The sequence below is a fragment of the Mercenaria mercenaria genome, chromosome 9, assembly GCF_021730395.1.
Source record: "Mercenaria mercenaria strain notata chromosome 9, MADL_Memer_1, whole genome shotgun sequence".
In the NCBI taxonomy this organism is placed as follows: domain Eukaryota; kingdom Metazoa; phylum Mollusca; class Bivalvia; order Venerida; family Veneridae; genus Mercenaria; species Mercenaria mercenaria.
The window spans coordinates 79,504,340-79,626,259 of NC_069369.1; the positions used below are offsets into that span (position 1 = coordinate 79,504,340).

The 121,920-nt window shown below is 36.7% G+C and overlaps 1 protein-coding gene across 1 annotated transcript; it reads right to left on the bottom strand.

Annotated features, from left to right (window-relative positions):
* Positions 1-12,286: 12,286 nt before the first annotated feature.
* On the bottom strand, positions 12,287-109,947 carry LOC123547551 (protein mono-ADP-ribosyltransferase PARP14-like). The gene is made up of 12 exons (XM_053551820.1): positions 109,846-109,947; positions 78,222-78,428; positions 72,414-72,479; positions 69,433-69,612; positions 54,648-54,851; positions 50,972-51,195; positions 47,694-47,818; positions 46,471-46,653; positions 26,662-26,765; positions 18,181-18,323; positions 17,313-17,490; positions 12,287-16,477 (listed from the first exon to the last, which is right to left on the bottom strand). The coding sequence occupies exons 3-12, from the start codon at positions 72,457-72,459 to the stop codon at positions 16,185-16,187; spliced, it is 1,680 nt and encodes a 559-aa protein (XP_053407795.1). The 5' UTR covers positions 72,460-72,479; positions 78,222-78,428; positions 109,846-109,947; the 3' UTR covers positions 12,287-16,184.
* Between the last annotated feature and the right edge of the window lie 11,973 nt (positions 109,948-121,920).

Below are 121,920 nucleotides of genomic sequence, written 5' to 3' on the forward strand. Positions count from 1 at the left end.
TTTTGGAATGGTCATTTCTTTCATTCTACATTTCCAACCCAGGTTTTGAATAAACAGTTGCACATAGGTGCTCTTGAAGTGTTGTCCCTGGTTGTGTGTTTACACTTGTGGGGAAAATACTTAAAGCACAAAAGAATTTTAGTTTTGTGTGATAACATAACCGTTTGTATCACACTTAATACAGGAAAATCTCGTTGTTCCTTTTTACAGTCATGTCTGAGGGAACTTTGTTTCATTGCTGCAGTTAATGAATTTGAAATCAAAGCTCAGCATTTAACTTCTAGTGAAAACAGAAAAGCTGATCATTTGTCAAGGTGGCACTTAAGTTCCATTCATGAATATGAATTTCGACAAATGAGGAAAGATTACATTCTTAAAGAATGTACAGTTGAGGAGTCAGACTTTAGTTTTATAAATAACTGGTAATACTGAAATACCCTGGGCTGCAGTTAATGAATTTCAACTCAATTGTAGGTCATATCACTTGTTAGTTGGTGACGTTTAATTTCTTATCTGGTTGTATATAGATTGTTATTTCTGTAGGTGTTTTTGATCTTATTTGTTATTGTATTTCAGAATCTCAACTTGGAGAGTTGAGAAGGTGTTATAGGGATTCCAACAGGAGGGCTTATGCAGAAGGTTCAAGAAAGAACCTTAGGTTACAATGGGAGTCCTTTACATTGTTTTGTCTTTATTTTAATTTAGGCAGTTTACCAACATCAACTGAAACATTGCAGTTATACGCACAATTTTTAAGTAGATCATTAAAATCTACTGATTCTATCAAGAATTATATCAGTGGTGTTAGAACAAGGCATTTGTTATTGGGCTTCAGTTTAGAACATATTAACACCTTTTTAATAAACCTGTCCTTAAAGGGTATAGCTAAACAACATATGCATTTGGTTCACCGTGCTGAACCCATTACTCCAGAAATTCTACTGAAAATCCATGATATTTTAGATTTTGCAGCATCAGACAGTTATACCTTTTGGTGTTTATTTCTTTTTGCCTTTTTTTCTCATGTCAAGAAAATCAAACTTAGTGCCTACTTCCAAAAAAGATTTGTTAGACCCCAAATTCTTGTTACGGAAAGATGTAAGCATTTCTGGAGGAGATCTGTTAGTTTCAATGAAATGGACCAAAACCATACACGCAGGAGAAAGAATTCTGTACACTCCTTTGACTAATATAAAGGGTTCAAAGTTATGTTCGGTCAAAGCTTTCAAACATATGGTCAAACATAATCCGGCTCCAGAATATTCTCCGTTATTTGTATTAAATTCAGGTAAACCAGTAACATATCAAATTCATCTTTCAAAGTTACGTACAGTTATCAGAGATATAGGTTTAGAGTCCAGCCTTTATTCAACACATTCCTTTAGGAGAGGCTTTGCAACCCTTGCTTTCAGGCTAGAAATTCCCACAGATCTCATTCAACTAATGGATGACTGGCACTCTGATACTTACAAAAAGTACATTCAGTACTCTTTAAAAGACAAGTTTAAAGTGTCTCGTTTTATTGGTTCAAATTTGTTAACATATTCGGAATCTATGTGAAATTGGATATTTACTATGGTCTATAACTTTCTTTTTGTGTATCTCTTTTCCTAACAGATAAGAGTTCTGCTGTCTTTCGGATGTTTTCACCTTAAGAGCAGAATTTTGTGCACAAATATGGTATTGTTTGGATCTGGGTATTTATCCTTTTTGGATAGTAACACTATTCATAAGATTTGATAAGTTTCTTGTGATCAAATTTGTGTTCAGATTCTGAGTAAAAACAACTGTATGAGTGACAAGTTACATGTTATTTTGAAGTGTTTAAGTTTAATATGCTTTGGTATTTGTTAAACGAATTCTCCGCAATTCATTTGTATATAAATATGTTCTGTTGTTTAAACTAGTTCTTTTTCTAATTACAGAATTCCGCAGAGTTGTCACTGCAGATGATTCAATTGTTAAGAAGCTGTCACCGATCGAGGGAGTTTTATTACAGTCCTTTCCAGGGGCTACTATTGGAAAGTTATCCTTTTTAGTAAGCAGGAAACAAGTTCAGTTATACGACAGAAATTTCATGATTCTTCATATAGGCACCAACAATATTGGTAATCAAAATTCCGCAGCTTCAATTTATGCAGATTTAGCAAATCTAATTGCTACCATTATGAAAGAAAATCCTTTTATCAAAATTATTGTGTCTTCAATTCTCCCTCGACTGGTGGATCATTCTCGTACTGAAAAAGTTGTTAAAGAAATAAATCATTATATTGAAGATGTATTGGCAGCTGATCTGAATTTCAAATTTATACGGTCATATCGCCCTTTTAGTTACAAGGGGCAAGTTAAACACTACTTGTTTTCCAAATTGGACGGGGGTTTGCACTTATTACAGACGGTTCAAATCGTCTTCGTCACTTCTTTTTTGAGAGTTATTTCAACTCTTTCTTAATGGAGTTCTACTGTATTTTGCTAGTTCTACTGTATTTTGCTAAGTTCAGCTGCCATTTTTATCTCGACTTCATAACTATAGCATCAGCCTTTATTACTTGCTTACAAATCTCATCATATTTTACAGCAACTGTTAAATGTCGTTACAACTTTAAGGTAAGACAACGCTAGTAATTGTTAAAACGCTAAGCAATACTTTGTATAAACTCACTGTCAGGTTCTTAGTTTAGCAGGATGCTTGTACTGTCGACTTTTTGGCATTACATTTCAAATTTTATATTTGATATTTATATACCTCAGAGAGTTTAAGCAATAAATTTATGTTGCCTCTGCTTGTTCAGTTTAATGCAATACTTTGTTCAGTTTGTTCATACCTGTATTCATTTGCCTTTTTGTTTTATTTTGCTTAACTCGCTGTTATTTTTGCTTCTTTTTGGGGCCGTTGATTGGCGGGTGTTGATATAATAAGCTGACTTTGACCGAAATCACTCATAGTGTCGGACTTAGTGTTCGGTTAGTAGTGTGTTTCGCTTAATATTATCATTGTGTAATTGACTGTTGTTGTGACACGTGCTGACCTCATTAAATTTCTAAATTATTAGAAGTCTTGTTTATTATTGCGAGCAGGAGTTAACTGGTATAGTTTAAATCTATTTAAAATAATTAATTAACGACGATCACGTTTCTCTTTTCCAGTCGTTAAGTTTTTAGCCAACCTCATGAATCTCTCTCGCTGATTGATTCTTTGTTAAAATTATTATTATTGGTTGACTAGTTTATATAACGACGCTCACACAATTTTGGCGCCACTTGTTGAAACTTCTAGTTTACGTGTCACATGTCTACAAGACTAAACTTAAACCCACCCGCCCTTCATATTTTGCCCTTATGCTTATTTTTTTTTTCATTTATAAGCTTGATTTCATGTTTATTAATTCTTTTTGCCTTTGTTTTTTTTTGCCATTGATGTTTCCCTTTTATCATTCTATATGTATATAGTTAAATATGTGAAGTGATATTGGATCATTGATATTCATGAAATATTCAGGAATACAGATGTTCCTAGTACATGTGTAATAATTGTGAAGTGAGGAAATACCATATAGCCCAGAGACAATTGAATATTATTGGGCTAGAAATACAAATAACGTGACATTCGTTAAATATTGACATAATAACGGATATGACTATTAGTGAATATTTATAGACTTTGATATTACAGAAAGTGTTAATGTGTTTATGAGTGGTATAGCGGGGGTTGATATATTAAGTTGACTTTGACCGAAATCACTCATAGTGTCGGACTTAATGTTCAGTTAGTAGTGTGTTTCGCTTAATATTATCATTGTGTAATTGACTGTTGTTTTGACACATGCTGACCTCATTAAATTTCTAAATTATTAGAAAACAAAGACAAATATCAAACATGGAATGCCACGTACCAAAAACGCAGCCTCCCCAAAACGAAACCTACAGCACGCAGACGTGCACACCACAAACACACACATACACATACACGCGCGCACACACACAAAGCCAACACATAAGGACAAAACGAACAAACAAAGGAACACAGTGGGGCACCGCCTTGGAACGGTCAGTGGCAAAAACACCACTGGGGAGTTTAAACCGGTTTATGGTGCGCACCCAAGAAGTCTTGTTTATTATTATGAGCAGGAGTTAATTTTTTTACAATTCGTTATACGTTTCACCTCATTTGTTTCTCAGCCTGACTCAGGCTGCTTTGGGTTCCGATCGAACAACCTTGCTCGGGATAACGAATGTTCACGTGGTAAAGGTAAGCTTTATTAAACGCCGAGTATGATTTACAGACAATTCATGCGCGACCGCGAGATACTTACTTGTATTTGCACAATTCTTTATGGGTTTATCTCCCTTGTTAATAAGTTGTGGCAAATGCTTCATTCTCCCAATATAGTACTAATTTATACGGGTAGTTTAACATATTTCATTCCATATGTTTACATTCAAGTACACATTTATATATAGTAAGTCAATTAGGCTACTGTTACAATAAAAAAATACATTTAATCTAAGTAAACTAAGTAAAATCATTATAAGAGCAAATAATAGTCGAAATAAAGTATCTACACATTTGTATGATTACTTGATAGTAGAAAGAGAAAATGTATCATAAATAAAACTTTGACATTTCTACACATAGTCAAGCATCTCACAGTGTTTTTATTTTGATTACATATCTCGCTTGCTCTTTAATTCAGTTCATTCTCCATTAAGGATTCAGTGAATACACTCCAACCACTTCATTAGCACTTGAATATCTCTTTTGCTGGATTTTTTTTAAATTTTGCAATGTAAGTTTCTCACACACGATGCCATAATATATTAAATCATTCACGGTTTTCATCGTTACTTATGCGCCTTGTGTCTTGTCTATACAAGATCGGGTATATAGTTATAGATTCCCGCTTTTCTTCCCGACTCGTGATTTTCTCGTTTTATTACATTTTCGTGATTCAATTTTCACTTGAGGCAGAGTATTTGGCAGTGAAGGTTGACTTGTGTGTTCTGTAATAGTCAGCATCTACACCCTGAACTTCAGATGTATCTGGTGGTGTAATTCTTATTCTAGGAAGTGTCGTTTGTTTTCAGGAGTCATGTGTTGCTGTACAGATGTTTTATCATTTAGACAAGAATTTTCACTGATATCTGTTCAGAAACTGATGACCATGCTCTCCATGACAGACGATTTACTACGGCATTACGACATTGCATTGAATAAATTGAAATTTCATGTTATTGTATAGCTGCCAAATACTAACGCCTGCCATCTAATATTTCTTGGGTTTTTTTTTTTTGTTGTTTTTTTCTCTCTTTATGCATGACCTTAAGAATATTATAATCAAATTGTATGTACATTAAGAAATGTACCTGTAAGAAGTATTTACTTCTGTACTGTCCTGTTCTTTTCTGTAATAGTCTAAATAAACTACAGTTATATAGACAGAAAATAGCAGAAATGCGCGAAAAGGCGGTAGTCGCATAATGGCGGATTCAACTAATTCTCTTATGTTCTTTGCAATGTTTTGCTGAAATCACATAACAGATCTATGCTTGACATGTAGGTAGCATTTGTCCTGGATACTTAGGTCATACACCACCACTTCGGGTCTCCGTTTAGCTGATTTTACAGTTTGACTGAAAATATTTTTTTTAATCAAACATGACCAACACTTTCTGATATTTATTATGCACTGACAATATTCTCCAAAACAACTGTTACAGACATTTTAAATGGGTTCTGAAGTCTGCTGCAGTCATTGGAAATACGTCAATTTTATATAGAATAAAGAAGTACTACTATTTAGTTTTATTATATTGTAACCTATGAGGGAACATTTGTAAAGATTGAAATCTGGCTGGATAAGGATGGAAATGGGCTACTTTGAATAGAATTTAGTAGAAAACGACAAAAGTATTGCAATTTTGCTGGAAATATGGATAAAACACAAAAATATCGCATTTTCACTGGTTTTGGCTGTACTGTTTTCAAAAACTGCATATTTGTAGCCTAAAGAGTGCTTATTTCTGGCAGTCAGGGATTAAATAAATATACTTAACAGTTTTAATGTGTAATTTGTATACAGATCAGAGTAGAATTGAACAAAACAGTGTAAAACTAGGTTACAGTTAGGGTAACTGTTTGAAACTTATGTCACAAAAACTATATTTGGCAAAATTTGATGCGTTGTCTTACAGTACTGAAATGCCATAAAACCTTAGATAATGTTGATATCAAAATAAAACTTTGTATATTTATGCATTTAGGTCGCTTGTGAGTTTCAAAATGAAACTAGTACAACTTAAAGAAAAACGTTTTTTCTTATATGCAAAATGGCCAAGCAAGCAACAATTAATAAATACCATTCCTTTATGGATACCTTTTAAAGAGAATTCCTATAGTTTTTTTACTTTCATAGAATTTTTTCAAATTCACATATATGACAGAAAATTTGTGCTGAAAACAATGAACAAATAAAAACAATGGGTCACCAGGCTTGTTTCTGTGAACAATTGTTTTGAACACACCCACTGTTGCTGAAACTGCCAGCGATTTTTCAACATTTTCATAATTTTCTGCTTTTTTTATAAATACCAACCAAAATATACATCAAGACAGCACAATAAGGTTTATTCCTTTTACAGATTTTATTATATACTTATTTGATATCATAGTCATATTTGTAATACTATAGCCTTACAATAATGGGTACAAATAAAAAACAATATTGTTTCATATTCACTTTTGTGAACTTTTTTCAATAAAAAATACCCATAGTGAAGAATATTTCTTTTTAAATTTTGAAAAAACTGTTTCATAAAAGTTTTTCCTGTTTATATTGAGTATAAATAATTGTATTGTGAGCATAACAAGCGCTGTCCGTAAGACAGCGCGCTCGACTTCTCTCAGTGCTTGACTCTGAATTAGAGCTTTGCCAGTAAAAAAATCCAAGTTAAAAAGGGACATAACTCTCTGTCAAAATTCAAATTATAGTTATGGTAATTGTGTCTCCTGGTGTAGACTTTGATAGCAAATAACTACTCTGAGTTTCAAGTCAAAAGCTTTAATAGTAACAGAGATATTTGACTTTATAAAAAAAATTAACAAAAATTCTAAGTTAAAAGGGGGCATAATTCTGTCAAAATTCAAACCAGAGTTATGGGGATTGTTTCTCCTGGTGTAGACTTTGGTGGTAAATAAGTATTTTAAGTTTCAAGTCAAAAGCTTTGATAATAACAGAGATCAAACCGAGCCTGCAACATTTTCGTTTTTGTTGTGTTGAGCGACCTGTGGAGTTTCCACTTTTTCTATTTTATTATCACAGCAGCGTTGTTTGTGCCGTGTGGCGGTCGTAAAAAGTTTCCCCGTACATTCAGTCAGGGCTGTTATGTTTTGATCTTCTCAGATCGTTCAGCACGACTTTTATGTCGTGTTACTGGTACTGTTTAATTTCTCAGCATGAACATTTCGGCCTGGTTGGTTCCAATACTCCCGCTTTCATAGCTTTGGGTATTGTTTAATCACCCCTTGGCTATGGTGCCTGCTTTTTAATTTTGTCTTTTGGCAGTTCCTGTGATATGCAGGTTCCATAACCTCAGATCCCCTTTCTAAATTCCAGTTTGTTTAGTTCTGCTCATTGTTTTCTCGTTTAGGGCAAACCCATTATTTTAACTGGGGACCATACGCCGCTTTTCATGGAATTACACACTAGTGTAGCATTGAAGGTTCCATGTGCACCGCCGTATGAAAACATCTGCGGATGTCTCTAAATTGTTTTTTGTACTTTTAGCATGTGTAAATGTTGAGTTCTGCTCAACCCGGGGCTAGAGGGCGTGGACGGTAGCATGCATTTCCACTACCGTCCATGAACAGGCTCAGTCAAACCGAGCCTGCAACATTTTCGTTTTTGTTGTGTTGAGTTGACCTGTGGAGTTTCCTCTTTTCCTATTTTATCAAACACTTTAACCAAAAATTCTAAGTTAAAAAGGGGCATAATTCTATCAGAATTCAAACCAGAGTTATGGGGATTGTTTCTCCTGGTGTAGACTTTGATGATAAATAAGTATTTGAAGTTTCAAGTCAAAGGCTTTGATAGTAACAGAGATATTTGGCTTTATCAAAAACTTTAACCAAAAATTCTAAGTTAAAAAGGGGCATAATTCTGTCAAAATTCAAATCAGAGTTATGGGGATTGTTTCTCCTGGTGTAGACTTTGATAGTAAGTAACTATTTTAAGTTTCAAGCCAATAGCTTTGATAGTAACAGAGATATTTGACTTTATCAAAAACTTTAACCAAAAATTCTAAGTTAAAAAGGGGCATAATTCTGTCAAAATCCAAATCAGAGTTATGGGGATTGTTTCTCCTGGTGTAGACTTCGATGATAAATAAGTATTTGAAGTTTCAAGTCAAAGGCCTTGATAGTAACAAAGAAATTTGGTTTTATCAAAAACTTTAACCAAAAACTCTCAGTTAAAAAGGGGCATAATTCTGTCAAAATTCAAATCAGAGTTATGGGGATTGTTTCACCTGGTGTAGACTTTGATAGTAAGTAATATTTTAAGTTTCAAGTCAATAGCTTTGATAGTAACAGAGATATTTGACTTTATCAAAAAACTTTAACCAACGGCGACGTCGACGCCGACGCCGGGGCGAGTGCAATAGCTCTACTTTTTCTTCGAAAAGTCGAGCTAAAAATGTATGGGTCACCAGGCTAAATTTTATGTTAAGACCGCTTGAATACACCTGTCCGGACAAAAATGGCGCGAACCTGACGAAATTGATTACGTGTATATCAGCTAGAAGTTAAAAAAAGTTTTAAAAATGCTTAATTCTTTCTATGATTGAATACTAAATAATCTGAAAGGTGATATTGTCTTACATTATATGAATAAACACTGTCTTTGTACTAAAATGCGATGTGAAAACACAACCACAAACATAGCAAGATACCTGTCAGGCATGATACTTGTCAATACAACATAAACATGTATCAACATTTGATTACTGATAAAACCTAACAAAAATGTTATTTCATTCAAGATTCCTCATATTTAACATTGTCTGTCACATGTTTCAACAAAATGTTGACTTCATTTCAGTTTTCCATAGGAAGTGTCGGCTGCGCAGAAAGGTTCGCATAAAAAAATTATAGGAATTCCCTTTTAATACGTAAAATTACAAATAAATGAGATTTCATAATTAATTACGATTTTTAGAACAATCTATACTAACAAAAGTACATCCAAACTGAATAATAATAGTTTTAAATCAGAGGTTAAGAGTGTCATTATATGTGTGTGTTTGGGTTTAACGTCTTTCTCAACAATTTTTCAGTCATATGAACGACGGTGTCTACTTGTAGCAGTGAGCACAATGCCCAACTTTATAGCGCTGCCTCACTGGAATATCACGCCGTAGACACGACATGTTACCCCACCCAGTCACATTATACTGACACCGGGCTGACCAGTCCTAGTACTATCCTCTTAATGCTGAGCGCCAAGCGAGGATGCTACTATATGGTACCATTTTTTATGTCTTTGGTATGACGCGGCCAGGGATCGAACCCACGACCTCCCGCACTCGAAGCGGACGCTCTACCACCAGGCTATCGAGGCGGTTTATAGTGTCATTATAAGTGCATAAAACATTCTTTTTATCTGGCAACCAATTTGGAAACAGAAACATAATAATGAATTCGGGAGCAGTTGAAAGGAATTATATATGTGTCTACTGTGACAAATGGCCAAACATTTTTTTATGAATGAACATACTTTCTTTTTTCTATTGTTCTTAAAATAAGCTAATACGTGAGTACCTATTTTTATGCTGGTATTGAAAATGGTACAATTAAAGGGCAAGGTATGCCTGGCAACAATTAAATTTTATATGAAAGCCACCCAAAAACCTTTCAAAACACTGAAAGAATTTTGAAAAGCAGACCACTATTGAAAAAGATATGGCAGTTTGAAATTTAGGAAAATTGTTGAGCATTGAGGAAACCCTCTTTGTGTGTTGCTGACGTCATTAACACAATGCTGAATTCTTTATTTGTTGGAAAAAAGTAGAGAAATTATTTTAAAGAAATAAGTTAAAAGAGGTCAAATATATATGTAGAAATCTAATAAATTCGCCAATTTGTTTCGTGTTGCCACAGAAACATAATGACCACCATTTTGATCAAATATTGAAATCTTCATAAATTTCTCATTTTTAATCGAATTTGAAACTTATTCACTTCCTTAAAAAAGTTAAGAAATGATAGCAGATAAAATTTACATAAAAATAAAGTTTCCCTTTAAAAGGAAAGGATTGCCTGGTTTCATAATCTAGGAACTTTATCAAAAGCTGCAAATATAGAAGCTTGATTAAAAAAAAAAAAGGTTCGCGTAACACCGAAAACATTGTGTAAAAGCATCCGTATCGTCCACTTGTTCTATTTATAGTCCAAATGAGGATTTTCCTTTGTTACTTTTTAATTCCGACGAAACCGGAAGTAGTCGACTTCTCTGTTTTTTCTCAAACATGCATAGAAGAAGTCTAAAACCAGATACCCTTCTAACACTAATGGATTCGGCCACAACGTAAGTGCAGAAACTAGCAGAAGTTTTTCCTGTAACAGGTCAGGATATCTTTGCAAAACCAGGATTTGGGCAGACTTCACTACCATTTCTAAGTGACTTGGGAACTTCCGTTTTCGTTTAGATGGTAATTTAGGAACCATGGAGCAATTAATCATTGACTTTGAAATTATTTATGTACAAAAAATCAGTTTAAAAAATTTGTTCGATTGGATATAGTGTTAGATCGGATTTTTTGATAATCCAATATATTTTTCCCATATTTCGGCGTGCTGGATTTTTTTCGGGCGGAAAACCTTATTTTTTTATCAAAAACAAAATGGTATATTTAACGTTTTAAATTTTGTCTGAGATACACATTTGGAAGATTACATTATTTCAGGGGTGTGCCTACTTCGACTCGTATAATTGTCCATAAATAACGTCAGAAACGATATTGATTTTCAATAAAATCTTAACATACGTAATTGACTTATATCTACATTTTGTCATCATATTATTGTTCTTGGAACATCCTCGAATTAATAATAGACTGTCATAAAATGCAAACACCCGTTGGTCCGAAGCATGTAGGTATGACCAATCGGTAAACTCCTTACATCCTGCCGCTTGGATATATATATATATATATATATATATATATATATATATATATATATATATATACCTGGTATGTTGGAACGTAATTCTATTCATTTCGTAATGTGTCGTTATATGTACCTGGGATCATGGAACATTCTTTTGTTGGAATCTTGGAACGATCATAGATCATTATAATTAATGAAAGAATGTTCCAACAAACCAGGTTATTCAGGGTTCATATATATATATATATATATATATATATATATATATATATATATTTGTTGGATTTAACGTCACACCGACACATGATAGGCCATATTGCGACTTTCCAGCTTTAATGGTGGAGGAAGACCCAGATGCCCCCCGTGCATTTCATCACGAGCGGGCACCTGGGTTGGGTAGAACCACCGACCTTCCGTAAGCCAGCTGGATGGCTTCCTCACATGAAGAATTCAACGCCCCGAGTGAGGCTTGAACCCACATCGATGAGAGGCAAGTGATTTGAAGTCCGCTTCTTGTAGAAGAAGTCTACATTTAAGGAGGCAAAATAACCAAAAACCATAACAAATTCCAAGCCATAAACGCCACCTTTCCCCAGGCCCGGCCGAGGGGGCCTGTGCCCCGCCCACCCCCGTTGGCCGAGAAGTAACTCATCAAAGATGCACCCTACTATTTTGGCAAAGGAAAATTTAGACCCAGAAATGTAACAGAGGCCACCATTTCATACCTGTATTTCAAAATTTCCCAGGGGGAGCCCTAACCCCTCACTTTGCAATCCCTTTAGCGAGATGCTGTTCTTAAACGTTCTATGATTTGAACTAATACTAAGTCACGCAGCTGGGCTACAATTACAGTCTTTATTTTGAATCCCACTTTTACATAGAGAGTAATTATCTCTTATCGTATCTTCAAGGTCACTAGTTTTCTTCACTGCAAATTTCAATTTTGCCATCAAACATACCAGTTGCAAGTCTTTGTGCGGAAGTGTGTGTGAGGGTATTTGAGACAAGAGCGGGTATAGAACTTCGTCGTTATCGATATTGCATTGCCTGGCCAGTCAATCGTTTTGAAACAGACTGGCCTGATACGCATACCTACGAACATTTCAACAAGAAGACTACAACTTTAAGAGCAAAAGTTTTATTTTACAGTTAATCAGTATTTCAGGAATACAATGATACATGCATGTCAATTCAAAAAAGATATTAAAGAATTTGTAGTTAAAAACGTTTAGCTAAATTATCATTAATTACCATTAATCATTACAGTATGTCTTAACAACGAGCAAGGTAACAAGTGGAACCGCCAAATGTCATTGGTTCCTTCAGAACTACAAAGCATCCATCAAATCACATCGTATCAATAATCTATTATAAACTGTAAATAAGAAATGCCACAATGCTTTAACATCTGCCAAGTGACAGTTCTTCCACTAATAATATAAATTTAACTTCAAACTGATACATAGAAAAAATATGTAGAAACTATAGTTGAAACTAGCTTGCCATCTCGAAGACATTTTCAAGTTCTGTCCAAAATCAAAACAACCAAAATTCGATTTATATTTTGGTTATCTCGAAATAAAATGTTCGATCTCTTGGAATAAATATTGACCCTTGCAACTTCAAATATTATACCATGCTAGGTCTTCATATACATTTGCTTTATACCAATTGGTCATAAATGTTATTTTAAATATAACTTATTGATCGAAAACAAGTGATTCTGTTTTAGAAACAGGAAACTTTGACCTCAGATACCAACCTACCCATGTGTCATGGTCCACTGTAATATTTCCGATTCTTAACTTGCTTTTGAACAGATATCTATTCAATTAAATTCGTTTTAATAATACCGAGTATGACCTTGACCCTAACAGTTCAATCAAATCTCAAACATGGTGTCCGTGGTATATGCCTGCAATGCAAATTTGAACTTAACCTATTTGCTATGAACAGTTTTTGTATTTCAAGTCACAGTACCATTGACCTTGATCCCATCGGATCTAAATGCAACACCATCATTACTTGACCCTTAAGAGTTACATTCAGATATCTTGTTTATGTCTCCCAAGTACTGACAATATTTTATTTCAATGTATTAGAGACAGCAACCTTGATCTTATCAACGTCTACGAGAAGTATAATTTTAAACGTGCTTTATACTAAGTTTTTTCAAAATTTGTCATTCAAAAAATACGTTAATGGCCAGAAGATTATTTTTTCCTATCTTTTTGCCAGCATGCACATAAAAAGCCTCTGAAATAAATAATGCAGATACTAAATTATAATATGAAATGAAAAGAAGACTTTGACAATAATGAACCAGATGTTGATTTTTAAAGTAACAGTTATAAATTATTAAAGAAACCATTTGAACATAGCCAACTAGTTCGAAAGGAAACAATGAAAACTGGAACAGCCTTGTTGTTATTGCGAGTTGTTAAAGACAATAGTAATCCTTTTAAGGGAAATACAGGGTGTTTTCATGCTATTTTTATACTATTTCACAAATTACCCTCTGAAAAAAGTATTGTAAAAAGGATATTGAGAGAATAAGCAACAAAATCGCCAGATGGTAAAAAGTGACAAGCAAGAGCGAAGTGTACTGGTAGCCAGAAAAATAAGCATATTTTACTCATAGGAAATACTCATGAAATATACTAACATGGCCTAGGCCTGGTTAGCAAAATCATGAGAACAACAACGAACGTCATCCAATATGTCATAACGTAATTGATCGAACGTCATACAAATAAGAAAAACGTTAACGTATATGTCCTAAACATGCCTACAAATAAAACACGAAAATAAATTCCTTTAATATTTTCTATACTAATATAAACCTGTATTTCCCTTCTACCAGCAAGTCGTTTAATAGTATATAGACAGAAAAAAGGATAATTATTATATAACAATATAGTCATTAGAGAGGCTGAGATTTCATGTTGTATTTTATGTGTATGATTTCCATTTTGTTCCAGAGGCACAGATTCAGAACATGCAATTTCAACTTGTTCCAGACCATTCAGTCTAGGACTACATCAGAGAGTTCTTAAGAACCTTTTTGCAAATAGGTTTTTCGATGATTTGTCAAACATAAAGGTTAAATGTCTGGCCTTGAATCCATTCTCTGATACAGAAATATTTACTTTTATGGAAATAAACATTCGAACTTGCCTTTCTTTTTGTGTAAGAAATCACACCATCAGGTAGATTTCCCATTAGACTTTGGCAAATGTCTCTAAACATTAATTTATGAGCAATCACCGCATTGAGAATTTCATAGACAGTCCATACTGTGTAAGAATAATGTTATAAAGCAACGGACACAAATAAAATGCAATCGAAATGACTACATACATGTAATTTTGAAAACTAGGAAGAAACAACACATATCATTTTAACTGTATTCTTAATATCTCAAAACATTTCTCTCAGCTGACCTAATTCTTACCCCAGATAACCTAGTATCAAATTTGACTTAGATTTCACAATGACAAAAGTTTTGACTATGTTTCATGTAAATCAGGTAGACGCTAAATAAAATCCCAACCTCTCCACTAAATTGTAAAAGGAAACTGGCAATGATGACCCTATATCGCTCAGCTGTTAAACTTGACCTAGGAATCACCAAGATAAACATTCTTACCAAGTTTCATGAAGATAGAGTCACAAATGTGGCCTCAAGAGTGTTAACAAGCTTTTCCTTTGATCTGACCTAGTGCAAGTGACACTGTTTTTGACCCCATATGACCCAGTTTCGAACCTGACATCAGAATCATCAAGATAAATATTCTTACCAAGGGTCATAAATGTGGCCTCTAGGGTGTTAACAAGCTATTCCTTTGATTTGACCTGGTGACCTAGTTTTTGACCCCACATGATCCAGTTTCTATCTTGGCCTAGAGATCATCAAGATAAACATTCAGTGCAAGTTTGCATCAAATCAAAACATAAATGAAACCTCTATATGGCTGAAAGGGCCAACATAGAATATTGTGCCCCTAACATGAAATACATGTAAAACTCCACACTCACAGATAAAAAGATTATAAATCGATATACTCAGTTCAAATTCACAGAAATTGTATTAAGACATTCGAAGCAATGTTGGTAATAATTCACTAAATAGATATTTAGTCTTTATAAAAATAAGATCAGCAATAAAGTTTTCAAAGACAGTATCCTTAAATGACATTAGTGTGTTATTGATTTACATAGTGAATTTTCAAAACGTCTTTTGAAAAAAGACAAAACTGAATCTAATGTTTACAAATGGGTAATCATGTATTTGAACAAGTCAAGTGTAAATCTTATATGTTTTTATCAGGGAGTTTAATCCAACAATTATTAATTGAAACAAAAATCAAGCATCAAGATAGCAGCAAACACATTTGTACCAGCCCACCATTTGTTGTTTTTGATAAAATCTTTAAAGGAAGTTCTTTAGTAGCATCAAATGCAACAAATACTTGAACACTTTTAAAACAAATATTCTAAACAGTCGATATCGACTCCTCCAAAGCAAAACAGTTTCTGAAAAAGTCCAATTTAAATTTTTCATACTAACAGGTGTGAAAAACTTCTGAACAATTCTTCGCAATTCTTACTGTTTGGATAAGGTCGAATTTCCCCCAAAAGATGACTGCTATACATATTATTTGTTTCACTGTAATTCATTTGGTCTTCAAAAATATATTTCATCTAAATTAGTTTAGCTTACTTTGTTTTTATTTTTGTAAAATTATATTTGCTTTGACTTATTGCAAAACTGATTCAAACACATTTAGGATATTGTATAATTTTATATTGAAATACAAATAGAAAAAGTGGAAACTCCACAGGTAAAGACATATATTCATTACGTCTTGATGTAATAAAGCAATATTAAATGGATTCTAACCATTTAACAGTTTACGAACAATATATGCTACCAAAAAACAATTGCAGGGTGAAAGGATGACCGAACAATACACATATTGTCATCACTCATTTGAATGTTTTTCTTTCTCATACTTCTTTACTGTGGCTTAAATGATACAAGATATTCTGGATAGGCTTGTGTGTCGTGAAATATGATGTACATTCCTGGAGAACCTGGTCTATCAACAACCGAGTCATATAAGGCTGTACTCCCAGTGCCACCTTTGTTCGGCGGTACACGCATTCCTTGTTTGCCTTGTGTAAACTCCCCTGTCAACACACGACAATAGTACATTCTCTTCACACCACTAGGATCAGGTCGGGAGTATGTATTTCTACATGAATACTGTGCACTTACTGCAAAATATACGCCGTCACCATACATCGTGGCTGAAAATATATGAAACAGAAAGTTTAAATAACAAGAGCTGTCTCCATAGGATGACACATGCCCCCGATGGCACTTTGAATGAATAGTTATGGCCGATGTTAGAGTTTAGGACCTTTGACCTACGGACTTGGGTCTTGCGCGCGACACGTCGTCTTAATGTGATACACATTTATGCCCAATAATTTTAAAATCCATGCATGAATGACAAACATATGGACCGGACACGCCCTTCAATGCACTATCATGAAATATGACTTTTAACGTCTAAGTGTGACCTTGACCTTTGAGCTTCGAACCTGGGTCTTGCGCGCGACACGTCATCTTACTGTGGTACACATTCATGCCAAGTAATTTGAAAATCCATCCATGGATGACAAAGATATGGACCGGACACGAATGCACTATCATGAAAAATGACCTTTAACGTCTAAGTGTGACCTTGACCTTTGAGCTACGGACCTGGGTCTTGCGCGCGACACGTCGTCTTACTGTGGTACACATTCATGCCAAGTTATTTGAAAATCCATCCATGGATGACAAAGATATGGACCGGACACGAAAATGCGGACAGACAGACTGACAGACCGTTTAAAAACTATATGCCTCCCTTCGGGGGCATAAAAAAGAAATACTTCCCAGATACCTAGAAAGTTTAAATAAAAAGAAATACTTTCTGGATATCACCAAAGAAATGACACATGCTCTTTAGAAATTGCACCTCTTAATTATACGATCAAGTATTTGTAAGAGTTTAAGCTATCCTTTTTCTTTATGTACCTAAGATTTTAAATTTTAACGCACAAGAAAATAAATTAGTTTTCACTTTTTACAAACCATTTTTGCCACAGTAACTTCTGTTAAATCCATGTGCGTTGATATTGTCTACTGTTTCCATTGCTGTGCCATGCCATAATAATCTTTCATTTGTAGTATTGGGTGGGTTCTGATCATCAAGCTGTTTCTTCTTTGCCTGGTACTGAGCCCAAAGCGTCTTATTTTGCACACGCTCTACCTATATTAACATAAATAATGTTATGATCAGAAAATCCGTATCTTTCTATGTTTTATTTCAAACTAGAACATTCGCTTAAAGTTTTTAACCTTTGTCCTGCTAAATTTCTAAAGAGGACAGGTCAGTCATTCAATTTGGGCGGTACCATTTATCATTTGATGGAGTGTTTACTGAAAATTTAGTGACTGAATAGCGGGAAGTGAAGACCAAACTTAGACTTCACGAATCTGCTTCGGTCAAACGCTTTAGACCACTGTGCTATCGTAGTGTTTTCTAAGAATGAAGATTAATTAAGTTATGCTGACCCTGGTCTTGACCCCACTGACCTCATATACAATCCAATCCTTAGATTTTCTATAAGCTACCAACAGGCCAAGATTAATGTCATTCCATCAATGCAATGAAAACTAATGTTAAAATTTCTATTTTTAGCAACAGTACCCTTGACCTTAGTTATCTCCTATGCAATCACAACTGACGGCTCTATACAAGCTACCTATATACTAAGTTTCATCTGAATTGGTCACTCCTAACTCAAGTTATTGAGCGGAAACAAAAGTTGGCGCTGCCCGCTCGCCAGACCACCCAAACGCCTAACAACATCCATTAATCTAACAACCAGTTTAACACTGACAGTCATGAATGTATGAGCATCCTTTTATTCGTTTCGCTTTAACCAGAAAGTTATACCTTAACAACAGTAAAACCTGCACCAGCTGAAGCCACAAACTGTTGTGATACATCTTGATATTCTTGACTTGAAGTCGGTACTACCACAACTCTAAGATTTCCAGTCATATCTGCCCAAAGTGCTGGTTGTTCAAAGGCACCCTCTGAAAAACAATTCAGTACATGCACATTTGAACTGCGATTACACACAAAAAATCGTATTTGTAAGCAAGTTCCTCAATACTAAAGGATATCATTAATTTATTTTAATCAAGGAAATACTTACGTGATCAGCTCAAAACAAATAACTTTAGTGTACTTGCGAGACAATTCAACTTTGTTCTGAAAATATAACTAGAGTAATTCTTATACACTCCTAAAGTTAAACTAGATGAGTGTCCATAGGACAAAGGGTACCCCACTCCTACCGCTGTATATGGTTTCATGATACTAGGTGTCTAGGTGAAGTATTTTCAGATATACGCAAAACAAATTTTCAATCACTTTATGTGCATTTTTCACTAAATGAAGAACAATAACTCTGATCCAGCTGTTTTATGACACTAGGTCAAGTTCATTTGAAATGCATGGGACACAAACATTAATATTTTGACTAAGGCAAGGGCCGTAACTCTTGTCTCACAGAGTGAAAACAAAAAAACTAATGGTGCTAAATAATATTCGTACGTGGTATCATGACCCCAGGTGAAATATTAAGATATAGACAACACAAGCTTTTAAGCATTTGATGTGTATTTTTCACGAAGTGAATGAACAACTACAAATGCTATATAAATATCCTGTAATGGTTTATGATTTAAGGTATTGGACCGGTAACAGAGTACCTCCTTTTTGAAGAGTATTCAATTCGTACCATAAACCTACTTTGACTACAATTTTCAGGGGGGTGGGGGGGGGGGGGGGGGGGTGCGTAGGTTCAAGCCCCACTGGGACCAAAATTTTCCCCCCCCATATTTTCCTCTTTTCTAGTAAGTTTTTACTTCTTTCAAGACTTATTATGAATTTATTGTAGAAAAGTGAATTTACCTTTGAATCAGGAGGGGTAGAGTTAGACGTCTTTAAAAATACATGCGGTAAAAGTTCTCTATCTTGCCTTCAGTCTTCATATTACATATTGTGGAAGAAATGCATGTAGGTTTTACTTCTGCCCCCAAGGTTATTTTTGAATGAAGTGAGCAAAATTCAAAACAGACCCACAGGATTCGACCTTACTTTTTCAATGTTGGAGTTTGATTTCTGTCTCATGAAATCTGTTTACTTGAGGCACCCAAGAAAAAAAGATATTGACAGTTTTATCTTGTATTTATAACTGTTTAACAATAGTTTGCTGTTCCTTTTATCAAAATTAATGCTGTTATGAATTCTCTGCAAACGTTTTCGATAGTGATCATCACACTGAAACTTGTCTCTACTTGAGCTCGAGGAAATACCATAAATTATACAAAATTTACAAAAAACGGCACGGTAAAAGTTGTTTAGAATTTGCAACACAGCGGGAAACATGGTCAACTTTAAGAATACACCAAACAAATGCAATTTTTAAAACATAACTATTAGGGGTCCAATACCTTAAAATCAAACACTTTTGAGATACTTGCGGCATAAACTTGTATGCCCTTTATGAATACTTTTAACTTTCTCAATGACCGAAATCTCGTCTGACTGTCAGGTGCACAACTTCACAATCTGAATAATATTCCTATCAAAATTGCATGAGCTTTGGTCAAATACGTGTAAAGTTAAGTCTGGGTTATAGTCTGGCTGAATGAAATCCCTAACAAAATTCCAGGTGGAAAACTTCAAATGCTGAATAATATTCCTGCAATGTTTCATAATCCTGGGTCAAACACCTTTACAGATACATGCGACGCAAACTTAGACCTTTTTTCAAGAGCCATAACTGGTTTGCCTACTGAGATCATTAAAACTTTGTTGCATAACTTCCAGTGTTGAATGACAATCCTGTGAGTTTAGATGACTCTGGGTCAAATACTTTTTGAAATATGCACAACACAAATTTGGGCGGAAATACAGACAGACGGAAGGAGGGAATGAAGGATGGAAAAGACAACTCTTACGTGCTCCACAAAAATGGGGGAGGGGTGCACAAATTATGAAATACATGGGTTTTTTAATTTACTAATCAAACACTTAAAATTTTGCAGGTATTATTAAATGTTGTTTTCTTTTAATTGTTTATGAACATATTAATGCAAAGTAATAAATAATACAAATTTCAAGATTTTGAGTCTTCGGAATGATAATATATTGAGTGTTTTAGCACTTTTATCAATTGTTTGTTAGACTGTTCCTAAATATATGTAGCTCTTTAGAAATTACTAATCGTAAGCTTATAACAAGTATACCCACGTACACACATAATTTTAACAATTTATCAAACAATCATGATCGTTAAGAAATATATTATAAAGATGCAACACTAATGAAATAATATAGCTGATATCTCCACTATAAAATATTTGCAAGAAAAACAAAAGAACATTCTGTTCATATTTCCAATTCCTGTACAGGCAGGGATAACAAAAACCCTTAAAAATAAGCATGCATTTATACATTTTCTTGGTGTAACATTTTGTCGCATAGTACTACCTTAAAATCCAAAGTTTGGTAAAATTCTACTTGCTGGACTTATTTAAACAAAGTTTGTCATCGTCTTGCTTATTTGTCTATATACCTTGAACAGATTGCCAGTGTAAATTCTGACTTTTATCTTTATATATTATATGTGTGTTACTGGTTATATCTACTGTGAAGTAATGCCAATGACTGTATATGTCAAATTGGGGTCTCGTAACCTGTCTTTGTTACCATGGTCACGCGTCATTGTGCATTTAAGCATGGATTTCTTTCCTTATCAGACATATATCAGCCAATATATCTGCAAACAATTAAAGCCAACACCACCAATTAGAAAACTAACAAACTTTGTTTATGAACAAATAAGACGCATTAATGAATATAATTATGGTTTTGAAAACAAAGATCCTGGGTAAACTGGTAATCATACAGGTAATTAATGTAGCTCTGCACGTTAGATAAACCGGAGGTAATAGCGTAACGTCATTTATCCGTAAACCGTAAAGAGTGGATTCGGCCTACGGAAATAAAAATCATTTTATGAACTAATGGCAACCAGTGAAAATATATCACAACGGCAACGTTGAAGTCTTTCAATAGTTAAAGATCCATAATGCTTAAAAATTTTATCTTAAAAACAGATGAAACAGCTTTCCAAATAGATGTTATGCGTTCTTACATGGTAAGGAAAGCACTAATTTCAATATTGCACATGAACTGTTACAGTTATAGCCATAAAGGGAGCCAATAAAAACAAGCCCTGGGGAGGGACTTAACGTAATGTTGTTAGCACTTGTTACCCAACCCATTTGATGTTTATATAATTGTAATTTCTATCTATCTACTTGCATGTACATATAAACAATAAAACATGGTTAAATAATACAAGAGGGTCATGATGACCCTGGATCGCTCACCTGAGTAATATGAGCTACATGTTTCAAAGATCAAACTGATGATAAAATATTAAGAAAGTCAGCAGGTCACAATCATGGTCAATGAAGTTCAGTTTTACGATTGGTGTGCAAACTGTGTATGTCATCAAAATTTCAAGGCTGTATTTTAAAAAACAAGAAAGTAGGTCAGTAGGTCAAGGTCACAGTAAAGTGACATCATATTACTTGGGGTCATCAGGTAATTATAATCAAACAGTCTTGGAATAAAATAGGATCAAATGATTTTTTTAATTATTTTTTCCTATATAACTCACATAATAACTTAGTGACCCAAGGGCTGGGCCTCCTTTAATCCCAGGGGCAAAATTTGAACAATTTTGGTAGAGGACTACTAGACAATGCATCATACCAAATATCAAAAGCATAGGTTGTATGGTTTCAGACAAGAATATTTAAAAAAAAATCCTATATAAGTCTATATAAAACTTGGGACCCCCAGGGCAGGGCCTCGATTCACCCAAGGGGTACGATTTGAACAATTTTGGTTGAGGACCATAAGACAATGCTACAAACAAAATACCAAAGGTCTAAGTGTTGTGGTTTCAGACAATAAGATTTTTAAACTTTTTTCCTATATAAGTCTATGTAAAACTTGGGACCCCCGGGGCGGGGCCATATTTAACCCTAGAGGGATAATTTGAACAATCTTGGTAGAGGTCCATTAGATGATGCTACATACCAAATATCAAAGCCCTAGGCCGTGTGGTTTTGTACAAGAAGATTTTCAAAGTTTTCCCTATATAAGTCCATATAAACCATGAGACCCCCGGGGCGGGGCCACATTTGACCCTAGGGGGATAATTTGAACAATTTTGGTAGAGGACCACTAGATGATGCTACACACCAGATATCAAAGCCTTAGGCCCAGTGGTTTTGGACAAGAAGATTTTTACATTTTACCCTAAGGGGATAATTTGAACAATTTTGTAGAGGACCACTAGACGATGCTACACACCAGATATCAAAGCCCTAGACCCAGTGGTTTTGGACAAGAAGATTTTTAAAGTTTTTCCTTTCGGTTGCCATGGCAACCAGGGTTCTGCATGTAATTCAATTCTTTGAACAATTTTTGTAAAGCTTCACTCAAGGAACATTCCTGTGAAGTTTGGATGAAATTGGCCTGGCGGTTTATGAGGAGATGTCGTTTAAAGTAAAGTTTTACGGACGGACGACGGACGACGGACGATGTGCGATCACAAAAGCTCACAATAGATTCAATAAAACACTTTATAATATACATACTAATAAAGAACTGGAAAATATTGATAAAATATAATTCATATTTTCACTGTATTTATTTTTCACTGCAGAGAAACATATTTTTCTATATTTTCACTGCAGTGAAACATATTTTCTATAGTTTTACAGGTAATGCGGAACTACCTTGGTATTCTTGGGTAGTTATTTGGGTAGATTTACCATTTGAAGGGGAAAATACGAATGAATAGTGAAGCAAACTACTCCAAGTCAAAATATAGAATTTAAAATGATTGCAGTCCGCCTATCGTGCAATCTAACCGGTATTTGTACGAGTACACTGCATTTAATCTTAAGCGAAGGGACATTACTCGGGAGAACGTTTGAGAAACGCCAGAAAAAAAACAAGAGATCACTCTCACAGAGTGATCTTGGTGCCCACCATTGAGTCTTTTTTCAATGTTCCAAACTTCAAGACTAGCTCAAAATCCTAAAGATAGGTTGTCAGAATCCAGGTCATCACAGTCCTTGGATCCAGTGACATCTAATACCAATTAGTAATTTTGGCTCTATAGAAGGTACGTACATACCAAATATCAAAGAGATTGGTCAATATATGAATGTGCTATGAGCAAAGCACAAATATGTCACTAGGTCAAAATCAAGGTCAAAGTTCATTTCGGTACACAAAACTGCATGTGGTCCATGCATGTGGTCCAAATTTGAATGCTGTAGCTTTAGAAATGTGAAAATAACTGGATCAATTTCAAGGTCAAATTTCATTGCATGTGCTTCAAATTTGAAGGCTGTAGCTTGAGAAATGTGAAACTAGGTACTTGGTAGCAATCAAGATCAAATTTCAATTCAAAACCCAAAACTATGCATGTGGTCCAAAACTATCTATCTATCTGCCTTTGACGTCAAACCCCTTGCGGAAACGTAGACGTTAAAATAATATTAAAGCCTGTAGCTTGAGAAATGTGAAAGTAAGTCACTTGGTGAATTTCAAGGTCAAGGTTTATTTCGGTACACAAAACTATGCATGTGGTCAAAATTTCAAGACTGTAGCTTGAGGAATGTGAAAGTAGGTCACTAGGTCAAAATCAAGGTCAAATTTCATTTCGGGACACAAAACTGTGCATGTGGTCCAAATTTGAAGACTGTACCTTCATAAATGTGAAAGTAAGTCACTAGGTCAATGTCAAAGTCAAAGTTTATTTCGGTACACAAACCTAAGCATGTTGTCCAAATTTGAAGGCTGTAGCTACAGAAATGTTAAAGTAAATCACTAGTTCAAGATCAAGGTCAACTCATGTCAAGGTTCATCTAGTCACTCAAACTACTTATGTGGTCCAAATTTTAATGTTGTAGGTTAAAACCAAAAACGTAGGTCACTAGATCAAAATAAGTGACCTTGACCCTAAACAAGAGAGATGACATCATTAATGAGTTATATGAATATTTTTTATTAAGGAAACAGAGAATGCACATATTATTACTTGTATTATAACTAATAATTAAACCCATACCCTAAACAAGAGAGATGACACCATAAATGAGTTATATGCAATTTTTATTTTTTTCTTATTTTGGAAACAAAGAAAGGACATATAATTACTTATATTATAACTAATAATTAAACCCAGAAATTAAGTACTAAACAAATTAATCATCAATCACAGGGTAGTCCATTCACTGCTGAGGTGTAATAGGAAATTAATGAACAACTTGTATCATTATCTCATTAGTTTCTGCAGACTTTATGACCCTTCTACAGGTAAGGCCATAAAAAACAATTAACTACTTGGAGCGCCACTGGATAAAAAATTATATTAGAAATCAAAATAAACAAAGGGCCAAAACTCACTCAAAAATGTTGAACTAGTTTGAATTTTAGGGGGACACAACTAGGGTACCAATACATCATTCTGACAAAGTTTGGTCAAAATCCCCCAATAGTTTCTAAGGAGATGCGACGAGAAATTGTTAACGGACGGACGGAGGGAACGACGGACGGACGGACCACGGACGCAGAGTGATTTGAATAGCCCAACATCTGATGATGGTGGGCTAAATACACAACAATATGTCAAAATTATCGGGAACTTTGATTGTACGCAACTAGTGCAACTACACTTGTATATTTAATGTCTATGCGGATGCTGCACAGGTAACATTTTTTGTTTATTTCTGGGGTAAGACATAATTTCGGCTGAACTGAAAATGCATTGTTGTTGTTGTTGTCGCTCGTTCTAACTTCTAAATGTAAACAAACGACGTTTTAAATCATTTGTGTATATAATAAACAGAAAATTCCCTTTATCTTCATGAATTTATTAATTTCATCTCTAGGTATACCACTCGATGAAAATAAAAACCATTCATGAAAAAATTTGAATATCCTCTATCTAGTATATTCAGCAATATTCAAACCTCTGACGAATGTTGAAGAAAGTAGTTATTAGAAATAGGACTTAACAAGAAATTAAAGTATGTTATGTTCATGCTGGAAAAAGCGACAGCCAGGTTTTAAACAAAGGCATTATAATCCTTTAAAATATATTATTAAAATATCTCACATGTTAAAAGAAGTTAAAAATGTCTTCCAAGAAGTTTCATTTAAATCTTAATGTTTAAAAAAAATGTTATCGCGGAAATTTCATCAAAATTGTGATTTACCTACAGACTCCCATTACGACAACATGTGTGAGGGAAAAAAATCAAGTCACTCTAGCAAACAATTGAGCACACGACCCTATCTTCTTTATTTGCCGGATTTTGAATGTATAATTTGAAATTTTGAAAATCAGTTTTTAATCAAATTAAACATTGCAGAAAAAATGATCCAAACGTGCAGAACTTCTTGAGTTTTAAATTTTCAACACCAGTTTCAGAATGAGAAGAATGCTACAGTTGTTTGCTTATGGATACTAAAACAGTCATAAATTTTCTCCAACAACATGAGTAATTTTTAACATCTGAATTTCTGAACAGAACATTTGTAGGAAACACCAGCCAACCGCTATGTTTAAGTATTTTTTGTCCGTTTTTGCGTTAATTCTACACTTTAAAAGCATATTATTTGTGTGGTGGTTGAAGTAAACACGAGTGGGCACCTGGGTAAAACCACCGACTTTCGATAGGCAAATTGGATGGCTTCCTCACATTAAGAATTCAATGCACAGAGTGAGGCTTGAACCCATAACGAAGAGGGGAAAGTGATTCAATGTCAGCGACCTTAACCAATCGATCAAGGAGGCCCAACCAGTTTATAAGACTCTGGGCCAGTACTGGCTTGTTCTCGGAAGTCATGAATCAGAGGAGGAGGATTGACTTCAGACATAATCTTCTGTCAAACTGTTATGGGTAATAAAGGCTTCACTTTGGACTGGCATTCATAGTGTTCTATCTACATGTATGCTGGACAGGTCACAAAGATTTCAAGAAATCATGTAGCCTTTAACTGCTTGTCAGAGTATCCACTGGAAATTATTTGTGTGAAATCTTATCACTCGTTTTAAATATTTATAATAAATTATCAGCTGATCCGAGAAACAGTATCAGCTGATCTGAGTGCAACCCGCTATTTCCACAGGACAGCAAGTTTAAATCGGACAAAAAGCAACCACCTTGCTTGAGAGAAGAAATCAAATAATAGCAACGCATAATAGTTAACTAAGGTTAATACTAAAGTTGAATGTATTCTTGGACTAATTAATCATTTACTTACGCTTCACTAGATCCCTACGTAAAACTGTAACGACATCACTTTCATTATCCGCAGGATACTCTTCCATTTTGTCGAAATCCAGCACATATTTGATTTTATCAGCGCTACAGGTTAAGACAATAAGAAGCTTGAATAAGGCAAGACAATATTGACAAAGCATTGCAAAATACTATTGTACAAAACCTGATTGTATACACCTTAAATGCACATCTTCTAGTTAAATAATCCCTAAGTACTAACGTTTGTAAAGTGTAACAATTACTTGGTCTGTAGTGCAAACTTGAAATTGAGTGCCTTTTAATATCTGTTAATGAAAAGGTCTGTCACTGCTAATGAGCATATGTCCCGAACTATATGTGTTATTTAGCAGGCCTTCTATTTCAGCAACAGTGAACTTGATTTTTACACTAGCTGCAAATCTTAAAGTGCTTGCTACCAACATACCATTTTGGCAATGAAAGATCACAGATGAACAATCCCAACCTAGGTCACCAGGTAAATTTGCTTTACACCAATGTTGGTGGCAATATGTCAATCTAACCTAATTTTACAGGCCAGTTTTGTTTCATAAACAGGGCATTGACACTGGACTCGTGGCTTTTTCCTGTTTGACAAAAGGCCATAGAGGACATACTGAGTATCACAGACTTGATAGTGGGTCACACTTACAATATATGTTTAATACTGTTTATAAATGAAAAAGTGACTACCAATTTTGATTGCCATGTTTTTGTCGAACTAGAATGATTTGGCCAAGCTTAATACAGTATCACTGAAATAAATTTCTATGAGATCATTTTAACTCATTTTCATACATGCAATAAATAAGATGAAGTGGACAAACACGCTGACAAAGTTTTATGTAAATCAGTTAGATCATTCGCTAAGTTTTTTTTTAATGATTTGACCTAGCTACTTACTTTATTACCCAAGCAAAGTTACGCTTGATTTTAAACCGATAAATATTCAGACTATCAGGCAGAAAATGTGGCCTCTAGATTATTAACATGGTCTTTCTAGGGTCTGACCTATTTCTTGACCTAGCCTAAACAATCCATTTTCAAATTTCACCTTATTTTAACAGAAACAAACATTCCGACAAGGGTTTTTTGAAAATAAAACAGAAAAAAGTGGTCCCTTGGGTGTTAACAAGTCGTTTCTGTGGATGAACATTGTGATCTAGCATTTGACCTCATTCAGACCTAGATTTCATAGAAACAAATATTCTGACAAAACATGGTGCTCATCAAATAGAAAAATGTCACCCAGAGAGCGTTAAAAAGGTTTTTCTTCGCTCTGACCTAGTAACCTAGCTTTTTACTTGAAGAGACCGGGTGGTTCCATTTGAAGAAATTTGAGACCAGTCCTTTTCTCTTTTTTTCATTCTTTTTTTGCTCAATGTCATACTGACGAAATTATATGTCATATGGTGACTTTCCAGCTTTTTATGGTGATGTGGAGGAAGACCCAAGGTGCCCATCCACGCATCATTCATCATGAACGGGCACCTAGGTAGAACCACCAACCTTCCGTAAGCCAGATGAATGGCCTCCACACATTTGAGCCAGGCTCAAAACAGATGGGGGCAACTACATATGCTATAATTGACAAGACCACCATCAATATCGGAGACCTTAACTTCCATCTTCATTTACTGAAAAATAGTGACACAACAAGCAATTGGTATCCCCCGCCGAAAGGGTTTGTGGTGAGGAATGGCAAAAAAAATATATCCGGCAAAAAGTACTAAGAAGCAAATAATTTCAATAGTAAAAACCAATTCAACAGAAAATGAATGCTTTTTTTTGTTTCGGGGTGAAAGGAGTGTGACCAAGGCAAGGTGGTGACCAGGTGTGGGTACACAACTTCACATGTTTATAAATTCTACCAGCTTGTTACTGAGAAATGGCTGCAGACGTGGATTTTTCATTAAATCAAGGGCAATAACTCTAAGGAAAATTGACCAATCAAAAAATGACGGGCATTATTGCAGTGTGCTGGTGCATGTTTATTTCAAGTTTTATGAAATTCTACCTGACAGTTACTGAAAAATGGCTGCGGACGGGCATTTTTGGGCATTTTTCATTAAATCAAAGGCAACTAGAGCTGCTTTTGAGAAAAGCGAATGTCTCCCACAACTGCCTAATCAGCTAAATAGCAAGTCTGGTTTTATATACTGTTAACTCACTCCAAAATGCCTTGACCAATTTGGCTCATTGTCCGAGGTCTTATGGTCAAACACATTTTGTTCAAATTTGGGGAAGATCGGATGAGAAATGTCTGACTTAGAGTGTGGACAAGAGCAAAAAGGCCGATTTTTCGGTAATTCAAGGGCCGTAACTCCAAAATGCCTGTACGATTTGGCTAATTATCGAACCTGACTAAGGACTTATGGACAAACACATTTTGTTCAAGTTTGGTGAAGATCGGATGAGAAATCTTCGACTTAAAGAGTGAAGACAGGAGTAAAAAGGTCGATTTTTCCAACGTGATCATTTTGCTGTGATATTCGAGTACATAATAAATGTATGTTACGTTGATCATGACTAATGAAGTTATTTTGAATAGAATATGTTTACTGTAAATAGCTTAGCTTTTAGAATTAAATGGAGTCATTTGAAATGTGAGCTTGAAGTGTAACTAGAACGAAATATTGTCTTCAAGTAGTTTGGAACCATGTGTTGCTGTTTAACATGTCCAATCGAACTTAAAAGAACAGATATCCTTAAGAGAGCATAATCAAGTAAGATGTCTTGAACATGGCTGGCGGTTACAACTTCACATGTTGAAGGTTTGAATATTTTTTTTTTAAAGGAATGGAAAATATATATATATATATATATATATATATATATATATATATATATATATATATATAGTAGAGAGAATTTATATGAACTAAATCACCAACACAATATACCATATATATATATATATATATAATTCTTTTATGGGGGCGGGGATGACCTTTTGAGGGTACAGAACTTCAGATATTCATTATAAATACTGATGGAAAATGAAAAATGTTGGGAGGGGTTGGGGAGGGAAGCATGATCAGGGTGGTGGGCATAACTGGGTGGAGGAGCGAGGTGGAGAAAAAGTACAACTTTGCATGTTGACAAATATTAATGGAAGGTTTGAAAAAAATAAAGGAATGAAAAAGAAACTTTTTGGGGGGAGGGGTGGGGAGGGGAATGGGTGTGACCAAGGCGGCGGGGGTGACCTGGTATGGGTACACGTTTTCCCATGATAATAAATGTTCATAGAAAAAATGAAAGATGTTTAATGAAATTCGACCAATTTGTTATGTACAAATATGTGATTTTTTAAACAATTAAAGGGCAATAAGGGAAATCACGTTCCATCGACATTGACTCGTTCCGAGAAGATATACGAAAAGAGATTTCTTTAACACTCAATGTGCTCCATCTGATATCGATTAATTTGTAGCGAAATATTCAAATCAGTTTATTTCTATAGTAGACAAACACGCCCCTTTGACTACAAAACCTACTGTGTTAGGACATCCATGTCCTTGGTATACCGAGCAACTTCACGTAGCGAAACAAAAATTACAGCGGAAATGGCGTGAATGTTAACTCACAATCGGTCAACAAATTTACTGAACACAGTATTCTGAAGTGAATAAGATGCTAAAACAAGCCCGTGTTGAATATTATACGGGCAAAATTGACTCAAGTGTGAGTGATCATAAGTTTATCTAAGATTACCAAAACTCTTCTTGGCGATACAAATGAGGTGATTTTATCATCCCATTCATCTCCACAGCATCCCGCACAAGATTTCAGTGACTTCTTTATTGGAAAGATCGAAACAATCAGAAACAATATAATATTGCAAACACAATCTGTATCTGATTTAGATGACATAGAAACTGAAAACACAGGTGTCAGTTATGTTGAGTTTACTCAAACCTCAACAATTAAAAAGTCAGCAAACAAATCTTGTGAACTAGATCATATCCCGACAGTTTTTAACATAAATGCTTCTCTAGACGCTGCGTATGTGCCCAAAGTGTTCAAACATTCTTGAATAAGACCTCTTCTAAAAACCCCAAGCCTAAATTCTAATGTCTTATACCCCAGCCACACATATGGCGCGGATAGGTATGTCTAGCCACGGATAGAAACGTAGTAATCTGTATCGATCCGTACCTGTTTAGTTTTGGGGTTTTTCAACAGTATTTCAGTCATGTAACGACAGACAGTTAACCTAACCAGTGTTCCTGGATTTTGTACCAGTACAAACCTGTTCTCCGCAAGTAACTGCCAACTTTCCCACATGGGTCAGAGGCGGAGGACGAATGATTTCAGACACAATGTCTTTTCTCAAATCGTCACGGAGAATGTACACTCCGCCCGGGGACAAAACTCGCTACCCTGCGATCCGTAGATCAACGCTCTACCTACTGAGCTAAGCGGGCGATCCGGCAATCCGTACCTGAGCCTAACCTTGAAGTAGTAATCCGTATCAATCGGTACCAATCCGTACTAATCCGTATGGCTCAGGTATAGATCGATACGGATTACTACGTTTCTATCCGTGGCTACACGTACCTATCCGCGCCGTATGTGTAACTGGGCTATTAACTCATTGGGGCCGAAATGCGACTAAAGGCGCTATATTTTCTACCCCTGTAGCGTCGATATCCGACTTTACGCGCGTTATCAGGACTCCCCAGGACGGCGATTGACGAGTATAGTCGCGGCACCGAGATCATGCTGATTGCGTCACATATTTGTTAATTTTTGATAATCCTGATAAAAGCAAAATTATTTTGCATACCGGCTATTATTTCTTAGATGTTATAATTATTAATTATGCTAATAATTAGTTTTCTTGTTAAAATAAATGTTTGTAAATATTCGTTAAAGGAAATAAAAAAGACGAACTCCGCTGTGTTTCGTTCATACTGTATTTCAAAAGATTAAAATAATGTCGGCTGCCCGAGATTTTTCTTACATTGAAGGAAATATTCATTATCATGCTGATCTTGACGTATCAGTCCGTCGGATGATGATTCTGACGATGAAATTTCATTATCAGAGAAACGAATGGTCAGAAAATGTTAACTTTTACAAAGCTGAAAAATTCTTACACTTACATCGCATTAAATTCAAATGAATAAAAATAACACAGCAAAACATGTTTCATACATAAAAATGTGTGTAAATAAACGCTTTTGGTAAATTTAATAATTCTTCAAAGATAGGTGTAAATATTACAATTTAACTGTCTCAGTGCGTGTCACACAACATTTGTGTACATGTTTAGAAATAAATTATACATCAAAATAAACTATCGATATTCACTCAAAAATGGGTGTTAATTTTGAGTAATGATGATGTAAATACTCCGTGTTAATAATGTATTTCTATTTATTGGAATCTAATGTGTTTACATGTGAAAAAGTAATAAAATCGGAAATATTCAAATATTTATTAAACGCAATACATGTAGGTGTGTAAAAATGATGAATGTTTCGACGTGAAATTATAATTCTTTTTGGATATAACTTATGGACGAAAGTGGATAAATATAAATATTTGTTCAAACTTGGAAGATTTTATAAGTATAGTTCAATTTACACCCATGTTAATAATATTTCCATGCATGATTTCAACTGACTGCCTGCGAGTGTGATTATGAGAAAATCAGATGATGTTCTTCGACGTCAGATGGTAATTCTTATCTCGCCGCAACATGTATATTATGATATCGGCCTCAGGGAGTTAAACAAGAGCTCCGCCAAGCGGGCAATATACGCCCGAAGGGTTACATCAGAGGATGGCAGCGAAATTTAGAATACTTGACTGTTGAAGCCTAAAGGATAGGAACAACAAAGGGAAGCAAAAAAATCTAAGTCCACAAAAAATTACTTACCAGGTAAGGTTTATCAAAATACACCTAAAAATTGGAGGAACCATCCATGTTATACCACAGAAAAGTGGTTTCGGTTTTTCCCGAAGGCCAATAATAAATACATTTCAAAATAAGCCATTTATATTAAAATAAAAGGGAATTAATTCGAAGCAAAAAAAATACGTAATTGAACAAAAATGGGATCTGCCAAATAAAAACAAGAGCACTGCAATGCAGAGAAATATACACAAAGCAAAGTCATATATGACCTTTGACCCCTAAGTGTGACCTTGGCCTTGAAACGAATCCGAAACATGCTCTCTGCACGTCGTCCTGGTGTGGTGAACATTTGTGCCAAGTTTCTTTGAAATCCTTCAAGCAGTTCAAGAGTTACAGAGCGGACACGAAACAAACTGATATGAACTTTGGCCACTAAGTGTGACCCTGACCTTGAAGTGAGCCATCCAAAACATACGCTCTGCACGTCCACTTGGTGTGTTGATCATTTGTGTCAAGTTTCTTTGAAATCTGTCAAGGTGTCAGGATTTGATGGTGGCCGGTGCGAGGCGTTACCAACAGTTAGGGAGGTAGTGTGCACCGCCTGACTAGGGCTAATCTTTACCTTGGAAACTAGCACTTAATTGTTTCCCTATATATTTTCGTGTGTGTATTTTTGTAGTTTTTCTGTATATTTTTCACTGTATATACATTATATACTTAAGCATGGTGACGTACTATTTACACCTAGGTCAAACACATACCACAAACATTCTGTCTACAAGTATAACTAAATTTGCACCGCTTTTCGTCAAACTTTATCACATGTACGCAGGTATATCGAGGGTTCAACGCAATAAGGGCGTATCTACATAGATACGCCCTTATTGCGTTGAACCCTCGATATATGATATACAAAATATCGCAATTATTTCAATACTTATGCTCGGCCAGCACAAGCATTCAACCAACAACAATTCAAAACCAAACAATTAATCTGCAAAACTCAGAGCAAAATATATATTCGAACGATACACAACCAAACTGCAGAAAATCAATTTATATACCTCTAAAACTCAAAAGAACCCATCAACACACAAATTCAAACAACCAACCAAATCATAAATTTCAATTTCACAAAAGAACCAACAATTCCAACCGTCAACAATCAAGTATCAACTTCAAAACAAAACCACAATTAAACAACCAAACAACCAAAATATTCGCCGAGCAAATCAACAATTATGTACAATAAAATGTACGCCACCAATCTCCAACAAATAAATCAAGAAACAAGTCTTTCCTTCAACTAGAAATGTGTCCATGGGACACAGATGTCCCCACTACATGACATTAAAATGACAATTTTATCCCAGGTCATGGGCCATAACTCCTACAATACTGAATGAATCCGGACGCGAAGCCCCAGGTGCACAACTGCACATGCTGACCAACATTCCTGTAAACTTTGGTGACTCTAGGTCAAATACTTTTGGAGCTACGCACGACACAACATTAAAATGACCAATTTTTAACTAAGTCAGGGGCTATAACTCCTACAACACTGAATGAATCCGGACGCGAAACCCCAGGTGCACAAGTGCACATGCTGACCAACATTCCTGTAAACTTTGGTGACTCTAGGTCAAATACTTTTGGAGCTATGCGCGACACAACATTAAAATGACCATTTTTTTACTAAGTCAGGGGTCATAACTCCTACATGACTGGATGAATCCGGACGCGAAACCCCAGGTGCACAACTACACATGCTGACCAACATTCCCGTAAAGTTTTGTGACTTCAAGTCATATACTTTTGGAGCTAGGCCCGACACAACACTAAAATGACCAATTTTTACAAAGTCAGGGGCCATAACTTCTACATGACTGAATGAATCCGGACGCGAAACCCCAGATGCACAACTACACATGCTGACCAACATTCCTGTAAAGTTTTGTGACTCTACGTCAAATACTTTTGGAGCTAGGCGCGACACAACATTCTCGGAAGGACGGACGGACGGAAGGTCGGAAAGACGGAAGGACGGACGGACGGACAAGGGCAAATCTATATGCCCCCCCCCCCCCAAAGTGGGGGCATAAAAATCGAGCCACAATTGACTCTAAACAACGTTAAAAATACTGCATGTATAACATGCGTCTTTCACTCGCTAAAGCGCGACCAAAACTGATAAACTCTCATAAAATTGTGTAAAATTCCATGTACCTGTCAACACCTAATTATTTTGCCCACTCTCTCTCTCTATACTGCAGTGAATATTTTATCAACTAGATTTAACAAGCTGTACAATATAGCGTGGAGATAAACTTGTTTTAAGCTGCTGTTTAAGCTAGCATACAGTATAAATTTACAACTTATGGTTTAACGCCGTTTTGCAACAGGCAGCTACGAAATATTCTGACAGCCCCCCACTCAAGAAAACACTCAACTGTTTTCCAAATACAAAGAATAATTCGACACTAACCCCTCAGGTATCCAGTCTACTCAGGTAATCTGCACAGACGTTGTCTGTTCCTTTGACAGCCTCGATTCGAAACTTGTAGTTCTGCAAGAACAAGGCCCATCTCATAATTCGACCGCTTTCAACTTTACATTTTTGAATGTAGGTCAAAGGTGCGTGATCAGTTTGCAGTTCAAACTGTTGTCCATACAAGTACTTGTGGAATTTCTTAATTCCAAAAACCATAGCTAGGCATTCCCTCTCTATTACTGAGTAGTTCTTCTTCCGTTTCAAAAGCTTCTTGCTTGCATATGCAATAGGAAACTATCCGTCATCAAACCTTTGTAGAAGGGCTGCTCCAACCCCAGTATCCGAAGCATCACACTGCAAGACAAACGGTTTGGAGAAGTCTGGCAAACGTAATATCGGCGCACGAGTCAATAATTGCTTCAGTGTCCTGAAGGCGGTTTCATGGTCTGGCCTCCATACTATTTTGTTTGGTTGACATTTCTTCGTAAGGTCTGTCAAAGGGGCGGCGATCTCTGCGAAGGACCCGATGAATTTCCTATAGCATCCCGCCAAACCAAGGAATGACCTAAGTTGCTTCTTAGTTTCTGGTCTCTCAGCACTACGTATCTTGTCCAACTTATCGTCCTCCATTTGCATCATGCCATCACCTACAACGTGGCCGGTAAACGAAATACTACCAAATCCAATCATACATTTTGATGGCTTTACTGTCAGTCTTGCTTCCCGAATTCTGGTGAATACATTTCTTAACATCATTACGTGTCTCTCCCAGGTTATAGTGTGTCCAAGGACATCGTCCACATAATTATCTGCATCTTTGATGCCAGCCAACAACTTTCTCATCATTCGACTGAATGTTGCCCCTGAATTTACCATTCCGAACGGCATTTTTCTTAACTGGTAACTGCCTTCTGAAGTTGAGAATGCGGTCAAATGCCTCGACTTTTCTTCTATTGGTATCTGCCAATAACCTTTGGTCAGGTCAATCTTTGTGAAGTAGTTGTCCTCTCTCAACGTCGCCATAATATCCTCTACATTACCCATAGGTTCCGTGTCGAACCTCGTGAAAGAATTAATGCGTCTGAAGTCTATACAAAAGCGGTTTGTATTATCTTTCTTCTTCACAAGAACAACCGGGGAGTTGTAATCTGAATTTGCTGGTTCTATGACTTTATCTTCTAACATATTCTTAACTTCGTCTTCAACGTCTTTTCTCTTTGCGAAGGTATAGTGTACTGCCTAACACGTATCGGTGTCTCATCAGTCAAATCAATCTTGTGTTCTTCAAGGTGAGTTGTCCCTGGTACATCAGGGAATATATCTTTAAATTCTTCAAGCAGAGCATACACTTCAGCTTTCTGCTCTCTAGACAACTGCTCATTTACACAAACATCTCTATACGTCTCTGTACCACTGGTGTTTACTAAGTTCAGTAAACTCTCACCGTTAACTACACCAGTTTCACTTTCAATCTCTGCTTCTATAACTGCTACACCTGCGCAGACCTTATCTTCTCTCTCCTCATATTTCTTCGAAAGGTTTATGTGGTAAACACCTACTCTGTCGCCTATCTTCACTTTATAATCAAATTTGTTTACAACTTCAGCTACTTCAAATGGACCTTTCCACTGCAACATGAGTTTGTTGTGAGATGTAGGCAGGAGGACTAAAACTTTGTCTCCTTGCTCGAGACTTCGTGCTCTTGCCTTTTTGTCATAATGATGTTTGTATTCTACTTGTGCATTGCTGAGACTCTCCCTTGCAATTCTGCACGTTTCTTCTAGTCTGTTTCGTAGATCTAGCACATATTCATACGTGTTCCTGGTTTCTGGAACTTCGCTTTCTGTCCAAAGTTCCTTCAGTGCCTGCATTGGACCTCTCACTGTTCTACCATATAACAATTCAAATGGGGAAAATCCTGTACTGGCTTGTGGGACTTCCCTGTATGCGAATAATACAGCAGATATATATCGATACCAGTCTTTGGGTCTCTCTTGGCACATTTTCTTTAGCATACTTTTGAGAATTCCATTCATTCTCTCACAAAGGCCATTACATTTCGGGTTGTAAGGTGTCGTAAAAAACTGTTTAAGGGACACGAGTCTGCATACTTCTTCCATAAGTTGCGATGTAAACTGGCTACCTCTGTCGCTTAAAATTTCAGAAGGAAAACCTACTCTCGAGAATATGTCTAACAATGCTTCTGCAATATTTTCTGTCTCTATTCTAGGTAAAGCAACTGCTTCAGGGTAACGTGTAGCATAATCAACTATGGTCAATATGTAACGGTTTCCTTTTTCTGATACAGGCGAAATTGGGCCAATCAAATCAACAGCAACCCGTTGAAATGGAGCATCGATGATTGGCATCTCACCAAGCGGTACCTTCTGCACTTTACCCTTCGGTACTGTTTTCTGGCAAATATCGTATGAACGACAAAACCTTATGACGTCGCTTGATATTCCTGGCCAATGAAAGCTTGACTGAATTCTGTCCACAGTCTTGCGAACTGAAAGATGTCCACCCACTATAGATTCATGTGCTAAAGACATAACACGCTTCTGGTATATCTTCGGGACCACTATCTGCTTGGTTTCTACTTTCCTATCGCCCTTCCCTGTCTCAAAGATCCTGTACAATACGTCTTTGCTTATCTCGTATCTGTACTTATTGCCACCTTTTGTCGACTTTATCTTTTTCTCTTCGGCGTATCTCCATAGCCTGTTCAATGACTTATCCTCTGACTGTGCTTTCTTAAGCAACTCAACCGTTATTTCATCTTCTTTAATTACAGGTACCTTAAGTGGTTTCATTGGCTTCTTCTCCTTCTCTGCTTGTGCCCTTGTGACTACAGCAGCTACATTTGTGTCCGTTGCTTCTACCTTACTAGCATCACGACCAACCCATTTGTCATCTGGTTTATCTAGCACGCCACTAATGTTGCCTAATACCAAATCACAAATTACGGTTTCTAAAACCATGGCCTCTATTTCACCACTGAAGTATGGTGTGTCAATGTTAATTTTTGCCATAGGGACTAATCTTGCACGTCCGTCAATTGCTATCATTACGCAGTTTTTCTTCAACATTTGATCTTCTGTAACAAACTTCTTTCTAACAACTGCTAACTCACACCCTGTATCTCTAAGTACTTTAACTTCTTGGTCTCCGACATAACCCTGCTTCAAGTCTAACTGCCTTTCACCTTCTAATGATTCAATAGTACAACTACTAGTAACTACTGGAACTGAAATTCCATTAGCTAGCTTGAGGTTCCCCTTTTCTATGCAACCTTCGTATGAGCTTTGCTGAGGAAGTGACATGCACATGCCTGATATTTTCTCATTACCTGGTCTACCATCACGCTTATTTTCTGTCGGCCACATGCGCCAATTCTTTGGTGACGGATCACGCCTATCGCGGTAACTACCGCCATTTTGACCTCTGTACATCATCCCAGCTGCACCATATCGTTTTCTGTTTTGATCACGACAATCTTTCGCCATGTGACCATCTATGTTGCAAATAAAACATGTGACTTTCTTATGCGCTGCCTTATCATAGGACGGGGGCTTTGGGCTTGGTGACTGACCTGGGTGTGGTGTGAATTTATTGGAGTTATTATTAGATTTGGGATTCTTACTGTACGTAATCGTACCACCGTGAGCATCTATGTACTGCTCTGCCAGAGTAATGACGTCGTTGCGGCTTTTAGGTTTCCTTTCTTTAAGGAAAAGCGCTAAGTCCGGTGAACAGGTTCTAGTAAACTGCTCTCTAATAATTAAGTCTTTCAGCTTGTCGTAAGTATCTGTGGCCTCCGCCATTTCCGTCCATCTGCTGAAGTATCTATCAAGACGAGCCATGAATTGAAATACCGTCTCCCCTTGCTCTGGTTTACCTTGTCTAAATTTAGCCCGAAAACCTTCTTCCGTAAGCTGGTATCTTTTAAGAACGGCTGGTTTTAATGCCTGATAGTCTGACGCTTGTTCCGGGGGCATACTAGTGTACACTTCAAGACCCTTCCCGGTTAACAAAGAACTCAAGCTTATGACCCAAGTATCTTCTTTCCACTCTTGGCTACGTGCAAATCTTTCAAACTGTTCAAGATAAGCATCCATGTCGTCTTTATTCTCTTCAAATTTTGGAAGCTTTGGCCTAAGACCTCTGCTATGCGGAGCCTCAACAGAAGGCTTGATATCGGCTGACGTCCCTGCTTCAATTTTCAGTCGCATCAGTTCAATTTCTTGCTCTCTGAGCTTGAGCTCTATATGCTTCTGCTTCTCGGCCTCATCTGCCATGTACTTGCATTTTTCAAGCTCGAATAAGCGTTTTTTTTTCTCCATTTCAGCATCTACGCGCCGACGTTCCTGGTCGCGCCGTTCCCTACGTTCGTCCCTCTCGAGACATTCAGCTTCTTTCTTCTGCACGTATTCTAGTAAGGCAGCTTCCTTTAGGCCTAATCTCTCGCCCAACGAAACCCATTTATCATAATCCATCATTAAAATTTCAGTATTCAACTAATACTGTTCAACTGAAAAACACTATGTTGAACGCCGTTTGAACACTTTTTCAGTACTTCAAAACACCGTTAAATAACACAATATTTTAACATGCATTCAAACAATATTTTGCTAGTTATTTGCCAATTTGGTAAAGATCCCGGACGAGCCCCCAGTTTGTCAGGATTTGATGGTGGCCGGTGCGAGGCGTTACCAACGGTTAGGGAGGTAGTGTGCACCGCCTGACTATGGCTAATCTTTACCTTGGAAACTAGCACTTAATTGTTTCCCTATATATTTTCGTGTGTGTATTTTTTTGTAGTTTTTCTGTATATTTTTCACTGTATATACATTATATACTTAAGCATGGTGACGTACTATTTACATCTAGGTCAAACACACACCACAAACATTCTGTCTACAAGTATAACTAAATTTGCACCGCTTTTCGTCAAACTTTATCACATGTACGCAGGTATATATGATATACAAAATATCGCAATTATTTCAATACTTATGCTCGGCCAGCACAAGCTTCAACCAACAACAATTCAAAACCAAACAATTAATCCTCTTAACTCAGAGCAAAATATATATTCGAACGATACACCACCAAACTGCAGAAAATCAATTTATACACCTCTAAAACTCAAAAGAACCCATCAACACACAAATTCAAACAACCAACCAAATCAAAATTTCAATTTCACAAAAGAACCAACAATTCCAACCGTCAACAACCAAGTATCAACTTCAAAACAAAACCACAATTAAACAACCAAACAACCAAAATATTCGCCGAGCAAATCAACAATTATGTACAATAAAATATACGCCACCAATCTCCAACAAATAAATCAAGAAACAAATCGTTCCTTCAAAAATCAAGCCACAATTGACTCTAAACAACGTTAAAATACTGCATGTATAACATGCGTCTTTCTCTCGCTAAAGCGCGACCAAAACTGATAAACTCTCATAAAATTGTGTAAAATTCCATGTACCTGTCAACACCTAATTATTTTGCCCACTCTCTCTCTCTCTATACTGCAGTGAATATTTTATCAACTAGACAATATAGCGTAGAGATAAACTTGTTTTAAGCTGCTGTTTAAGCTAGCATACAGTATAAATTTACAATTTATGGTTTAACGCCGTTTTGCAACAGGCAGCTACGAATTATTCTGACACAAGGGGTTCAAGAGATACTGAGCGGACACGAAATTATTAAAGAACGGACGGACGTGCAAACATATGTTGTTTATATGGCATTTTCTTTGATCTTTAGGGGCTAAATTACCGAATAAATTAGATGATTTTCTTCTTCTGATTTCATATGAAACAGGGACGGAATGAAACTCATAGACTCCAGGACGTTGGCTCGGACAGAGGGACACCGGGGTTTTTTTTTTGGGGGGGGGGGGGGGGGATTTAACGTCGCACCGTCGTATGGCGACTTTCCAGCTTTAATGGTGGAGGAAGACCCCAGGTGCCCATCCGAGCATTATTTCATCACGAGCGGGCACCTGGGTAGAACCATCGACCTTCCGTAAGCCAGCTGGATGGCTTCCTCACATGAAGAATTCAACGCCCCGATTGAGGCTCGAACACACATCGATGAAGGGCAAGTGATTTGAAGTCAGCTACATTAACCACTCGGCCATGGAGGCCCCCTTCGGGCGTTTAAAAACTACTGACTTGTGTGTCTGTCTAAAATCTTAGAACAAGAGGACCATGATGGTCCTGATTCGCTCACCTCTTCCCACATGACCCAGTTTTGAGTATGACGTCGTTTTTTCTATTATTTGACATAGTGACCTAGTTTTTGAGCTCATGTGACCCAGTTTTGAACTTGACCTAGATATTATCAAGATAAAAATTCTGACCAATTTTCATGAAGATCCATTGAAAAATATGGTCTCTAGAGAGGTCAAAAGATTTTAATAATTTTAGACCTACTGACCTAGTTTTTGACTTCAGTTGACCCAGTTTCAAACTTGACCTAGATATCATCAAGATGAACATTCAGACCAACTTTCATACAGATCCCATGAAAAGTATGGCCTCTAGAGAGGTCACAAGGTTTTTTTATTATTTGACCTACTGACCTAGTTTCTTACGGCACGTGACCCAGTTTCAAACTTGACCTAGATATCATCAAGGTGAACATTCTGACCAATTTTTATGGAGATCCATTCACAAGTATGGTCTCTAGAGAGGTCACAAGGTTTTTCTATTTTTAGACCTAATGACCTAGTTTTTGACCGCACATGACCCTGTTTCAAACTTGAACTAGATATCATCAAGATGAACACTCAGACCAATTTTCATACAGATCCCATGAAAAATATGGCCTTTAGAGAGGTCACAAGGTTTTTCTATTATTTGACCTACTGACCTAGTTTTTGATGGCACGTGACCCACTTTCAAACTTGACCTAGATATCATCAAGATGAACATTCAGACCAACTTTCATACAGATCCCATGAAAAATATGGCCTCTAGAGAGGTCACAAGGTTTTTCTATTATTTGACCTACTGACCTAGTTTTTGATGGCACGTGACCCACTTTCAAACTTGACCTAGATATCATCAAGATGAACATTCAGACCAACTTTCATACAGATCCCATGAAAAATATGGCCTCTAGAGAGGTCACAAGGTTTTTCTATTATTTGACCTACTGACCTAGTTTTTGAAGGCACGTGACCCAGTTTCGAACTTGACCTAGATATTATCAAGGTGAACGTTCTGACCAATTTTCATGAAGATCTTGTGAAATATATGGCCTCTAGAGAGGTCACAAGGTTTTTCTATTTTTAGACCTACTGACCTAGTTTTTAATGGCACGTGACCCAGTTTCGAACTTGACCTAGATATCATCAAGATGAACATTCTGACCTAGTTTCATGAAGATCTTGTGAAATATATGGCCTCTAGAGAGGTCACAAGTTTTTTCTATTTTTACACCTACTGACCTAGTTTTTGATGGCACGTGACCCAGTTTCGAACTTGACCTAGATATCATCAAGATGAACATTCTGACCAACTTTCATAAAGATCCCATGAAAAATGTGACCTCTAGAGTGGTCACAAGCAAAAGTTTACGGACAGACGCACGCACGCACGCACGGACGCACGAACGGACGCCGGACGACGGACACCGCGCGATCACAAAAGCTCACCTTGTCACTTTGTGACAGGTGAGCTAAAAAGTGGTACATGTTCGAACTGAAAATCATCGTAGGAAAAATGAACTCCATGAAGTCAATCAATCTGCTTATAAGAAAATCCACTCAACTGAAACCGCCCTCTCAAAAGTCCAAAATGACATTCTTCAATCGTTGGATTAGAACAATGTGACTATTCTTGTGATGCTCGATCTGTCTGCAGCATTTGATACTATCGACCACAGGACGCTGATTCGCCTAGAACGCCACTTTGGTATTACAGGCAAGCCACTCCCATGGATGATGTCATACCTTAATGACCCATATCAGACCGTATGCATAGGCGGTGAGCTTTCACAACCAGTGCTCATTAAGTACAGTGTACCCCAAGGGTCTCTCCTAGGGCTAAAGAACTACACAATGTACACCAAACTAGTCGGGTTATCTGCAGAAAACACGGACTGAACAATCATTTCTATGCGGACGATTTGCAATTATACCAATCCTTCAAACCAATATACAGAATGTCTATTGAAGGGATCATTCATCGCGTTGAAAGTGTTGTTTGAATGATATAGTAAGTTAAATCTATATTAACATGTTGAAACTCTATGCTAAAACAAGAGGGCCATGAAGGCTCTTTATCGCTCACCTGACCTATTGACCTAAAGATCATCAATCATCATCCTTTGATTTGACCCGGTAACCTAGTTTTTGTCCCAACATGACCCAGATTCGAACCTGACCTGAAGATCATCAAGATTAAGAGTTTCATGAAGATACAGTCATAAATGTGTAGCGTTAACAGGTTTTTCTTTTGATTCGATCTAGTGACCTAGTTTTTGATCCCACCTGACCCAGATTTGAACACGACCTACAGATCATCAAGAGTAACATTCTGACAGAGTTTCATTAAGAAACAGTCATAAATGTGGCATCTACAGTGTTAACTAGCTTTTCCTTTGATTTGATCCGGTGACCTAGTTTTTGACCCAACATGACCAAGATTCAAATTTGACCAAAAGACCACCAAGGTTAACATTCTGACTTAGTTTCATGAAGATACAGTATTAAATGTGGCCTCTAGAGTGTTAACAAGCTTTTCGTTTGATCTGAACTAGTGACCTAGTTTTTGAACTTATCTGACCCAGATTTGAATTTGACCTATAAATCATCAAGATTAACATACTGACCAAGTTTCATTAAGATATGGTCATAAATGTTTTCTTCACAGTGTTAACTAGCTTTTCCTTTTATTTGACCTGGTGACCTAGTTTTTGATCCTATATGATCCAGTTTCAAACTGGACCTTGAGATCATTAAGATTACCATTCTGACTAAGTTTCAAGAAAATATAGTCATAAATGTGACTTCTAGAGTGTTAATCCAGCTTTTCCTTTGATTTGACCCGGTGACCTAGTTTTTAAACTCAGATGACCCGGCATCGAACTCGTTCAAGATTTTATTGAGGGTAACATTTTAACCAAGTTTCATTAAGATTGGGCCAAAATTGTGACCTCTAGGGTGTAAACAAGCTTTTCCTTTGATTTAATCTGGTGACCTAGTTTTTTACCCAAGACAACCCGATATCGAATTCATACTGAGGGTAACATTCTGACATAGTTTCATTAAGATTGGACATAGATTATGACCTCAAGAGTGTTAACAAGCTTTTCCTTTGATTTGACCTGGTAACCTAGTTTTTAACCCCAGATAACCCAATATCAAACTCGTCCAATATTTAATTCAGGGTAACATTCTCACCAAGTTTCATTAAGATTAGATCAAAATTGTGACCTCTAGAGTGTTAACAGTCAAAAATTATTGACCACGGACGGACGACTGACGACAGACGGACGGACAACGGACACAGGGCGATCACAAAAGCTCAGGTGAGCTAAAAAAAAAAACAGAATTAATCATATTTTCATCTAAACACAAAGCACAATCGTTTTAAAACATATCTGTGAGTGTGGACGGCTCTAAAATCAAATAATCAGGTAGTCAGGAACCTCAGCCCTTTCCTGGACTCGAACATGAGGATGGAGCAACATGTGAATAGTATGTGTAAGAATTCCTATGCACAGTTGCGGCCAATCAGTCACATCAGACAATATATAACCGCAAACGCAACCAAATCTCTAACTCTTGTTACATCACGTTTGGATTATTGTAACTCTCTACTATATGGGATGGCAAAACAGTCTAAAATATGTCCAAAATACGGCAGCTAGAATAGTACCAGAACATCCAGATACTACCGTATAACACCTGTGCTGCGTGAACTCCATTGGCTTCCTGTGCAGTACAGGGTAGAATACAAAATTCTAACACGTTCATATAAGGCACTCGAAGATCAGACACCAGCTTACGTAATAAACATGTTAGAAATATATATGCCATCCAGAAATCTGAGATCGCAGAAAAATGCACTAAAACTAGTGTTGCCCAAATGTCTGACAAGTGCGATTTGGTGACAGGAGCTTTCAGACAGCAGCTGCGAGGTTATGGAATGCCCTCCCATCTGGCATAAGAGGGTGTAAGACCTTGCAAAGTTTCAAAAAATCACAAAAGACGCATTATTTCATATGATTCTTTGGGAATTAATGTCACTAATTACTTTGTAGAATAAAGTAGGTACTTTGCCGGCTAATCAATAACTCTAATCAAAACATCTAGTAGAAAGAATAATATACAGCGGGTTTTTTTTTTCTGAGGGATGTATAATGGGTGTTATCCGGACAGTTTAGGTGGGGACTGACCCAATCATCCGAGACGGTTTGCATGCAGTGATGCATTTCTTAGCAGTTGATTCTGTCAGTTCAAAATGTAAAATATCTTCTGTTCTATTCTGCTCTAACCTTTGCCTTTGATAGGTCAGTTAATTTTTTACGCTATTGTATTTGTTTCATGTTTTGATCTGCTTACCTTTAATTTAAAACGTTATGTAATTTACTACCGTAATGTAATTATACATTCATTCTGTAATAGTTCAATTAACTTTTTTTAACATTATATGAACGTTTTATGTAAAACACTTTTGAACGTATTTCTATATTAAGAGTGCTATATAAATGTGGTATACAATCATGTATAAAAGATATGAAATCAGCGACCTTAAACATTAGGCCATGCAGGCCTCTAAAAGACCGTATTTAAAAGAATGGTACAGACATCCATTAAGTCCTTCATATGAAGGGGTGGGAGTTGCATGCTCCCATCTAAATCAACTTTGCAGAGGACATTATACCAATGCTACAGACCAAGTTCGATGAAGTTCAATCAAGCAGTTCATTAGAAGAAATATTTCATAGGGTTTTCTACTTTTATCTCTGCAAAGTAGCTCAATTTCAACAAACGTGGGCGAGAACTTGGTACGTAATGTTGAAGACAAACTTTAAAGAACATCTATCAATCAGTCATTTAAAGACATCTCTATTCTTAGCTCTAGTGGCCCCTAAAATGTGCCAAGTACCCGAACTTGAATTATCGTGAGAAAGGTCTTTACCAGGATGATACAAAGTCTGATGTAGTTTCTGACCAGTAGTTTTACAGGATAAGATGTTTATGTTAAAACGTTAGCAACGAATGATGCACGCCCGACGATCTATCTATACTAACAGCTCACCCTGAACCTGTGGTTCAGGTGAGCCATAAAGAATAAACTGATTTTGGACGGGTTAACTGTTTTTATATCCGAACTGACATATCCTAGGTTATTACTGGTACTATCACAACATATTACTAGTATATAGTCAGCTCATACCTGAATTTCACATTTGGTGCTTTCGAGATGTATGCCGTTTCTATTTTGTAATTTAAATCCTTGTCATATGGTTGCAGTGTCTGGCCAGTTTCTCCTATCTCTATGTAGCTCCACTGGACAAGATTACTCATAAGTGCCGCCGAATTTTTCGCTTGTTCGAGAGCAACAGCATCTCGCATTATCCTACGGCAATAACAAACATGTAAAGAGATATATAAATTCAAATGAAACTATGTTTTCAATTACAAAACCATTCACACAAAACTTGCATCTACATGGCTCTTTCTATTCCTTATTACTTAACAGATCCTTTTATCTGATTCTTTAAAACAGTGAAATTAACTTCACTGGTCATGTATGCAATCTAAACTGTATTGACTTACACTTCCTACAGCTTCCTTAATTTTATTTTATTCACATTGTTTAAACTCGCGAAATTAATTTAATACTTTATTACTTTTAGCAACAATGTCCTCCTCGACCTTGATCAACTTGCTATATAAGATTCTGATCATTTTTCACGTGTATTTGTTTTTTCCTTCTTTTTTTACAGAACCACAAATCTTACGCAAGACAGCTGGACGACTTCCTAACAAAAATAAATTCTAGTTCCAAAGTGAGGTTTCAAGCCCACAGTGGAGACAGCAAGTAATTCAAAGTCAGCAACCTTAACCAAGTCGCTAAAGATGCCCAAAAGTGTCAGCTGTGCAGATCAATATCAACATGTCAATCACTTATTAGTAAATAAAATGAAAATAGTTTATCATAACAACTAATTTGATAACTCCTATCAAAAAAAAATATGTTTATATTGATCTGCAAACTGACACATTATCCAAAACAAGAGGCACAAATAAGTCTTTGGCGCTCACCTGAAGTGGACCTCGACCATATGCTATTGCTTCCGACCAAGTCTGGTGAACAGTCAAATCAGGACACCGATTGAAAACAGCCAAATCAGGACACCGATTGAAAACGTGAATAAAACGTTTTAAGATAAAAAGCAGACGTTTTTGTGTTTACATGATCAGATTACAGTCGTCTGCTGACTCTCTCATAGGTAGCGAAACTACTCCCCTACCACCTAACAGGCTTCATTGCTAGCCAACCGGTAAAAATCACAGCGTTCACCAGTTATTTCTCGGAAAGCAAATGGTCTACTTATGGACCGTTAGACATTGAGCAAAACGATTGGGGTATAATAAACATATTTTAATTCGTACCTATGAATCTTATCAGACGCAGACATGACATTCGAGGCAATACCAGATATTTGTATATGTCCCTTAGCTGATTCCAGTTGCATCTCGAGGTGAAACTGCCTTGCAATTGCTTTAATTTCCATCACCTTAATACAGAAAAGTATATCTAAATGTGTGAATACATTCTTCCCTTTCTCATACACACGAGTATATGTACCTGTCAAAATTTGGGACTGAGTGCATTATAAGAAAATACTGCTTAACAATACACAGCATGACATTATTCCAATGAATACGTTAAGAACAACAAAGTTAGTGTTTTCATTTTCGTTTGTTCTAGATTTTCAAAAGAATACTCATGTCCAAATTCTAAGTACAGTGTTTGTCATGTAAAAGATTCCAATTGATGTACAGTTCAGGAGTTCCACAACTACTATAATTGCAGAATTATATGCAAACCAATCAAACATAGCATCACAACTTGACCTTACAATGATTTATTCTATCTTAAAAAGACCTAGCTGAAGTTACAACAGGTAAGTTGCAGGTAACAATCATATCATATATATACAAAAATGTAATTTGGGTGATGATGAGCAATTATTTTACAGTTTAGGAAAATATTAGTTAGAAGGGAGTGCATCATAACTGCCACCTGCACTTTTAAATAGTAATCATGACACTGATTTTTATATGTGCTAGTACTATCATCAAAAGGAATTGTATCCAACAATCTCATCTGAATGATCATAAGAACCATCTTCGAATTTCCAAATCCATTATAAATTCATTAGTTTGGTTCCTTCTTACAAGAGGAACCATTTTTCAAGTTATGCATAGCAGACCTCCTACCAAATTCATACGTAAACAAGAAGGCTATGATGACCCTAAATCGCTCACCTAAATAAATTTTTTACTAAATACATAGATAAAAATGGTAACTAGGCCCTCCTGCAGTCATGATTTAAGACATTTTTTTATTTAACGTCGCACCGACACATGATAGGTCATATGGCGACTTTCCAGCGTTAAAAGTGGAGGAAGACCCCAGGTGCCCCTCTGTGCATTATTTCATTACGAGCGGGCACCTGGGTAGAACCACCGACCTTCCATAAGCCAGCTGGATGGCTTCCTCGCATGAAGAATTCAACGCGCCGAGTGAGGTTCGAACCCACATCGATGAGGAGCAAAGTAGGCCCACAACAACAAGAGGGCCAAGACGGCTCTAGGTCACCTGAGAAACACAACATAACAGTGTAAACATGTTTGGCCTAGTGATTTAATGGAAACAAGTATTCTGACCAACTGTCATTAAGATTGGACCCAAAACGTGGTCTCAAGTGTAAACATGTATTTACTGAAATTTATCCTAGTGACCTTGTTTTAAAGCCAAGACACCTACATTCGAACTTGACCTAGATTTGATCAAGACAATCATTCTGACCAAATTTCATCAAACGCAACTGAAAAATACAGCCTCTACTGCATACAAAACGTTTTTCTTCGATTTGTCCTAGCGACCTAGTTTTTGACCCCAGATAACCCATATTCATATATGACCTAAATTTCATCAAGGCAATCAATCTGACCAAATTTCATGAAGATCAACTGAAAAATACAGTCTCTATGGCATACAAAATGTTTTTCTTTGATTTGACCTAGTGACCTAGTGACCTTGTTTTTGACCACAGATGACCCATATTCTAACCTAACCTAGATTTCATCAAGGCAATCATTCTGACTAAATTTTATGAACATCCAGTGTAAAATGCAGGGCAGCCTGTATCCATACATAATGTTATTCTTTAATTTGACCGGGTGACCTAGGTTTTGACCCTAGATGACCCATATTCAACTCCTCCTGGATTTCATCCAGACAAACATCCTGATCAAATTTCATGAAGATTCAGCTGAAAAATATTGCCTCTATCGCATACACAAGGTTTTTCTTTGATTTGACCTAATGACCTAGTTTTTCAACCCAGATGACCCATTTTCGAATCTGGCCTTAATTTCGTCAAGGTAATCATTCTGATCAAAATTCATGAAGATCAATTGAAAAATACAGCCTCTATCGCATACACAATGTTTTTCTTTGATTTGACCTAGTGACCTAGGTTTTGACCCCAGATGACCTATTTTCGAACCTAGCCTAAATTTCATTATGGTAATCATTCTGACAAAATTCCTGAAGATCAATTGAAAAATACAGCCTCTATCCCATACACAAGGTTTTTCTTTGATTTGACCTAATGACCTAGTTTTTGAACCCAGATGACCTATTTTCAAACTTGGCCTGGATGTTATCAAGGTAATCATTCTGACAAAATATCACGAAGATCAATTGAAAAATACAGCCTGTATCGCATACACAAGCTAAATGTTGACAAACGACAGAAGACGGACATCGAGCTATCAGAAAAACTCACCTGAGCAGCATTGCTCAGGTGAGCTAAAAAGAAGCTGTAATGGTAAAATATTACAGACGGGTTGCTTCAAGAATCTACTAGTTACAAGTACATATAAATGTATGCCAAATTTAGATAGAGGGGTAGGAAGTGGTAATGGGTAAGGGGGCGCGGGGTGGTGGGAGGAGGAATTCAGATTAAAGATTAAGGTCCCAGTGACCTTGGCTTTTGACCTACTGGCCCAAAATCACTACATGTCGTCTACTTGATAAGCCAAATCATGCCTTTGAGTGTGAAGTGGTTCTCAAGTTACTGGGCAGAAACCTTTTTTCAAAGTTTTTATCCCCGTGACCTTGATCTTTGACCTACTGATCGTAAGAACAATGGAGGTCATCTACTAAAAGCTCAATCATGCTACCAAGTTTGAAGGTCCTGAGTCAAGTGGTTCTATAGTTAACTGGCGGAGAAACTATAAAAGGTCTGTGCCCCTGTGAACTTTACCTTTGACCTACACCCTAAAACAAAAGGGGTCATCTTCTTCGTATGCCAAATCATGCTACCTGGTTTGAATGTATCTCGTGGTTCTCTGGTTATTGAGCAGAAACCGTTGGCCCTACCGACAGACGAACTGACCAACCAACATACCGGCCGAGGTGCAAAGCAATAAACACGGGGTTGAAAAAAGCTAGGGTAAGAAACCTGTCCCGTGAATTCACCTGAAGATGCAAAATGCATGTGTGAAGTTTGACAGCATTAGGCCTAGTAGTTCTAGAGAAACCTGCTTACATGCAACAATTTATGACGCAGATGCAGAAACAGAGCCCACGAAATGGTGACAACAATAGCTGTACTATTAGAAACACTTCAATAGTCATACTAAAAATTCTTAACCTGATTATTATCCATTTTCATTATTATGCTATCATCAAAGCGTTTAAAGTGGACTTCTTTTTCAAGGCAACTTTCCAATTTCTTAATAGCTTGGTTGATTATATCTTCCGACAAAGCAAGAATAATAAATGTGACTGTATTAGGGTCCGTTTGTGTCTTGGGCTTTTTCTTCCCTTTCGGTCTGCTAGACTGATCATCATCTGCTTCTTTTCCGCTCCACCATCCTGTAACAATGAGTGTAACAGTAATTATTCTTCTCAACCTTCTACAACCATCTAAAACTAGAATGCTGAAGCCCATATGGGAGCAATGTCGAGTCCATTATTTGTTGACACGCCATCTGAATGACTGAAACAGTTCAGCCAATTAAAAGAAGCTTCATTTCAATATCTTGACCCAAAATGAAGTTATTTAACAGAAACGATCATAGACAAAAGAAATAGTTCTACGTCCAAAAACAAAAAAAATCTTTCCCCGGTAGAGAAAGGTCAAAATACACCTGTATGTATCATCAATGTTGTACCACAGAAAATGGTGTCCGCAAAAAAAATTTCTTAGTCTACAAGAAAATCCTAACCAGGTAAGGATACATCAAAATACACCTAAACATTTGATGTACCATCCATTTTGTACCACAATGGAAACATTAATGCTAAACAAGAGCTGTCACTACTAGTGGCTAATGCCCCCGAGAATATATGCCAAAAATTTTTAAAATCTCTTCATCGACGACAGAGTTATGGACCAGACAAGAACAGACCATGATAACATTTAACCTCTAAGTGTGACCTTGACATTAGAGCTATGGGACAGGATCTTGCGCATGACACGTCGTCTCATTATGGGACATCTATGCCAAGTCGTTTCAAAATGTCTTGATGAACGGTAGAGTTATGAACCGGACACGAAACACACTCTGTTAACCTTTGACTTCTAAGTCTGACCTTGACTTTGATGCTATTGGGCTGGGTCTTGCGCTTGACACATCGTATCATTCTGGTGAACATTTATGCCAAGTTATTTTAAAAGCACTTCGTGGATGGCAGAGTTACGGACCGGACAAGAAACAGACCCAGTATTGACCTTTGACCTTGACCTTGGAGCTAAGGGTCTGCGTCTTGCTTCGGGGTATAATAAAACAAGTTAATTAAGTATCGCAAAATGAGTTTTAAAATCATCTATCAAAGATTCAAAGCTATATCTTTTTTAAATTTTCAAAGCCTGACTTCTTCAAGGGCAAGGTCACTAGGGGGCCCAAGACTCACAATGGGGATGTAAGGATGAGTTCTTAAGCATCATTAGTCTCGCTTTCACTAAAAGTGGTCAAGACAAAACGTATTTAATTTCAATTTTGTAACATTTCATTTTGAAACTGGTGGGAAAATAAGAGAAACAAGAGCTGTCTCCATAGGATGACACATGCCCCCGATGGCACTTTGAATGAATAGTTATGGCCGATGTTAGAGTTTAGGACCTTTGACCTACGGACCTGGGTCTTGCGCGCGACACGTCATCTTACTGCGGTACACATTCATGCCCAATGATTTTAAAATCCATGCATGAATGACAAAGATATGGACCGGACACGCCTATCAATGCACTATCATGAAATATGACCTTTAACGTCTAAGTGTGGCCTTGACCCTTGAGCTACGGACCTGGGTCTTGCGCGCGACACGTCGTCTTACTGTGGTACACATTCATGCCAAGTTATTTGAAAATCCATCCATGGATGACAAAGATATGGACCGGACACGAATGCACTATCATGAAAAATGGCCTTTAACGTCTAAGTGTGACCTTGACCTTTGAGCTACGGACCTGGGTCTTGCGCGCGACACGTCGTCTTACTATGGTACACATTCATGCCAAGTTATTTGAAAATCCATCCATGGATGACAAAGATATGGACCGGACACGAATGCGCTATCATGAAAAATGGCCTTTAACGTCTAAGTGTGACCTTGACCTTTGAGCTACGGACCTGAGTCTTGCGCGCGACACGTCGTCTTACTGTGGTACACATTCATGCCAAGTTATTTGAAAATCCATCCATGGATGACAAAGATATGGACCGGACACGAATGCACCATCATGAAAAATGACCTTTAACGTCTAAGTGTGACCTTGACCTTTGAGCTACGGACCAGAGTCTTGCGCGCGACAGGTCGCCTTACTGTGGTACACATTCATGCCAAGTTATTTGAAAATCCATCCATCGATGACAAAGATATGGACCGGACACGAAAATTGCGGACAGACTGACAGACCGACAGACAATTCATAAACTATATGCCTCCCTTCGGGGGCATAAAAATGTAAGAAATCATAATAAAGCGAAGTAATTCTGAAGAACATACACCGACATTTTTTCTAATTTGGCCCATGACATATGAACTTAAAAGTATTTTACAGACTGAGACAGGGAAAGATCAGTGTTGACTTTTTACCTTCAGGTGTGACCTTGACCTTTGCACTAAGGGTCTATTTAATGTACAGGACACATTGTTTCATTATGGGGAGCATTTGTGTCAAGTAATGTTAAATCCCTTCATAATATTAATTTAAAATCCCTTAACTGACGACACATTTATGGAAAAGATAGGAAAAAATTCCTATTGACCTTTTACCTCAAACAGTGACCTTGACCTTGACCTTTAAGTTAGGGGTTGCATCAGAAAAGTTGACTAATTATGGAATAACATAAAATCTGGAAAGTAGATCCCTCGGAGGCACCGAAAACGAGGCAAACTATGAAAATTGCAGACTCGATTTTATTGTCTGTTCATGAGCAGTAATGGAAAACATTTATACAAAGTTATACTAAAATTCCTTCATGGATGACAGAGTGACCATAAAAAAGAAAACCTATAAACCTTTGACCTTCAAGTGTAACCTTGACCTTGAGATAGGAGCCTAGGGGGTTTGAGCAAGGCATTCCGACTCATTGAGGTAAACATTCATGCCTAATATAAACAAGATTGCTCCATGGATGTCAAAGTTATTGCACAGACGAAAATATCTAGCCGGACGCATGAACTAACGCATATTTATCAGCAGCTATTTGAACGACTATTTCAGTGCTGTGCTCTCCGCAAGTAGGCTCGACAGAAGTCTTGCCTAGAAAAGATCAGAACAGATAAGGAGAGGATATTATTATTTATATGTTGGATTTATCGTTGCACAGACACATGATAGGTCATATGGTGACTTTCCAGCTTTGATGGTGGAGGAAGACCCCAGGTGCCCCTCGTGCATTATTTCATCACGAGCGGGCACCCGGGTAGAACCACCGACCTTCCGTAAGCCAGCTGGATGGCTTCCTCACATGAAGAATTCAACTCCCCGAGTGAGGCTCGAACCAACATCGATGAGGGGCAAGTGATTTGAAGTCAGCGACCTTAACAATTCGGCCACGAAGGCTCGTGAAGGAGAGAATAATATTTCTATGAACACTGTTTACACATCCCCCACCAAAAAAAGAAATCCTTCAAATTTGCCCACCTCCCTCTTAATGAACTGTCAATGGGTTTCATTCACCTCAGTAAAAAGTTAACAAACACATTCTGCATTGCAAAAGTAAATAAATGAAACCTTGTTAAGCTTACTGTTTTAATACTTCATTTCCTGTCTCATATGGATCAAATGAAGATCTGGTTTTCATTTGTATGCTTACCTTTAACACTTTTCACTAATTTGCCAACACCCCAGCCTTCCTTAGATTCGATGGTTTTCCTGATGGCTTTATGGAAGTCATCCACCATTTTTTGTTGAAATATTACCAATCTCACTTCCTGAACTGAAGTTGGTTGTGATTTTTCAAACTTTATAATTGCTTTAGCCATTGTTTCTGCTATATCTGAGGCATTCATCTGAATTCCTAAAACAGACAAACCTTATCATCAATAACACATTTGTTTGTAAAAGAAGACCATAGTGGCCCTATGATCATCACCTCAAACTACATATTTGGCCTTAAGTATATGTATGACACACTGAATCATGATGGTAAAAACTGTTTAGTATAAAAATCATAAAACAGGTCAAGTGCCCCAATCTGATAAAATCTTGGAAGTCCTTGCTACGGACCAAATCTAATGAAGGTCCACCGATAAAAAAACATTTGTCATACAGGTATTATATACATTCAATGTTTCTAATGAAACAAAGTCAATACAACTAAATAAAACCGGTTTAAGCTTACGGGAAGCATATTATAATGACATCATATCGTTATGTTCGTTGTACTATGGCAACAAAATAACAAGATTTCCGCAGAGCAGGGCAATATACGCCCGATAGGTTACTAGTACAACAGAGGAGGACGGAAATACTATTTAAAACAAGATGGTCACGATAACTCCATATCGCTCACCTGTTAAACTTTGCCTTTGAATCATCTAAATAAACGTTCTGATCAAGGTTCATGAAGAAAGGGTTTATTTGGGTGACCTAGATTTTGACCCCATATAGGGTGACCTAGTTTTTCACTTTTTCACCACACAAGAAACAGTTTTGACCTTGGCATAGGGATCATCAAGGTGAAAATTCTGATCAAGTTTCGTGAAGAAAGTGTCATAAATGTGGCCTCGAAGATGTTAACAAGCTTTTCCCTTTCATTTTACCTGCTGACCTAGTTTTTGACCCCACAAAACCCAGTTTCAAACTTGGCCTAGAGATCATCAAGATTTGTGCAAGTTTGAATCAATCAAAGCAAAATTAAAACCTTTATATGGCTTAATGGGCCAAAACAGAAAATTTTGCCCCTTTCAGGAGCAGTAACTCTCGAACCTATGACTGAATCTAGCCGGTTTTCAAAAGGAACCAAGATCATATTGTGACTTACGTTGTGACTTAAGTTGTGTTTAAGTGTGGTTAAAATCCAATGTAACATGTCACTTCTATCGTGTTCACAAGGTAAAAGTTAACAAAGGACCTCGGACATTTTCCTATTCAGATTGCCTATCCAATTATGGAAAAACTGACCTAGAGCTAGACTTCTGGAATTGCATAGTAACTATAGTTAAAGATCATTTCTTGACAAATGCGACTTCATTTTACAAGTTTATGAACAAAAAAGAGGACTTAGTAGACATTTCTCACTCTCATTTCTATTAAAATATCAACATGAATCATTTTTACGTTTTAAGCATCTTTCCCCCCAGTGACGCAACAAAATATTTTACATGACTTTGTAAATGATTGTTATATATGTATGCTGCAAAAATGGTACTTGGGCGCAGGAGGGAAAGTGTTTAAAATTGAAATAAAATACGTACAGGGTGTCAGCAAATGAATTTTACATAAAGTATTTGACACTTGCATATGTTTCCTAAACCTTACATATCTACAGTTGTATTCATTTTTTGTAAATATTTCAAGCATAGAAAACACAAAACTAAATAAATAACGGACATAGCGGACATAAAAAGTCAAGATAGAAAGCAGACTGATCGAAATAAGTATATCTTCTGAATTTTTCAATTAGGTCTGCTGCCTCTTGACAATCTGAGTCTATTGAGTGTCATCAGGATTGAGACAACAGCTCTGTCGTAAGCCATGAACCAAGCAAGTGGCTTGGACACATACATATATATTTGTCTTCAACTTAAACATGACAAAGAGATATAGACGAACTTCTATGGGGATAGTGCAACTTTGGTGCAAACTTTTTAACTTTTAAGCGGCCCTAACTTAAAGAACAACATTTGCTTTAATTCGAACCAAAGAATACTGGATCCAGCATCCTAAACTCTAGCAGAAGTACATCATTCACCAACTCCTGAACTGATCCTGTTGCTTCGAAAACTAACACTAAGGCCCGTAAAACTAATACTCACGCCCACAGAAACAATACTGACGCGCCTAGAACTAACATGGATTCCCCAAGAATTAACACCAATTCGCTCACACATCTGAACATTATTCCGACGCCGACCGAACTATTAATAACGACATCAAAGAAAAAACACAAACACCACAAGAATATCTACATAAATGTTGATACTAGCTAGTGAAGTTCTGCACCAGTCGATATTTTATTTCTACAATGTATTTTTATGATGTTTTATTCTCTTTTTTGTATTAAAGTGACAGAAAGCACATTTAAATATTTGCTAGACATTTAAAATATAAGCTAAATGTACATGTAGAGACTTACCCTAAGCATTCTTTACACAAGGGAAACAATCCGTTTATATAGTGCAATTGTTGAGCGAACACCGTTTCATAATCTTAATCCTGCCCATGTTTTATCAGTGCAAAAGGAAAGTAATCTATCTATGATAAATGCCATGTATGATTACACAGTTATGCATTTAACAGTCTTGAAATTGATCTCTTTGATTTTCTCATATTTCTAGATATTTTTCCCATACTTTGACGCATATGTATGGGCAGTTGAGATTCTTCTCTTTCCAGCAGTAACCTTTTCAACATATTTCACCTTGTGAAACTCTGTGGGTTTTGACTATTTTAAAAAAAAATCGTCTGTTTGTTGACAAATTTCACCACAAAAAGATGTCCTACTTTCCCCAGGGCAATCAATTATTTGATTTTTACATAGTTTTCTATTTAGGTTGCTAATCCATGTCTCAAGTATGCATGCTTTTTTCATGATTAGAAGTAAAAAGTGCATAGTTTGCATGAGGTTCCAGGTCAATAGTCACCTCAGCCAGTCATAAAGTCTTTGCGGAGTTGTCTCCATTTTTTCCAAATATTTCATCCTGGATCATTTGTTTCAGCTCAAATAACTCTTTTTCAGGAAATGATATTTTAATAATGTTTTCAGTCCTTGTATTTTGATGCAGTTAACTACACATATATTTAATATAGATAGCTCCTACTTGAAGTTTGTATTTTCAGTTACAATGCCTAGTACATGACTCAGTGGCGTAGCCGCTTTAATTTCAGTACAGCAGGACTAGGCAAAACTAGATAATGTAGGAAACTGAAAAAAACTTTTAAACACAACAATAATGCAATATTAAGGGACCTTGAAAAGAGCAAACGATGCATTTAGAACGTGCCAACATGTGTCATATAATGCTAAAAGTAAGGCAGGCACTCCTGAACCCACAGGGGCATAGGCAGTCTTCTACATCTCTCCGCTTAAACTGAAAAAGGCCAACTACGCCAATGTATGGCCATCTACACTACTGAATAAGCCCGCCCGCTTAGCTCAGTAGGTAGAGCGTCGGTCTACGGATCGCGGGGTCGTGAGTTCGATCCTCGGGCGGGGCGTATGTTCTCCGTGACTATTTGATAAACGACATTGTGTCTGAAATCATTAGTCCTCCACCTCTGATTCATGTGGGGAAGTTGGCAGTTACTTGCGGAGAACAGGTTTGTACTGGTACAGAATCCAGGAACACTGGTTAGGTTAACTGCCCGCCGTTACATGACTGAAATACTGTTGAAAAACGGCGTTAAACCCAAAACAAACAAACAAACAAACACTACTGAATATATCCGATATATAATCCTCCACATAATGCCCGGTCAGTAATGTACATGCGTAAATACAGTATAGCAATAGATGTATAGAAAACAAACGATAGGTTATGATCAATGCATCAGTTATCATGGGCACTCGAGTGGAAATATCTTAACTACAGTTATGGGACCAAAAGTTTTGTTCCACATTTGTTTTTTCCTTTTCGTTTATTTTTAAAAATGTCAATAAAACTGATAATCTGCATGGCATAAGTTTATTTATTGTGTTAAAATATTTCATAATAGATAAACCTTAAATGCCAATGATTATTTTAACTAAAAATACACATTTTAAATTTCTAAAAAATATGACCCTTAGTTACAAACTATTCGACTTTCAAGAAAACGACAGTTAGATAGAAATATAACTTATCAGTATTTGAAGCCATTATATTAAACTACTTGCTATTGAAGTCAAGAAATAGCATTGCACTTTGGGCAAGATCCCTAGCATAACGTCCGATGTCCTTTGGGCTCTTTCAGGCGTCAATTAGTGGCCGGAACCTATGATTGGAGCTGCTACATTAATCTGCTGGAATCCAAGGTCTATTGTTATTACAGATATTTTGCAAGTTTGTATCAAATCAAACCATACATGAAGTCTCTACATTGCTGCAAAAGCCAAAATAAAATTTGGTCCTTTAAGGGGCTGTCACTCTGGAACCATGATTAGATATGTCTAGTTTACAAAAGGCACCGAGATATTACACCAATACAAGTTGTGTGCAAGTTTTATTAAATTCAGTTGCAAAATGTGTTCTCTGTCGTGTTCACAGGCTAAAATAGCTAAAGCAGATCTCAAAATCAATACGGATCATCTGCAGGTGATGACCAACCTTCCTATGAACTTTCATGATCCTAGGCAGAAGAGTTCTTGAGTTATCATCTGGAAACGGACTGGTCTACATACAGACATACAGACCAACCGACAGATTGACGGACAGACCGACCGACATCTGCAAAACAATATACCCCTCCTTCTTCGAAGGGGGGGGGGGGGGGGGGGGGGGGGCATAATAAAATCTGGAAAGTAGATCCCTCGGAATACCGAGAACAAGGCAAACAGTGAAAATTTCAGACTCGGTTTGATTGAGTCTGTTCATGAGCTGTAATGGAAAATGCAACACTGCCCACGCCTCGGCTTAAGCAGTATTCAATCTTCAAATCTAAATGAGTTGAAATCAATAATCTCGAAGGACCAGAAATTATAACAACACTCAAATGAAGTCGGGGCGACTTTTTACGGCCGCCACACAGCACTTAACATCCACTGTTGTGTGCAAGTTTGATTAAATTGATTGCAAAATGTGGTCTCTATCGTGTTCACAAGAAATTGTCGACGGACGGACGACGGACGAAAGGCGATCACAAAAGATCAGCTGAGCTAAAAAGCAAACATTTTGAGGGACGCAGGTTTTGTGTGTGCGCCGGTGGTTACATGATACTGAAGTAAAAGAAACTAAATTCTTTTTTGTTGTTTTTTTTTTTGTGGGGGTGGGAGTGGAGGGTAGGGTTAATTGGGGTGTAATGTAGATTTAGCACATTTTCTCATCACCATTTGCCAATGTTTTGCACTCTGCATATTGTCTATTTTATTAATTTTATCTGATGCCTGATCTTTTGTTTAATACTTACTAAATAGTTTATTCACAATGATATTTATGCTCATTTATTTCAAACATCTTTAAAATGTCTTAATTTTAAAACGTAATTTTTTATGATTGTGAAAGGCATTGAATATGTTTTACGTAAAAATAGGCGTTTAATCAAATAAAACAGTTTCAGTTTCAGTCTCATCAACTTTCTACATCCCAAATTTGAATTCAATAGACAAGAAGTACTCTAGTCTGGCTGAGGGCAACTCAAAACAGAACAATGGCGCACAGCTCCACATGCTAAATAGCAATTCTTTGATGTTTTATGACTCTAAGTCAAATATGGTTTGAGATACAATCGACACAAACTTATACGCTCTAAATGCATATTTTAATCTAATCAAGAGCTGAAACCCAAAAGAAATCCTGAACAATCCTCAGAATGATATACCTGTTATGTTTCAACATCTTCATCAAATATTTTAAGACATGTACGACACAAATGTTTATGCCCTTTAATGCATGTTCTTTAGAAAGTAAAGGGCCAAAATGCTTGTCGGGCTGAGTGAAATATGTAACAAAACTCCAGGTGTACAACTTCCCGTGCTGAATATTCTTTTTGTTGGGTTTAACGTTGCAACGACACATTTTACGTCATATGGCGACTTTCCAGCTTTAATGGTGGAGGAAGACACCAGATGCCCCTCCGTGCATTATTTCATCACAAGTAGGCACCTGGGTAGAACCAACGACCTTCCGTAAGCCAGCTGGATGGCTTCCTCACATGAAGAATTCAACGCCCCAGTGAGGCTCGAACCAACATTGATGAGGGCAAGTGATTTGAAGTCAGCGACCTTAACCACTCGGCCACGGAGTCCCCGCTGAATAATACTCCTGTAATGTTTCATGATCATAGTGAGTGACTGAGTGGATGAGTTGGGTTTTACGGCGAATCGACATCAAATGGTCATATATCGCCGAGAATAAGTCATATTGCAAACTCCAACTGTAAAGCATAAACATTGATGTAAAAATGTAAAGCATACCCAAAAACATCCATGTAAAAATGTAAAGAACACTATGAGTAATGTAAAACATATCTAAAAACATCCATGTAAATATGTAAAGCATATCTAAAAACAGTTATGTAAAAATGTATATACGTGTGTGTTAAAATATCAGCTGCAAACATAATAATATTGCAAGATGTAAACAAAAATATGAAATGTTAGATTTTTTGATATATTCCTATCTGCTTTAAAAACGATAAAATATTTCCGACTGAAACGTTTTCAAATAACTCTTTCAAAGATTGAACGTCATAATATGTACCGCGCTGTGTAGCAAAGTCCACACAGTCGATTAGAATATGTTTAATAATTAGCGGGGTTTGACATGGTACACATTCGGGTTTAGATCTTCTTTATTCAAAAGATAAGAATGATAGGTCAAATACTTTTTGGGATACATGTGACACAAACTTGTAGCCCTATTCGTGAATATATACTTAGACTAAGTCAAGAGCTATAATTCCGGTCTGGCTAAGTGAAATCTTTAACGAAATCCCTGTTGCTGAATTTCGTACGCTAAATAATATTCCTGTAATGTTTCATAATCCTAGATCAAATACCTTTTGCCTAACACATTACACAGTGGTTCATCACGGGGGCATTAGCTTCAACTGGTTTTAAAATCCCTAAATTGAACATAAGCGGCCCTGTTAAGCTTTGACCTTTAAGTTTTGCCTTGATCTTTAAGCTAGTGGAGTCGGTGCTGCATACAATATATGGGGAACATTTGAACTAGATAATATTAAAATCCCTGAATGGATGGCAGAGTTACTGAACAAACATGAAACAGATGCTGTCAACCATTGTTCTCCTAGCGTGTCAGACCTTGACCTTTCAGCTCGGGATCAAAGAGACATGTATGACAATCATCTCTTTATCTGAAACAACTGTGCCTAGTAATATCACAAGAACTGACAGAGGAGACTGCGCTCGACTTTTTCGGTGCTGGATAGTGAAAAATGGTATATCTGAGAAAACTAAAACTAAAAACAAGAGTGCCAGACTGTCACAGCATACGCCCGTCATCGAACTTGGCCTAATCAAAGGGGCATAATCCACGAGTACCTAAGGCGAATTCGGTGATTAATGTACTTGGCCGAGATATTGTGCCAACAAACATTGTCAGCAACTTTGGTGAAGATTGGATGAAAACTGTTCGACTTAGAGTGCGGGCAAGGCTAAATTCGCAGTTTTTTAGTTATTCAAGGGCCATAATCCAAGACTGCCTGAGGCGATGTTGCTGGTTATTTAACTTGGCCGAGATATTATGCCCACAAACATTGTCAACAAGTTTGGTGAAGATCGGACGAAAATCTTTCAACTAAGAGAGCGGACAAGGCTAAATTCGCAGTTTTTCGAGTAATTCAAGGGCAATTATCCAACAATGCCATGGTCAATTTGGCTGGTTATCGATCTTGGTCGGGATATTATGTCCAAAACACTGTCAGCAAGTTTGGTGAAGATCAGATGAAAACTATTTGACTTAAAGAGCGGACAAGGCTAAATTGGCTGTTTTTCGAGTAATTCAAGGGTCATAATCCAAAAGTGCCAGGACGATTTGACTTGTAATCGAACTTGGCCGAGATATTATGCCTACAAACATTGTCAGCAAGTTTGGTGAAGATCAGATGAAAACTATTTGACTAAGAGCGGACAAGGCTAAATTGGCTGTTTTTCGAGAAATTCAAGGGCTATAAACCAAGAGTGTCTTGGACGATTTGGCTGGTTATCAAGCTTGGCCGAGATATTATGGCCACAAACATTGTCAGCAAGTTTGGTGAAGATCCGATGAAAACTGTTTGACTAAGAAAGCCGACATGCTTTGGACGCCGGCCGCACGCCCGTCCGCTGCCAAGGGTGTTCACATACTAGTAATACGTCCCGCTCTTTCAGAGACAAACGTATAATATCACAAGAGTAATTAATGTCTCAGATGTGAATGGTGACTTTGGTCAACAATTCCAGTTTTGGGTCAATTCTCAGTAATCTAAGTTATAAATGTAAACTGAAAGTAAATAAAACAAGAGGGCCATGATGGCCTATATCGCTCACCTGAGTACCATTGCTCTTAATGATAAGAAGTTTTGACATAGATCACATGGGCATACACATTAAATATCATCAGGATAAGTATTTACTTGTAACAGTCCCTTTTGACCTATGAGTCACTAATCAGGGCCAATCTCCAAACAAAGTTTGAGGATCCTAGGCTCAAATGCTGCATTTTTGTACTAGCATGACTATTCCTTACCCTGTAAGACATAAATAACATTTAAAACCAATCTCCTTAGATACTACTGAGATATATTCATTTACATAAAATAAAGGGAGGTAAATCTGTCATAAATTCAGTCAAATGTTATCTACCCTGATTGTCCAAGTCCATCAGCTGGCACAAATGACATTTCAAATCAGAATCTTCATTGGTTACTGGGATGCAGCCATTCTAATTTGAAACAAAGGAAGGTAATCTGACATAAAATCAATCTACAGCTATCTACCCTGATTGCCTCAGTGCAACTAAAGACAAAAAGAAATTCAAATGAGTTCTATAAATATTTACAAAGATAAATCCATTTTTATTAAAATCAGGGGAGGTAATCATGCATTGGTATATGCATGTAGAAGAAGCATAGTACAAGCCTATACGACAATATATTAGTAAAGTATTCATATCGATAAATGTTCATTCAAGAGATATCTAATTGAAAGAAGACATAAATAAAGTTTCAAACCAATCTCATTAGAAGCTGCAAAGGTGTATTCATTAAAATAAAACCTAAAAGGAGGTAATTTGTCAAAAATTCAGTCAATATGTATCTTCACTGATTGTCCAAGTCCATCTGTTGACATAAATGAAATTTCAGATCAGTATCTTCATTAGTTACGGAGATATGCCCATTTTAATTTGAAATAAAGGGAGGTAATTTGAAATAAACTCAATCTATAGTTATCTACCCTGATCGTCTCAGTCCAGCTAACGATAATAATGAAATTTCAAATAATTCCTATAAGTACTTACTGACATAAATCCATTTTGATTACAATCAGGGGAGGTAATCAGATATAAAATAACTCTGGAACCTACGACTGGATCTGACAGATTCCTCATGGAGTCCAAGATCTATTGTTGTTGAAGATATTTTGGAAGTTTATATCAAATCAAACCATTAATGAAGTCTCTATATGGCTGCAAAAGCCAAAATAGCAAATTTTGGAACTTTAAGGGGCCATAACTCTGGAACTCATGATTGAATTTGGCCAGTTCAAAAAAGGAACCAAGATCTTGCGGTGACAAGGTCAAAATAGATAATTAAGGCCCTTTCAGGGACCATAACTCTGGCACCCATAATGGGATCTGGCCAGTTCAAGAAAGGAACCGAGATCTTATAGTGACAAAAGTTTTGTGCAAATTTGATTAAATTCAAATCATAAATGAAGCTGCTATATTGTGCAGACAAGGTCAAAATAGCTAATTTTGGCCCTTTCAGGGGCCATCACTCTGGAACCCATGGAATCTGGCCAGTCCAAGAAAGGAACCAAGATCTTATGGTGATACAAGTTGTGTGCAAGTTTGGTAAAAATAAAATCATAAATGAAGCTGCTATTGTGCAGACAAGGTCAAAATAGCTAATTTTGACCCTTTCAGGGGCCATAACTCCGGAACCGATAATGGAATCTGGCCAGCTCAAGAGGGAACCAAGATCTTATGGTGATACAGGTTGTGTGCAAGTTTGGTAAAATTCAAATCATAAATGAAGCTGCTATTATGCAGGCAAGGTCAAAATAGCTAATTTTGGCCCTTTCAGGGGCCATAACTCTGGAACCCATAACGGGATCTGGCCAGTTCAAGAAAGGAACCGAGATCTTATGGTGATAACAGTTGTGTGCAAGTCTGGTTAAAATAAAATTGCAAATGAAACCTCTATCGTGCAGACAAGAAATTGTTGACGGACGAATGCACGGACGGACGGACGCACGGACGGACTGACGACGGACATAGGGTGATCACAAAAGCTCACCTTGTCACTATGTGACAGGTTAGCTAAAATAACTAAAATTCTTATGAGGAAATCATTCACAGAATCACGGCGTGTATGCATATCGGATCCCTCTCTGTGATAAATGAGAAAACGGATCCTTCTTTGTTCGCGCACAGGACCTTCTTTGTCGTAAACAATGAACTTTAACGTCAGGATGCTCGGAAAATTGAAATTTTCGTCCTAAACACAGGTTTGTGTCTAAAAATATTGAACTGCAGGAAAACGTAGCTATATACCATTACTTTTTATCATAACATTTATTTAATCAGTTGACAAAAGTCCAAACGAAGATAGTGCAGACGAAGGGTACTAATTCGGATGAACATCGAGCGATGATTATGAAACTTAAATACGACATTCCTTGAATATAGCAAGTATCTAACATCTTAGATGTGAAGTCGTTGATCCCATCTTATTTGTAAATACACATTATGTGGTTATTTTCATCATGTTTCCTTAAAAAAACGTCTACTTTCGATTTTGTTAATGCACGGAATCCCTATCTTTCGGCGCAATTTTGCCTCAAAGGATCTCTTTTGAATCTCTGCACCCGGCACTGGAATCCTCTCGGACACAACCAATTTTCTGTCGGCACCGGTGCCCTCTCAATTTTACTTCAATGTTAGAATTATGAGATGGTATTCGTATTTAAAAGCAGCACAATAATTATAGTTTATTAGCTTTGTATCGGGAAATATGCGTGAGTTTTGCAGCGGAAATAAATTGTGCGACTTTAGGAGCGCAATATACTTCGCTAAAGAACAAGTGCATGTTTACCGATGCAAAGATAATAACTTTTTATAACATACGCATACGATGCAGTATATCTACTATAAATTTGTTCAATAGCCTGAATAAGATTGACAATACTAAACTAAATTAAAGAATTAATGCCACGACACACATTAAATTACGTCACGCACCTGATATGAATGTCATGCGTCAGTGTATGGAAAAAATATTGATGTTTCCGATACTCATCGGAGAACAGAAACGAGGATGTAATAATACAGACTTGTGTGCCCGGGCGGACGGGGTTTGTTATGGTACAGATGTGTCGCTGAAATGCCCCCTTTTCAGACTAGCTATGCATGAAAAGCTCCTTTGTATCAAATCAAATTATACAAATTCTGGTGATTTGAGCATCATTAAATTATAAGTAAATTTGATAATAAAATTTAAATATGCATGTTACGTAAAATTGCTAATTTATTTTCAATCTAAAAGCATATTAAAAGAAGTAAAACACCATGATTTATTTCCTTTAGAAAAAGATGTTGTTTTAAATGAGAATACCTTCTAAAAATTCCAACATTGAAGTTGAGGGTGCCGGTGCCAACAGAACATTTTGTCAGAGTGGGTTCACGTGCCGGATGCGGAGAGTTCAAGAGGGATCCTGTGAGGCAAAATTGCGCCGAAAGAGAGGGATCACGTGCTTTAATGCAGTCGGAGGTAGAACGTTCTTAAGAAAACATGATGAAAATAACCACATAATGTGTTTTTACAAATAAGATGGGATCAACGGCTTCACTTCTAAGGTATTAGATACTTTCATAAACATTGCACGGTGTGCATCCGAGCCAGTAACATCCGTCACCATTCCATCTTCGTTTGGACTTGTGTCAACTGATAAAATAAATGTAACGATAAAAAATCAATAGTATATAGCTTCGACTTCCTGTGGTTCATATGCTTATATGCACAAACCTGTGATCAGGACGAAAATTTTCCGAGCACCTTTACGTTAGAACAAAGAAGGCCCTGTTCGCGAACAGAGAGGGTCCGTTTTCTCATTTACCACAGAGAGGGACCCGATATGCGTACACAACGTGTGATGATGCGAAAAAACTATTTCATGATTGAACCAATTCATTTAGTAATAACCTAGATAAAGTTAAGGTTCATTTTAAGTTTAATTTGAAATTCTATGTTAAAAGATGGAATAATTAATTAAATATTTCACCTGGAATCATAGACCTTGTTTCACACGACGTATGTGATTATTTAGAGAGAAAAAATATTGAACGTCTGAATCAAATGCGTTCAGAAATATCACAGATGTAGTCAAAACTGCAACAAATAAGATAGAAATTCCAAGTAAATACTGGGTACTATGAAAACCAGAGTTTTGCCCTTGTATCGGAAGATGTTAGTAATGATCCATCCATTAAATAATAACAGAATCAAACTTAATTAGTCCATCAAAACTTTAACCTGAAATTCAAAGCAAAAAGGTGGCACAATTCATAAAATTTTATGGCCAGATTTATGGCTTTTGTTACATAAGATATTCGCAATGAATGGAACAACTACAGTTGAGAATGTATTAAGGGACCACCAAAAAGTGGTCTTAATGGATTTGGTTCAGTCCGAAAAACAAGAAAATGTTTATAAACCATGCGCATAAAGTTTGAAACTGTGAAAAATAGTGCTCAAAATTTCCTAACATTTCTCACAGTTTACAGACTATGGCAATTGTTTGTTTGCTCGACTGGTAAAAACGCTAATTATACCCATTTTCAATGTGATATTTGTGACATTACACGCTAGTTTAAAAGATATTTTTGTAGGCACTTTTACCTCCTAAGGATGCTTTAAGTAACCGCTGGTCAAGTAATAAAAAAGTCATTTAATGGGGTGTATTTAATATTTCATAAAAGAAACTACTACTGAAAGAAGTTTCTAATAGAATTTTCACTGTATTTTTAGACTGAATCAAATATATTTAGTAATAACCGAGTGAAAATGCCTTAAAAATTCAACATGACATTCAAAGCAAAAAGTTTGTGTCACACTATGGACTAACCACTTAAAAACTTGAAACAGATCTATTAAGTAATACTAATCTAAGAGATAAACGGAAAATGCATCAAAAATTTAACCAAGGTGTTGATGAGGGTGAATGCCAATGCAGACAACACTGATGCAGACTCCAGTTACACTTCGTATATTCTAGCTAAAAATCCCATGGTGGAGGCAGAGTTATACCGCTGACACAAAGACAGACCCTGTTAATCTTTGACTTTCAAAAGCAACATTGATCTTCAAGCTTGATGTTGCACAACGCAAGACAGGTAGTCTCATTATGGGGAATGTGTGCGCTAAGTAAAATTAAAATCCTTTTCACCAATAGTAAAATTATTGATCGGACATAAAAATATTGTTATCTTTCTATCCCAAAGTGTGACCTGAACCTTGAATGTCTGGGATGTGCAACTAATGCACCATCTCGTTCTGGGGAACATTTCCGCAAACTAATATTAAAATCCTTTCATGGATGGCAGAGATACGGAGTGCAGCCTTGACCTTTGACCTAGAGATCTAAGTGTTGTGCTTGACACAACTTTACTTTTTTAGAGGATGTGCGTGACAAGGTCCTCAAATGTTTCTTATAGGTGTTGTGCACGACATGATGTCTTTTTACGAGAAACATTTGTGACAAGTAATATGACACGAACTGTTGCAGGACAACAACGCTCTACTTTTCAACAGCGTTGCCACTAAAGCAAGTTTACTGAATGAATACAAAAGTTGAATAAGAGGCATCAATTTGTACAAATGCAAACTAGAGTTGTGGAACCTTTATAATACATGTCAGCTCATTACAATGTTAAAGTGTATGGAAATTATTGGTCCAGTAGTGTCTGAGAGCTGCCCATACATGCAAACTTTAAAAAAAAATTAAAAATTGGCACAATTTTTACAAAATGTTGCCAGATTTCTCAAACCTGCAATGTGTGGTAATCACCTGATGCCAGAGATGTGTATAGAGTTTGAAAATATATGACCTAGAAGTTCTGAAAAACATGCAAACTTTTCAAAAACTTTTTTAAAAGAGACAAGCTTTCGACAATATGAAAGATAGATTTATTGCTCTGTGATGGAACACGATGCCGAATACTTGAATACAGCTTGGAAACTTGCTTACATGCAAAACTTTTGACTTAAAAATACAATTAAAGAGGGGAATAATTTTGACAAAATGAAAGCTCAGTTCAGTAACTTATCAAGTGAGGTAATCTCGTGATGCGAAAACATGTGTAAAGTTTGAAACCAATTGGACAAACAGCCTGCTGTAATGCAAAACGTTTATAAAACAAAAAATAGGCTTCTTTCTGAAACATTTCGAACAGTTTATTTAAAACATACATGTATCTAAAGCATACATGGATATCTGACAAATGCACAAAGTCTTTGCAAACAAATATACAATCTTTTGAACAGACAACATAAACAAAGTTACAAAAAATGTTACCAACCTGTTCCTAGGGCTGGAAATGCAATACTTTTCATTTTGTTGCTTTCAGCCGCAAATAAACATTTCTCTATCATTTCTTTCCATTCGCGTGTTGTCTCCTTGGCAACAACATGTATAATACGCTGACATTTCATTCCAGGAGCTGATGTTACAACAATCTCGTCTGTTCTCATTTTCTTTCCTACAAAGAGCAATTAAAATGTTTATATTACTTTTCTAAAAATAATCTTTCAACGAAACTGAAAGGCATATAAAAGTTCATGTTTTACAAAACAACACATCAGTTTGATTTAGTGGACAAAAAATTAAATATATTCTGGCTAAATCGATTTAGTGTATCAAGAACTGCCTCTCACAAGAATCCCATTTTCAATTCAATTAAATTGCTGCTAGAAACATGAGGGCCATTAAGGCCCTGTATCGCTCACCTGACCTATTGACCTAAATATCATGATGATTAACATTCTGACCAAGTTTCATTAAGATATTTTCATAAATGTGTCCTCTAGTGTTAACTAGCTTTTCCTTTGATTTGCCCTGGTGACCTAGTTTTTGACCCCACATGACCCAGATTCGTAATGTACCTAAAGATCATCAAGATTAATATTCTGACTAAGTTACATGAAGATACAGTCATAAATTGGCCATTAGAGTGTTAACAAGCTTTTCTTTTGATTTGACCTAGTGACCTAGTTTTTCACCCCCACCTGACCAAGATTTGAATTTGACCTAAAGATCATCAAGATTAAAATTCTGACCAAGTTTCATTAAAATAATGTCATAAATGTGGCCTCTGGGGTGATAACTAGCTTTTCCTTTGATTTAAACTAGTGACCTAGTTTTTGACTCCGCATGACCCAGACTTGAACCTGACCTGAAGATCATCAAGATTAACATTCTGGCTAAGTTTCATAAAGATACAGTCATAAATGTGGCATCTAGAATGTTAACAAGCTTTTCCTTTGATTTGAACTAGTGACCTAATGATTTCAATCTGACCTATAGATCATCAAGATAACATTCTGACCATGTTTATTAAGATATGGTCATAAATGTGGCCTCTGGTGTGTTAACTAGCTTTTCCTTTGATTTGACCTGGTGACCTAGTTTTTGACCCTACATCACCCAGATTCGAACTCTACCTAAAGATCATCAAGATAAACATTCTGACTAAGTTTCATGAAGATATAGTCATTAATGTGGCCTCTAGAGTATTAACAAGCTTTTCCTTTGATTTGACCTAGTGACCTAGTTTTTCACCCCACCTGACCAAGATTTGAATTTGACCTAAAATTTATCAAGATTAACATTCTGACTAAGTTTCATAAAGATACAGTCATAAATGTGGCCTCAAGAGTGTTAACAAGCTTTTCCTTTGATTTGACCTAGTGACCCAATTTTTTCATCCCACCTGACCCAGATTTGAATCTGACCTATAGATCATCAAGATTAACATTCTGACCAAGTTTCACTAAGATATGGTCATAAATGTGGCCTCTGGTGTGTTAACTAGCTTTTCCTTTGATTTAACCTGATGACCTAGTTTTTTAACCTACATGACCCAGATTCAACCTGGACCTTAAGATCATCACGTTTAACATTCTGACGAAGTTTCATGAAGAAACAGTCAAAACTGTGGCTTCTACAGCGTTAAGAAGCTTTCCTTTGATTTGACCTAGTGACCTAGTTTTTGACCCCAGATGACCCAATAGCGATCTCGTCCAAGATTTCATTGAAGGTTACATTCTGACCAACTTTCATTAAGATTGGGTCAAAATTGTGACCTCTAGAGTGTTAACAAGCTTTTCCTTTGATTTGACCTGGTGACCTAGTTTTCGACCCAGATGACCCAATATCGAACTCGTGCAAGATTTTATTGAGAGTAACATTCTGACCAAGTTTCATTAAGTTTAGGCCAAAATTGTGACCTCTTAGAGTATTAACAGTCAAATTGTTGACGACGACGACGACGGACACAGGGCGATCACAAAAGCTCACCTTTGAGCACTTCGAGCTCAGGTGATCTAAAAAAAAAAAGACATTAAAAAAACATGTTTTTCTTTTTATCATAAAATAACTAATTCATGGACAACATTAAGTTTTCATTTAATGGTAAATGGTGGGAAATGAATATTAAAGATAGAACCGATTCACAAAAAGCACTTACTCACCATTCCTTAGCAAATAGTTGTGAGTTAGTTCTATTCCGTCAGTAATGGATAACAATTTCTTCAAAAGTACTATGAGAACTAGATATTACAGATTCTGAGACGGAACTAGTAAGTAATGAGGAGTATCCCCGAATTAAAGTTAAGGGGTAAACTCTGAGCGTTCAAAGACACAATCCTGAATGTCCTGAAATAACGGTTTAAGATAAACTATAATAAAAGGTAAATGAAGGCCCTTTATCACACATCTAGCTTTCATTCATACCCCAGTTGACCTAGTATCCAGTTTGACCTAGATGTCATTAAAATTGTTGAAACTGAAAGTACATGTAAACAGTTAGTATAAAATGATTCATCTCTTTTGGCTATCCTGAATATTCAAAAGAACTAGTAGGCATTTTATACTACGTTATTATCAATATTCATATCATTTTATTTCTTGTGAACACATGCCCTACTGCAAGAAATGTGTGTTCGTATTGATCATTTTAATATTTTTTCAGTAAAATAATGACGGCATCTACTTGTAGCAGTAAATAAAAAGCCCAACCTTTTCTTGATGCCTCAGAATACCACACACCCAGTTCCTAGAACTATCTTCTTAATACTGAACACCAAGCACATAAGTTACTAGTTGGTCATAGAAGTGTGCACGTCTGCCTTAAGAGGGTTTCGTTTTGAAAAAGTGGCATTCCCTGTTTGATTTTCATCTTTTCTTTGTTTTTAGGTACGACCTGCGCAAAAATCAATCACAAATCTCTCCGTTTGCCGCGGTTTTGGCAGCAACAGTCTGATTTTAGGGCATACTACTTACTTAATGAATCAACTTCTTTTGCTAATCTTTTGCCACCTTTTTTCATCAATGCCTGTGAAACTTTACCTGAAAAGTAAAATACAAGTCAATTTTTACTTCAACTCGAGTGAACCAGAAAAAAATGCCCTTTTATTACGTTTAGAAATTTAAGACAGAAATATTCTAAAAGATACTATTGTCATTGGCCAAATATGTTTAAATTTGAAAACCTTATGTCCGAACATAATAAAAGTACTGTAAATAATTTAGCAAAATTTATATACTTCGCAAATAATTCAAGAATTTAAAGGATGGATAGTATGAGTTATACTTCTCTGACAACTTTCTCTTATATTTTATGGTGTTAATGCATCATTTCAAGTTCACAATTGTATATGTTTGTAAATTATTGGCTATATACACCTTTCAGGTGCTTAATGCTGAATAAAATGTTGTTGTTGTTGTTGTTGTTGTTTACTATAAATCCAAGTGCTTCAACTGAGCTTTCTAGATTACAAAATCTACGATTTCCTGAACAAGCTTTACAACCCTTTTATAATGTATCACGTTCATTATTCATGCTGTAAAATTCCCTTACTACTTTGACTTTGTTGAAGTTAATCTTAAAACAAGAGGGCCATGAAGGCCCTGTATCGCTCACCTGACCTACTGACCTAAAGATCTTCAAGATTAACATTCTGACCAAGTTTCATTAAGATATGGTCATAAATGTGGTGTCTAAAGTGTTAACTAGCTATTCCTTTCATTTGATCCTGTGACCTAGTTTTTGACCTGATATGACCCAGATTTTAACTTGACCTAAAGATCATAAAGTTTAACAATCTGACAAAGTTTCATGAAGATACAGTCATAATTGTGGTCTCTAGAGTGTTAACAAGCTTTTCCTTTGATTTGATCTAGTGACCTAGTTTTTGATAATAGCTGACCCAGATTTAAACTTGACCTAAAGATCATCAAGATTAACATTCTGACATAGTTTCATTAGGATATGATCATAAATTAAGCCTCTAAAGTGTTAACTAGCTTTTCCTTTCATTTGACCCGGTAACCTAATTTTTGACCCGACATGACCCAGATTCGAACTTATCCTAAAGAGCATCAAGTTTAACATTCTGACTAAGTTTCATGAAGATACAGTCATAAATGTGGCCTCTAGACTGTTAACAGGCTTTTCCTTTGATCTGACCTGGTGACCTAGTTTTTGACTCCAACTGACCCAGATTTGAACCTGACCTATAGATCATTAAGATTAATATTTTGACCAAGTTTCATTAAGATATGGTCATAAATGTGGCCTCTACAGTGTAAACTAGCTTTTCCTTTGATCTGACCAGGTGACCTAGTTTTTGACCCTACATGACCAAGATTCAAACTGGACCTTAAGATCACCAATATTAACATTCTGAACAAGTTTCATGAAGATGAAGTCATAAATGTGGCCTCTACAGTGTTAACAAGCTTTTCCTTTGATCTGACCTGGTGACCTAGTTTTTGAACCCAGATGATCCAATATCGAACTCGTCCAAGATTTTATTGAGGGTAACATTCTGACCAAGTTTCATTAAGATTGGGTCAAAACTGTAACCTCTAGAGTGTTAACAAGCTTTTCCTTTGATTAGACCTGGTGACTTAGTTTTGACCCCAGATGACCCAACCTCGAACTCGTCCAAGATTTTATTGAGGGTAACATTCTGACCATATTTCATTAAGATTGGGCAAAAAATGTGACCTCTAGAGTGTTAACATGCTTTTCCTTTGATTAGACCTGGTGACTTAGTTTTTGACCCCAGATGACCCAATATCGAATTCGTATAAAATTTTATTGAGGGTACCATTCTGACCAAGTTTCATTAGGATTAGGCAAAAAATGTGACCTCTAGAGTGTTAACAGTCAAATTGTTGACGACGGACGGACGGACGACGACGGACTACGGACACAGGGTGATCACAAAAGCTCACCTTGGAGCACTTTGTGCTCAGGTGAGCTAAAAACAAAACAAACAAAAACAACTGTAAGTCCGCTCAAAAATCCTTACCAGGTAGCGATAGGTCAAAATACACCTCAAAATTGGATGTAACATGCATGTTGTACTACAAAAAAGTGGTCTCGATTTTTCCCTACGACTAGTAATGGAAAAGTTACAATATAAGCTTTTATAGTAACAACAAAGGGAAGTAATTCTAAAGTAGGGAGCAGCGCATGACACTCCGTTTCATGATGGTGAACAGTTGTGCCAAGTTACATCAAAATCCCTCCATGCATGATGAAGAAATGCTCCGGACAAAGTCATTATTGTATCTGACCTTTGGTCTCTAAGTTTGACCTTGACTTTAAACCCGACCTTTGGTCTCTAAGTTTGACCTTGACTTTAAACCCAAGGACATGGTTCTTGCGCAGGACACCTCGTCTCGTGGCGGTGAATATTTGTGCTAATTTATATCAAAATCCCTCTATGCATGAAGAAGATATGCTTCGGATAAAGTCTTTGGACGCCAAGCCCGCCCGCACATCCGCCAAACCGCCCGCCAGGGGCGTTCCCATAATACGTCCCGTTTTTCAAACGGTCGTGTTAAAAGGTCAGTTTGTAAGTAGAGAAATTTTGGTTTGAGAACATGTAACCACGTATGACCTATTAATCGAACTGTAGTATGTGGGTAGCAAACCAAAAGTGCGCATGTATTGTTGGTCAATTTATAAAAGCGTCTACCGATAAGGGAAGTCAGCATGATTTACTTTGCCTTATTTATTTAGGTAAGAACCACTATCGTTCCAAATAACACTACCTAAATAGCGGACCGTTCCGTTATTAAAAGTAGACAACATCGCTCTAAGCAAACCCGAACTATAGGCAGAGCAAGTGAAATACAATTAGGTCAATACTATGCCCCTATGATATATACAAACATGGTTATAAATAGATTAAAATGGAACATAGGGAAATCAACATTTTTCTTAGATGTTAAAATCTTCGTACCAATTACAAATTAGCTCAGAGGTAATGCATACTGTTCACGTTAAATAGATATTTTGCCGTGTGGGTTCGAAACTCAGCATCGACATTTAATTCTTATTTCATTTTTGTTTGCATAAAAAATCAGGGGCGGCGAAATCTGAGTTTGAATTGCTTGTCCGTTTTTGTCAATTGCTATTTTGTACTTGTCCGTATGATAGTTATATAGTAAATTCTAGTCAAATTACACTTGTCCGTACAAGCTTTGGGACAACCTGGGCAATACGGACAATTGAATTTGCCGCCCCTGAAAATTTAGATTTCCTCCTGTGCTCTGTGACAACACGACAGAGAAAAATTTAAAGCCGATAAGGCAGAATAGAAAAGTTTAAAATTAAATCAAAAATGATATTAATTAAATGAATGCAATTAAGCGAATAATTACCATAATATCATTGTATATAAAGACATATATGCAAATATGCGTGCGTGCGTGCGTGCGTGCGTGTGTTTAACGTCTTTGTCAACAATATTTCAGTCATATAAACGACCGTATTTACTTGTAGCAGTGAACCAACGACCTCCCGCACTTGAAGCGGATGCTCTACCACTAGGGTACCGAGGCGGTGCGCGAGTGTTATCTGCATTTTACCCTACTGGCCTATGTTGCTGCATGCTTAGTGCATAGTTAAAATGAAACAAATACTAAAATTTACTTGTCAATAACACTGGCATCAGATCAGAAAGGAAATGCTTCTGTACATGTTATACTCTACCCCTAGGTATTCTATAAGAACCATGGTCATGAACGGGAAAGTGCACTAACCCATTTCAATTGCATATTTCTCACCTAAAACGCGCAGTTCGGTGAATGGGTACATAGAATATTGAAAAAGCGAGAATTTATCTTCGATGTTACACCAGTCACATTGATGCAGAGATACTCCACATATTTTATGCTTTCGTCGACGATACAGAAAAACCTGCGTGAACTTCCCTAATGAACATCCGGTCTAGAGGTCACAGCAGTATGCACATGTTAGGCGAAATGTAAACAAACAAAAAACAGAATGCAAAATATTCACAGCTTTACAATAAAACTCGGAATGTTGAATGAAATTCATTTTAGAAATGATTTTGAATTTGAAGTCATACATTGGTGTATACATCTGTTCTGTTTATATACAGATTTTAGCATACACGTGTGTAGTTAATTGACGACTGAAATACATTTTCACATCAGCCAATCAGAATGGTTTTGTAATCTAGACTTCACCAGGAAAGTTAGCCAAGTTTTTTGTGTAACGTTGAAAAAACTATAAAATACGCGTTATTTCTCTAGTATAAGAAATATTGAAGAAATGTGACCGGTACACAATGGATAGTAAAATTTCCACTTATTCAATATACATAGTACACATTTACCGAACTGCGTGTTTTATGTATGAAATACGCGATTGTAATGGGTTAGTATATTTTTAATTTCCCATTCATTTATTTATTTATTTATTTGGGGTTTTTTCGGCGCACCAACACAGTATAGGTTATATGGCGCAAAACAGGACTACAAATTTTGGTTTCATATCTCATTACATCGGAATAAAAACAAAAGGTATGGAATCAAAATTTGCACACCTGCTGGAATCACAGAGTTACAGCAAAACCAAGTGTAAAGACCCTACTGGTCGCCTCTTACGAGCATGCAAGGGTAAGGCAGTGGTTCCAATTCTTTTCATACACAGATCCTCATGACCATAGTTCTTATAGAACACCTAGGGCTAGGGTATAACATGTACAGAGGCATGTTCTTTCTAGTCTGGTGCCAGTGGTCAATAATGTGCAAGCTTATGAATTGTTATTTTATCACTTATCACGAAATGGCCTCGTTTTCGCATTTCGGCGGAATCACGTTATCATTGGTGATAAGTACACTAAGTTTACGATTTAGTCAGCGATTCCTAATTGGCCGAGCGGTTATTGTATTTGTATTATACCTTTTCGCCGGGAGGCCGATCCCCATTTTTTCAGCTTGTATTACATAATTTATGTTTTTCTCTGGTTTCTAGTTTATTGTTTTGTTTCTTATTTTCGTATAAAATGGGCAGTACATGTATCTAGAAATCAACCAATTCTAAAATTATGGCCGGGCAATGCTTTTATAAAAGTAAAGTGTAAGATTGTTATAAAACTTACCCTTACAGGTTCAAAAATATCACAGGAAAACTTAAAAAAAAATATTAGATCATATTAAAGGTGGAGGGTATCTGGGAACCGAACTCACAACGAAAAAGTATACTACGTATACCGTACCGCACTAGGTCAAGAGAAATCACTGACTGCATCGTAAACGTACTAAGTATACTTACTTCGTTTTATGGCTTTTATTTTAAATCGGAATAATGTGTGCGATACCTATACATTTGCGAACTATTGATAATCACGTGATGTTTAACGACGGGAATTTCGGGTTTTTTTATAAACCGGAAAACCCTCATCAGAAACTGTAGACGAAATTCAATGTTGTTTTTATCTTAAATGTATTAGGAAAACAACCATTTTTAACAGAATATGACGAAAAATACATTGTAAGAACATCGAATATGCAGCATTTAGATGAATATAGCAAAAGTTTATTTCCAAATCTATAGTATTTATACATTTATTTATATCCAAAGATTCATTTGAGCTTTACAAGTCATTCATTCTCATTTGAACTAAATCCAGGTTTTACTTTGATCTTTTTACAATCTACTTACTTTTAACAAGAGTTAAATCTACTGTTTTATTTCATATATTTGTAAGGATTTTATTCTTACCTTAACTTCTTTTACTCTTTCTACACTGCACTTACGCTTACCTCGACTTAAATCAAGTGCCTCGTTTGAGCTATTCACGATGCAGTCTGCATCCTCTGCTGTAATGTCACCTTGCTGAACAGACACAGTTATAATGCCAAACTTATAATCCGCACCATCATCACCGTCGTCATCGTCATTTTCCGGTAAACTCTCATACAAATGTTCGTCATCATTATCATCATCTTTTGTATTACTTGATGGACCCTCTAAAAGAATAGAATGACCTTTAAACTAAAGTTGGAAAATCTTTTTTTTAATTTCATGTGTATGTTTCGTTCATTTCATTCAGTTTATGCAAACCGTTTTTTTTTTTGTTTTGTTTTCTGGTACATCAACTGATTTTATCTCCTTCGTAATTATCTTTGGTCAAAGAAGTGTAAATTTGGTTGTTCCTGTTTGTCATGCTTTTGTTGATTTGGATTTTGCATAATTTTTAACAGCATTAATTAAAGTGGCATTATGCACATCTTACTGCACATAGTTTGTTTTTGGTTAATGTTTTACAAATGCAATTTTCGGTTGCTGTGCATTTAAATGTGCTAAATTAACGATAATGCCGCATAAGTATTTGGACAGAAGTTGATGATTTAGAAATAAATCGGACTAATAAAATGATAGTTCTTCTCTTCAATCTTATACGCAGTGATCTCCCTCACCTATTGGTAGACTAGAGATTTCAGAAGTTGAAGAGAAGCAACTCCTGCATGCCTTTCTTAAAAAGACTGCCCCAGTCAAAATAACAGAAGTCATATTTGCAAAGTTATTATTTCGTATTGGGTTAAAAGCTATAATTTCCTCCACCCTTTTACACAGACATCTATTTCAGCTGGATTTTTACATGAACAAGAGATCACAGAGTGATCTTGGCGCCCACCACTGAGCCATTTTTCAAGATTTTTCAAATTTCAAGACTAACTCAAGGTCAAAATCAAGGTCATGTTCATTTCAGTACACAAAACTGTGCGTATGGTATATGCATGTGGTCCAAATTTGAAAGCTGTAGCTTGAGAAATGTAAAAATAGGTCACTAGAACAATTTCAAGGTCAAAGTTAATTTTGATACACAAGACAATGCATGTGCTTCAAACTGGAAGGATGCAGCTCGAGAAATGTGAAAGTAGGTACTAGGTAAAAATCAAGGTCAAATTTCAATTCACAACACGAAACTATCCAAGAGGTCCAAATTTGAAGCATGTAGTTTCAGAAATGTGAAAGTAGGTCACTAGGTCAGTCTCAAGGTCAAAGTTCATTTCGGTACACAAAACTATGCATGTGGTCAAAATTTGAAGGCTGTAGCTTATGAAATGTAAAAGAAAGTCACTAGGTCAAAATCAAGGTCACATTTCATTTCGGAACATAAACTTATGCATGTGGTCCAAATTTAAAGCCTGTACCTTCAAAAATGTGAAAGTAGGTCACTAGGTCAATGTCAATGTCAAATTTTGTTTCGGTACACAAAAGATTTTCCTATGTAAGTCTATGTAAACAATATGACCCCAGGGCGGGGCCATATTTGACCCTAGGGGATAATTTGAACTAACTTGTTAGAGGACCATTAAATGATGCCGCATACCAAATATCAAAGCTCTAGCTACTGTGGTTTTGGACAAGAAGATTTTCAAAGAATTTCCTTTCGGTTGCCATGGCAACCAGAGTTCCGGATGGATTTCAATTATTTGGGCAATTTTGATAGGGGCACCCAAGGATCATTTCTGTGAAGTTCAGTGTAAATCTTCCCAGTGGTTTTGAAGAAGATTTTTGAAACTAGAAGATGCTTTTGTAAACACGCGCTTGTCTCCTCCAATGCAAGGTCGTATTGGCAAGAAGTCAATAGGGGTCAGGAGCAAAAGTCAAAGAGACACTGATGGTTGGCTGCAATAGGGATCATCCACTTGACATGTCCAGTCATCTCGTTAAGTTTCAACATTCTTGGCCTAGTGGTTGTCAATTTACTGTTCACGCTCCTGTGACCTTAACATTTGATCAAGTGACCTCAAAATCAATAGGGGTCATCTACTCTGCATATCCAATCATCCTATTAAATTTCAACATTCTAGGTCAAGTCGTTCTCAAGTTAATGTCCGGAATTGATTTTATATGAACAGGCCGCTGTGACCTTGATCTTTAATAGAGAGATCCAAAAATCATTAGAGGTCATCTACTCTGCATGATCAATCATCCTATGAAATTTCAACATTCTGGGTCAAGTGGTTCGCAAGTTATTGATCGGAAATTGTTTTCCATGTTCAGGCCCCTGTGACCTTGACCTTTAACAGAGTGACCCCAAAATCGATAGGGGTCATCTACTCTGCATGACCAATCATGCTATTAAGTTTCAACATTCTGGATTAATTGGTTCTCAAGTTACTGACTGGAAACTGTTTTCAATGTTCAGGCCCCTTGACCTTGGCCTTTAATAGAGTGACCCAAAAATTAATTGGGGTCATTTACCCTGCATGTCCAATCATTCTATGAAGTTTTAATATTCTGGGTCAAGTGGTCTTCAAGTTACTGATCGGAAAAGGTTTTCCATGTTCAGGCCCTGTGACCTTTAACAGAGTGACCCCAAAATCAATAGAGGTCATCTACTCTGCATGACCAATCATCCTATGAAGTTTCAACATTCAGGGTCAAGTAGTTCTCAAGTTACTGACTGGAAACGGTTTTCAATGTTCAGGCCCCTGTGACATTGACCTTTAACAGAGTGACCTCAAAATCAATAGGGGTCATCTACTTTGCATTAACAATCATCCTATGAAGCTTCAACATTCTGGGTCAAGTGGTACTCAAGTTATTGATCGGAAATGGTTTTCAATGTTCAGGCCCCTGTGACCTTGACCTTTAACGGAGTGCCCCCAAAAAACAATAGGGTCATCTACTCTGCTCGACCAATCATTCTATTAAGTTTCATTATTCTTGGTCAAGTGGTTCTCAAGTCATTGATCGGAAATGGTTTTATATGTTCAAGCCCCTGTGACCTTGTCCTTTGATGGAGTGACCCCAAAAACAATAGGGGTCGTCTACTCCAGCATCCCTACCACCCTATCAAGTTTGAAGGTTCTAGGCCTACAAGGACCTTACATGCCTGCCTGTGTAAGACGGGGTTTTCCCTACCCGAGGGACAGTGTGGAATGGAAAACCGAGCGTTAGCGAGATGTTTTATCCAAACTGTCCCGAGGGTTGGGAAAACAGCAGCCTTACACAGGCAGACATGTTAGATCATTTTTCTTGCCTATCACGTTCAAAATAGATCGTGGAGACAAATAGATTTGGGTATTTCCTGACATTACCTATATAGTTTATGACGTCACAATAGTGTCAGTACAATGTGACGTCACCTTAGTGCATGCTACTTTAGACAAGGGTTTTCCCTAGGGAAAGACAGGAATATCTATACCCAGCGCGTGCTCCGACAAATGTATACTTTCCCCGCTAGGTAGGCAAGAAAAATGGTTCTCCAGTTATTGACCGGAAATGACGTGTGACATACGGACGGACGGACAGGGCAAAACCAATATGTCTCCCCCTGAGTTTCTGACAAGAAGATTATCAAAGTTTTTCCTTTCTGCATGGAATTAAATTCTTTGGGCAATTTTGAAATCGGGCCACCCAAGGATCATTCCTGTGAAGTTTTGTGTAAATCTGCCCAGTGGTTCTGAAGAAGATTTTTTACAATTTGTTGACGGACGACGGACATCTTAGTTCATACAAAAATCCTTATCAGGTACAGATAGGTCAAAATACACCTAGAAATTGGATGTAACAAGCATGTTGTACCACAGATTTTCCCTACAGCCAGTAATAAACAAGAGGGCCATGATGGCCCTAAATATCGCTCACCAGAGTTGATCTGGCCTACTGACCTAGTTTTTGACCCCACATGACCAAGAGTTGAACCTGACCTAAAGATCATCAAGACAAACATTCTGACTAAATTTCATAAAGATTTGGTTACAACTGTGGCCTCTACAGAGTGTTCACAAGCTTTTCCTTTGACTGGACCGGGTGACCTAGTTTATAACCCCACATGATCCAGATTCGAACAAACATTCTGACTAATTCTCACAAGTTTCAAACTTAAACTGTAGTCTCTAGTGTTGAAAAGATTTTCCTTTGATCTGGCCTAGTGACCTAGTTTTTGACCCCACATGACCCAGATTCAAACTTCTAGAGTGTTCACAAGCTTTTCCTTTGATTTGTCCAGGTGACCTAGTTTTTAATCCAACATGACCCAGTTTCGAATCTGACCTAGAGATCATCAAGACTAACATTCTGACCAAGTTTCATAAAGATTGGGTCACAAATGTGGTCTCTAGAGTGTTCACAAGCTTTCCCACTGATCTGACTTACTGACCTAGTTTTTGAACCCACTTGACCCAGTTTCAAACTTGACTTAGAGATCATCAAAACTAATATTCTGATCAAGTTTCATAAAGATTGGGGCACAATTGTGGTCTCTAGAATGTTCACAAGCTTTTCCTTTGATCTGCCCTACTGACCCAGTTTTTGAGCCTACTTGACCCAGTTTTGAACCTGACTTAGAGATTATCAAGACGTACATTCTGACCAAGTTTCATAAAGATTGGGTCAAAAACGTGGTCTCTAGACTGTTCACAAGCTTTTCCTTTGATCTGACCTACTGACCCAGTTTTTGACCCCACATGACCCAGTTTCGAACTTGACCTAAAGATCATCAAGACTTACATTTTGATCAAGTTTCATAAAGATTGGGTCAAAAGTGTGGTCTCTAGTGTTCACAAGCTTTTCCTTTGATCTGACCTACTGACCTAGTTTTTGACCCCACATGACCCAGTTTCGAACTTGACCTAAAGATCATCAAGACTAACATTCTGACTAAGTTTCATAAAGATTGGGTCAAAAATGTGGTCTCTAGGGTGTTCACAAGCTTTGACTTTGATCCGACCTACTGACCTAGTTTTTGACCCACATGACCCATTTGCGAACTTGACCTAGAGATCATGAAGACTAACATTCTGACTAAGATTCATAAAGATTGGGTCACAAATGTGGCCTCTAGAGTGTTCATAAGGCAAATGTTGACGCACGACGGACGCCGGACAATGACAGATCACAATAGCTCACCTTGAGCACTGCTCTGGTGAGCTAAAAATTTGACAATAGACCTTAGGCGTTGGGGGTGACCAGGTGTGGGCACACAACTTCACATGTTGATAATAATGTTCATGGAAATAGTTTAATGAAAGTCTACCAATTCGTTAGTTTGTTATGTACAAATGTGGATTTTTACACATTTGAAGGGCAGTAACTCTGAAATTACTACACAGATCCTGGCAAAATTTTGTGTGCACTACCACATTATGGTGGCCTAAACTCATTTTAAGTTTCATAGTTCTATGTCAAATATGTCACAAGTTATGAAGCAGAAATTGCCCTATACAATTAACACTCGTAACTACTAAGGGCCATAGCTCTGGTGTTACATGGGCAATCTGATTGAAACTTGACAGGCCGCACTTCCCTATAGTGGTGAATATATACATGTGTATGAAGTTTTATTAATACATTCAAAACCATTTCCTAGATATGACTCCAGACGGACGGACAAATGGAGAGACAGACGGACGGACGACAGAAACTATATCCCTCCGCCTTCGGCGAGGGATTTAAAGGACATTTCAATGTTAAAAAACAGTATAAAGTAGCCTCCTCGTTAGTTTAATGTCTGGGGAAATTTGTGTGCAAAAAGGTCCCCTCGTAATTTCACCAAAATGTTTAGAGCTGGAATCTATCAGGTGATTGGCTAAAATCATGGTACGTTTTTCAGAATCCAAGATGGCCACCAAAAATTAGAATTTTACTTTAGACCCATTACTCGCTGCGGTTATTAGTGTTTTATATTTCATATAGGTTTTTTTACTTAAATTAATACAAGAAAGGTAACATTCATTTTTATAGTAAAAATAATACAAAAAATGCGTGAGAATGGGGGTCCTATTTTAAATTTATATTCAGATCCATTGTACCAAAGTGCTCTTACCTCTGTATTAAAATAATTGTGCACATTTGGGAGACGAATTATTTTTATCTTACTAGCCAAAAAGTGGATGGGGTATCTTATTATGCATTTTAGCTTTCGCCTGAGACCCATTATTTGCTGAAGTTGCTGGAGTATTTTTTGTTTTGAATAGGTTTTTTTTTTTTTTTTTTTTTTTGAATACCTGTTTTTATATATTATGGAAACATATGAAAATTATTTGTTTTTCCTATTTTTTCGTTCAATATTGAAAAGCCTTTGTGATGGGGACTGTGGGGACTGGAGGTTAAGTGCCTTAATGATATTTATTCATTGCTAAGTACGTGTTCCTCTGAGATATATTGGTCCGTATAATGTATGAAATATGTTGGTTTGTCCCTTTTAGCCAAAGGCTTGTTGAAACAAGTCGTCTGACTGGTTCAATACAAATAAATTGGTGGAAATAAAAATAGCAATATCGGAAATCCCATTATACAGAAAGATGACTTTGAATTGGTCAGCACTTTTGCCAGATTGCAACTTCTAAATGCTGAATATGCTAAATAACAATTCTATGACGGTTCATTATCTAGCTCTTAATACGTTTTGAGATACGCATGATACAAATTTGTGTCAAGGGGCAAGTGTATAGCTAAGCAGAAAAACAGTGCAATGTACAAATCCCCATTCATCCTCTTAGGGATTGAAATTGTATAATTTTGCATTATAGATTGAACGTCGATCTGGCTTATTTACGGCAATGCAAGGAAGGTGGAATTCTTCAACGTCGAAAACATTTGTAAACAATCCTGTCAAAACCTTCTGCCGACAACCATGTCATAAACAGCTTATTCATGGTAAATCAATCACTTATAATCAACACAGGTCCTCTTGCCTGTAAGACAGTCATTCTTAATTACTCCCATATGTATAGTGATTTAAAATATGTACGGCACTGGGAATCTGCAAATCATTAAAAATATTCTTCCAAACATTTGTCTTTATTTCTCTAATAATTATGTATTACTAACAATTGCAGCTTTATTTAGTGAAAATTGTACATCATAGTTTTATATCTATGTAAAATGAATACTAAAATTGAAGCAGAAATAAAACCACAGCACAAGAACAACACTTCTTATACAGTCAATAGGATAACAGACAAGAAACGTGACATGACTTCTTTTTATCACAAAAATCAAAATGTTACCAGGATGTGGGATCAATTCTTTTCTACAGTTAATATTTTGCATATTCTGTGAGTTTAAATTCCAAATAGGAGCAGAAAGAAGTACGGATAACAGCACTTGTTTTTCTTTCATTTGGCATTTTCTTCGCCCACTATTTAAGCATTTCTAAAATTAAGTAAAACTGAAACAAGAGCTGTCCGTAAGAAAGCACGCTCGACTTTTCCCAGTGCTTGATCCGAATTAGAGCTGTGCCAGTAAAAACTCTAAAAAGGGGCATAAGTCTGTCAAAATTCATATCAGTATTATGGAGATTGTTTCTCCTGGTGTAGATTTTAATAGTAAATAACTATTTCAAGTAAAAAGCTTTGACAGTAAGAGAGATATCTGACTTCATCAAAAACTAATGAAATCATTCTAAGTTAACAAGGGGCATTACTCTGTTAAAAGTTTAATCAGAGTAATGTGTAGGGTTTCTCCTGGTATAGACTTTGATAGTGAATAACTATTTTAAGTTCCAAGTTAAAGGCCTTGACATTAACAAAGATCTTTGCCTTTATCAAAACCTAACGAAAACATTCTAATTTAACAAGGGGCATAACTCTGTCAAAATTTAAATCGGAGTTATCGAGATTGTTTATCCTCGTGTAGACTTTGATAGCAAACAACTTTTTTTAAGTTTCATGTCAAAAGGTTTGATAGTAACAAGAGATATTCGAGTTTATTTATTTATTTATTTATTTATAAATTTAGGTTTTACGGCGCACCAACACAGTATAGGTTATTTATCAAACTATTTAACCAAACAATTCCAACTTAAGAAGGGGAATAACTCAGCCAAAATTCAAAACGGAGTTATGGGGATTGTTTTTCCCTGTGTAGAATTTGAGTTAAGTAAATAAATGTTTGAAGTTTCCAGTCAATAGCTTTGATAGTAATTACGATATTTGACTTAAGCAACGGCGACGCCAACCCCAGGGCGAGTGCAGTAGCTCTACTTTTTCTTCGAAAAGTCGGGCTAATAATGGAGTTACTTTATAAAACATATATCACATTAAAGTTATTTGGTCTTACAGGGTGATATCATAATCATACAAGCAATAAAGACACTAACGAAACTGTTGGCATGTTAATTTAATTACTCCCATCCCTTTTTTTCAATGGAAAAAAACGTCTTTACATCTAGATAATTTCTATACATGAGTTTTAAAAATTAGTTTGCTGCATTAATGACAAAAAAATCCTTCAAAATGTCTAAGAGATATATTTAGAAACAAGGGCAACATGTCGAGCCCGCCAGCTGTCAAAAGGACTGGGAGTTGCACACGAAAATTTGTCTCACTGAGACAAACATTTGTGCTAAATAAAACAACTGACAAGGGTGTTGCGCGTGACACGCAGTCTCATGGTTGTGAACAATTGTGCCAAATTATTTTAAAACCCCAAAGTCAATGACGAAGTTATTTTCCGGACAAGGTCAATTATACCCATATTTGACCTTCAAACTCCAAGTGTGACCTTGATCTTTAAGATATTGACACGGGTGTTGCGCGCCACACGCCGTCTCATGGTGGTGTACAACTGTGCCAAGTTATTTTAAAATCCAACAATCAATGAGAAACTTATGGTCCGGACAAAGAAATTCGGACGGACGCACGCACGAACGCACGATGACCCTATATCGCTCACCTGAGTAACGTTGCTTGCTTGAACAAATTTCTTTGCTAAAGCTTCAAAAACAAGAAAGTAGGTCAGTAGGTCATATTCATGGTCACTGAAAGTCAGTTTTAAGAACAGTGTGCAAAACTGTACATGCCATCCAAATTTCAAGGCTGTATCTTAAAAAACAAGAAAGTAGGTCAGTGGGTCACATTCATGGTCACTGAAAGTCAGTTTTAAGATCGGTGTGCAAACTGTACATGTCATCCGAATTTCAAGGTTGTATCTTGAAAAACAAGAAAGTAAGTCAGTAGGTCAAGTTCAGTCGGGTGACCCTTATCACTTTGGGTCATCAGATAAATATAATTAAACAGTCTTGGAAATTTGATCTGATAATATTTGAAGTATTTTTTTCCTATATAACTCATATATCAAGTGACCCCTGGGGCGGGGCCTCTTTTTACCCAAGAGGCATAATTCGAACAATCTTCTTTGAGATCAGCTAGACAATGATACATACAAAATACCAAAGGCATACGCCTTGAACTTTCAGACAAGAAGATTTAAAAAAAAATTTCCTATATATCCTTAAAATACATATAATATATATATATATATATATATATATATATATATCCTTAACAAATTGTTTCCAAAAATTCGGAAACACAAGCTCTTCTTTTCGCATGTTTAAGCTTAAAACAACCTTTAATCAAAAAAGCCCTTTAAACAAGGAAAATGCCTTATGAAAGATGAGCAATGTCTAGTCTTGTAAATTCTTCTTTATATGGCCTAAAAATTGTATTATAAAAGACGGCCAAGATGGCCCTAGGTCGCTCACCACCAAAAAAGTGTAAACATGTTTTACCTAGTGATTTCATGGAGACAAATTCTGACAAATTTTCATTAACTTTGGACCAAAAACGTGGTCTCTCAATTGTAAACAAGCATTTTCTTTGATTTGACCTAGTGACATAGTTTTTTTTATTCCACATGACCCAGATTGGAACTTGTCCAAACATTATGAAAACAAACATTCTGACAAAGTTTCGGGAAGATTGGAGCAAAAAGGTGGCCTCTACAGTGTATATAAGCTTTTCTTCTGATTTGACCTAGTGACCTAATTTTTAACCCCACGTAACCAAGATCTGAATTCATCCAACACTTCATGATAACAAACATTCTGACCAAGTTTTATGAAGAAAGAAATGAAGAAGAGCTGTCTCCATAGGATGACATATGCCCCCGATGGCACTTTGAATGAGTAGTTATGGCCGATGTTAGAGTTTAGGACCTTTGACCTACGGAGCTGGGTCTTGCGCGCGACACGTCGTCTTACTGTGCCACACATTCATGCGTAGTTATTTTAAAATCCATGCATGAAGGACAAAGATATGGACCGGACACGCCCATCAATGCACTATCATGAAAAATGACCTTTAACGTCTAAGTGTGACCTTGACCTTTGAGCTACGGACCTGGGTCTTGCGCGCGACACGTCGTCTTACTGTGGTACACATTCATGCCAAGTTATTTGAAAATCCATCCATGGTTGACAAAGATATGGACCGGACACGCCCATCAATGCACTATCCTTTAATGTCTAAGTGTGACCTTGACCTTTGAGCTACGGACCTGGGTCTTGCGCGCGACACGTCGTCTTACTGTGGTACACATTCATGCCAAGTTATTTGAAAATCCATCCATCGATGACAAAGATATGGACCGGACACGCCCATCAATGCACTATCCTTTAATGTCTAAGTGTGACCTTGACCTTTGAGCTACGGACCTGGGTCTTGCGCGCGACACGTCGTCTTACTGTGGTACACATTCATGCCAAGTTATTTGAAAATCCATCCATCGATGACAAAGATATGGACCGGTCACGCCCATCAATGCACTCTCCTTTAATGTCTAAGTGTGACCTTGACCTTTGAGCTACGGACCTGGGTCTTGCGCGCGACACGTCGTCTTACTGTGGTACACATTCATGCCAAGTTATTTGAAAATCCATCCATCGATGACAAAGATATGGACCGGACACGAAAATTGCGGACAGACTGACAGACTGACAGACCGACAGACCGACAGACTGACAGACGGTTCAAAAACTGGGGGCATAAAAATGTGTTTCTAAGGTGTAAACAAGCTTATTCTTTTATTAACGGCGGGCAGTTAACATAACCAACGTTCCTGGATTCTGTATCAGGACAAACCTGTTCTCCGCAAGTAACTGCCAACTTCCCCTCCCCACGTGAAGTACCAGAAGTGGAGGACGAATGATTTCAGACACAATGTCTTTTATCATATCGTCACACTGAACCGCGGATCGAACTCGCGACTCTGCGATTCGTAGACCAACGCTCTCCCTACTGAGCTAAACACTACTAAAACATCTTTGGTAGTGATATACAGATGTAACAAGCATGTTACGTAAAGTTACATTATGTTACTTGATGTTATGCTTGTGACAATTGGAAGGTATGTCACCAAATTGGGCCAATTTTGTGCCCTATCGAACCCATGATGGGATCTGGCCAGTTTTCTAAAGGAATGGAGATATCATGCCAATACAAGTTGTGTGCAAATTTGATTAAAACTGATTGCAAAATGTGGTCTCTATCTTCTTCACAATCCAAAAATAGCAAATTCTGGCCATTTAAGCGGCCATAACTCTAGAACCCATGATGGGATCTGGCCAGTTACCGAAAGGAACTGAGATATTATACAAATACAAGATTTGTGCAAGTATGATGTGGTCCAAATCTGAAGGCTGTAGCTCAAGAATTGTGAAAGTAGGTCACTGGGTCAATATCAAGGTCAAATTTCAATTCAGAACACAAAACTATGCATGTGTTCCAAATTTGAAGCCTGTGAAAGTAGGTCACTAGTTCAAAATCAAGGTCCAAGTTCATTTCGGTACACAAAACTATGCATGTGGTCCAAATTTGAAGGCTGTAGCTTAAGAATTGTGAAAGTAGGTCACTAGGTCAAAATCAAGGTCAAATTTCATTTCGGAACACAAAACTACGCATGTACCTTAAAAAATGTGAAAGTAGGTCACTAGGTCAATATCATTTTATTTATTTATTTGGGTTTTAAGGCGCACCAACACAGAATAAGTTATATGGCGCCAAACAGGACTACAATGTCAAGGTCAAAGTTCATTTCAGTATACAAAACAATGCATTTGGTCCAAATTGGAAGGCTGTAGCTTGAGAAATGTGAAAGTAGGTCATTAGGTCAAAATCAAGGTCAAATTTCATTTCGGAACACAAAACTATGCTCCAAATTAAATGTGAAAGTAGGCCACTAAGTCAATGTCAATGTCAAAGTTTATTTTAAGAAAACATACGCAACACACAATACAAGACGGACAAAACAACCTGTTGAAAATAGGGGCACTGCCCTGGAACGGTCAGTAACCTAAATAAACGAAAATGGGGGATTAAACACGTTTAGGGCATGCCAACCTCGCACTTACCCTATTTTCAACAAGCTAAACAACACAATGTAAACAAGTGAATGAAGTATTGCCATGCAATACAAAGTCCCCTACTGGAATGCACCTAATTTTCTCTACTGCAGTATAGTACAATGAACTGATATCTGTCAATGATGCATAAACAATAGTGTACTATATATATACAGTATGCTATAAACAAAAGACTTGGATTAAAATTTGTATATATAAAACCCTATCGTTGTTTTCATATAGCATATCTGGCCGATTATCAAAAAGGTAAAAGAAAATCCTTTAAAGTCCACAAAACTCTTTACCAGGTAGAGATAGGTCAAAATACACCTAAAAATTGGATGCAACATGCATGTTGTACCACAGAAAACTGGTCTCTATTTTTTCCCTACGGCCTGTAATAAGTAAGTTACAATATAAGCCATTTACAGTAAAACTAAGGGAAATAACTCTAAACAAGAGCACCGCCTTGCGGGTGCTGACGCTCATCTGATTTTTTTGTATAACAGAAAAATTGTCCTACTCATGATTTTCAAAAAAGGGTCATAATTCTTGCAAAAAGCAGGATGGAGTTATGTTTTTTGATGTACATAGTGAGCTTATGATGGTGAACAACTGTTGCAAATTTCAAAGCAATAACTTGAGTAGTTTAGGAGAAAAGCTGACCTAAACATAAAACTTAACCAATAAATCTGATATTTTCTAAGTCCAAAAGGGGCCATAAGTCTTGCAAAAAGCAGGACAGAGTTATGTTTCTTGTGGTACATGGTCAACTTATGATGGTGAACAAGTGTTGCAAGTTTTAAAGCAATAGCTTTGATAGTTTATGAGAAAAGCGGACCTAAACATAGTACTCAACCAAGAAAACTGATTTTCCAAAAGTCCAAAAGGGGCAATAATTCTTGAAAAAAGCACGATGGAGTTTTGTTTCTTGCTGTACAGGGTCAGCTTATGATGGTGAACAAGTGTTGCAAGTTTCAAAGCAATAGCTTTGATAGTTTAAGAGAAAAAGTTAACCTAAAAATAAAACTTAACCAAGAAATCTGATATTTTCTAAGTCCAAAAGGGGCCATAAATCTGGCAAAAGGCAGGACAGAGTTATGTTTCTTGCTGTACTGGGTCAGCTTAAGATGGTGAACAAGTGTTGCAAGTTTCAAAGCAATAGCTTTGATAGTTTAAGAGAAAAAGTTGACCTAAACATAAAACTTAACCAAGAAATCTGATATTTTCTAAGTCCAAAAGGGGCCATAAATCTTGTAAAAAGCAAAACAGAGTTATGTTTCTTGCTGTACAGGGTCAGATTATGATGGTGAACAAGTGTTGCAAGTTTCAAAGCAATAGCTTTGATAGTTTAAGAGAAAAAGTTGACCTAAACATAAAACTTAACCAAGAAATCTGATATTTTCTAAGTCCAAAAGGGGCCATAAATCTTGTGAAAAGCAAAACAGAGTTATGTTTCTTGCTGTACAGGGTCAGATTATGATGGTAAACAAGTGTTGCAAGTTTTAAAGCAATAGCTTTGATAGTTTAGGAGAAAAGCTGACCTAAACATAAAACTTAACCACGAAAACTGATATTTTCTAAGTACAAAAGGGGCCATTAATCTTGCAAAAAGCAGGATGGAGATATGTTTCTTGCTGTACAGGGTCAGCTTATGATGGTGAACAAGTGTTGCAAGTTTCAAAGCAATAGCTTTGACAGTTTAGGAGAAAAGTTGACCTAAACATAAAACTTAACCAAGAAATCTGATATTTTCTAAGTACAAAAGGGGCCATAAATCTTGCAAAAAGCAGGATGGAGTTATGTTTCTTGTTGTACAGGGTCAGCTTATGATGGCGAACAAGTGTTGCAAGTTTCAAAGCAATAGCTTTGATAGTTTAGGAGAATAGCTGACCTAAACATAAAACTTAACCAGGCAACGCCGACGCAGACACCGCTCAAGTGATGACAATAACTCATCTTTTTTTTTCAAAAAATCAGATGAGCTAAAAACGAGAGTGCCTCATGGTGGTGAACATTTGTGCCAAGTTACATCAAAATCCCTCCATGCATAAAGAAGAAATGCTCCGGACAAAGTCATTCTTGAATTTGGAATTTGACCTCTAAGCTTGACCTTGACCTTAGACCTAGGGACTGGTTTTTGCTCACAACAATCTTTCTCATGATAGTGAACATTTATGTCAAGTTACTTTAAAATCCCTCGATGCATGAAGAAGTTTTCCAGACAAAGTCATTCTTGTATCTGACCGTTGGCACCTGAGTGTGACCTTGACCTTCAACCTAGGTTCTTGTGCATGACACTCCCTCTCATAGTGGTAAACATTTGTGCCATGTAATATCCAAACCCTGTTTTGCATGACAAAGTTATACACCGGACAGGAAAAATGTCCCATTAACCTTTGATCTCCAAGTGCGACCTTGACCTTTAAGCTTGGGTTCTGGGTGTTGCGCATGACACGTCGTTTCATCATGGGTAACATCTATGCCAAGTAATATTAAAATCCCTTGATGGATGTCAGAGTTCTGGACCGGACAGGAAAAAAACCCTATTGAGCTTTGACCTCCAATTGGGACTTTGACCTTTGAGCTAGGGATCAGGGTTTTGCGCATGACACATCATCTCATCATGGGGAACATTTGTGCCAAGTAATATTACAATCCCTTCATGGATGGCAGAGTTATGGACCGGACACGAAACAGACCCTGTTCATGCCATTTTACCATTTGACTGCCAAGTGTGACCTTGACCTTTGAGGTAGGGGTCTGGAAGTTGTGCATGACACATCGTCTTATTATGAGGTACATTTGTGCCAAGTTATATTAAAATCCCTTCATGGATGATAGTTTTATGGACCGGACAGGAAAAAAGCTCTGTTGACCTTTGACCTCAAATTGTCAAAACTTGACCTTTCAGGTAGGGGCCCGGGTTTTGCGCATGACATGTCGTCTCATCATGGGGAACATTTGTGCCAAGTAATATTAAAATCCCTTCATGGATGACAGAGTTATGGACCGGACACGAAATTGCGGACGGACGGAAGGATGATAGATTTATGGACCGGACAGGAAAAAAGCTCTGTTGACCTTTGACCTCAAATTGTCAAAACTTGACCTTTCAGGTAGGGGCCCGGGTTTTGCGCATGACACGTCGTCTCATCATGGGGAACATTTGTGCCAAGTAATATTAAAATCCCTTCATGGATGACAGAGTTATGGACCGGACACGAAATTGCGGACGGACGGACGGACGGGCGGACGGAAAGACGGACACAATAACGGAATGACAGAATGATGGACGGACGGAAAAGCGCACTCCTATAGTCCCCGAAACTGGTTTTCAACCAGTAGGAGACTAATAAAATCCCCGCTAAGAAAGGCTCTAACGTTAGTGCAAAAGTAACAGATAAATAAAGCAAAACATAAAATTAAGGTAAATTTAAGGTACAATTACACCAATGTACTCAACAACTTGTCTGAAGTTAGAGCAACAAGGGCCTAACTTTTAAGGGCACGACTAAGAAAACTGTAAGACATAAAACCTTAACCAAACATTTCTAAGTAGAAAAAGGGGCATATTTTTTTTAAAAAGCAAATTAGAGTTATGGAACCTGTGCAATGTAAGTAAGTTTATCACAGTGAATAAGTGTGTGAAGTTTCAATCCATTCCCGTAAGTGGTTACTAAGATAGTATACCAGCTTACATACAAAAACTTAACCAAATCGGGACGCCGGCGCATTAGTGAGTCCAATAGCTCTACCTATTCCTTGAATAGCCGAGCTAAAATTAGGTTCAAAAGAAGGAACACTACAAAAAAAGGTTACAACAACAATAATCTATATTAAAGCATGATTTTAAAAATAATATAATAATAGGGACATTAAAAATAGGCTTTACAGCAGTAACGCCTGTGTCAGTTTATATTCAAATTGCACATGTCATCAAAATAAAAGTAGGTAAAATTTGAAAGACACAAAATACTTTTAGCACTCCTAATAAACCGTAACAGAACAAACTGTGTGTTTTTATTTTTTTTTTTTTTTTTTTTTGCTTTTTAGAGTCACATTAACACAATTACGGTGTGACTATTCCAGCTACTGATGGTGAAGGAAGAACCCGGGTACCTCTTTGGCATTATTTCGTGCCAAAACAACACTTGGGTAGAACAATCAATATTCTGTAAACCAGCTGGATGACTTCCTCGCAAAAAGAACTCTACCTTACCCACAAACACAGTTTCGAACCCATGCACCGAAGGGAAAGTGATATTAAGTCAGCGACATAAACCGCTCGGCAATGAAGGTCCCATAAAACTTAATTAATGACAGACAAAGAAACAACGAGGTTCTGACTTTTAAGCGACTATTTTGCCAGTGTATACAATACAACTTTTATTCTGCTGATAATTTAAAGAGTTAATACGATAGGTTTAATACCATTTTCAACGGTATTTCCGCTATGTGACGAAGGTCAGTTACCTGTATTCTTTACCAGTTTTAATGTTTTCACTGCACAAGTACCTGACAACTTAGATACATAAATAAAAGGTGGAGAAAGAATGACATTGTCTGCCATTATACACCTTGCCCTTGGATTTCAAAGTTTTGGACTCAAGGGAGCTAATCGGACGGACTGACAACTTCACAGTTGTATTTAGTTCATACTTTTATCAAAGAGCCTCAATATACCAAACATGAAAAAGAGATAATTGTAAAACAAACTACGCTTCAAAAATCAATCACTGACATTTAAACCCTTACAACTTCAAAATAATGTACAATACATAATTACAAAAAAAGTAACAAACATTTTAACTGAGAAAACAACCTAATCTGCATATTGTACAGAGGTGTTTTCCACATCTGAACTATTCAAGTAATGCATTACATGACATTTCATACTTAACCTAATGGGTTAACAACAAGAAGCAAAATATCATTTATGCCTCCTTAAAGTGTTTTCATCACTTAACATTTTCATTGTAGCCTGAACACATAACGTACAAAAAATATGAAGAAAAGTGTGCATAGAAAACACAAATGTTACCTACTTATCTTTACTCCAACTGTGACAAGAGACTGGTTTTGAAAAACACGCATATCTCCAAATACAGCTTCATTTAAATGGCAGGATTAAAAGATTCTTAGTCATTCATGCTTTCCGTAACTTCAACTGTAAGGTTGGGAAAGGACCTGCCTTACACATGCAGACTTGTTATATCATTTTTCTTACCTTGATATAATTGAAATATTTCATCTATAAAAAATTCGCCCATACACCATGAAATCATAACAGGACGTCAAATTTTGACGTCAATATGAAAAGGTAAGGTGATCTCTTTCCCGGATAACCTTGTCTTTCTCTCCACGTGGTAGGAAATCAAAATAAATATGCAACTTCTTGGTGTAACACAAAGATGTGCTGGTAGTAGGACAAACACAAACATTAAGCGGTACAATTAATTTCTAAAGAAAATACAACGGGAAGCCATCAAAAGTAAATAGAATATTGTATAATCAACCAAATCCCATAAAATATGCGTACATAAGCTTGGTACTATAAAGTTTCATTGAAATCAAATCGGTAGTATAGAAGAAGTTGTCTAGAAAAACTTAATCAAAATTGACCTTTAAGGAAATAGAAAAAGTGGAAAACCACATTCAATCAAAAATCAATTACTAAACCAAAATATGCCAAAGATATGCAAAACTAACCTTGGTACTAACCCCTTTTTTTACAAAGTTTGGTTGAAATCCAAACAGAAATTTCAGAGAAGTACTTTAATCTTTGTGTAAAATAGAGACAGACAAACAGACTGACTGACATACTGACGGACAGACTAACAGACAGCACCAATCAATATATCTCCCACATACGGGGAAACAAAAAACATTTTCCGTGTTCTTACAGACTAGAGTACAAAGAAGGCATAATTCATAAGTAAATTTAGTATATACGCTTCTTTACTTTTACCGAAGGTACTACGCATCTGTGAATTTAAAACAGTTTCAATTTCACAGTTCAAAGACACTCTATGCTCTCTCCAATAGTATACAAAAGATTACTGTCTCTGAGGTTGTTTAAAGTGAAGAAAATAGTAAAATCTAGTAAAATCTACAAGTAGAATGGATTAGGTAAACTTATGGAAAATCAATTGGTTCCTTCTTAAAATAAAAACTGATTCTGGATAAAATATGTGTGCATAAAAAGACTCTTTCTATAAATATTTGCTTCAATAGAAGTCAAAGAGAACATAGGAATAATGAAGTGAATAATATTTTTAACAATTTATGTCACTATCAACATTATTTCCCCATAAATCATATGCCACAATAATATATTCGAGATCATGATACAGGTAATACAACAATATGCTTTCAAACCATTCTCATGTATTTCTCTAATTTAACTGATTATGACACGTCCTACATAATTTCATACCACCAAGACTTAAAGAGCAAGTATTAAAGTTATTTTCCCTAGGAGTATGACAATAGCTTCCACAAACCTCGCATTGTATCACAGTTTGGTTTGCAGTGAGATTAAGTAAATCTTTACAATGACAGCAAATAGCTACCATATACACCTTCCTACGCTGTGATGTTACATCGCCAGGAAATTCAGGAAACGGCAATAAAGCCTTCTGTGATAAACAACCATACAAATGGTTTCGCATTTGTTTCAAATCATATCGATCTCTAGATGGATCTTGTCTAACAGCAAGACTAAATGCAGCGGCAATAGCAAAAAGCCCACAGTCAGCTTTGTTTTTCTGCTTTTGAAATTGCGCTAATTCAACAGTAATAGCTGCTGATTCATCTACTGGTGACATTCTGACTATCTGTTTCAGACAAAAGCTGTCAAAATGACGATACATACTGTCAAACACTTTAATTACACCAGGGTCACATCCTATGGTTGTTGCCGTGACCCAATGATGTCCATGAGAATGTAGGATCTGTAGAAACTCTCCTGTGCACTTCGTAGCCTGTCCTACTGTTGTAACACAAACATCCTCTAACCCACTTATATCCGAATTAGTGTCTTTAATGATCCTACTAGCCCTATCAATATCATCATCTTCCAACCAATATTTTGAATCATGTATACGTTGCAAACCTTTGAATGGTGAGACATAGTTTGCCTCTCTGACTTTTTCTTTTCTGATCAACTTTTGCTGCACCATATGTTCAGATTTGTCGAACTGTGTTTCCGAGTCAGAGTCATCATCTACCAAGCAGAAGAGATGACATGTGGTAAAATTGCTTTGAACTGTTAAAACCTATCAGACAACTGACATTCAATGTCTATATCTTTGTTTTTCAAAAGAACAGATTGGCAGACATGTAACAGTATTAAATATGATTTAATATGGTTGTTCAAAAATAACATATGTCAAGATGCTATTAAAAATATATGCCTCCATCCCATCTCACAATGGCTAGTTGGAAGTATCGGGTATGATAAAAGTCTAAAACACACTTTAACCATGATGTTTAACCTAATAACCCTAAAAATATTAAAGGTGTTCTCCTGACCACAGACACTCACACTTAGGAGTTTGACGTAGTAGGTAAAAGCATTATCAAAACCATTTTCAGTCCCATTATTCTTAACCTTTGATCCCCGTAACAATAGCGCTCATCTGTTGACAACAAGTAATGGACCCTTGGATTCGGTATCCCATGATTTGTCCATTTATTGATTGAAAACTGCTTTCTATCTACAGCCCAGACATTCTACAAAACAGTTTTACAATCTAATTTCACCATGAGCGCGACCCTTGACCTCTTGACCACCGAATTGATTGTTGTTATCTACTGACGACAAGCAATCACCGTATAGTTTGATATCATTGCAAAAGAATTTTCTACAAAATTATTTCAGCCTTAAGCTCAAGGTGACCTTTACATCCACCTTACTCATCCAAAACAAAAGCAGACAACTACTGAGAACTGCCAATCATCAATGAAGATTGACTGTCAAAGGTTTACCTGCATGCACTTAATCAAAAACGTAAGGGCCGCCTACTCACCAAGGACTGCTCGACTGACATGACCAAAACAATATGCCACCGCTCTTTTCTAGTGGGGATATATATGTGTCACATGTTATATTCTGCATGTTGATGTTATGAGAAATAACAAACTTTGGTCTATTTTTAATCAGTATATACAAGGATATTCCAAAATGCAAGCATTTTCCACATGACAGTCACTTCTGCTTGGTTTCTATCATACGACATGAGGTGTTAGACGTTTTCAATTTCTAACAAAATCTGTGATCATTAAAATATTTCAATACATATAGGATTCAATCTAGATGTAAAACAATAATTTGTACAATTAGTAATCTATCCATCAGACTTGAATTATCAAAACAGGAAAGAACTAAACAGGTGTCCGGTGGGGATGGGGGATATGGACTATTACAAAACGTCTTCAAGAAACACAGAAGAAAAGAACCATAAATGGCTTCTAGTTACCCTACTGACCTTGCCTATTTTACTTAAATATATGTATGACATACAGTTTAAAGAATGGTAATAATTGCATTTAGTATGAAAAAATGATTCAAAAGACAATCTTATCACTAGTACAAATTAAGGGTTCGATGGGTATTTGATGTCTTGAAAATTGAACATCATCAAATCATAGAAAGGAAACGTTGTATGGCATGAAAATTGAACAGGTTATAAAATAGGTATATTATTTCTAACAAGAGTGCCAGAATGTCACAATATACGCCCGTCAAAGCAAATTTCTTTACACTAGCACCTGTATTTGCAAATGGAATTTTAATTTTCTAGTTGTTTGCAATGTTTGTTTTTTTTTAGAAATTATTGTAATTCTTTTATTTTTCTAAGTCCACAAAAAAAAATTACCAGGTAGAGATACCCAAATACACCCAAAATTTGAAAGTAACATCAATGTTGTACCACAGAAAAGTGGTCTTGGTTTTTCCCTACGGTCAATTATAAATAAAGTTATAATGTAAGTTATTTGTAGTAACAACTAAGGGAAGTTAATCTTTAAGAAAAAAAAAAAATTACAAGTCCACACAAAAATCTTTACCAGGACCTGGTAGAGATAGCTCAAAATACACCTCAGAATTGGATGTAACATGCATGCTGTACTACAGAAAAGTGGTCTCGATTTTTCCTAACGACTTGTAATGAAAAAGTTACAATATAAGCTATTTATAGTAACAGCAAACGGAAGTAATTCAAAAGAAGGGACCAGTGCATGACACTCCGTCTCATGATGGTCTACAATTGTGCCAAGTTACATCAAAATCCCTCCATGCATGAAGTAGAAATGCTCCGGACAAAGTCATTCTTGTATCTGACCTTTAGCCTCTAAGTGTGACCTTGACCTTAGACCTAGGGACCTGGTTCTTGCGCAAGACACTCCGTCTCATGCTTGTGAACATTTGTGCCAAGTTGTATCAAAATCCCTCAATGCATGAAGAAGAAATGCTCCGGACAAAGTTTTCATTCTTGTTTCCTTGACCGCTAAGTGTGACCTTCACCTTACCCCTAGGGACCTGGTTCTTGCGCATGACACTCCGTCTCATGATGGTGAACAATTGTGCCAACCTATATCAAAGTCCTTTCATGCATGAAGAAGATATGCTCCGGACAAAGTTTGCATTCTTGTATCCTTTGACCTCTAAGTGTGACCTTACCCCTAGGGACCTGGTTCTTGCGCATGACACTCCCTCTCATCATGGTGAACAACTGTGCCAAGCTACATCAAAATCCTTCCATGCATGAAGAAGATATGCTCCGGACAAAGTCATTCTTGAATTTTACATTCTTGTATCCTTTGGCCTCTAAGTGTGACCTTGACCTTAGACATAGGGACCTGGTTTTTGCGGATGACACTTCGTCTCATGATGGTGAATAACTGTGCCAACTTTCATCAAAATCCTTCCATCAAAATCCTTCCATGCATGAAGAAGATATGCTCCGGACAAAGTCATTCTTGAATTTGACCTTTGACCTCTAAGTGTGACCTTGACCTTAGACCTAGGGGCCTGGTTCTTGCGCATGACACTCCGTCTCATGATGGTGAACAATTGTGCCAAGTTTCATCAAAATCCCTCCATGCATGTAGAAGATATGCTCCGGACAAGGTCTGTGGACGCTGCCGCCCGCCCGCCCATCCGCCTGCCAGGGGCGTTCCCATAATACGTCCCGTTTTTCAAACGGGCGTATAAAAACAAATTGTCAATTGACTGATAGATGCTTGAATTCCCTAATAGGGTCCAAATTAAATGGTCACACCTCTAGACAGTGTGGCGCCTTTACAATCTCACCATTGTCAAAGAAATGTTGCACATCTTCGTTTTGATGCATTTGCAGCACGGTGCGAGTGCTGAAATTTCGAATTACAACCTTAAACAACGTTTCAAGAATTTTGAAAATTGTTTATTTTCACTTCTTTACAAATGGAATTATTTTTCAAAGGGGGACAACTTTCTTGAAATGAATACGAGACAGTTCGGAACACAACGGGAAAACATGTATTGAATGACTAGAATGTCGGTAAATGCGTTATTCCTTGCAAAACATTGTAAGAACTCATTTTCATAATGTTTATAATTCTCTTTTCATTGATTAAATTCATGAAAGTAATTATGTACATCTGCTTACAATAGTTGTTTCCCTTTGATTTGATTGCAAATGGCAATCAGTCAAAATGTGTATTGTTGACAAATAGAAAAAGAATTAGTAAATCAATGACAACCTAACATACCTTTTAATTTTAGGACTCATTTTCCTATTTGGGCGTAATATGCAATACTTCATAGTTTGACATTTTTAAACTTTGAACATATAATGACTTTCATGAAAAAGACAAGATTATCCCATAAAAAAGATATTATGAACCCTAAATTGAACATCTCACAATTGTTTTTAAATGGACAACATCTTTACTAAACTAGAGCTATCACTAAAGGTGATGAATGTACCCCCCGCATGCACTTATACAGTACACTGCAATTTGACGCACACAAGATTGCATAATTATGTGGACTGTATGTATATAGACTGTATGTATACTATACAGTATGGTAACAAAAAACAAAGTCCCATAACTATGCAGAATATTTATCTAAAAGAATGTAACATGCACCATGCACAACTAGGGTTGGTACTGATCACTTGTGTGAGGTTTCATTAAATTGTGTGCAAGGGTTTGGTAGATTAGGCACGCACAAGTTTGCATATGCAGACTGTATGTACATAGTATGTTAACAAGAAACAAAGTCCCATAACTCTGCAATTTTTGTCGCTGAAAGAACCTAACATGCCCCATGCACAACTACTGTTGTTACTGATCACTTGTGTGAAGTTTCATTAAATTGTGTCAAGGGGATGAGGAGAGAGGGTGCGCACAAGATTGTGTCTATGTATATAGTAAACATGGTAAAGTAACAAAAAAACAAAGTCCCATAACTCTGCAAACCTCTTTTCTAAAAGAACCTAACATGCCCCATGCACAACTACTGTTGGTACTGATCACTTGTGTGAAGTTTCATTAAATTGTGTCAAGGGAATGAGGAGAGATGGTGCGCACAAGATTGTGTCTATGTATATAGTATAGTAACAAAAAAACAAAGTCCCATAACTCTGCAAATTTTTTTTCTAAAAGAACCTAACATGCCCTATGCACAACTACTGTTGGTACTGATCACTTGTGTGAAGTTTCATTAAATTCTGTCAAGGGGATAAGGAGAGATGGTGCGCACAAGATTACGTCTACGGACAGACAGACGGACGGACATAGACAGACGGACAGACAGACAGACAACCTGAAACCAGTATACCTCCCCCCCCCCTTACAACTTTGTTGTCGTGGGGTACAAAAACTCGGTCCAATACTTGTTTAAACGCATTGTCCTTTACAGCTCCAAACATCAAATACTCACAAGAAATTATTCCCCTTTAAAATAACGGAAACAAGAAGCTGCGTTCAATAAACGCTTGGTGCCCCCGGTGGCATCCTTGTCGATACAAAGCAACCTAAGTCCAAAACGAGGTCAAGTTCAAGGTCAAGGTCAAACTGAGGTCAGGTAATGTCTGAAGATGAGGAATGGTCACAGGTTACATCTGCATTAGTATCAAGTCATTCTAGTAAGGGGTATTGATGCTAGACGAAACGGTCCCATTTGGTTAACCAAGAGATGGCCCATATAAAGCAACCTAAGTCCAAAATGAGGTCAAGGTCAAACTGAGGTCAGGTGATGTCTGAAGATGAGGAATGGTCACAGGTTACATTTGCATAAGTATCAAGACATTCTAGTAAGGGGTATTGATGCTAGACGAAACGGTCCCATTTGGTTAACCTCGTACGGACGGACTAACGAACAGACCAATCACTATTTGCCTCCTGCATCAGTAGATGCCGGGGGCATAAAAAATCGATCAATTTTCAATATTTCTAGAAAAGATAATCAATCTTATTATTCAAAATTTCAGTACTCGCACATAGTTGCAAATGCATTAAAAAGATGTGCAACTTTTCTTGAAAATGATTGGATTTTAAAGGCACTGAACTGTCCAAAAGTGACGTCTCTTACCGTGATCCCTTTTTTGGAAATTCAAGCTTCTATCATTAAATTTACACTGGAATTTCAGAATTATGTACTTATTTTATAAACTGTGCATTTTTCATGAAAAACAACGTTTTCTTTCTATGATTTTATGATGTTCCAATTTCAAGACTTCAAATATTCATCGAATCCTTAAATGTTGCATGGTAACAATGCGATATAGAATAATCGTAAGAAACTAGTATATAAAGTATATACGGAAAAACCTCAATCACATCATGATATAAAAACATATTTTTATCACGAAGTTAGAGCGGCATTAGACATTCAGTCTTACAATATAAATCTCCTTTACTAAACTCAACTCTAGTTCACTCTTGGTTTTAGTTTATGCCTTTATACCCCCATCACACTTAGAAAATCCACTCCTATCCATGTTTTATACATGCTTCCATGAAGCCAAATTTTGACCTATTATAATTATGAACAAGAGCATCGCCTGATTGGGCCATCGCTCGTCTGAAAGTTCGGGACAATATGCAAGAAAATAGTTACCAGTTACCGTTCTTGGCCATCTTTCTCATCTTAACTGATGACAAAAATGTAAGTAATGTAAGTATTCAAGAAAAGCGAACTTAATAAACAACCAAGAAATACTGATTCCTAAAGTGAAAAAGGCCCATAATTCTAAAAAAAATGCAAGAGGGAGTTATGATTCTAGACCTACTCACTAAATAAATGACAATAAATAAGTGAAGAATGTTTCAAAGATATGGGTCTTTTAGAATTCAAAAAATGTGCACCGAAATGAAAAGAAAATCAAATTTTCTATATAGTTAAAGGGCCATACTTCAGGCAAATTGCAAGTCGAACTTAAGGCTCTTGGCCTTCGTACTAATTTTATAACGATTTAGAAGTCTGCAACTCTCAAAGCTAGTGTTCTTATAGCATTCAGGTGAAGTGGTCCTAAACAAAAATTTTAACAAAGCAATTCTAATTTTCTAAGTACAAAAAAGCTATAATTTTAACACAATAGCACCACCTTGCTCATCTGATTTTTTGTCTCTGTATAATAGAAATAGTGACCTACCTATGATTTTCTAAGTCCAAAAGGGGCCATAATTCTTGCAAGAAGCAATGCGATTTACGGTACTTGTTGTGCATTGTCAGTTTTTAATGACAAATAACTTCTCCAAATTTCAAAGCAATATATTTGACGGTAAAGGAGAAAAGTTGACCTAAACGCAAAACTTAACAAAGAAATCCGGTATTTTTAAGTCCTAAAGCGGCCATAATTCTTGGAGAGTTCTGTTTCTTGCTGTACAGTCAGATTTTGATGGTGAACAAATGTTGCAAGTTTTACAGCAATAGTTTTGATTGTTTTAGAAAAAAAGACAAACAAGTGTGCAAAGTAATAGCTGTAGCAATTATTATTCTGGGGGAAAAGTGGATCTTAGCAAATTTTTTAACCAAGAACATCAAATTCAAGTACAACAAGTGCTCGTAGAACACGAAATGGCCCCCATGATGCATTCAGTAATTGCACAAGAAACAGGAATTATTTTGTCATTGTATACAAATGTTCTACTGTTCTGGGTAAATGTGACCTAGACCTTTGACCTATTGATCTTAAAAAATATAGCGGTCATCTGCTAGTCATGATCAACCTCCCTATTAAGTGTCATGATCCTAAGCCTAAACGTTCTTAAGTTATCATCCAGATAACGTTTAACTGTTCTGGGTCACTGTGACTTTGCCCTTTGACCTATTGACCTCAACTTCATCTGCTGATCATGATCAACCTCCCTATCAAGTTCCATTACCCTAGGCCCAAGCATTCTCAAGCTACTGTCCGGAAACCACGTAAATATTTAGGTCAGGGTCACTGTTATCTTGACCTTTGACCGACTGACCTCAAAATCAATAGAGGTCATCTACTGATCTTGATCAACCATATCAATTGTCATGATCCTAGGCCCAAGCATTCTTGTGTTATCATTCAGAAACTGTTTAACTGTTCAGTGTATGTGTATTTGGGTTTAACGTCTTTTTCAACAGTTTTTCAGTCATATAAACGACGGTGTCTACTTGTAGTAGCGAGCACAATGCCCAACTTTATAGTGCTGCCTCACTGGAATATCACCGCGTAGACATGTGGCATGATACACTATCAGGGTCACTGTGACCTTGACCTCTGACCTACTGACCTTAAAAACAATAGGGGTCATCTTCTGGACATGACCAATCTCCACGTCAACTTCCATGATCCTAGCCCAAAGCATTCGTGAGTTATCATTTGGTAACCATTTGAATGTTCCGTGTCACTGTGACCTTGACCTTTGACCTATTGATTTTAAAATCAATAGGGGTCATCTACTAGTCATGACCAACTTTCCTGTCAATTTTCATGATCCTAGGCTTAAGCATTCTTGAGTTAACCTCCGGAAACCATTTAACTGTTTTAGGTCACTATGACCTTGACCTTTGACCTACTGATCTCAAAATAAATACCGGCCATCTGCTTGTTATGACCAATCGCCTTATCAACTTTCATGACCTTAGGCCTAAGCGTTCTTGAGTTATCATCCTGAAACGGATTGGTCTACAAACCGACCGACCGACCGAGACATACTGACATCTGCAAATCAATATACCCCTCCTTCTTCGAAGGGTGGTGGGGGGGGGGAGGGGGATAAAAAGGGCCATACTTCTGATTAAATACTTAACAGAACTATTCTTCTTAGCATACTTAGTCATCTAATGATGATAAACAAGTGTGCAAAGTTTCAAAGCTATAGTTGTTAAAGTTTTCGAGAAAAGATGGACTTAAACAAAACAAGAGCTCGTAGAACACGAAATGACACCCTTTTTGCATTCAGTAATTGCACAAGGAACAGAAAATATTTTGTCAACGAATTGGTCTACATATCGACCGACCGACCAACGCTGACGTCGAAAAAAAGGCAGGCAAGCTAGAAAGTCATGTCAGATATCAAGCAACTTTAGGATTTTATAATTTTTCTTGACGCGAACTGGAACTTAAGATTAATTCATTCAAGAATGTTTAAAACTAAGTCAATGCTGATTATGTTAAGTTCTGGCTTCTCCATCAAGCGAAACAGATTTAAAATTTTAGAAAGGATGCTTCTGACCAAATCTGATGAACATATGTCAGGTACTTCATCAAAACAAGAGGGTCATTGACCCTAAAGCGCCCACCTGTGTACAAGGCTTCAGGTGTGTTTGTAGAAGTACAGAGTTAGGTTCCTTCTTTGTTAGCCTATATTATATACATGTCACAAACACTCTTAAACCTAGGACAATAATTTAAACAATTATGGTAGACATTACAAATCTGATATCACAAGCCAAATATCAAGGCTCTAGCTATTATTGATTCAGAGAAGAAGTGTGACCACGCCCCCTGGCAGCCATGTTTTTTACGAATTGGAATAATTTGAACAATCTTGATAGAGGGTCACACAACCATTAGTGTAAAATTATTTTAAAATCAGGCTTGCAGTTTCAAACAGAAAGAATTTTAAAGTTTCAACTATATACATATAGAGAAAAGTGACCAAGCCCTCTGGCGGCCATGCTTTTTGACAAATCAAAATAATCTAAACAATCTTGGTACAGGGTCACACATATAACCGCCTCGGTAGCCTAGTGGTAGAGCGTCCGCTTCGAGTGCGGGAGGTCGTGGGTTCGATCCCCGGCCGCGTCATACCAAAGACGTAAAAAATGGTACTAGTAGCTTCCTCGCTTGGCACTCGGCATTAAGAGGGTAGTGCTAGGACTGGTCAGCCCGGTGTCAGTATAATGTGACTGGGTGGGGTATCATGCCTCGTGTCTACGGCGTGATATTCCAGTGAGGCAGCACTATAAAGTTGGGCATTGTGCTCACTGCTACAAGTAGACACCGTCGTTTATACGACTGAAAAATTGTTGAAAAAGACGTTAAACCCGAACACACACACAATTTACATATAGGGAAAAGTGACCACACCCTCTGGCGGCCATGTTTTTTGACGAATCAAAATAATTTGAACAATCTAGAGGGTCACACAACGACCATTTGTGTAAAATTATTTTAAAATCGGGCCAGCAGTTTCACACAAGAAGATTTTTAAAGTTTCCCCTATTTACATATAGGGAAAAGTGACCACACCCTCTGGCGGCCATGTTTTTTGCGAATCAAAATAATTTGAACAATCTTGGTAGAGGGTCACACAACGACCATTTGTGTAAAATTATTCTAAAATCGGGCGAGCAGTTTCATACAAGAAGATTTTTCAGGTTTCCACTATGTACATACAGGGAAAAGTGACCACGCCCTCTAGAAGCCATGTTTTTCGACGAATCGGTATAATTTGAACAATCTTAGAAGAGGGTGACATAGGAACCATTTGTGTGAAATTATTTCAAAATCAGGCCATCGGATTAGGAGAAGATGTTGTTTGAAGTTTTTATTTCTATTTTTAGCTCTGTCAGCCCCTTTGTGCAACCAAGCAAAACCGTCTGAACAACTTTGGTAGAGGACCACCCAAGAAGCATCATAGCCAAGTTTCATCAAAATCCATTCATTGGTATTGGAGGAGATGTCGTTTAAACACAAATGTTGACGACGGACTGACGACTTGACGGCCGCAAGCACGACTGACACAGCGTGATCACAATAGCTCACCACTTTGTGCTCAGGTGAGCTGAAAATGTTTAAAGGATTTTCTCTACCAGGCACAACCAAATGAACAAGAGTTGGAGGATTTTATAAACCATACTCTCTGGAAATCATTTGCTAACCAACTCTCCTGCAAAATTTTATGACTCCGTGTCAAAAACTTCTTGTAACATGTGTAACACATTTTTTTCTGTCTAAGTTAATGGTCGTAACTATGGTCTTTCCAAGTGAAATCCCAAACAAAACTCAAGGTTCAATGATATAAAGTATTTTTGAAATGTATGTCGCACAAATTTTTAAGCCCTTTATTCATATGTTTAAAGGACCATCACTCTGGTCTGACTGATCCTTAATCCAAAATAAAATCATAATTGCCAAACTTTACATGCTGAATAATATTCCTATAAGGTTTTATCAGTCTAGGTCAAATACTTTGAGACACATGCAAAACAAGCTTCTAGACCCTTTATGCCTATTTTGACTACGTCCAGGGCATAACTCGGGTCTGGCTGGAACAAACAAAACCCCAGATACGTAATTTCACATGCTGAGCAACAATCCTATAATGTTATAGGACTCTAGGTCAAATACTTTCTGGGATCTTTAAGGCCTTTTTAATATGCATATTCTTTTTGTCAAGGGCAGTAACTCCGTCTTACTGAGTGGAATCCTGAACAAAAACACAAAACTTCACATTCTGAATAATGTGCATGTTTGATGAATTTAGGACATACTTTATGCAACACATATTAAAATCGACGGATATACAGAGACAAATATACAGACAAATGTAAATTTAAGAGAAGCTCCATCCCCCACAGGAAAGCGCAGCACAACAAAGTACAAGCCAACACAGAAATAATTAAATATGTGACTTCCTGTGACCTATGCAGCTCCCACGATCCTTTCATACAACGCAGCATAACTTATTGTGTTATTGTGGCATATTGTTTGGAAGAATAAACTAGATACTAGAATGTGTCTGTAACACACAGGGTATGTCCCCACTTAGGTGAAAATGTGCATTTTTGACTATTTCAGGGGCCATGACTCTGGAAATAGGGGGCAGAGCCGAATGAAAAATAGGTGCACAAGTTCATATCATGATTAAGACTCATGAGGTGTCGTTACTCTATATCAAATTCTATTTGAGCTAGGCACGTCACACAGTGAAAATGTGTATTTTTAACTATTCCCGGGGCCATAACTCTGGAAATATGACATAAACAGGAGGTGCGCATGTTCATATTATGATCATGACTCATGCAAGGTTTCATCAATTTAATACATCAAGTACTTTTTGAGATAGGTGGTCACAAACTTCGAACGGATAGACGGACGCACGAACAAGACCAAACCTAAAACCCACCAACACTAATTGGGTGCAGAAAAATATAAACAAAAGGGCTAAAATTGCCCGTGTAGTGGCTCACCTGAATCTGACAATCTGAACTTGAATTAGTCTTTTAACTTTGACATTATCTTACTAAAACATTCTATGTTTATTAACAATAATCCAATGTATGATTATTCCCTATATGTCTTAACAATACTTAAGAATACTCGTTGATACTTGATATTCATCTCTGAATTGTTTGTACATGATATATAAATATATACAAATGTATGAGCTTTACATATCTTTGTAATATTTAATAAATTTAGACAGCTATACACAGCCAATATTGTTTTTAGGCCATACTGTAGTTTTCATGCCCAACTTTAGTTTATACTTGATATGTATTAGTTTAATGCCATTTTTCAATGGAATATTTAAGATATGTAACAACATTTGTTACAGTTAACCTGACAAGTGTTTATGAATTCTGTACCAGGCCTAACCTTCACGAAAAGTAAAAGAAAGATTCCAAATATGTATCAGCCTCTGTTGGATTTTAATTTCTGAAACAATAGATTCGTGTACAATAGGAAGCTCCAAAATGTTAGATAAACATTAAAGATGCACTAATGATGACCATGGTTCTCAATTTATCCATGTCTCTTCCTACATGTGTAGCCTGCGTCTACCTCCTACTAAATGGCGGTGGATACTTTAAAAGTTACCTTGTCCCCTTCCTTGCTGCAAGTCTTCATATACATTAAATTTCCGTGTCTGTCTCCCACCACGTTTCCCAGAAGCCCATCTTTCAATTTCAGCTTCAAATGCCTGAAAAAGTTAGTTTCGTTATAACAAGGCAGTCTGAAAGACAGCTAAATCCCCCGCCACTGTTATGGATGGTGAAAGGGTAAACCTTTGATCATATGGATCAAATGGTTAATGTATGTATTCCAATAACTTTCATTTACAACAAAATTGTCTTAATGGTCCAAAATTTTTACTTTACAGAATAAAAACCTTCACAGCATAACTCTCAAACAATGCATAATCTCAGGCAGCAATTTTTTAAAGCTGTGAAACATGAACTACTACATACCTGTTAATTTTTTTGACATTCTCCACAAAGCCAAAGAATTTCACTCTGAAAACAACCATTACAAGAAAAAATAAGGTAAGTAAAGGAAATTATTTGATTTACCTGACCCAGTAATTATTTAGTATCAACATGGTTCATTATCAATACTACTCCATTTTTTTTCACTACTGTAAAATCATTGATACTCCTAGGGGATTAATTTTCATGGAGTTCCATCATCCGACAAAATTAAATTCAACTGAACACATGATATTCCAATTCATTTTATCTTTAAATGTTAGGTCACAAATTCATATCCCAACAAAAAATAGCCTTCTGATAAAAATCACAAAACTTCATGCCCCCGAAATTAAATGAATGCACAGTAATTTGTAAAAAATCTTTCACTTACACATGCAAGTGAGTTTAATTTCACTCATTTAATAGGAACTTTGTTTTTTGCTTTTTTATCACTTGAAAATAAAGTTCAATTTAACATTACAATTTCTGTTCTTTTTGCAGAAAAATAATAAATCTATTTTATTTTTAAGTATTCCAGTACAACTGATTCAACTTCATTAAATATGTTTTGCTTTCTAAACACCAGTTTACAGTTACTGAACAAACCCTCTTCTAATCATGAAAATACAGTCAAACTTTGTTTGATCGATCTCAGATAATTCAAACACCACCTTTCCCTAAAACTCACTGTCAGGTCCAGGTAAAATCCCGCTATAATGTATATTGTTTGATGGCTCCAACTACCGATAACTTGGACAAATTTGTTCGGTCCCGACAAGTCTGAGCAAACAAAGTTCGACTGTACTGAAGAGCTCATATATATTTTTTCAAAATAAATCGCAAGTCTTTCCTAATATAGTAACAATACTTACATTCTCATAATTCTTTGTTTGACAGCTTGTATTCTACAAATATTGAGAACAAGTAGAATACACAATACAATATGTATCTTCCTCTGCTGTTTTCTCAGCCTTTCATGTTCTGTCTGTAATACAGAAAAGTAATTTTTGACAAAGCTTAAATTTACCCTACGACAAGAAATTAAAAAAAAATAAAGTGGTTACGGTTGATGTCTTTTAACCTTTAGCCTGCTAGCAGCAAGTATTTTTGCCTTTGCGAGCAGTGCAGACGAAGATCAGCCTGCACATCCTTGTTAGTCAGTAAATTTTCATTGAACACCCCTTCAAACTAGAAGATGCTTTAGTACAAAAGCGCGTACCTCCCCCAAAAACTCAATAGGGGACAGGAGCAAAAGTTAGGGGACAGGAGCCAAAGTCAAAGAGACAGGGATGGTTGGCTGCAATAGGGATCATCTACTTGGCATTGTCCAATCATTCCACTAAGTTTCAACATTCTGGGCCAAAGATCAACATTCTGGGCCTAGTGGTTCTCAAGTTATGATTTGGAAACTGTTTTCAATGTTCAGACCGCTGTGACCTTGACCTTTGAACAAGTGACCTCAAAATCAGTACGGGTCATCTACTCTGTCCAATCATCCTATTAAGTTTCAACATTCTGGGTCAAGTGGTTTCAAGTTATTGAATGGAAAGAGTTTTCTATGTTCAGCCCCCTGTGACCTTGACCTTTGATGGAGTAACCTAAAATCAATAGGGGTCATCTACTCTGTAAGTCTTATCAACCTTTTGAAACGGAAGTTTGAAGGTTCAAGGTCAAATGGATTTCCATTTTCTGTCTGTTGCGACCTTGACCTTTAATAAAGTGACCCCAAAATCTATAGGGGTCATCTACTCTGCATGTCCAATCATCCTATGAAATTTCAACATTCTGGGTCAAGTGGTTCTCAAGTTATTAGACGGAAATAGTTTTCCATGTTTAGGCCCTGTTGACATTGACCTTTAACCGAGTGGCCCAAATATCAATAGGGGTCATCTACTATGCATGACCAATCATCCTATGAAGTTTCAACATTCCCGGTAAAGTGGTTCTCAAGTTACTGGCTGAAAATTGTTTTCCATGTTCAGGCCCAAGTGACCTTGATCTTTAACAGAGTGACCCAAAATCTACTCTGCATGTCCAATCATCCTGTGAAGTTTCAACATTTTCTGGGTGAAGCGGTTCTCAAGTTATTGATCGGAAATGGTTTTCCATGTTCAGACCCCTGTGACCTTGACCTTTGATGGAGTAACCCCAAAAACAATAGAGGTCCTCTGCTCCATAAGCCCTACCAACCTATGAAGTTTGAAGGTTCTGGGTCAAATGGTTCTCCAGTTATTGATCGGAAATGAAGTGTGATGGACGGAAGAGCAGACAGGGCAAAAACAATATGTCTCCCCCAGTGGGAGACAAGATAATAAATGGTACTACCCAAATTGAACGATAGACCAGTCCATTAGTCCATTTGATGAATTTAGCTGGCCAAAGGTTAAAATCATCTGCTCCTCACTTCTGTGAGTTCAATCCCTCCTCCAGTTGTTATGTGAGGAAGTCATCCACTATGCTTGCCAAAGGATGGTAGTTCTACCTAGGTGCTTAAAATAATGTCTGCATGGGCACCATTGAACTTGAAAAATCCCCTGTGTGATCTGAACTGCGTCTGTGTGACTTGTAAGTTATAACACAACAAAACAAACAATGAGGAGCAGTATCAAAACATAACACTGAATTTTCTTACCTGTGCTTACAGAGAAATGACTGCAGTAGTATTTTTGATGTAAATTCTGTTTGCTGACAATATCACAAAGGGTCATGCTACATAAATGATTAATTTAAAGAAGTTTTCAATGGAACAACCTGCAAGCATGTTCAGATATCAGCAGCAAGATTTGAACTGTGTGCCTCTTGAAAGGATGTCATCATTACTATTATTATTGTTAATAGGTTTTCAGAATGTTTACCATATTTCCACTTTTAAATGCACATCCTTGTGAAAAAAGGAACTCAAATCTCAGCCTAAAATTCTGGTTATTTTGTGTATTACCTATCATTCATCATATAAAAGTTGTTATCTTATTGGTTTAAAACATAATAAAACATTTGTAGATAACAAAGACAATCTAAACCTGGATCAATTTAAGTTGTGTCTGTGTTTTATGCCACTGTTCAGAGGTATTTTTTACTCTTCTTGACAAGAGAAGAACAGCCTGTATCAGGTATGCTATTGACTGCCGCTGTGATCTGCTCTTCTGCTTCTCCAGGGATAGGTCCTCCTGGTGTAAAACATCAAGAAATTAAATCCATTATCAGATATATTGACAATGAAGATACAGTTAAAGATACTGACATTCAGATTTTTGCTAAAAGTTATTTTTTTTAATTGAAGATATTATGAACATCTTATTTTTTTTTTTTTTTTTTTTTGGTTTGGATTTAACGTCGCACCGACACATGATAGGTCATATGGCAACTTTCCAGCTTTAATGGTGGAGGAAGACCCCAGGTGCCCCTCCGTGCATTATTTCATCACGAGTGGGCACCTGAGTAGAACCACCGACCTTCCGTAAGCCAGCTGGATGGCTTTCTCACATGAACATCTTAGCATGAGCTTTATTTCTAAACTATCTTAAAAATTGCCAAATTAAAAAAAAAACATGCCTGAGTAGAGAATCGAACCCAGGCCACTTGGGACTATAAAAACATTCCCAAAGTTCTCAACCAATACACGATGGACGAAAGTGCCTAATGATCATTAAATATTAAGATTCATAATAAAGGCAGTTTACCTCGGTACCATTACAAATGCTTTTCAATTTTGAATGAAAAAAATTGTAAAAACAATAATTTACCAGGTGTTTACATAAAACACAATCTTTTTATTAACTAAATGTCAAATTCTTCTTAAGAAAAATAGTGCTCAATGATTTTCTGATATGTAAAAATTTCTTTTTTGTTGCTGTACGTTCTGGAGGTAACTGCCTTAAAACTATTTCTTGAATTCAAAGGGATTGAACATCTAAATAAAATACTTGGGAGATTTGTCTTAAAATGATCTTTGGTAAAGGTCTTTTCACGAAAAGTATCATGAAGTAACCTCATATATACCGGTACAAATGGAATTTCAAACTAGAGTTGTCACAGGAGTGACGAATTATACCCCCACAATATGGCCTTGTCACAGGACTAAGCCAATGTCAAAGCCGAATTTGCTTGACCTTTGACCTACTGACCACAAAATCAACAGAGGTCATCTGCTAGTAGTGATCAACCTCCTTATGAAGTTTCATGATCCTCTGCCCAAGCGTTCTCAAGTTATTGTCCGTAAAAGGTTTAAAATGTGTCTAACTGGTACAGTACATGTTTTTTTTCCCCCACTGACATGGGAATGGGGTTGGGACCGTTACAAAAACATTCATAGTAAAATATCTAAATTTGGAATTGTTAAAAAGATCATATTTTTTATGAAAATGATACATGGTATCAGATAGCCAAATCTTGTTGAAAATGGTCTTATGATCAATGATCCAATTTACACAAGTAGAAACCATTTGGACTACTAGTCATATGCACAATTTTAGATGGGGAAGCATACATGTAAATATTCCAGATGAAGTGGACTGGTTAAGGTATGACCTTATTGTACTTACTGTCAGATGTTTGTACTTTGACAAAACCAGTCTCAGAAGAAGAAATATCAACTGTTCAGTCGAAAGGGAAAGTTTCTGAAAAAAAATAAAATAAAAGTAAACTGCTCATTGTACAATTCAGCATCTGTCAAAGGAAATAAATAAAACAAGCATACATGTCAAAGGTACAGCCTAAAATGGATGAGACACGTAAAACACACAATCATACACACACAAACATAAAAAAGAAAAACAAACACTTACATTTGGATTATCTTTTGCCTTTAATCTATGAACATCTTCTTCATCTGGCTTAAGAAGACTTGCATCTAGATCATCAAATGACAAGTGTGAATCAAGGAGGTTGTCTATCTTAGTTGCCGACATTTCAAATGGATGTACGAAACTGTCACCACAGTCACCACTGGGTCCAACCCGAGATGGGTCAAGATGACTAAATGATGAGTTGCAGGTGCTAAAACTACAGCCATCACAAACAGAGCATCGTGATTGCGCAATCAGGGAGTCATCACAAGAACAGCTCGAACAGAAGGATGGAGTATACCTCCTTCTTCTTTCTTGTACAGTTCCTTTATTTTGATTCCCATTATCATAATTACATGGACTCTGGCTTTCTTCATTTATAGTCTCGTTACCTTGGTTACCACTGTCAAAAGGTGAAGACTGTGACTTAAAATCTGACAAAGTATTAAAGCCAGGTGGTTTCTCCACATCTTTAACACTAAATAAGTTCTTTGAAATTATCTGAGCCTCCATGCCTGCAATATCTATCTTACTTAAACGATCCTGGCCACAAGTACCACTTGTTACTTTTCTTTTCAGATCTTTTGCAGGATTCGTGCTACCTATTTTAACACTATTATTTATATCCTTTATGTGTGCCTCTGTGACAGCAGCATCTGTCTTACTAAATTCATCTTCGTAATGATTATCCCATTGTCTTTTCCTTTCATGTTCTTCTGTATCAGATGTACCTATTTCAACATGTTCATTTTCATTCTCGATAGAATCAGTTTTTTCAGTAAGTTCTGTCTTTGTTCCAGTGGAAAGAACAGGAGATGTGTAGACTTCCGAAATATGATGTACTGGTTGACTGACAGTGCGCCGGTATAGAGGTGATAAATTTTCCAGGAAAACATTCTGCGGTTTTGTCAATGTTGTCTTCAAGTGAGGTACTTTTCTTCCTGGTGTTAAAAACGTCAGGTGAGTGCCTGAAAAAGAAATGACATTATGTCATCTGTATAAAGTAATGAAATACATTGCATTTTTTTCTCATGTGTTCTAGCCATCCAGTAACTAGACATCATGCCTATCCTCTAAGGGGTTTTTTAAGCATCTAGTAACGGATTTGTGAAATCACCCAGTTGGGTAGTCAAATTTCTTTGAACACTGGCCTTCCTATATTCAAAATCACTTCCTTTTTTTTTTCTTCTCTGGATGTGCGACTGAAAAGTAATGAAATTGTTTGAAAATATACCAGTTGAATAACTTCAGCACAACATGTGTACAATGCAGTACAAAACTGTCGTAAGAGCCGTATGAATAGACACCTGCAGCTATTTCACTATTTGTACAGGAAAGCCGTACGAATAGCCTGAGAGGTTATTCAGACATGACCGTACTAATAGCCACTTCAATTTCTAAAATATTAAAGGGATTTCAAAGTAAAAAGGAGCATGGACAAAATGATAAAAAAACATGTGTGTGGGATGAAATGACTAAACATGCTAAAGGGGGTGAAGTGACTGAATATTTTAAGAGGGTGGATTAAATGACAAAAACGGGCACAATAGGAGAGATCGTGTTAATATACAAATCCATTAAATTTTCTAATTTTAGAATTGATATGACAGTCATCGGGTGGGCAGACAGGGTGGGCAGACGCTGAACACCCATTGTTTTTTATTAACAGTGATGTTTTTCCTACGGCCTAAACTTTCTTAAAGCACAAATTATAGCGTTGATTTTTTTTATCAATGGAAAGGTTATAAAACAAGCAATTTATTAATTACTTTTAAGCATTATTTCGAAATAAAATGGATTAATTATGAATGCTTAACTTACAGTGTTTTACTAAAAGTTTTAAATATCACTACGCTGCCATTAAAATTATATGTCATTTAAAATGGTTATTCATATGAAAAGGATACTTGAATAGTAATGAATACCAAAATATGAAAATTGTGGGCATTTCAAAACTTTTTGAATTTTGGAAATCCGTAAATGAGTGAAAAAGTTATTAAAAATTCCGGTCCCATGCATAAACAATGTAAAAACATTTGTTTTGCCCACCACCAGATAAACAGGTGTTAATGTGTGACATCAAGGCGATCTCTTCTATTTGCCTTGATGAACCACATTTGATTCAAATTGTAAGATTTTTAAAAACGTTTTACAGATAAAAGTTGCGAAATTTTGTTATCAGACACTCAACTACAGAACTGCACATTCGTTTTACCAGGGAAGTGGCTATTCTTATGGTCCCGTAGGAATAGTCTCGCAGGCTATTCTTACAGCTCTCCCGTTAGAATAGTAAAAAGCCAGCCTGTGGCTATTCCTAAGGCTCTCCATAATTTATCGCAAGTGTAAAATACTTATTAAGGGTTCTCACTAGCAATTTCAAGTTGCAGTCCTGGGACTCCCAAAGCTGAAAAAGTTGCAGTCCCAACTACTGACTAGACTGACGGACAGACTTAAACGTTTCGTCAAAACACAGGCCTCTATTGTACTGTCAAATTAAGTGTAGACCGACAGACATTTTGTAATCACAATTCTTCACCCAAATATTGTTAAGGTGGGACAAAAAGGTAAAGTAAAATGTAGTCAAAAAGTAATGTTGGTCAAAATTCCCCCTGGACAACATCCGCCCCTCCCTACCCTGTGACCCCTGCTATTTCTGATCTTCCTGGACAAAATCCCCCTGTGAAATTATCAAGGTGGACAAAATCCTCCTTGTGAAATTATCAAGATGGACAAAATCCCTCATGATATTTTTTTCTTTACCTTTTTATATCATAATGGAAACGTATACAAACATGGAGTGAAAAGAAAATATGAACAGTTACTACTTTTATTTTAATACTTATTAAGAGCATAACGTTAAAACATTCGGTCTAAAATATATTAAGAATGCACAGTATGTCTATGATCAACATATTAATAAATGCTCCTTCAGTAACATCAGTGATTTTGCAGAAAAATAATCACGTTACTAAGACCGACATTGACAGCATCTTAAAATTACCCGGGCATTCATAATTAAGCCTAATTATCAGTTTTTCTAAAAAGTTCTTAAAAACTGCCTGGTAATCAGTACTTGAGAAAACAATCAGAGTTACTTCAAACACTACGTAATCCGTCGTTATCAATTAGAAATTGTCACCTATGCAATCACGCCAACAATCACAGTCATGTATTTGAGTTGATCATACATATGCCGCCTGTCTCGCGGTGTAGTGGAAACGGGCAACGCTGACTGGCTATACGCGGTTATCGAGTAACTCCGCCCACATATTTTGCTCTTGAGTCAAACCTTATGTATTCGCAGGTTTATGTATCAATTAATTTTCATTGCGTCTCGCTGCAGAAATGTGCGTCCGGGGACTCCCAAGCTGCAATAAACACGTGTATACCGGGACCAATTATGCATACAGGGACGCCGATTTTGGCGTTTCCGAGAACCCTTAAATAATATTTAACTCAAATTTGTCAGAAAATGATTGTTCAGGTTATACATAAGTAAATGTAAATAAATATGTTACTAATATTGAAACACTTAAAAACATATAAGTGTTTTCAACTAAACCAGTTAGAGAATTATTGATCTATGTTATGTGTATATATACATGCAAATATTTCATAACAGTACAAATCTCTTACCACTCTAAACATGTTTATTGCTCTTTCATTTAGTTTTATACTTAAGACAATGACCAAGTGTGATTAGGGAGGGTCTTTTCACCCCAAAAAAAACAAAGACAAAAATCAACACATTAGGACAAAACGAATAAACAAAGGAACACAGTGGGGCACCACCTTGGAATGGTCAGTGGCAAAAACACCACTGGGGAGCTTAAACCGGTTTATGGTGCACACCTTACCTAACTCTTACCCCCACCATGTTCCAAAGACATGGGACAGTGTAAATAAAAGTAATCCCCTCCAGGTGAATCTCTAACAGACGTAATGGAAACAAAAAGGCATGGCATGTAAAACACAAAAATGCTCGTGTATAAAGAAATAAAAAGCAAACCTTAAGAACCAAAAACGTATGTACTCAATGCCTTTTCAGAAGACAGAGCAACAAGAGAAACACCCTTAAGGGCACGACGAAACAGGCCAGAAGACAGATATTCAGTCCTGGTAGGATTTAAAAACTGCTTATCATAGAGTCCTCCCCCTCTTCCGTCAGACACAATCAAAGAGGGAAGCACAGTGTCCAACTGCAAATGGGTTGAACACTAAACATGCGGTATGTCTCAAAACAGTTGGGTTGTAACCTCTTTTAATAAAACGTTTTATAATTTTACCAAATACATTTGGAAAATTACCATGACCCAAGATCTTACGAAGTTTGTAAGCCACATCCCCATAAAAAACGGGTTTAGAAATACCTTCTCGCAGAAGTGTCTTTAAATTACTATTGAATTTTAAAATTTAGCAAAATATTTACGTAATTTGTAATAACGGTAGCCTTGCCGAAGAAGTTTACTTGTAATATATTTATTACATTCATTGAAATGCTTGACATGACTACACGCTCTGGCAAACCAAATTAATTGAGAAATATATACCCCATAAGATGTAGCCTGAGGTACATCAATCCCCATCCAAATGGGGAAAATTTACAATACTAAAATTAATACCAAATACTAAATATACAAATAGTAAAATTTACCAAGACACACCAAAACACCCAAAGACACCTGAAAAAAACAATAATTATCCTATTGTTTAGTATTAACATTGATTAAAATGTCAAAATAATAACATATTTTAATGTTTTAGGTGATAATTTTCCTTTTTTCTGAATCATAAAAAAGGAACTTTAGAACATAATAATTCAAGGGCAACAATCCAAAAAGCTTAACTATGATAAAGCCTAAGGGAGATCCAGTTATTTCCCTTTCATTCATAAGTTATTGTGTCTGTAAAATATGTTAGTAAATTTGAGTAAAAAATAAAAATATTTTTAACTGTGCATGCTGTAAGGGCATCCGGGATCTGCAGAATGACTATATCCAAGGGAAACAAATAAATATGTAAATAGTAACGTTGGCTTTACCTGCCTTTCACATTAATGACAAGTTCGTTTCAGCTGGTGTTCTTAGATGTATTTCCTTGAACAAATCTACTCTGAAAGTTATCTTAACTGTATTACGTGTCTTTAAGATATACATTTTTAATAAATGATACAAATAAGGAAGTGGCTATTCCTACGGCTCTCCCATAAGAATAGTGAAATAGCCCACAGGTGGCTATTCCTACGGCTCTAAAGACATTTTGTATGTCCATCTGTATTGCATTGCTCTGAATTAATTCAACTGGTATATTTTCGAACAAACTGTTTACTTTTGTCAATCTTTATTTCTCTTCTCTATTTTTTATATGTCTTATCACCGAGACATGAAGGGAACATACAACCTGTAACATGATATTCAAAACATGATATAAACTTAGAATAATGACATATTTATTACTCACAATATTATCATTACATTCATTGAATTGATTGATTTGTTGCATATATCTATACATATATATCATTCGATGACAATAATATTACACATAGACATAAATAAGCCTTTTCCATTATTCGAAATCACTTCCTGTTCTCTGATGTGATACTGAAAAGCAAACAATTTGTTCGAAAATATGCCATTTGAATTAATTCAGTACAATACAATTCAAGATGGACATACAAAACTGTCTTCAGAGCCATAAGAATAGCCACCTGCGGGCTATTTCACTATTCTTACGGGAGAGCCGTAGGAATAGCCTGTGAGGCTATTCTTACGGGACCGTAGGAATAGCCACTTCCTACAAATAAATTAATATTCTAGGTGTCTTCAATGGGGTGTCTTTGAGTATCTTGCGGTGAAAAGACCTTCCGGTGTGATAACATGTCATTTCCGAAATCAGTTGAAAATATATCAGTTGAATGACTTCAGTACAATGTATTGTAAATACTAATACAGAACAACTGTAGAAATAGCCACTGGTGGGCTTTTCACTATAACAGGGGCTATGATTACGGTACCGTAATCCTAGCCTCCGATTCTAGGATTACGGAAGTTCCGTATTCCTAGACACACCTATGAGGATAGGCTAGGATTACGGAAGTATTTAAGAGGCATCAAATATATGTTAAGACATACATAAATGATGTTGTGAACTTAGTTTCTTTTCACCTAAATAGCGAAAACGAAACACAAAAACTTATACGGGTGTTGATTTCGCCCAATTCTATATGCGCGGAAATCTAAAGTGACCGGCAAAATCAAATCACAAAAATTTTAGTAATGAATATCTTAAAAAGTATTTTTGAGCTATTATTAAAAATATATATAATTCTTCGTTTGTCTGCCAATTTTCAAAAAAAAAATTAGTGTGGTTTTCGAAAGAAAAACGTATGTATATGGGTGTTGATTTCGCCTGTTTCTTTAAGATTATAATTACTCGAAATAACTGACCGATAACACGAAATAATAGTTTATTTATTTATTTTGTTGGGTTTAACGTCGCACCGACACAATTTTAGGTCATATGGCGACTTTCCAGCTTTAATGGTGGAGGAAGACCCCAGGTGCCCCTCCGTGCACTATTTCATCACGAGCGGGCAACGAAATAATAGGGCAAGCATAAAAACCCCTAACCTAACATACATTTGATGCCTCTTAAGTACTTCCATAATCCTAGCCTATCCTCATAGGTGTGTCTAGGAATACGGAACTTCCGTAATCCTAGAATCGGAGGCTAGGATTACGGTACCGTAATCGTAGCCACTGCCTTTCACTATTCCTACAGGAGAGCCGAAAGAATAGCCTGCGAGGCTATTCCTACAGGACCGTAAGAATAGCTACTTCCTTTTACCAGTGACTCTGGACATTGGGTATCATGTCAAAACTTATCTGCTTAGGTCAACCCCCTGAATTTTGACTCCA

What these genes read in the sequence shown, in the direction of transcription:
- LOC123547551 (XM_053551820.1), bottom strand. Translation starts at nt 72,459, where the DNA reads ATGAAAAAAGGTGGCAAAAGATTAGCAAAAGAAGTTGATTCATTAA. An exon ending in ATTAGTGAAAAGTGTTAAAG is followed by an intron (nt 51,196 to 54,647) that starts GTAAGCATACAA and finishes TCATTGTTACAG; the next exon opens with GATGGTGGAGCGGAAAAGAA. An exon ending in CAGGTTTTACTGTTGTTAAG is followed by an intron (nt 17,491 to 18,180) that starts GTATAACTTTCT and finishes ATGTTAATATAG; the next exon opens with GTAGAGCGTGTGCAAAATAA.